General features: G+C 41.9%; 2 protein-coding genes across 2 annotated transcripts; one reads left to right on the forward strand and one right to left on the reverse strand.

The window, feature by feature from the left end:
- Nucleotides 1–6,715: 6,715 nt before the first annotated feature.
- On the reverse strand, nucleotides 6,716–51,315 carry cpped1 (calcineurin-like phosphoesterase domain containing 1). Its single transcript, XM_078278956.1, has 6 exons — nucleotides 51,121–51,315; nucleotides 45,751–45,969; nucleotides 32,997–33,169; nucleotides 30,277–30,402; nucleotides 29,965–30,097; nucleotides 6,716–10,469 (listed from the first exon to the last, which is right to left on the reverse strand). Exons 1-6 carry the CDS (start codon nucleotides 51,182–51,184, stop codon nucleotides 10,243–10,245), a joined length of 942 nt encoding a protein of 313 aa, XP_078135082.1. The 5' UTR covers nucleotides 51,185–51,315; the 3' UTR covers nucleotides 6,716–10,242.
- Nucleotides 51,316–53,646: 2,331 nt separating this feature from the next.
- Nucleotides 53,647–110,121, forward strand: shisa9a (shisa family member 9a). Its single transcript, XM_078279914.1, has 4 exons — nucleotides 53,647–54,158; nucleotides 54,872–54,978; nucleotides 96,670–96,891; nucleotides 109,235–110,121. The coding sequence occupies exons 1-4, from the start codon at nucleotides 53,647–53,649 to the stop codon at nucleotides 110,119–110,121; spliced, it is 1,728 nt and encodes a 575-aa protein (XP_078136040.1).
- Nucleotides 110,122–144,179: the final 34,058 nt, after the last annotated feature.

Here is a 144,179-nt window from a genome sequence, read left to right on the forward strand (position 1 = left end):
TGAATGGTCATCTGCTCCAAGTAGGCAGGACTGGAGTGTTTTCTTTTAAGCCACTGCGGTGAACATTGTCCCATGTAACTACACGCTAATGGCAGTAAACAATGTCACCTTGGCTGCCAGTGTCATTAATTTCTCCCCAATTCCGGGTCACATTACTCCTGAAACATTTTCTGTTAGGAGTATTTGGTTTAAAAGCCTTTTTTGCGATTTTAGATTTTGTAGAAATTGCTGCAATATTCCATTAGTGTCAACTGCTAACTAATGTAGCTACATGGCTAACGGCAGTAAACAATGTCATCTTGGCTGCCAATGTTGTTAAATTCTACCCAATTCCGGGTCGCATTACTGCTGAAACATGTCCGATTGGGTAGTGTTTGGTTCAGAAGCCTTGATCTGCGAGTTTTGAAGGTAGAAAGTGCTGCTTCGTTCCACTACAATCTAACATTAGCATACTGCTAACTATTAAGTAGCTACATGCTAACGTGACATAGCTGTAATCTTGGACAATGCTGGTAATTTCTCCCCAAATTCCGGTCACTTTACTGCTGGGATATGTCGAGTTGTGTAATATTTGGTTTAGAAGCCTTTATTGGTGATTTCTTACGGTACCTGCTATATACTCCGTGAGCAGTATGAGAAAAAGTTTTTTTTTTAAAGTGCTTATATTATGCTCATTTTCAGGTTCATAATTGTATTTAGAGGTTGTACCAGAACAGGTTTATGTGGTTTAATTTTCAAAAAACACTATATTTGTGATGTAGTGCACATTGCTGCAGCTCCTCTTTTCACCCTGTGTGTTGAGCTCTCTGTTTTAGCTACAGAGTGAGGCATCTCTCTTCTAGGCAAGCACTGATAGCTAGTCAGTTACACAGTATGAGGGCGTGCCAGCTAGGCGAACATTATAACATGTGTTACAAAGTGACGCACATTTGTCACGGAAGTAAAGGCTGGACTACAATAGAGCTGTTTGGAGCAGTTTGTGAACAGTGTTTTCTCTGGAAGAAGTCCCTTTGTGGTGGACTTTTGGCTTTTTCACTTTGTGAATCTATAACACAAAAAGATATATAACACAATAAAGGAAAGGAAAAAAGCCAAAAAGCATAATATGACCACTTTAACATTGAAGCATGTAAACATGTCCTAGTACAAACTAGGGCTGTCAGCGTTAACGCGTTAATCGCGATGCGATTCATTTTTTTTAATTGCATGCCGGCATTTATTAATTTATTTTACACTTAACTCGACTTTGCGTCATGCCTAACAGGCTACTACTTTGACCCTTTGCAGCACCGTTACTTATCATCAAGCTGCCACTTCCTCATATCACATCCTGCTTATGGAGGCATTATGGAGAAAGACAGCAGCAATGAAATCCTGAATGGCGCTTTTTATTTTCCAAAACTCCCGGACGGCTCGTAGACAAGTCGAAAGCCATATGCACATTGTGTAAAGCCGAAGCAGCGGTGGCCGGAGCGGGCATCTGCGGTGGCCGGAGCAAGCAGCAGCAGCTGCATCGACCTTAGCGGGCAGTGGCCATAGCGGGCAGCGGCCGATCATGGGGGGACATCCTCAGCGGTGAAACGCGAACGGGGGCTGGAGTATCACCTAGCTAGGTGGAAAGCTAACGCTAGCCGGCCACCTGTTCCATCAATCCTGCTTGCAAGTGTCCGCTCATTAGACAAAAACTGGACTACATCCAACTTCAACAAAACTCCCAACGCGAGTTCAGAGACTGCTGTGTTTTTGTTGTTGTGGAAACAACAGTGTACCGGACTATCCAGCCTGTTTCTCTGTCGCCGGGTAAGAGCGGAGATGGGCTGTGTTAACATGGACTTGTGCAGAAATGAGCTGCTCATTAACCGGTGATCACTGGACGTCAGTGAGTAATCAACATTATTTAGGAGTTACTAAACACTATATTGACTCTAGTAAGGATAGGGATTTTTAGTTTTTTAGTTAGGTACTTGGAGGAATTGTGCAATAATGACAGATTCACACATTTTTCTTTTGTTTACAGTAAATAAATAATTACAAATCTTAAAATCAAGTTCATAAAGTAACTTTCTTTGCATTCATTTGATTCCCAATCAAGATACACTGGTACAAATTGCTTTCAATTGTTAATATGTACATAAAAACTGTTCTGAAATGCAAAATAATAGAATTTTAATCATGTGATAAAATATGCAATTAATCGCGATTAAAAAAAATTAATCGTTTGACAGCCCTAGTACAAACACAAAATGCAAGTATAATCCTGAAAATGCTATATAATAGTTGCCCTTTAAAGGTACCGTGGGTAAAAAGCAGAAGAAAATGTCATAATTTGAAGTAGAGTGAGACCTCTTCCTGAAGCTCTCCCTTCCCCCTCTCTGTCGCACGGGCGCAGAACAGCCAATAGGAATGCCCTCTCTCTCTGAAACGACCTGTGATTGGCCAAAATATCCAGTCACAGGCTATATTTTTTAAAGCCTGAAAACAGTGCAAGAGCAGATGCAGAAATGTATTTTTATCTCAGACCACCTGAATTACAATATGCTGAAATATTATTTTATTTTTTCCTAATGGCGCCAAAAATAAATTGCCTACCACATCTATAAATTAACCTTGGCACTACTTATAGTGAACTGTAACTGTACTGTTATTTGTATCCTCCTGTCTTATTCTATTGAAGCTGAATTCTATCTTCCATTTTATTTTACTCTTTTAATTCCAATTTAAATGTCTTTTTACATTCTTTCTATCAATATTTTCATCAATGCCCTGTGTTTCTTTTGTTAGCGCCTTTATGTCTTATTTAAAGCACTTTTAAGGGCGTTGTTGTTAAAAGGTGCTATACAAAAAAGGTTGCCTTGCCTTGCCTTGACTTCAGAATGAAGTAATTTGAATGAGCCAAATAAAAGCGGTCCTTGGGCATTATACTGTAGATTTGTGTTGTGAAAGTACTTTCTCTATTCCAACAATAGGAATGGGAGTCCTAACTCATGGAGCATGTAATTTAACTGTCTCAGCTGTCATTACTTTGAGTTTAAAAAAATGTATGAACCTTGGATGAATTGTGTAGTACATCATCGCTTTGCTTTTTAAATTTTGCTTCACCTACAGTGTGTCTTGTAAGTTTTCCTCAGATACCCACTCACATGGCTAACAGCACGGAGCCAAAAATATCTGACGGCCAAATTGATCTTGCCACCGTGTAATGATAACTTCTTGAATTCCATTAGGCACCAAAACACTCAGCCGAACAAGCTCCTTTTTGTGTCTCTGGTGAAAATGTTCCCTCATGCTACTGGGCTTTATATATGGGCCTCTCATGTATGTTCAAAAGCAGGTGACCTATGCCCAAAGTGCACACTTGTATGAGGAAAAACATCAGTATTGTGGACTCTACACCCTGGCAGCCGATGAAAGTGTTGCAGAGCGATGCATGTGTCTTTTATGTGTGTGTAGAGTGTTTATGTACATAAGTCTATGTGTATGTCTGCATTTTTACGTGTGCGAGCACTTGGGGACACTGCAACAGCGCTTTGGATCAATAAACAGGAACTAGCTTTCATCTGTCACAGTAGAATAAATCCCCTGCAAGAACTGAGCAGAGAGCAAAGGGCATGACACTGACCTCAGGTCTGTCCAGAAAGCTGCCATCTTGTGAGGACATTTTTTGCAGTGTCAACCATTTGCCCACAATCCTGAAAATGCTCTTTCAAAGAAACTACAGAGATGGTGATTTTTACAAATCATCACAATTTTGCAGCAGTAAAGTGAAAGACTACACCTAAATTGTGTATGCGCCCTGGTGTGTGTGGTTTTGTGAATGAATTACTGTCCTGTAAGCAGTCAGTCGCACCTTCAATCAGAGTCCTCGAGCAAGCAATGTCAATGCTCACTCCCCTTGGGCTGCACTGGAGTCGGTTAATCTCTGATTTAACACAGAGAGAGTGGAAAATATGAAAACTATATACGGTGCATGAGTTGGATTCGGTTGAAGATGAACGTGTTGATATTTTTATGTGAAAATGCCACATCTTATCAGCAGCGTCAGTGGTTCAGGTTCAGTTTGTTCTGCAAAGCTGATGATACATCTCCTCCAGATTTGTGTCTGTATTGACAGACACAAAATTAAACTTGAAATGATGGAATGTGTGTCAGAATTATCATCATCCATTTAGCAAACAGAATTAAGGAGGCACTTTTTGGAGCCGGACATGTTTCTTCTTTCTGAGAAGGGTACAAACAAAAAGCTGTATCACATCACATGAATACTAAAACAGACACAGAAAGCCACACACTCATGTTGAAATCTGAGTTGAAAAAAAAGTGTACACTGCCGTAGTATGGAATTGCTTGCCACAAAAGCATGATTTGGTACATTCAGATGGCGAAGAGGACATCATATATATCTATAGACCATCATATATATATATTAGGGCTGTCAGCATTAACGCGTTAATCGCGATGCGATTAAGGGCCCAGCATAATGCGTACATTTTTTTTAATCGTATTAATCGCATGCCGCCATTTATTCATTTATTTTCACTTGACTCGGCTTTGCGTCGTGCCTAACATGCTACTATTTTGCCGTACTTCCTCGTAACACATCTGCTGCTGCAGGAATAGCAACGCGGATTTCGGTGCCTCATTCTGGTGCCACTGATACGCCTGCACTTCTCTCTGATGCTCTGAAACAGACGTTACAGGCAACAGAAACATTGCTGCACGTGACGCTAGTTAACACTATACTCGACAGCAGCTAACGTTAGCCTACCGCTAGCTAGTAGCTGGATTAAACACGGTTACAATGCTGACAGCTAACGCTAAACGGTGTAAAGTGTGTCTGTATTTCACTGTAGAGGATTCAACACCGGCATGTAACAATCTGCAGCTGCTGTTGTCGGAAAAACACAGACGGTGCGTTCAATGAAACCGGTAATTTACAGCGACGTGGTGCATTCAAAGTTGTTTGTTCAAATATGTGACTAGAGTAAATATATAATAAACAAATACAAATCTTAAAATCAAGTTCATAAAGTAACTTTCTTTGCATTCATTTGATTCCCAATCAAGATCCACTGGTAAGAATGGCTTCCCATTGTTAATATGTACTTAAAAACAGTTCTGAAATGCAAAATAATAGAATTTTAATCGTGATAAAACATGCAATTAATCTCGATTAACTATAGAAATTCAACGATTAATTCTTTAATATATATATATATATATGCTGTCAATCGATTAAAAAAATGTAATCTAATTAATTACATACTCTGTGATTAATTAATCAAAATTAATCGCATACATAATTAACGGTGCCTGAACCGAAAAAGAAAAAAAAGTTTAGCGTTAGCTGTCAGCATTTTAACCGTGTTTAATCCAGCTACTAGCTAGCGGTAGGCTAACGTTAGCTGCTGTCGTGTTAACTAGCGTCATGTGCAGCGGTGTTTGTGTTTCAGAGCATCAGAGAGAAGCGCAGACATATCAGTGGCACCAGATTTCGGTAGCCAGGGTTGGTAGGAAGAAGATTTTGTAAGTAAATGGAGTAAATGTTCCAATTAATAATCCAGGCAGAACATTCTCGTCTCCCTCCTTCATTTTACAGTCCAATGGTGGCTAGAATGGCTCCGGGTCAAACGTCAATATGAAATGGATTAATCTGCGTTATTTTTTTTTAACGCGTTATTTGTTCTCAGATTAATTTATCGAAATTAACGCGTTATTTTGACAGCCCTAATATAAAGTAAAGATATATACAGAATGGATCTGGAAGGACTTTGAGCATCTCTAGGTGTCGCCAAGCAGACCTAAGCCACACAAACTCCTCTCCATCATGGAGACCTTGAAGAGGACAGACCACATCAACACACAAGATGAGGCATCAATAGCCAGGAGAGAGAGAGAGAGAGAGAGAGAGAGCGAGAGAGAGAGAGAGAGAGAGAGAGCGAGAGAGAGCGAGAGAGAGAGGTCCCAGGATAACAGATGCTCCAACACAGAGAAGCCTGAGATATTCATCTCAACGACATGAGCTCATGATTAGATTAGATTCAACTTTATTGTCATTGTGCAGAGTACAAGTACAAAGACAATTAAATGCAGTTTAGCAGAAAAGTGCAATGTGATATCCAATTATAGACAGGTGGTGCATAGGCTGGACAAGAAATATATTACAGTGTTATAAGAGCAGAATAAATATGGCTATGTAATATGAATAGTGTATGAACAGCATGTACAGATATGTGCAATGTAGTAGCAGTGACATTATAATAGTAGTAATAATAATATAGATATATGCAGTGTATTAGCAGAATATATGATAAAAACTGATAAATATGCATATTCTGTATGAACCATATAGACAGATATGTACAGTATGTACAGCTATGTGCAGTGTGGTAACATAAGAGTAGTAAGAATAAATGTATGTGCAGGATGAATAGTATGAAGAGCAGTAGAATATGGCTATGTATAGATGTAATTACAGTATGTACATTTGTAAATAAATAAATAGAACAGTATGGGTGGGATAGGGTAGTGCAAATATGCTGAAAAGGAGGAAAATAGGGGCTCATTAAGTGTAATTTAATGTAGCAATTTCTGAGTAGTGAAGACAATAGGAGTCATGCGTCTTACTACGGTTTAGAAACGTGCATGAAAAGTTGTTTGTGGTACAACTTTTAAAGTACTGAGAATGGCTAATATAATAAACACAGTCACACTCGGCCATCATTAGATTAAACAACATTTATTATAAAAATACAACCAATCATGTCACAGTCATAGTGTCGTCCAGTATGGTCATTCATTAGAATTTAACACAGGAACAAGTCAGAGCGTGTGATGTTCCCCGATTCATAGAGCAAATGTGCTACAAATTCACACACAACGCAAGATAAAGAACAATGTGATTGAGCTCGGCTACAACGAGGATATAAAAATAGATAAGGACATAAGGTTCCTTCTCAGACAGGAAATGAAGGAGATGGACTGAGTCGCCTTTCACACATCACACTCATTATCCATTGCTCTCAGACCCCCCCTCCTCCCTCTCCCCCTCCATCACATGCTAACTTTTTGGAAAAGAGACAGAATCCGTCAGTGTGAAATGAGGTTAGCGATCACGCCGCTGATGGAAAAATCACCTACAGTACCCGCAAGACCAAGGACGGACACACACACACACACACACACACACACACACACACAGCCAGGCAGTACGTACACTTTCTCTCTCCGACACACACAGATGTGTTGCTAAAGGGTTGCCATGACAACTCTCTTAAATTCCCAGTTGGTCAGAGCAAGTGTGAGAGTCTGTGTGTGTGTGTGTGGAGACTGTGAGCCAGTAGAGTCATTTAGGGCTCTCAGAGAAAGTCATTTAGTTGCAGAAATGTCCATTTTAAAGACAATTTGAGGACTGTGAGCTTCCTTCCAAGCCTGCAGCCTGTAGGCTGTTACACTGTGCCTGACCAACGGTTAAATCTCTGGTTCAATGATGAAATATTTACCAAAAACAGTTTAAATCTACGTTTTCATAAACGAAAAAAGTAGCTTGAAAAAAACCACATGGATACTGCAAAACTCGCGCTATACTGTAGTAATTTATCTGTATTGGAGTGATGGGTTTGGGCACAAATAAATTCTGCTTCCCAACAAAGAATCAGACCTTTAGACATTAAGGATTCAAACAAGTTAAAGATTTTCACAAAGTAAAACCCCATTTTTTTAAATATTATTTGTGGACCCATTTTTTTCTGCAATCACCTTTCAATGCATTTACATTCTATAATTACCTAGACTGAGAAAACCCTGACAAACTTCCGGCAAATTTGAGATTTGCTCTGCAAGTCAGTCTGGCCAAGAGACGATTCAAGCCCATTTCCAATTTTTCCAAATCAAGGCACCAATCACAACCGTTGAGACGGGCTTTACACCAATCGCAACCGTTGAGGCGGGCTTTACACCAATCGCAACCGTTGAGGCGGGCTTTACACGATGACGACAGCGCAGCTTTTTGTTTACATTCAACATGGCGGCCACCGAAGTGCAGCAACCCGTTGCAGTTACAACTGAGAGTGGGTCTGGTGTCAACCAGGCTAGTAATTACCTCTTTATAGAATAGTTTATCCTGGTTAGTGGCGGGGTCCGCTAGTCTGGCTATCACCAGACCAAGCCCAATCTGTTAAGATTGAACATTAGTCTGGGGAGTCTGCTCTGTATTTTCTACTGCACAAGAGGCGTGATCAACGGGCATAGTTCAAATGATAGCAGCGACAGCGGCATCAACGGGTTGCTGCCATGGAGCGCTGGGCTTGGGTGGCCGGCTTGTTGAATGTAAACAAAAAGCTGCTTGGTCGCTTCTCTATCGTCATCGTGTTTAACCCGCCAATAGCGCGCCAGGTGGATAAGCCAGTTTGTGATTGGTTGCCGCAAATTTTTAACGGAAGCAGGATAGATAAACGTACAGGTTTCCAGCCTGAGCTGCGGGGCGAAATCAAATCACCGGCAGATCGGGCTGGGTTTACCCAGTCTAGGGGTCCGCCATTCCTGCGCTGCATTTAAATACCTTTCACACGCACAGAGGATTCACATGAAATCAAGTATGTTATTCAGCCTTACTGTTTTATCTGATTGATATCAGAGCTGTATTAAGTTACGGTTACAGCTAATGCTAACCGGACAGTTCCTTCTGCTGCTGCTTCATTTAAAAGTGTAACAGGCAAAACACTGTGTGGCTTTTATTGTGAAGCAGTCACAGGAAAGACGTGTATTTTCTTTTATACAGTAGATCAGTTTTAAATATTGCCACAGGTGTCACCCGTGAAATGTTTCTTTGTCAACCAGGACTGAATTCTTAAAGATTATAATTTATTTTTGTTATAATTGATATGGATTAACAATAATCTTTTAAGCCAACATATATTAAAAGACTATCTAAAACAGTATGCTGGCTGGGCGGTAAAAAAAACTGCTTCTCAGTTTCTTTTACCTGTAAAGGCAGTGTAAGGGTCGATAGACAGCTCGAAGTCTGATCAGGTCAGCAGTCAGCTCCACAACTACAACATCGTACCACATTAAACATAAACAAACATAAAAATATGATGATAAGAATAGCTTGCATAGGATAGCCCACAAAGTATTAGACTACGGCATAGTTTAGGATCATTAAAGAAAAATTCCACCCTTTAAAGCAACACTAGAGAACTTTTCCCTCTTCGGTTCCCCTACAGGTTGGAAGCGGAATTCTCCATTACATTACATTGTCCAGTTCATTCCAACTACCGATCTGCTACCCGATCTGGCAAACTTGCGTAATGTAATGTAATGGACAATTCCGCTTCCACCCTGTAGGGGGACCGAAGCGGGAAAAGTTACCTAGTGTTGCTTTAATACTCTCACACTGTTAGATAACATTAACCTGCTGCATTCAGTGCAGTCCAGTAGTCATTTTGGGATGAAGCTGAAATGTATCTATGTACTGTAGGTTTACCTCGTCCGTCACTTTGTCTTAACCTTAGTGATTTCCTACATCTCCCATGATGCAGAAAGAGGCAGAAAACGCAAAGACCACAAAGCAAAGAAAGCTGTTTTAAATGAGGTTTCAGTGTTTTAGGGTGGAATATTCCTTTAACGATGGAACGGTTTGGATACATTTAAAGTTACCTGTGCAACATCTGACTTGAATGCAGTTTTAGAACACATTCAATGATCTTTGTGTGCCTCCTTTTAGGTCAGCGGGGGCAGAGATAATAACATCCATTCTGCCAAGAGACGCTCCAAGGAAAACATTCAGTAGAGAGAGAGAGAAACTAAACACAATTTAACGTAATCATGAGATTCCGTACACTTTATTATTTGGCTTGTGGTTGCATTTTTGTTGGTTTGAACTCACTGCTATTTTCGTATTTTCGAATCCAACATGCCTCAATATAAATGATAATCTTTTCCACTTTATTGAATATGCAGACTTTTGGGGATTGGTCACCTTTGAGACTTGTTCGCTGGAAGATCCTAAGCCTAAGCATGAAGTTTTAGCTTATTACATTGGAGAAAATGATGTACTAGGAACATACAGTATGAATTAATTTAATATCTCACATTCTTATGTGCTGACGTGTTGACCAACGCGCCAGTCTCCAAAAACCTTCTTGAGTGCCTCTAAGAACAGGGGCTCAAAATGCTATAAAACAAAAAAAATTCACTGAAAACCCCAATTGTTGTAGTTTTTTCAGATTTTCCCTCCTTTGGCCTTCAGACCTGCAGCAGCTTCCTGAGGTCCTCGTCCATGCCGCGCACACTCAGCTGCTCCAGACTGTGGTAGCGGTGGACGATGTCGTCGGCGGTCACTACGACCACCCTGAGGCCGTGGGTGTCCTCGCCGAGCTGACACCCGATGGCCGAGCTCACGACCATGTCCAGGCCGTCGTGGCAACCGCCGGCGTTTCGATGGTAATGGCCGGAGAACACCGCTTTCACCCCTGTGGCGATGAGAGAGGTGTCAGAGTGGTGAATTTCATTCATGAAGAAACTACAAAGAAGTCCAAGCATTGGATGGATGGATGGGGGGGGGGGGGGGGGACACAAAAAGCTTAAATTAGTTTTTTTTGTGGCCTGATTTAGTTTGTGTCTGCTGACGTGAACGATCCAAACTGGGATGTTACTATGAATATGCATGATGCTCTTTAGAGTGCAGTGTAATTCACACCACGTCTGACCCCTCTGTCCCTCATGCATCCCAGATAAATGTACGGTTACAAACACCTCGCAGCATAAAATTACCAAAATATGTCTACAAGGTCCTGACAGGGTTAGTGATCATTAATCAATGTTTGCTCCACCGGGAGATTTATGGCTTTAAATAACTCACTTTACAGCTCCCCGTGTGTTTGAAACAAGAACCTTCTGCTCATTGTCTTGGTTTCTGATAGATAAATGTACCTTCTATGTTATGCAGTAGCTCGGCATTAGCATAATATCATTATTAGTCGCATCTGATCAGCATAATGCGACAGCAGTGCACTGTTATAGTGTAATGTAGAATAATTTATTCCTATGTCTTTCCATTGACTAGAACTGGCTGAACAAAATGTTTTATGGCAAGAAAATGTTAAATGGACTGCACTTATATAGCGCCTTTCTACTTTACTGGACAAAGTGCTTTCAATTATCCGTTCACACACACACATTCATACATACACAGATGGCGGCGGAGCTGCCATGCAAGGTGCTGGCCTGCCCATCGGGAGCAACTCGGGGTTCAGTGCCTTGCTCAAGGAGACAAACAGGGAAACAGGAAAGAGATGCAGAGGAAGGAGGGAAGAAATGAAGGAAAAAGAAAGTGCAGGAAAAAAGACAAAAAAGGAAAGGAAGACAGAAAAAGAGAAGAACAGAGAAACTAGAAAGGAGAGAGATAAGAGGAAAGAAGGAATGAGGGAAGAAAGAAAAGAGCAAAAGGGAGGATGTTTGGTAGAGAGGAGACAACCAAACTAACAAAAAAGAGAGAGAAGTACATACTCCGGAGCTTTCCACTTGTAGCATATTTTGAAAACCTGGGGAGTGTACATTTAAGGGAGCCACCATTTCCAATTTATTTTCAATTACACACAACATCATTAACAGAATGGTGGGGGTATGGCTCGGCCTGCGGCAGTGACGCTGTGTCACTACAGGGGAAATGACTGCACACTTAAAGTGGCATGCCAAAACAAGCCTCACTTTGAATGAGGGGCGCAAAATTGTTCGATGTGAAGGTAGTACTTGTCTGACGGTGTCTTTATTTTTTTTTGGAGAACCAATTCGACTTTCTGGTAAGTTGTTCTGTATCATTTCTGGCCAATTTTCACTTGAACAAGGGGTAAACATAATGTTTGGATTTGGATTAAAGAAAACTATTTGGCCAGGAGTTTTATGTTTTAAGATTAGAATAGATGAATGTTAAAAGGACAAGACACATGTAAGTTATTACCTTTGAAAGTTCATCATAAGTATAGTGATACAATACATGTGTGTATTCTACCTATGCGTGTGCTTGCAGGTTCAAATGTGCATGCATGTGAAGTGAGGGAATTGGATTTTAAAATAAGTCTGCTGCAGGCTTTCGGCAGAGAAAATTAGCTGCTCTATTTTTTAACTGCAAGTGTTTCCATGGAGGGAAGTCTGGCTGCTCGCTGCCTCGTCTCCAGAGAGACACCCAGCCAAACAAAAGAGGATCAATTGCAGTCTGCACACGAGAAAGACATCGGTCTGTCCCAGAAATCAGCACAAAAAAGACGAGGAAGATCCCTCCACAAAAACTCCTATGCATCCGCTGTTGATACTACTTAGATGTCAGCAGCGTGAAATTGCCCTGAATCATCAAGTCCGCCACTCTGCATAATCAAACAGCACTAGAATACAAATGTGACCTAAATTTATATTAATATTCAGAGCTATGTGAGGACAGCGGTTGCGCATGCAGGACTATTAAATAATAAATCTGCCCAAGATGGAAATTGATTAGGCGTGTGTGTGTGTGTGTATGCCTGGGATAAACGCATTTAAAATCAAAACCTGCGGCAGCACTGTGTAAAGCCCACCCTCGTGGGTGGGTCTGCAGCTATATCATCACGGCAGTGTTGTAGTCGAGTCACCAACTTTCATGTCCGAGTCAAGCCTCGTGTCCCCAGTGTTCGAGTCCGAGTCCATGTCCGAGTCACTAAAGAAGAGTCAGACTCGAGTCCGGGACGAGTCACCATTACCTGAGTTTGAGTGCGAGTCGAGTCACGATTTCCCAGTGTTCTAGTCCGAGCCACTAAAGAAGAGTCAGAGTCGAGACCGAGGGGAGTCACCATAACCTTAGTTCGAGTTGAGTCTCAAAGTCACCAGTGTTCGAGTCCGAGTCACTAAAAAAAAGAGTCAGAGTGGTGTCCGAGGCGAGTCACCATTACCTGAGTTTGAGTCGAGTCTCAAAGTCTCCGGTGTTCGAGTCCGAGTAAAAAAAGAGTCTGAGTCCAAGTCGGGTCACCATTACCAGCGTTCAAGTCCAAGTCCGAGTCCCGAGTTTGAGACATCAAGGTTGAGTCGGAGTTGAATTCCAACACTGCCTCAATTGCTCCACTCTGGCACCTTCAAGGAGCTGATATACAAATAAAAGAGGGTCTACATTACCGACGGTCCCAGTCTTCTCCTCAATTAGTGCGTTCACAAATGGAACATTTCGCAGTGGATGTAAAATCTGTGAAGGCGAACTTCACGAGCCGGGGCGCATCCCTCTCCATCTTCCCAATGTGAACATATAGTCGGGGGCACATGCATCATGAACTATAGTCGCAGGTGGAGGACACACGCCCTGCCCCCGCATCAAACAGTTACAGACTAAATATATACACAATATCTTATATCACATTTTTATGCCCTATTTCACATAAAAGTAGTCAGAAACCAACCAACTTCCGAGTCCTATTTCAGAAATGCTCAAGTAGGGCTGTGGAATTAATCAAAATTTTAATCACGATTACGATTTCGGTTCCTATTGATCACAAAAACAAACTAATCGGAAAAGAACTATTATTTTGCACATTACGTTTTGCAAGTAACAAAAAACAAAAGTTCAAACGGGAAAAGTATTAAGGGAAATGTCACAGTTCAAGGTGTTTTCACTGTTGATTTGTTTAACTGTTTTACTGTTTTCTAAGTTCAATAAATGCATCCAGGTGAAAACATCTTTCCAAAAGACAATGAGTAATTGTGTTAAATAATTGTGATTTCAATATTGACCAAAATAATCCTGATTATGATTTTTCCCACAATCGAGCAGCTCTATGCTCAAGTCTGATTTCATAAATCCACGAGTCCAAGTCTGAGTTCAAGTCATCAGTGCGTGAGTCCAGGTTGAGTCACGAGTCCAGAGAATAGCGCCACGCACAGGACTCGAGTACTCCATCACTGCATCATGAACACGTTTCATGAGTCTGTTTGTGTGGCCAGGAATAATAAGCTTTCATATAACCCTGACCCTGCTCTAGGTGACTGAATAACTGGCCTGGCCCAACACTGTCTAGTCACAAATGTTTGTCCTAGATGTTATTTCTAGATGCGGGCCACACATGGCCTCTAGGCCAAAGCATGTTCTCATTATTCTGTATGACTATGTGTGTGTGTTCTGTGTCCTAGTCCCTCTATACTAACAGATAACTAAGTGTTTTTGTCTTTCTTACGAGAAAACACGCAGCTCATCTACAACTGTTCAAACCCTGTGAACAAATAAGCAGCAACAAAAGTCTGAACCAGGGAAAATGTTTGACGGGATCACCTGATGAGTGGAAATGTTTTTTTTTTTTTTGTTACAGCATCCAAATGAGGTCTGTGACTTCCTCGTCACCTCGGATGGTGGGAGGAAGACGCCAAGACAGCAATAGTAAAGAAGCAATAGGCAGGAATTAATCCTGATGAATAAACCGGCAGGATAAAAAAAAAGGAAAATCTTTTTGAAGTTTTTTTCTGAACCTCCTCTAAAACTCCCATAGATGCTGCGATTAATCATGCCGCCGAATAAAGTGTGTGGGAGTGTGCAAGTGTGCACATGTATACATGTGTCTGTGTGTCTGAGTTCTGCCGCCTCTCTCTCTCTCTGATGATCCACGTCCCACACACACACGCACACTCATATACACGGACACACGCCGCATGACACCACCACGCAGCAGCAGTGAGCTTCCCCCATATGTGTGTGACATGTTTGTGATGCATTCATGTAGCTGTAAGTTTGTTGGTCACAGCTTTAAAAATGAAGAAATAACAGCCTGTGTCCACATAGGTTGTTGTTTTTCCTGTGTGTCAGCGTCTTTTTTTTAGTTGTTCCCAATGAGAAGTGAGGACGCATGAAGTCGCATATAGACAAAAAGTGTTGCACCCAGCTAGGGCTACAACTAACGATTACTTCATCATTGTCGATCAATCTGTAGATTATTAGTTTGGTCTATAAAATGTCAGAAATGGTGAAAAATGTCCATTAGTGTTTTCTAAAGTCCAATATGACGTCCTCAAATGTTTTGTTTTGTCCACAACTCAAAGATATTCAGTTTACTGTCATAGAGGAGTTAAGAAACTAGAAAATATTCACATTTAAGAAGCTGGAATCAGAGAATTTTTTACTTTTAAGCTAGGGCTGTCAAACGATTACATTTTTTTAATCACGATTAATCGCTGAATTTCTATAGTTAATCGCGATTAATCGCATGTTTTATCACGATTAAAATTCTATTATTTTGCATTTCAGAACTGTTTTTAAGTACATATTAACAATGGGAAGCCATTCTTACCAGTGTATCTTAATTGGGAATCAAATGAATGCAAAGAAAGTTATTTTATGAACATGATTTTAAGATTTATATTTGTTTATTATACATTTAATCTAGTCACACATTTTAATTTAACAACAACTTTGAATGTACCACGAGGCTGTAAATTACCGGTTTCATTGAACGCACCATCTGTGTTTTTCAGACAACGGCAGCTGCAGATTGTTACATCCCGGTGTTGAATCCTCTACAGTGAAATACAGACACACTTTACACCGTTTAGCGTTAGCTGTCAGCATTGTAACCATGTTTAATCCAGCTACTAGCTAGCGGTAGGCTAACGTTAGCTGCTGTCGAGTATAGTGTTAACTAGCGTCACGTGCAGCAATGTTTCTGTTGCCTGTAACGTCTGTTTCAGAGCATCAGAGAGAAGTGCAGACATATCAGTGGCACCAGAATGAGGCACCGAAATCGGCACGATCTACCGGACCAAATAGCAACGTGCAACATTTACAATAACTTCAAATGCACCACGAGACTGTAGTTTACCAGTTTCATTGAACACACCGTCTGTGTTGTTTTTCTGACGGCAGCTGCAGATTGTTACATCCCGGTGTTGAATCCTCTACAGTAAAACACAGTCAAACTTTACACCGTTTAGCGTTAGCTGTCAGCATTTTAACCGTGTTTATCCAACTACTAGCTCGCGGTAGCTGTCGAGTATAGTGTTAACTAGCTAGCGGTAGGCTAACGTTAGCTGCTGTCGTGTTAACTAGCGTCATGTGCAGCAATGTTTCTGTTGCCTGTAACGTCTGTTTCAGAGCATCAGAGAGAAGCGCAGACATATCAGTGGCACCAGATTTCGGTAGCCAGGGTTGGTAGGAAGACGATTTTTACAAGTAAATGTTCCAGTTAATAATCCAGGCAGAACATTCTCGTCTACCTCATCAACATTCTCAGTCCAGTGGTAGCTAGAACGGCTCCGGGTCAAACGTCAATATGGAATGGATTAATCTGCATTATTTTTTCTCAGATTAATTAATCAAAATTAATGCGTTATTTTGACAGCCCTAATATATATATATAAATCTTTCGGTTCAGGCACCGTTTTAAAAGTATTGTTCTATCATGTTGATAAAAGCATTAAAATGAGAAAAAATAATGGGACAAAAAGAAATCAAGGGACATTTAGAATAGAGAAAAATGACATTAATGTGATTAATTGCGATTAAATATTTTAATCGTTTGACAGCACTAATTTCAATGTAAATGGACTGTATTTATATAGTGCTTTTAGTGTCTTTACTACTCAAGGCGCTTTTACATCATACAGGAACCATTCACACATACACTGTGGCCGAGGCTGCCATACAAGGTCCCACCTGCCACAGCCGCCCCCCACAATAGAAATGAATAACAACCTATATAAGTCTTCTTAAACATTAAGTATGTACTACAACAATAAGTATACAATAGTAGTAATAGTAATAGTAACACTGGTATTTTAAAATGTCTCAGCCAACCAGGATTGCCTTTTTTTCCTCAATACTACCTTTCAAGTACAAGAATAACAGATTCATAAAGGCATAAAGGCTCCTGAAGAGTTATGCTTGGCTTACCTGTCTAATGTCTATCAGGCCGAATGGAATCACTGTTAGGTTGTCACGACACACTACAGGCTTTATTACCTTTATCTACGGTCTATAGTATAGCTGAGAACTGAGGTGGACTGAACCAACAGACAATTCTAATTGGAATCGCCTCCCTCTGCTGACTTGCTCCACTGGCTCTTACGGAGCAAAATCTATTTCATAGAAACAATTTAGCAAAGGCCTAGAGATAACACCCTGACCTGAATTCATTAGAGCACTTCCTTTTCAGAGTGCTGTCTTTACGCAGAGAAGACAAACCACTCCACCGGGGCTCTTGTCTGCTGAAAAAAAAACCACTTTTGAGAGAAGAGATGGCCTGTCTGTGAAAGAAAAGCATTTTCAATCTCCAAAAGATTTCTATATGAATAAAAGATAAACAATTGAAGAAGAAAAAAATAGAACAAAGAAGTTGAAAACGTCGACCCCTTTGCAATGCAGTCAGAAGATGAAGCTGACCTCTGAAATGGTAAGAAAATGAATGTGGAATAAGCAATAAGCTCTTTTAAAGTGAGGGGTAGAGGCTGTGATTTCCTGTATGGAATGGAAAAAGGAACAAATTAAGAAGCAAAAAAATGGCATATAACTACTGATTGGCAGTGAGCCCTTCTAGACCAACACAGTGATGAGGGTTAAACCCTCCTTCCTGACTTGGGTTGCACGCAGGTCAGACATTTTATGACCGTTATCCAACCGCTGATCCAATCTGAGATAGGGAAAAAAGAATGCTTTGGCTTGTTGGTATTTCTTTAATCAAAACCGCCCTGGGCAGTGCTAAGCCCCAGATGCAGCAACGGTGCTCTTATATAAATAGATAGCAAGGTGGGAGGGAAGCGCCAGATGTCAGGCTGTATCCCAGCACTGTACATCCGGTGAGCCAGACTACCCATGGGGTAACCAATCCTGTGTAGGGGACCAAATTGCATTCAATGCATCCAATAGTTATTGTGACATTAGTAATATACAGTATAGTCTGGATCAAAGTAGTGGACCAACTGGCCGACTGATATCGACATCCGATAAAGCCAGATGGCTAGCGTGACTAAAAAAAGCATATAGTTTGAAACTTTTTGAAACGTTCGAAGCCCACTTCATGATGGCAAAACGGAAGCTTCGCGCAAGATCTCAAGTTGGAAACTTAGCTTCATTGAGACTTGATAGCTGTTGTTGGCCAGCAAGTAGTTCCACTGAAGACACTGGGATTTGAAATGCTCTGAACCTCGGCAGCTGCTATTGAGTTAGCGGATAAACTAATTTACTTTTTTGATCCAGGCTGCGCTTGCATTTTAACTGCAAACCTTCGGCTCGTTGTTCTTTAACCACTAGGTTAAAGAATTAGGGCTGTCAACGAATATTCTAAATACGAATATATATTTAACTTATTGTGTTGGGCCTGGGCTGCTGCTCCCTAAACGTTCAGCTCCCTGTCTGAATGAGCCCAGCCGGTCCTCCAGAGAGTTAACAGTGAGTGGTGACGTTTCTATCATGCAGCTGGCGCAACCGGAAGAAAACAAATAACAAGTTTGAAGGAGAAGATGGCAATGAACATGTCTAACTGGAGAGATTCAGGAAACACTGTTAGACAAGACACTGACAGACAAATTCAAGGAACGGCAAGACTCGGTTAGAGGACAAACCGGCTAGAGGTCTACAGTATTTATATGACGTTTTACATTATATAGGGCATTCATTTTATTAGTTTATTTTGTAATGCAGTATGTAGATCTTTTTAAATAAATGATTATGTTGAAATAAATAGTAGTTAAGTCTCCCGTTTTATTGGTTCGCCCTCTAATGGACACAATGCGAAAAAATAGGCTAGATATTGAAATATATTCGAACCTCTGTGTTTTTTTTAGAAGGAATAATCAAATGTCATGTTTGGCCAATTTTGACAGCCCTACTAGGTTATTAAAAGTGCCGGCAATCTGCAGGTACTCGTTCTTATGAAACACTACAGCAGCTGATTTCACAATGTGCCCACCTTTAACCAGAAAAATGCACCTCATAAGTGTGAACAGCTGCTGTAGTTCACTGCTGGAACCTGAGAGCCTGTGGGCTTACGTGCACTGCTGTGGGCTACCACTGCCTCCGGGAAAATGATAGCTGGGACCCTTCTGGGAACATGGCCCTGATTTGACAATGACGAAATATCATCCACAACTCATTTCACTTCACTCCAATCAAAGTAGCACAGCTCGCTTTCTGTACATTGTTATCCACAGAGGCTTGCAGTACAACAATCGGCGGGGGTGACTGTTGTCAGTGCCATGGCTCTAGCCAATGAGCTACACCAAGAATAAAATCCTTGTCCTTTTTCTGACAATACCATACTAAACCCATTCAGCCATACAGAGAATGGAACAAATAACCATGCTAAGTGTGAGTGTCTTGCTTTACCCACTGAGCTATACGCAGATGAGAGGCACAGTATGTGTTCAAAGAGTGTTAAATAGCAGTATCGCATTCAGTGGAGGATTGTTAAGTCCAATTTCGCCATGCTGCGCTTCATTCTCCCCTTTCCTTGTTTTTGCAGAGTGGGTGCCCTTGCGAAAAAAACATGCACTCTCTGTACCGGTAATTCCACATCTTGTCTCTGCGGAAATTCCATTTACCTGACAGCCTTGGAACAGTGCTGGTTCTTTTGTGCTTTTCTTTGATAAAGATTCCCATCTGGGGACTGGCCTTTGCTTTGACAGACAGAGGTGGGGAGGGGTGGGAAGGAGGGAGGGAGAAGCACGGTGGTGGGCTGGGGGTTGGAGCAGTCAGAAAATACCCAGAGTAAGCAACCAGAGTGATGAAAACATATTGAATGCTAACGGAGGAAAATTACCCAGAGTCAAATTGAATTCTGGTCAGAATTGCAGAAAAATGCACAGAGAGGAGAGGAGAGTCCCCTCCAATGTGCATCCAATGTGCCAATGTATTTTGTCTATAGTCTGATTTTCGTATGCTGCAACCATTTCAGCCATGTTCGCCTTAATTTCTGGATGTGTTTAAATATTCTGAAACACCTTTGCTATTCAAATGCTAACAGCGGTCGCTGATGTCAGCCGCAAAAAATAAAGGAATAAAGGGGAGTAAAGAAACGTCGGACCACGTCTAATCCTGTTTGATGTTTGTGTTCATTCCTCCAATCGGCCCTCCCCTTCTTTCCCGCTCTCCATCATCTCCCTTTCATGTCTTGGTCACTGATTTTGCAGGCTACAAGATCGGATTTGATAATTGCGAGCTAAGATCCTATCTTGCCACTAAAACCTCTACCTATCAGTGATTCCCTCCAGGAGAAGCCATTTCCTTTCAGACCTTACCTCCTTTTTTCTCTCCATCTTTCTCTTTGACACACAAACTCTTAATGCAGTTCTGAACAAAGCTGTCATCTGCACAGTTGTGAGAGCGGGGCTGCGTAGGAGTGAACATGCAACGTGTGTGCTCGTATTGAAGGGCGGTTGTCATTAAAGTGCAGGTCTGGGAAATAATTCATCATGAAATGGTGGCTGTTGATAATTTGCATGACAGAGGGATACAAAATGATGTAGCGTGGTGAGGCATCATGCAGCCCCGGCTCCCCATAAATCACTCTCAGCCATCAGTCACCACACAGCATCCGCTTCCTGTGTCCTCCAGTTACAAACACACACACACACACACACACACACACACACACACACACACACACACACACACACACACACACAAACAGGAAACTGGGAAATGAATGTTGTCAGCAGGATGTCATCAATCCCTCTGAGAGCATGCATGCCTTTTGGCCATTTGGTATCCAACGTGGTACCTAATCATCCTAAATTCACCAAGCTATGATCCTTATGTTTCTCTAACCGGTAATTTCCACTGGATGCGTAAGGGCTCCGGAACGTCGACAGAGTCATTAGGTTTCCATTAAAGTCAACGTGTGTATTTCCACTGACTGCGGAACGTCTGCGTCCCTACTCTGTCCCAGCTCCGGCGGTCCGCAGCCCTCCGGAGCAGATACGCAGAGCTTCTATTTTTGACGGACGCCGGAGAGCTCCGCAGCAATTCAGCACACGGCAGATAGTGCGGGACAGGAAGTCGAGCACAGAAACAAAATAAAAATCAGGTTAATTTTCAAAGTAAAATACACCGTGCTCACGGCAGAATCATTTTTCCCTGTTGAGTTGTTTCCCCTCTACTCCTCTGGATGAACAAACTGTTGTTGGGTTTGTGGTTCTATTCTACGTGAATTCGCGAGATATTGTGGGTCCTCGTGACTACAGCTGTCAGTCATGGCCGCAGCCGTGCCGCAACAAATCCGGACCTGGTGGGTATTGACGGACGGCGGAGCACGCAGCCGGTCCGCATCCAGTGGAAATCCACAGTAAGGCCGACAGCGGATTAGTAGTGAGGAGAATAGTAGAACTAAGTACCTAGGACCCCTACCTGGTAAGGATCCTCAAAAAGCTTGAAGTTAAAAGTGTCTTTTTATCTGCAAATTTGACATTATTAGCATTATAAGCAGGGCTTCCGCCAACGGATTAATTAATCCAAATGTGGGTAAAGCATGAAGCAAATAATACTGTGTCTGTTTGAATTGGCAGGCTGCAGAAATTATGCGACAAGTTAGTGTTGCCAGATTGGCCTGTTTTCTGCTAAAAGAATTGGCCGGTTTTGTGTGTGTTTGGCTTGGTAATCCTTCTCTGGCAACAACTGCTTGTTGTACTCCTCCTACATTTCCCATGAACACTATGTTGTGAGTGACGTGTTGTACAACCGTTGGCTACGCTGCCTGGCGTGTGTGGTATCGAATACGAGCTACGCTGAAACGGAGAAGACGAACGGCGCCAAACAAACCAGAGGAGCCGACATGAAGTAGTAAAGTTAGTTAGGAAAAAAAAAACTAAAACGTGGCCTGTGGAAAATTTTATTGGCTGGTAACTTTAAAAATCTACTAGCACGGCATTTTCATGTCACTTTGACAGTGTTATGGACACCGTGCTTTATTCCACAGTGTCTTACACAGCAGGCATCGCAGAAGCAGCATCTTAGCAGAGCAGCAGCTCTGACAGCGTCTACAAAGGAGGAGGTGTTCAGGCACAGTGCTGAGCGTGGGTCACCCACGTTTTGGCAGCGTTCACAGCCCATGTAACATAATCACTGTAGATATTTGAGTAAAACACTTTGAGGCACTGCTTAAACCGCAGCAGGGGAGGAAGTGTGAGGTGAGCGGAGGTGAGAAGTAGCTGGCGGGGACCTTTGAAAGGAGTCTGGGAACTTGTATAAACTTAATAAGAACTATATTTAAATAGACTACAATAGTCCAACATTAAAAAAGTTAGCCAGTGAAGGAGGTACTTGTACTTTACTTAAGTATTTCCATTTTCTGATCCTTCACACTTGGAATCCACTAATACAGAAATATTGTATACTTTTTACTCTTACATTAAAGTGACTGTGCAGATTAAGATTAAACCTCTGATGAGATTGATAACATTTCGAGCAGTTATACATTTAACTACCCAACACACAGATATCAGAGTGTAGTTCAAATGTGCTCCCTTTAGAAAAGAAAACATGATAATATAACTCTGATTTCTGCTGCATAGTAAGTCCATAAACAAAGGGATTGTAGTTATATGCATATGTGATTACCCAAATCTCAATGACTTTTAACCTGCTGCGGAAGAGAAAAGCAAACCGCAGAAACAAGGCAGGACCTTCATCAACAGTGCAATCGATAAAACAGTAAATGAACAGGAAGTGTTGAGGATTCCTGGATGGATATCGACCATTCTAACAGTCCTGTGCGTTTCAAGCTTGAAGACATGATGAATCAGTACACTAAGGCCGTGTTCAGACGGCCTCCTCATTCATTTCAATGAGGCCAATGCTTTGCAACCAACACAAAGGACTGGCAATGAAGGACAATATGACTGCCACAGTCATGACCTTCTTGAATTGTAAAATCCATTCTCATAGTATTACAAACTTGTTCCAGTGCCTAATAAGCCCTCAAATTCCAAGAAACCATTACTTAAACTGGCCTTCCTGGATCGTATCATCTTACCGGTATCTGAAACAACACGCCCCAACTATCGCAGGCCCTCTTTTCGGTCTGAATACCCGGTAAGTCGTCCCCATCAACGAATGAAGAAAGACAGAGTGAGACAAAGACAAAGACAGAATAAGAGAAAGCAAAAGCGTTATTCAGCCTCACCATTAAAACAATGGGGTTAAAGGCTTAACCGTGGCCTCTTATCAAATCCCCAGAGGGTGATACATGTGACTTCGCTTTTGAACAGAAAAGAACCCTTGCTGATAAAGACAACCGGCGGCAAGAGAGAGAAAAAGAGTGAGAGACAGAGGGGGAAAGACAGAGAGACTATGCAGAGCGGCACATGGCTTATCTTCGCCTCTAATTAGCTACTGTATGTACAATTCTACAGCCGCTAGCAGTGTTGGGAATTCCAATGAATTTCTCAGCTGCAACTCTTGTTTTTTTTTTTTTTTTTCGTCAGGGTTTGGAGGCAGCATGGAAGTGTGTATCTGTCTGTATATGTGCGTGCGTTCGGCCTTGTTTGCATGTGCACTGAAGGTATTCTGGAGGTAGGATATAAACCTTGCAGGAGGAGGAGGAGGAAAGAAATCTAATTACAGAGCTCCATCCATGAGGAGAGGAGAGGCTAAGATCACTGCTGGGATTTCTGTTTCTCTATGCGCCTCATCGAAAATGGAGACACCGGCTTCTAGCAATGGGAATTCAATCTTCTCTGAAGAGATTCTCGATGAGCGTAAAACCTGTTCTCTCTAAATTCAACATCCTAAAAGAGCAAGCGAACTACATGTCTTTCTTCCTCTGCTTGCAGTAACTAACTGCTGGCTGAGTTGCACTCATGCATTGAAAAATTGGCGTAGGGTAGGGGCAAAGATAGCATTATTTACTATGATTCCAAGTATGAAGGTGACGAGGAAGAACACATGTACCCATACAGTACAGTAATAAAAGTAAAAAACAAGTTGACAGACTTAAGCCCTATTTGCATGGGACTAGTATTACCTGGGGACCTCTAGTAATTTGCTATACTGTAGTTGCGGAAGTCGTCTGTGATCTTAATCCCGCGCAAGTCTGCCATGAATAATTTAAAGTAAAAATTCCATCGCAAATTACCTACCATATTTCACCAATCACAGAGGTGTGATTATATTAATCCTGTGTGAATCGGCATCTCAGTGATTTTGGGTCATATTGGCTGCGTTGGCAATTATAAATGAACGTTTTTATCAGTCTTGACATCATATGCTGGAGATAATGTCAGTAAATTCCAGTCTGTAAAATACAGACTTTGCTCATCCTGTGCGAATGTGCCGCACAAAACAGACGTTACCCTTGCAAATAGGGCTTTAGTTGAGCATTTGAAACATATCCTTTTTCCGATCAGGTGCTTGGTTTCAACTCAAATCATATGAATTACAATTTAATAGCTTTGTGCACAATTAAAGGCAATATTTAATAACAACCAAATCACTGTTGGATCTGAAACCATAGTAACTGCTCGTGCAATAAAAAAAAAATTAAAAAAAGGGGAAAGCACGATACTTTAGTTGCCTGGGAGGCGGTCATCGCGCAGAGACAGTGTATCATTAATATGAGCTGGAATGCAGTCAACAGTTCCCAGGGTGGAACTGCTCACTCTGATGAGCCAGACTAAGACTAGAAGACTAATTGGTGTTGCACCTCTTCCATGTGCGGCTGTGCTGCTGAGATAACATATAGATACTTACTGTAGAATATATCATGCATAGAAAAATGCACCACTGTGTAGATATTTTGATATACAAAATGCATGCATACATACACACACACACACACACACACACACAGTAAAAAGAGAAAATGAAAAATACCTCAATGAGGAAAAATCTATTAAATGTATTTCTTTGTCTGTAGGGGAGTATTTTCTCTATAGCCATCATAGTGGTGGGGGGCTGCAGAAAGCATTAATAACAACCTCACAAATGCTGCGCCAAATCCCCAGCTGCTGTGAGTCAACTGACACTACAAAAGGACAACTTTGGAGTGGTTGAAGAACTCAGTTACACACCGCAGTGTGCACTTAAATATGTTGATGTGATGCCAGAAACACATTTGTGTAACATCCAGCGATTCCATTTTAGAGTCGTTTTGAATTACAACACAACAAATGAGGAAAAGCCGTCCAATTTCAGTTTGGTCCAATTTCAGTTTGGTTTGGTTTGGCTTAAATAAGACCCAATAAAAACTTTGAGGTAGCCAACTAAGAAGACTATCCATGAAGAGTTTTTTAAACAACGTGTGTTATTGGTACAAAGAGAAACACTTTTAAAGCATCATAATGAGCTTTCCAGAATTCCTTGAAGGGATCTTGAAACTAAATTCTTTTCCCACTATAAAACACGTAATCCTTCAACTGTTGATGGAACTACATTTGTCTTCCAAGGTAAAATGATATAAGAGCTGGCAGCGCAAACATAGACAGAGACTTATCCTTGTCAACTGCATACTTAATGAAAATCTCAGTAGAAAAATGACATTCATGCGTTGTCTGTGCCAATGCTTAACTGTTCTGGTGTGGACCTTAATCTTTTTGAGAGCAAAAGAGACTGGAAACAAAGATGTGTGTGTGTGTGTGTGTGTGTGTGTGTGTGTGTGTGTGTGCGAGGTTAAAGATGCTGCCCTTTACTGTAATGACAGTAATGATCACCAGAGTATAAGTGCACATCTGGAGGCTTCCCATCACAGGATGCACCAGTGAGGACAGACCAACATGGGAGGGAGATGATGCGTGAATAACGCAATGCAGAGGGGGGGAAAAAAATGACTATAACCAATGTATGTCCAAAAGGGACATTATTTACCACGGATGAGAGGAAACAGCCCCTTCGCCGCACACACAGGAAGACAAACAACACACTTGCCCCTTTTTTTTCCTTAATATGCAGTAAATAACATATCCTAGTTTTCTGCAATTCTACACGTGTTTCATTTGGTTTCTCCCCTATAAAGTCTACAATCTCTCCATTGGGATATTTTTACTGGGCGCTTGTTTGCCCTGCAGGGAACTCCTACTTCATGGAAGTTCTTACAATTCCTTTACTTTGCAGCTAACATACAAAACTAGAATTACCGCCTTGTTGTTGTATGCCTCCACCAACCAGTCAAGTAGCAGTTTACATCCATATCTGTCAAGACTCTATATATGTAGTGAAGACTAACTAATAGTGAATAATAAACGGTAATAAGTGTACTTTTTGACATGTGTGATTCCAGTGAATGGTTTCCAGTGAGAAACATGCTGTGTTCACTTAAGAGACTATTTTTTACAGAGGAGTACACAGGACTGATAGAGAGCTTCATCGCATGGTGCAACGACACTCTGAAGCTGAATAACCTGAAGCTCAGTATCAGCATCCCAATGAGCTTATGCTGGACTACTAGAGGAACAGAATAGAACAAAAAGTTGTAGCCATGACAGTAGACAATGCTTCAAATATGGATGTTGCTGCAAAGAAGCTACACATTCTAAAACGGGGATGCTTCACACACATCTTCAACCCCGCAGCACAGAAGATCCATAAAATCACCACAGTTTAAAGGTGGGCAACCAAGATTCGTGTGACCAATTCAGTATCTGACCAAATGGGAAATATGGTCACAATCTCCCTTCATGCTGTTGAATTATGGCCAGAAAAGCATTTTTGCAGAACATTATGATGTCACGGTGAAAAGTAAAATGTCATCACTTCATTATTTTATCCCATAAATGTTAACATTTTTGTGAAATTTGACATAATTAGCATAGAAATGATTGAGTTATGGTCAAAAGATTGTTTTGTGATGTCACAGTAACCTTAACATTTGACCACCAATATCTAAATGGATAGACCGATGGACGATACGACATAACGACATTCATAACCAAAGTTATTGAATCTCAATATGTCATTTCATGGCAATTCATCAAAGGCATCACCAAAGTCATTAGGATTCATTCTCTGGGGACCAAGGATATCTGCACAAATGGCATGACCATCCATCCAATAGTTGCCATGACATTTTACAAAAAAAATGTAATTGTCAAGCTTGTGTTGGAGCTAAAGTCTGGAGCAAAGCGGTGGACCAATCCACCGAGCAACAAAGAAACATTCCCCATAGACTGTATAGAACATAGACGTAGTCTCCATGTTTATGCCCCTGTGTCTATGGCCGCCCCCATCTTTGCAGTGCCTGTTAGCGGCCTAACATCCGGCTAATCCAAAAGTGGGCAAAGAGTTGGAGCGTGTATTGAGGCAGGCCGAATGAAGCCTACAGTCTATGCTAGCCCCACCACAGTTGTACCAGGCTGTAAACATGTTTATTTCTGCTGTAAAGTTGGATATTTTAACATGGGGGTCCATGGGGGACCCCCGTAATTCCCTAGGGGAGCCAGCTTAAAGTGGCCATTCCAGGAACTTTTGGCACTTCTGCATTGGCTTCATTTTACAGACCCGGAGTTTGCTGCTTGCATTTCCCTTTATGGAGCCTCGCCACTATTGGGCTAAAAACCTTTTCTGACCAATTTCTGGTATGAATGAACAGTAGCAGCTCTATCACAAACTGAAACAGAGCACAACGATGATTACAGTCAGTCTCTTTTACTGTACAAGCATGACTCCAGGACATACTACAGAAGATTCAGAGTGCAGACGTTACAGCATCAGTAACCAAGACACTCCTAATCGGAGATGGAGAGAGCAGGAGGATGAAAGAAAAACCAGGGGATCAGAGGAGAGCACAAAGAACAAAGAGACTAAGGCTGTATAATTCAATAATAACTGGTTTGATTACTTCTGTCAAGTCATCAAAATTTTTGTTTTAGATTTAGTACATTTAGCTGACTTATGAAGAGCTATTAGCAATGATAAAGCTGTGCTGCACTTCATTTCATTCCTATGATCTTAATTGCTACAAATCTGTATTAAACAGGCCAAAATGAAGGATAACTTTACAGTAACATTGAAATTCTACACCCGAGCAGTAGAAATTTCTAGATAAATTCAAGAGACAGATCTTGACATTCTGCTTGAGCCCATTGTTATGTATGGGAGAGGATGCATAAACGTGACGAGCAAAATGCGACAATGACATGATAAATCACAGGCCGTAACCAAATCACATCCTTTTTCTGGCAGTAAATCAAATTACCACATATGGCGCTTTGACTCGCCTCGACTCTACTCGCCTTTTTTGGTTTTCCATTACGAAATGGATTACCTGCTAACAGGTACTTTTTTTAGTACCACCTCAGTCGAGGTTCCAAGCGAGCTGAGGCGAGCCGAAAAGGTGACGTGAAAGCGACAGACGGGGGTGTCCTGAACAAACCCGCTATTTTTAAATAGTTTAGCCAGCTGTGTTTTTTTTTTTGCTGCCTCCAGCTTCATTTGAAACTAAATGTGTCTTCTGGCTGTGGCAACAACAACACACCTTCCACGTTCTGTGTGTGTGTGTGTGTGTGTGTGTGTGTGTGTGTGTGTGTGTGTGTGTGTCGTTAGGTCACGGCAGTTTACTGCGGCGCTGCTTGTTTTACAGTTCTGCGGAGGCTCCGGGCAGAGCTTTCGCCATAGCCTAAGTACACACACACGGCCGGCTCGACGCACGCACTTACATAGGCTACGGCAAAAGCTCTGCGTGGAGCCTCCACAGAACTGTAAAACAAGCTCAAGTGGCCTGATGTTTATACTTGTGCGCTGGTGTTTGCGTCGAGCCGGCATATAACGACCAGCCACGCTGAGGCGGTACTAAAATCTGCAATGGAAAACGGACGCACAGTGTGTCGAGTCGAGGCGAGTAGAGTCGAGGCGAGTCGAGCAGGTACCATGTAATGGAAAAACGCCAATAGTGTCCATAGAAACATGAGAAAGCTATGTAGTGTACTCATCTTTACAGCGAGTGGCAGCATGTCTGTCATCGATTTTTAATAACCATGAACACACGTACGTATATAGTTCATACAGTATATACCTTGTATGTAGTCTGAATTTATAATTGCCGGCAGGACTTGTGTGAACAAGAGTGTGGATGAGAAAGGACACTTGTGCGTACCATGTTCTGTACATATAGTGATACCCTCCGTTCCTGCATATAAAAAGCCTGTACCAACTGCCCTTTAAATCTTTAACAAGTGTTCCCTTGGATGAGCAATCAATTATGAAGGAGATGGGTAATCAGACCAAAACGGGCCAACATGGTTAAATGCATGCTGGAATAATGGTTGGAAAATTAAATTAATACCATCCCCCGACAGTCACCTTGATGCATGATTGAGAAGCATGACACATGGGCGTATGAGCGGTCCTGTCAATCGGCAGTGTGTGTGTGTGTGTGTATGTGTGTGTTGTGTGCTTTCTTAAAGACGTATTGTCCTTGTGAGAGTTTCCTGGCCAGATACCCTTGTATCAGACTCTTATAAGCCGTCAACAACGGGTTTTGATTATGGAATTCTTCTTCTTATAGGGAGTGAATGCATTCATTAATTCAATTACACCCGTGTGTGTGTGTGTGTGTGTGCGTGTGTGTGTGCGTGCCAGGAGCTCCTCCTGCAGCTCTAGCTAATGGCATATTAATCCTCTGGGCTGGGATCTTAACTGTGCTTCAGTTAGATATGCTAAAAATGAACAGGTTTAACGGGAATATAAGCTAAGAGGTATTAAGCCAAGAAATGTAAGACCACTTCACAGTGGCCTAAATCCATTATTACAGGGAATACTGCTGATATTTTAGGGTTTTGGAAGCTGCTTAACTTTGAAAACTTTCAAAGCTCTTATCTCTTTTGTGACTTCCAACTCAAAGTTAGGACATTGTAGCCAAACAAAGATGTACACAAATCTGGATTGACAAGACCTAGTAGTTAAAAGAGACAACGCAAACTGTCTGGCATACTGAAGTGCCCTTGAGCAAAATACAGGACACGAACCTGATCAGTCACTATGAGTTGATCCGTATAAAAACACAGTAACTGGATGAAAAAAAGGTATAACGAGCACTGCTGTCCTACCTGCCCTCTTGAACCTGTCCAGCAGATTTTGTCTGACTTCCCTCTGCAGGTTGAAGTAGTTGTCCTCCTCATCGGGGCTCTTTAGGTACAGAGGAATGTGCTGGAACACCAGGATGTGTTTGGGTTTGGGTTCCTAAACAGAGACAGATGCGAGGGGATGGGTTCATTGCCGATCTCCAAAGACAAAAATCCAATTGTTGTGTCAAATGGCTGCAGACGGCAGCAATTTCCAAACATCCAGGACGACATTATCTAGCTGAACATCTTCATGAATCAGATAAGAATAGAATCATGTCGGTGACGCCAATCTACCGTTGGGGAGGAAGCTCTGCTCAGCTGCTCCTCCAGCCACGTCTCCTGGGCCTCCTTTAGCTGAGGGCAGGCCGAGGCGTCGTAGAACAACTGGGAGTTCAGAACCAGGCAAAAGACTCCGCCCACCTGAGACAACAGGACGAAGAAGACACAGAGAGGTTACCTACATCTCATTCATTTTTCAAACAACAACAACAACAACAACAACAACAACTTGGATTGTATAAAAGGGTTATTTTATAGCACATTTTCTACTATCCAAACATTTGTTTTCCTATTTTTATATATAACTTGTTACTGCTGCAAATCCTAACTTCCACAAAGAAGATCAATGAAGAATTGTCTTCTTTTCAAAATTCCACTTCGACTGCTTATACGTACACTGGTTACACTGGCATGGGCAAAGTGAGCCTGTGAGCAAGGCCCTGGAGTCGAGGGCGGCTTATGGCTTGCAGGTTTGTTCAAGTGGGTATAAATATGTAAAAAGGACTGTATATGGGAGTAGGCATACATGTAAATGTCATGTCAAGTGTCAACCATGATTTCAACATGAAATAAACTCCCACACGGGTGGGCCTGTTAAAACAGTTTTATAATGTTCTATGGCTCTGGGGGAAGCTTTCTAAAGTCTGAAAAAATAACCCTGATGATATCATAGTGATGTCATCTGGGCTATCTCAAATTAGACTTCAAATTTATAACAGAAAGCCTGCATTACGAACTAGAGTGGAGTTTGAAAAACGTAAGCATTTACCAGGCATGGAGGGTGTAATGAAAGTTGTTATTGAGTTGCATTATGGGATATGTAGGACCCTGTGTTTTTAAAGATTGACCCATACTAGAGACTTAATGTCAGGACAGCTCTGGCTCTCTCCCTTTGATTTTGATCTTAGTACAAGATCAGTATAATACTAAATAGCGGGGGCTTGAAATACAATGTATGCTATAGCTGTACATGGTATGCTCGGAGCAAAACAGAGCCGAAATGTGGTTGATGTCACATACCAAAATAATCAACATAACTGCAACATAGTATATGGTGTGGAGGTTACTTGGCCCTGTGCTTTTGTGCACCCAAGTCCTGTGAGCAGTACGGACTGAAATGACCCAGTACCAAGTCGTATCAAAACTTTGGTCGGTCTGTCGGTCAGTTTCTTTTTTTGGTTTTTAAATCCTTCTGCTGAAAGCGTACGTCTTTTCTTAGCAGTACAATCACTGACTGAAACATTTCGTGGGCGCTTCTTTGGGTTTTCAGCCATGCCTTCACCTGTTGCAGCAGTCCTCTTCGTCTCTGAAGCTGAACGCTGCTGTTGTCCTTTCTCGGTGGCGACGTAAAACGCATCACTCGAGCTGCTGCGCGCGAATGTCACCGGACTACACCATTTTGTAAACATAGCGATACTGAGAACTACAGAGAGAGTTTTGTGGAGATGATTGGCTTAATAAGCCTTGAATCAACTCATTTGCCAATGGCTTGAATGTAACGGATGTTCATTAACATAAAATAGTTGCGCGCTATAGCTTTAATGTGACCTGTGATTAGCCCATACGTAATGTAGTTTTTCCTGCCTGCCTCTATGACGTGTAACGATAGGCAGCCAATCACAAACATTATTAGAACTAGAGCCCGAACAAATATTTGGTGATTTAAAAATCCGATATTCCAATATATCGGCCGATACATACTTTAAAAAAAAAATCCAGAAACATGTAAAAAAACAAAAACATAAACAGATTTCCCTAACATTAGTTATTGTAGTCCTAAAATAATATGATAATGCAGTTTAAAAATAACAGAACAGAGGAACATCAAAATATATTAAAGTTCTGATAAATGAAATGTATAAAAATACAAACTTAAGATATTAAACTTAAAGGGTTAAACACGAGTGTTGCCAACAGGGACGTTGTAGAGCGCCCTCTGGTGGACAAGCTATGCAACGCCAACACTCATAACATGGTTGAAGGGTGTTTTGTCCGTTTTTATTTAATCTTTTAAATATTCATTTATCGGCCATCATGAATGCCGATACTGATAGTTTGGAAAATGCCTAATATCGGCTCTAATTAGATCTCGGTAGAAGGATGCTGCGTGCTTATCGGCACACTCACACTGATGACATTTACTCGTTAGGTATTGAAATTTGGTATTGAATGACGAGGCATTTTTCGATACCTGATAGAGGCAATTTGGTCGGTGCCTAAAAGTATTACATTCGGTACCCAACCCTTTTGCTTTATAATAATCATCATGAATAGCTTCATATTAATATCATATATCTTTAACACATTCTTTACAATTTTCTACCTTTACACACCAAAAAAAAAGTAAGCATGCATATTTACATATGTATATATTCACCATAGAAAATAAATAATGTAAGTAAACAAATAAATAATCTGTGAGAACACCTGGTCAAAACCCTTCCTCCTCCCTGTACCCTGTGGAAACCTTTTTCTTGTACACTCTATATGAATCGAATGAGGGAGAAAAAAAAAGGTATCAAATGAAGTACTCTATTGGCATCAGTATCACTTTGAGGGTTATTTGTAATTACTTTATTGGAATTGGTATCATCATTTTTAAACCATACCCAGCCCTAGTGAGCAGGCATATTTGTGCCCATGGTCATAATAAGCCGTCCAAGCGACAGCCAATACTACTGGCTGCATTTCTACTACTACTGCTACTAATTAAACATTCTTAGATGTCTGCTCACCCAGAAGCTGAAATAGTCGTTTCCCCAAGCACTGCAGTACTGCTCCAGTGTCCTAGGAGTGGGGGTGTTGCCCAGGTCATGGTTCCCGCTGACAAAAACCAGCGGGATGGAGGGATCTGTCCCCTTCAGGGCCACCTTCAGGTCTCGCTCCTGACCTTCTCTGAATGGGGTATCTGGGGCAGGGGGGGGGGACACGAGAGGAAAGACAGCTCGATCATCGACATCCACACAAAAAAAACCAAAACAAAACAGCACTGACCTGGATGAGAAAAACCAATGCTTGATTATTAACATTGATAATAACATCTTACCTGGACACGATATAATCAGTCAGAGCGAGAAACTGATATGAATATTGATGAAAACTGTCAGATTGAGTGTGAAGGGTACTACAGGTGGTAGTCGCCTCAGGGAAGGGGGATTATTTGGATGATAAAGATGACAGCTCAGAGAATGATCAATAGTCTGTACACAGCTCGACTTTTTGTCACCATGGTTACTGCCATGATAAGTGGTGTTGTGGTGGAAGCCTCCCCGGTCCACAAAGCAAACCCAACCTTAAAATCACTAGTACTACGCTAAATGAGAAGCGCACAAAACCATCATTCAGTCACAGTGTAGGTAAAGGACAGAGAATGGCTGAGACTCCAGCCTATTTATAATTTAGAATGTATATCAAACAAACCTATTAGCCACTTCTCTTAAATTATTCCTTCTTCTCCCTCTTCTCTCTCATTTCCTTTCGTTTTTTATTCATCTGAGTAATTATTTTACTGGCCTACTTTTATAGCAAACGTTTCCTTGGCTGTTTGGATAGGATTAATTACATAAGAGCCTTTTTTCCCCCCCGACAGAACATCTTGTGCATGACAGAGCGAGAGAATGCAGAGTTAAAAAAACAAAAACAAAAAAACGCGTCCACATAAAAAGGTAAAACGTTGTTTTCACCTGTCTCTCTTCTACAATTACGCCGGCCTGTCAGACTACAAACTGTCAATACAACACACAAACAAGCACTCAAATACAAAAGGAGACATGAAGGCATTTTTTTTGTTATGTTAAACACAAACCTGCCCTCAACTACAGCCATCCGCTAACACGGCAATATCCATAAAAATCATACTTCAGCACTCAACCAATCCTTAACCATACAGCACCCCATCAATCTGCATTTGTGACACCTTGCCTTAGATTAATAGGGTGTGGTTATGGGCATGGCAACATGTCAGTTTAACATTTGAAGGTTGTTTAGATACAAATGTCCTGCTGCAGCTAGAAAGTCTAGACTGCGTATTACCTATCAAACTTGATTCATACTTATCGGGTTACTTCCCCTTAACCACTGATAGTGTCATACAACATTGTGCAAATGACCACTTGCTTGGCAACGGATACAATTCAAGGGGGAGTAGAGGATTGTGATAAGAACCCATATCCTTAAGTATGCACAATATTAAATAAAAAAAAAAAACGACAAAGAGCATGCACTAGAGTGCACAAAGAGTAATACAAAACTGCAGGTAAGTTCATTTCATAAATAGGTAGGATTCATAATGAAGGCTCATGCAACATTTTATGAAAAATAAAAAAATGTATGCATACATTTTCTCGCCCTGCTTTCCTCTTTTGGAACAAGCTATATTTACAGGGTATACGGAAATAAAAACACACAATGCTGCTCTCCACTCTCTCTGTGGCTCTGACTGAAAGGCCTTGTTCATTTAATGAGATTGCAACACTGTGATTCTCAAACCTTGATAGGAGACTTTGGCAAGTTCTCGTTGAGCCTGTCCAACACTGTAAGCACTTTGCTCAATCGAGAGTCGAGACTGCACACAGGCCTCGGTGTGTGGGGCCTTGCTGTCACATACATTTTCTACACTTAAACAACGTGTATTTTCAACGTGTGGGGGGACCTCTATGTTTGTGACTAACTGGAGCATGTACCGGCACTGACAGGTTGTGCTGATGTGGCACCGGCCTACAGTTTATGACAAGGTGGCAGCTAGGATGGAGTCAAATTAAATGTGTCCCACAAACTTTCACACACACGACTTGTACGTAATGTACTACATTACAGTATGCTGAATCAATCCTGTTAGCGATGAAATTCACCGCAGATACTGTAAACTGTAATGTCCTGTAAACTGTCACCATAAAACTACAGATGTCCCATGCTGATCCTAAGGCAGGTACTTGGGAGATCCGGGCATATTGTGTATATATATATATTTTATATTTCCTTCCTTTACTGTACTCTACTGTGTTTTGGCCAACCTCAACCACAAGATTTGCAGGGTTGCTCTCCTTTACGACAGCCGGGCTGTCTTCAGTGCAACAGTGTGTGAATGGGAATGAATTTGAATAGTCGCCAAATGTATTAGTTTCCAGTTGTTATGTCAATGTCTTTTGACCGTTGGTCACGGATCCTGGAAAGTGAAAATTAAATCTGTCATGGGGTGGTTGGATTTATTCACGCTGCATCACGCACTTTAAAAAGATTTATTAAAAGATTCTTTCTTTTCACATTTTTATTTACAGCAATATGGTGATATGTATATCATAATAGGCTGAATATTAACTTATTGGGAGAAAACAGGTAGTTCTATGTAAAATCAGACATTGTGCACCCCATACTGCCAAAATGGCATGATCCTCACTTCATCACTTTTGAAATAAAATGATCCATTATACATTTTATTTCTATGTTACAAACTGTCAACTGGTCGATATGGCAGAGTTTTGGATGGAGGCTGGCTAGAAGCTTCAACGAGCGCCCGCAAGCATGGTAATGTGGTCGAGTGTGCTAGAGAGTGACTGAAGAGAGCAAGCGGCGTTAAAACAAAACAGTGAATCAGAGAAATGTTACGTTGTTTTCGCTGTTTCATCACTAGAAATGCAACTGTAGCATGCATCGACTATCAATAACATCCACATTCAAATTTAGGGTTAGGGTACTTATTTTCGTAACAATCAAGTATCAAAAACTGAGGAGGATCACGCTTTTGGATGCTGTCCTCCTCTCTTACTTCAATGCCTAACGATGCCTCTTTCTCTCCCTGACCCTGTCTTTCACTGGTTGAAGCCTGAAAATATTGTAAACTAATTAATAACTGTAATAATTAATTCCACTGGTGGGACTGTTCAGCTCTGTTTCAGACTGATAGCTCCGGTTCAGGCTGGTCCTCATCCTCAACACGTGCCTTTTTCAGTCGCGGAAAATACTTTTCAATACTCATCTGGATTGAAGCAGCCAACATTCAGTGTAAGAGTAAAAAAATGACATAACATAATTTATACGTTTTTTGATTCACAGCTGCTACATTGAGTGTTTTGACCTCGACAACCCAACTGCATTTTACCGCAAACTTGCGACTAGTTAACTTTCTAAAGCGGGCGCAATCGCTTGTTTGCTAAGAGTCGGGTCGGTGATTGTGAATGTGTGATTGTGTAAAGGTGTTCACGAGATAGATACCAATCTTTCCACACACCTGGTCAATCGCTGCGAGAAGAATCAACGTCGGCTTTCATGGCCAAGTAAGCGTGAAAACATACAGGGAATCTGACTTTGGCTGAAGTGGGCATGAATGTCAGATTGTCTGTTTTCGGAAAATTACAGAAATGATCAGTTGCAGCCTCCCCAGTTTCAGTACAGGAAAGATTTGAGGAGAGGGGGTGTCTAAAACTTTTCATCAATCCGGCAAGCGATTCTGACTTCTGAGTAAGTACATTAGTGCCTCCTGGAGGCCTCCCTTTAGAGGTTTTCCAGGCATATCCAACTTAAAAGGAGACCCCAGGGCACGCTGGTAGGATTACATATCCCATCTGGCTTGGGAACACCTTGCGATCCACCTGGAGGACATGGAGGACGTGGCTGGGGAGACAGACATCTGGGCTACCTTATTATGTGACCTGGACTCGGATACTCAGATGGATGGATGGATGGATAAATGGATGGATGGATAGATGGATGGATAGATGGATGGACGGACGGAGGAATTAACGCTACGATATTCACCACAGTTGTCTTACAGGATCTAAGAGGATCTTTTCACACTGCTATTATGAAATGTGTATCTCCTGGGCAACTATGAAATAATGAAGAATGAAAAAGGTAACAGAGAGGCATTTCTAAAGTTCTACATCCCTTGGTAGTCCCAAACCCCTAAAGAAAACTATTACTGCACAAGCCACTGTACGATCCCATTTGATAAACACACTCTGAACCTCCGTGCTTACCAACCCCTCTACAAAGAAATTCAAAAGTGCTTTCACATGTCCAAAAAACAAATTCTCCCGAGGCTTTGCGCCCGTCTTCATACTCTCCCTTCCTCTGCTTAAGTATCCCACGGAGAGTCCCATTTGATCTGCCCTCAACGGCAATTAAACAGGTTTCAACAGTGACAGAGAGGGGACAGGGAAGTCCCAAGGTAACCTTAACTTCACCTTTAGGAGTTTTGACACATGCAGATGCGCACAAATACTTCTCCCTACTGTATCAAGCGTAACATCCCTCACGAACCCCCAGAGAACAGAGCTTGGATCCTTTGTAGTGCTCATTAGGAGAATGTTAAGTCCAGCATGTTTCTCTAATCTAATCATCTCTCTATTGAGCCCCCCCACCCCCTCCCTGTTCTTTATCCTCTTCATTTGTCAGCTTTGAAAATAAGTGAGAGAAAGAGTGAGGGAGAGGGGAGATTAAAGGAAGTCCTTGAGATTATGAAAGCGTCTCTTGGGGGTTAGTTTGGATTGGAGGCGAGACTAGGGAATTGGGATCATGGAACATTCTATCAGTAAAGGTCTGGATGACACAATGAGTATGTTTACATGCACACCGATATTCCACTATTATTTTGATTTTGATTAATTTGATACAGGTCATGTCAACATCATATTCCGACTGTCAGCTGTGTGCGTTGCAATGGTTGTTGTACACAAACTAACCAGCCAACAGTTTGCAAGGCTGCGGTAGAGATGCACGCCCAAAAGAAGGAGAAACAAACCTTCTTTTAAACATTATGAAAGACTTGGAAAACAACAGGGTTTTGGATATGCACAAACATCGCAACGCCAACCTTTTCAAGAAGCTGGCTGAAGGAATGAATACGGGCAAAAATCTGAATATTATGTGCATGCAAACGTAGTCAATGTTGTGGGAGCAAATGCTGGCCAGCATTTCTTTAGGAAGCATGACCTAAGATTGTTTCATTTTGGAGGATGGGATTGTACCTCGTGGACCACTGTGATGGGATGCAAATGAAAGCCGTTGAGTCCATCAGGGTTCCTCTCCATCTCATGTGAATAAAAAACACTGACGAGCACGATGACCTTATTGTTGTTTTCTATGTTGGTTTCAGAAGAAATTACAAGAACAAACAGAACGTCTGTTTCCTCCACACTAGAAGAAATTCAAATGGATGCTTGAAATACATTCATCAGAGGCCAGAATAAATGTTTGTGTACGGTGTCAAATGAAGGTTGTCAAAATAAGGTATGAGGCATGAGACCGCAGCTGTTTACTAAAGAGAACAGACAAATGAGAGAGAAAGATGGAAAGGAAAGAGACAGGAAAGCAGAATGTGTGAGCGAAGGAGAGGAGAGATCGAGAGTGAAATCTGTGGGAACAGAAATACAGTTGCCAATTTCCCGTCGCCGACAGGCAGCAGTGTTGACAATGCCAGTTGACAGCCAGCTTCCCCTGGCCGCCGCGCATTCATTCTGTATTGTAAATAAACAGTTTAAGGAGAAATGTCAGCCTAAGACGGAAGCAGCAGCTCCGGCTATAATATCTCTTCCCTCCTCCCTTCTGATGCAGCAGCCCATTTGCAAGGCAAGTGACAGACATGGCGAGTAATGAGGATGGCACACACAACCTGCTCTGTTGGGACTGACGATAACAAGGGCTGACGCCGCAGTCTTTAAAGGACCCCAAGGCCTTGCGCTTTAAACCCCACGTTTACACTATTTACTGTCCCGCAGTGCATCTGAAACAGATCTCCACTTATAAATTAGGGCTGCACAATGAAACGCAATTTCATCGAAATCACAATATGGACTAGTGCAATATCCAAATCGCAGAGGGGCGCAATATTTGTTAAAGGTGTCAAACCATTCTGAATGAAGTGTTGTGGGGCTGCAAACACGTCCTGGCCTACACATCCTATCCTACAGACTACAGAAAACATCTTTGTTTGGTACAGATCCTCGCAGAAATCACACTATAATCATTTTAATTTTTTAAGATTTAATATTAGTCAATGAAAATGAGAATAATGATACAAACATGATCATTCCCTTCAATGTCGTGAATCATATTGCAATCGCAATATCAGTCAAAATAATTGCAATTAGAGATTTTCCTCATATCGTGCAGCCCTACTATAAATGCGACTTGATCAGAGTGAGACAGGAGAGAGATGTGGGGAAATGGATGGCGCCAAAGTTTGTTGTCTCAATGGTGCAGTCATGGAGATGATGAGGATACTTGGACGCCTAAAGCAAGACTCTTAGATGATACGGGGAGACAGCTCAAAGAGTGTTCATGACTGCCACCGTGCAGCTAAAATTGGGGGTCAGTCTCAACCAAAACAAAAAGAGGATAGGGAGGAAAGAGTTGCTCTGTGACTAAGCCAAGCCAAATCTGTGTTGCAGGTGAATAGTTTGCCTTGAGTCTTTTTAGAAACAGGGGCCAAGGACATTTTAGGGGTGGGGGAAAAAATTGAAAATCGTATGTATCGTGATACTTCCTAAATATTTTTTGTCTAGACGGTACCGCTGACAGCAACTGAATCATATCCGTTTCCAGAAAAACAGACCGAAAGCAGAAAATGCAGAAAATCCATGTTATGTACTTCTTTACAAATGAAATAAATGTCAGACTGATTGACATGTGATGTGCATTCTTTTAAAAAAAAAAAAAAATTAGTTATTAGAAATGTCTCATGGTATATTGTCTCTCTAGAAGTGTATTATTCAACTTTTGTTTTTGTAAGCACCTAGACATTTTACAGATGACATACCGCACCACATATAATTAAATATTCGGCTCAATAACTTCTTCAAATCAGCACCACGCCAGATCATTTCATCATGATCCAGTCCAACAAGTAAAAGGGCACACTGAGAGACACTGACATGCAGAGATGGAGAGAGAGACGGGTTCGCCCGCTGACTCCTTTTCTCTCTCTGTGCCCATTCCTCGAGGCCAGGCAGCCAGGCATCTCATGCTACTCCCTAATTGTCATGCAAAGGTGGTTTGCATCGGTTGGCGGCTTGTGGCTCTTTTTGATGAACATTAACTCTGCAGTGGGTCCTGCCAGCCTGTTCCTCTTACCCTGTTATCAAATCAGGCAGCTGGACATTGAGACACACACACACACACACACACACACACACACACACACACACACACACACACACACACACACACACACACACACACACACACACACACACACACACACACACACACACACACACACCACTCTGTAGTCACTCATTTCATTACTTAAATAAAAGCATCCGCTTGATGCTAATGCCTGCCAAGCTACACAGTCAAGGTCCTCTACTGAGAAATACATGAGTATTGTCTACAGCTTTAAAAAGGTCCTTCACTTTATAAGTGGAATTATTTGGCTTGTGTTTACAGGTTAGCATTAATCACATTTTTGTCACTGCCGAAACAGGAGACACAGACCGACAGAAGGGAGCACAATTGTACACAGCATGAGTCAAACACAGCGTGTCAGTTCCAAACAAGGTGGGAAATGAGCAGCAGGATGATTATTTTGTTTAAGCTCGGCCAGCCATTTCTGGAGGCAACCAACTATTTCCAAACCCCGTTCTTTTCTGAAAATCTGTTTGTCTGGCGAGACAGTAAAGCATCTGGTGAATTGGGGAAACCAGCTGCCACTGTGGCAAAAGATGTCGGCTTGCTGTCCTGGTTCCAACACATCTAACAAGTCTAACTCCCAGTATAAGAATGATGGCGCGACACCAGCGTTCAGTAGCGTTCGGTTAGAGATTATTCACAAATGAGTGGATAAATAGGCCTAAAATTCTCCATCTGTAACCACTTCACAAAGCAAACTCTTGCCAATTCATGCAAACAGCAACCAGGTGCTTTATATAGATACTGTATATATTGCATGCTGTCACAGGGGGTATGATCTTTACAAGCTAGATTTTACAAACAGAACAGAGAACAAACTTTCTCTAACAACCAGCTGCAGCAACTGAAAACACACCAGCCGCTATCTTTAAATAGATTTTTAGAATTGGACAGGAATTTAAAGTGCATCTGGTCAAATCAATAGCCAAAATCCTCATCAGCACAGAAACTGAAGTTGCCTGAGAATCGTCAGAAGGCCTGTGCTTTTTCATAGACAAATATCAGCTGCTGTCATGGGGGAGTTCAGTGTTTACAGACTCTGGCAGGGAAACAGAGAGGGCTAATGTTCAAACCTACCTCAGTGAGAAATATTCTGTTGCTGAACCCTCCCAAAGCTGATGTTCTTCACAGAGTGCATTAATTAGATTAGGACTGCCTCGGAGGGCAGCTGAGAATACATTAATCAATATATATCAGACATATTCCATTCTCTTTAAAGACTGATGACTGTCAGAAAGCCCGCTCGGCTTCTGCTAACAACACATATCTGAGAATCTGCAGCCATGGACGCAGTATAGGAAGGGTTTGAACATGTAAAAACTTGCTAGATTCTGTATATTTGCGCTAGGTATAACAAAACACCACGTGTCGCCTATCATAATCATCCTTTCTGTTACATATTTTGGTCAAATGCTATCCACTATTTCCTGAGGTGCATACATGCATTCCTTTGGGGTCACAAATAGACATTTCTGCCCGAGGCTCAGAAATGACAGCCGCATCGGCACCATGAGACTCAGATTACACTGCACGCCTATTTGGAATCCAGTATGACGCAAAAAAAGCATGACATTATAATGGTTTCAGTCAGAAACAGTCTTGTCCTATTTTGCAGTTATGACAAATATATTTGACATTGGCATAATAGCTCATGTCAGAGCAGCTTTCCTGCCTAATCAGAAAGGCATCTCATGCTGGGCAGGTCAAAAACTAAAACCCACAGTGGAAGCAGAGTGAGCAGAGGCAGCTTTAACACTGCTGATAAGTCTGACGCCTACACCTTACAAAATAATACAAAGGTCCAAATACCTGATGTAGCACAGATATGTGGTACATTTAAATGATAATCTATTGATCAGCTTAAACATAAAATGTAACTTCCCCTTGGGGCTCAATATAGCATGTCTTCTTCTTCAAACAGTTCAGCTTGCAGCAACTAGCACTCAGAAGCGGAAAATATGCTGCAGGTAAAGGCTGGGGTGTGGTTGGTTGGTGCATTTTCAGCTATTGGTCATAGTGAGCATCGGTTATGGGGGATTATTAGTTACGGTTTAGAGAAGGAGCTGACACGCGTAGCTGATGTGTGCCTCCTCAAAAAGGTCACTACGCGTACTAGGGTTCACAGCAGCTATAGAGATACCACATGGGGACTGCAAGAACTGTGAATGGTCAGCTCGGGTTGCTTGGGTTTTATACTTCAAGTTTCCCCAGGGAGATTGTTAATAGTGAAGATAGTCTCGCATTGCCAGACCGTTCTCCACAGCGCTGCGGAGGAGGGTCTGGCTAGTCCACACAGCATTCTGGGATGGGAAAAAAATGGTGGTTGCTCTGGTTTATTGGCATTTCTTTAAAACAATCACAATCATCATGGGCGCCGGACAGAGCCACGGATGCCGCTGCAAAATAGCCTCGGGAAGGAACTTGTTTAGGTGGAACATGTGTACGTTCAAAGGTTGTTTTAGTCGTGCGACAGAAAACTCAGTTTGGACAGATAGTCTAGCTAGCTGTCTGGATTTACCCTGCAGAGACCTGAGGAGCAGTTAACCAGAGTCCTCATTAATCCACCAGTTTACAATTCCAACACCACAAAGAAAGCGGAAGGTAACTGACATCCGGCCGAAAAGAGGGACATTCTGCGGAATTCCCGGCAGCACCGGAGCAATCCCGGAAGTGGAACGTCATGGATATAGACTATAGTGAAGACAACCAACACCCGGATCACCCAGTGGTATCTGACTTTGCAGCCATTTTACTTTAAAGTGATCCATAGAGGGGGGCGCAGATGGCCTTGTCCGACTTCCTATCCTGCCCCATGGGAAGGGGGGCTGGGAGAAAGTGACTCTAATCTTTTGCTTTTTAGTAACACACATTTGCACTCTACTTCTATAGATCTATGCATAGGGCTGTCGCGGTGATGTGGTATCTACATATGGTATGTAGATTGACGCATGTAACGCGGAATAAGACTTCACAAGCGCACGCTCCGCCTGGTAACTTTTAGCTGTCCGCCGTTAGCAACAGCTGTTGAAGTTAGCACAACAGACAGATCGGTCAGCTACAATAGCAACGGAGGGAGAGTTCTGTACTGACACAATAAGGATGGTGAGTCGCCGCTTAAATCATCTGTTAAATGCCCACTTTGATTATCTGCCCTACTGGCTGGTAGGTTGATCAAATTCACCTGCATTTGGCCGCTAGCGGGTGCTGATTTCCACTTTCTTAAAGATGCCCTGCCACAAGTATTTCATTACTTTGTGGTAATGTCTGAAGTTCTACCATGGACTGTAACATTTCTTGTGGAAAAAATGCCTTGGTTACCTTGTTTCAAGCCATTCTAGCGTGGTATAGAAAGCCTGCAGGAAGACGAAGATTTGTGCCAGTTCTCATTAATATTCAACGAGCTAAGCTGCTTGACTCTGATTGGCTAACGAGAGCCTGGCTATCAGCATCCTTTACCCAGCGCAACTGGGTGAGCTCATTAATAGTAATGAGCTCAGGCAACACCACGTCAGACTGACCAGCTTTTGTAATTGGCCTGATTTCTCCGCTTATTTCTTTTCAGTGGCTAGAGCTGACAGAGGAGGAAGCAGTTCATTTTCACATTCACGACATAACACAAACACATATGGACCTAACATATTTCAAAAAATACAAGTAGAAACGGTTTAGTGTGGCAGGGCACCTTTAACATTTCTTTTCACTATTCATTTATTTAACATCCAATACACGCTGTAACGATCACCAATAATGTAGCTTACCCTCCTCTTGTTTTCGTATTGGACCAGCGTCTGCTGCTGCCGATCACCGCGTCGCTTTTAACGAATGTCACGGGTGAGTCAAAAAAACTGCGCCTTCCAGAGACAGTAGCGACAGCTGGTCCGGGGAAATAGTTCCGCAACTGCGGCAGGAAGCGTAATGTGGAGGTAGTTTAGTCCTTCATTCAAGCCTAGTCAAACATTAACATAGTGGTTGTAGTGGTTGCATGCCAGCCCCTGCGGCTGGCTTGTTAACACGCATAGCCTAATGTTGCTCTATATCATAAAGTGAATGCAAACTGTTATTGTGAAGAATATGTCAAAGACATGATGCAGTCTGAGCACATACAATACATCCGTCTAGTGCAGTGGTTGGGCGAAATGCCACATTGTACTATAAATCAAACTTTGCCACTGACCTCTTGCGTCGAGTAGTACCTCTCATGGTGAGTTCCTAGGTCCAACATCTTGATGTGGGTCAGGCTTGTCAGGCTAGGTGAGACGGTGTGCAGTGCGTGAAATCACAGCTTGTGTTTCTATATAGTTTGTGGTCATTTGTTACTTGAGAGAGCCATTTCAAACACTTTGAAATAAGTGCGGCATTTGCATGAGGCTGCGTGATGTACCAGATGCCATGAAATAACGCTCGTGGGACCACAGCTGTGTCATTTGGTCTCACTAAAAGAGGCTGAGCGGAGTTTAAACTCACGCCACTGGCATCTGCGAGTTCACATTATGTCCTCCAACATTAGGCGTTTAATTGGCAGCTCCACTTGTTGATGGAGCTGCCGGTATCTCATTTGTCCGTGGGAACCTCTCTTCGCTACTGTGGCTTGTTTTCGTTAGTAAGCATGTGCTGTTGTCGTTTCTTTACAGCCCTCAGAACTCAGCATGTATTTATTGCTCAGACAAGTTGAAAGTATCTCAATGTTCAGCGAAAAAAAAAAAGAAACATACTTCAAAACAGTGTTTCATCACAACGCAACAGCAGGGCGCCCAGAAAAAATCTGTTTATTCTCGAAGACTTTACCGGGTGAAAAGCTGCAATCACAACCTCGTTTTGAGGAGAGATGGCAGCAGTAATACTCTCGTATCGTAATGTAGTTCTTGAAATCTACAAAATGAACTAAAGGTTGTTAACCCTTGTGTCGTCTTCCCGTCGACCACTTGTCGAACTTGTTGTCCTTCCAGGTCGAAATTGAAAATGATCTTTTTTTTCCTGTGCTTTTCTCAACGTTTCTGTTTTGCTTTTTTCAACGCTTTCTTAATTCATGGTCAATAAACTAAATTTATATGACATTATACCTATGTTTTTGTTAAAACAATCAGAAATTATGAATTAATTTGACTAATACTTAAGATCAGAGGATGTTGAGTGGATCAAAGACTGGTTTATGTCAAAGTTTAGTCTTTTGAAACCATTTGAACATTTTTCTCAAATGCTATAACATTGAGTAAAACACCCAAAATTCAATGAAAGTAATCATTAATTTGACCTGCGAAGAATGTTGTATGGAAGCCATACATCCATTTCCTTTGGGCAATTTGGTTGAAAGAAACCCAACACAAGGGTTAAGAGCTGTGCATGTGCTTTATGTTCTATCCCTACCTGGCATGGCATGGACCAGGTCGCCACACAGCACCATGAACCTGGGCCTGGGTTTGAGCTGGTTTACCGCCTCCACGGCCTGCTTGGTGAGCTCGACCTCCTCGGCCCACTCGTCCCCTCCGCCGTCGCAGTCGCCCTCCCTCCAGGCCTTCATCAGCCCGAGCTGGGGGTCCGCGGCCTGGATGAAGCAAAATGGTCCCGTCCACTCACGCTCTGCATCTGGATCAGGAAGAGACACAAATGGACAGAGACGGACACCAGTTACTACCAAGACCACAACACGATTTAACTTCATTTAAAGTTGCATCAGGCAACTTTAACACTAGCCTGGTCCTACCAGACTCTGGTACATTTCATTTGTACAGAGAGTCTGGCCACTCTCCATTGACAAGTATTAACTTCCTTGAAGGCGGGTACTCTGTTGAAGTTTAAAACTATTGATCTGCCCAGAGCCACTCTGCCCAGAGCCGCCTGGCTCCGCCCTCCCTACGTACCGTCTGGTAGGACCAGGCTAACAAGAGGGGAGACGACAACAACTATCAGGTTAGCATCGCTAGCGTTAGCCTTAGCCAACTTCTTCACCACTAAGGGAGCGAGCTGGAAAATCAAACTTTTCCCGAGCCCCGTGGGGAGGAGGAGGGCCACAACATCATGGCCACCAACACAACTCAGCAAATATTGTTCTTGCTCGGGCTTTAACTTCTGGATATTCGGCAGCGTTGCCACAACGGACCGCATCTTTCTCCGCCGCCATTACGGAACTACAACTCAAACTAGCGCACGTCACGACCTCAACGTCATTGTTCTCAGCCACTCCCTCTGTTCGCTGATTGGACCGCCAAAGATTTGGTCGGAGAAAACCCAAGAATATACCGCAAACCCAGAGGGAGTACTGCAGGGAAATGAAAATTGAGCAAAAGTACGTAGGAGGGCGGAGCCAGGCTACTTTAACACACCTGAGCCGTTTTAACCGACCCCTTGGAGCGTTTCATCGGATAGTCTGGTTCGTTTGGGGGTGGTGTGAAAGCTCATTCCAACTCTGGCGCGGACCAGACAACCCGAACTCTGGGCCGCTTGAAAACGGGGGTCTTGGTTCGCTTCCACGTGCGCTAGAGTTCGCTTTAGGTGAGAATGCAATCCGACCCAAATATAGGAAGTGAACCAAAAAACAGTGCATTTACTAGCCTTCAATTTTAACCGTGCACACAATTTACGGACTATTCTGCGCACGGGACAGGCATTACGTGGGGACCTTTGTTCATTTGTAATAATTGTGGAGATCGTCTGTTCCCTAATCCCGTGCAAGTTTGCACCGTCTGTAATCGGTCGAACCAGCATCTCAGTGATTTGGGGGATAATGTTAGTAAATTTGAGTAAAATACAGACTTCACTTGACCAGTACGAATACGCGAGAGAGGGAGAGGATTTCTAAATCGCATGAGGTCCCCTGGTAATACTAGTCTTGTGCGAATAGGGTTTTCCTGTAATATAATTTAAGGGCTAATAACTTTGAAATCTATAACCTATTATGACATTACATCGCTTGTCCACTGTGTGACAACACATTTCTCTCTCATCAGGGCCCGCCCTCTCCTTTACCCGCCGTCTCGTCAGCTGCTCATATTCCTCGCCTTCTTCTGAAATATTAGAAACACTAAATCAAAACCAGGAAAACCCAAGACGTTATTTAATATAAATTTGGTGTTGCTCCATTATTTCGGAGACCAGAAGTGTCAGTAAGTTTCGCTCGGATATTCTGTCTAATAGACCAGCGACCGTTTCGACTGTGAGACATTGCTTCACAATATTTGGTGTCGTTTGACAAAGAGCAAGTGTGAACACAAACCAAACAAAAAAATGTTGCAACTTCACCCCCCCACCCCTATTCGCTCTGAGTCTACTGAACTATAGGTGTGAAAGCGTCCTACGTGTTGTTACACATTTATTTCACTGTGTTAAAAGGTTCCTTAGTGTTTTACATGAGCAAAATACAACACTTACTTTAGATTCTCGTACAGTTTAATACATGTAATTGTTTGTCATTACATGTCATTTAGCTGACGCTTTTATCCAAAGCGACTTACAATTGCTATATATATATCAGAGGTTGCACGCCTCCGGAGCAACTAGGGGTTAAGTGTCTTGCTCAGGGACACATTGGCTGATGTATCGCAGTGGGAATTGAACCCAGGTCTCCCACACCAAAGGCACGTGTCACATCCACTGCGCCATCACTACCCACCAACCCCCTCTTTATAGCTTGAGCACTTAGTGTAAGAGCAAGTATAGTATAGAGTATTTAGATTTTTTTTGCATGACAAACACATGGCGAAATGGCAATTAATTCTGATTCACATTAGGGCTGCTCGATAATGGAAAAAAATATGATCAAGATTAGGTCGGTCAATATTGAAATCACGATAACTTAACACCATTACTCGTTGACTTCTGGAAAGATGTTGCAATCATTGAACTTAAAAAAAAACAGCGGAAACAGTTAAATAAATCAACAGTAAAAAAAACAAAAACTGAACAACTGAAATTTGCCTTAATACTTTTCCTATTTAAACTTTATTTTTTCATTCAGAACACAAGAGAAAATAAGAGTTTACTTGCAAAATGTAATGAGCTAAATATAATAATAATTTAAGAATTTTCTCGATTATTCTGTTTTTGTGATCATTGGGAGCCAAACTCATAAACACGATTACATTCCGATTAATTGCATAGCCCTAATTGACATGCACAGATTGAAATATAAGTGTCACCTTACAATTTGTGACTTTGCATATGATTGGGGACTTTTGCTCAAACGTAAACTCACATAATGGACACAGTATCTTCTTAGCAGTTGACCTATTGATTTCTCTGCCAGGTATTAACTTCACAATCTGCCAGCATCTGAACATTTTCATCGCAATACGTTGAGGTCGCAGGGTGCTTGCACAGAACACTGCACATTGTAGCATGCAGAAACATAAAAAGCTTTAGTGATTAAGTGTCATCACAGCATTAGGCAATCAGCGGTACAAGGCCTGCTGTGAAAGCGTCATGTGGAAAGCCTTATATATTTTCTTGATAAGTTGAAAGTGCTGTGATTTGGATGTAATGTACGACCTTAAGTTAAAGCTGTACATGCTCACTCAGTGAATAATCACTGCTAAATAATTAACAAACAGCTACGTGTTTGAGCATGAATGGCAAAGAACAAGTGTTTTACATAATCCTGATATTGCGTAACAGAAGGGCCCTACATTCTAATCCCCCTCAAATATTCATTAACCAGAAACAACTGGCTTTCCATGTATAGAACGGAAGCGGACACTCGACACAGCTTGTCTGATGGTAATGACAAGGTTCGACAGGAGGGACACAAGAAAGAAAGACCGGCAAAGTGATATGAAAAGTGTCCCTCTTCTTGCCCGCGTATGGACAGATGCAAAGAGCAGGTGTAAACAGCTTCTGCTCCACTTGTTTCGTTTCCGGAGGATGTGTAAGCAGTACTGCTGTCACTGTGGAGAGTCTGCGATCTACATTCTGTGCAAATCCCCTCACTCACACACTCAGCAGGGTCTACTACAGATGCTGTTCAGCGTCCTCTGTGTTTAACACGCCCTCCAAGTGTCTCTCTCCTAAATGAGTGTATGATAATTCGGTCCTCCAGAGAAACTTGAACAAAGACAGGAAAAGAAAGTGTGACAAAGAGTGTCGCTTACCAACGATCCCCTCGGTGTAACTGACATTAATAAAACCAAGAGGGGAAACGCAATCTAGTTTTAGGATTATCATCATTATGTTTCCAACCAAATAACTTTAGAATGCCTTCAGTCCAAACTAGCCTGGCCTTGATCTTAACTAATGACTACGCAGTGAGAACTGATGAAGAACAGCTGCTACTGTAGTATAAAAGTTAAGTTCCCTTTGTTTTATCTCAGAAGTCCACGACAGTCCGTCAGCATTTACTTTTTTAAGAGAATGCAGACCAGATCACCTCTCATCAGCACATCTTGTCCCATCTGGAGTGTTTGCTTATTGAAATTAGCCAACTTCTTTGAGTGCCCTGTTACGATTTTTACAAAGCTGTGAGGCGCACACAAGTCTTTTGTTACACTAAGCATACTTTACAGCACAATGTCTCTCTCTGGAGTCAGATGTGTGAACTATTTCACAGACAAATAATGAAAAAAAAAAAAAAAAAAAAGGACTTGCAGAAGCCGACAAAGCTCCCATGACAGGAGATAAGAGGCAGCAGCCTTGTGTGGCTGCGCTGGTCGAGCACAACTTCAAACATTAATCGCACAGATTTCTCAGGTGGCAGATTGTACGCTCCAAACAAAATTAATTATCATCCTGAGATGAAAGCACACAGGGTCTTGTTTTAAAATCCTGAACATTTAAATTTCCTTCCTTGAGTTCCCTTGTGCTAACTGGTTTCCTACAGTAGGTGCTTAAGAACTAAACAGACTTAGGTTAAAAGACCATAAATGAGCTAACCTCACCTAACCTAACCCTAACTTGGTTGTGTGAGTCTCACATAGTATATGGTCATCATTATAAGTGATGTAGTTCAGTTTAAAACCCTGAAGCTACACCTGCTCCAACAGTTGAACTTCACCTGTGATCCTGCTGCATTTTAACGCGTCTTCACTGCCACACAAAATGATAATAGCAGCAACAACAAATGCAGGTACTCCAACATGATGAGCACATTGAACCTCGTTGGAGAATTAATCATAACTCAGCTGGCAGATGATTACTGTAATCCTCGAATGTCCTGACTGTAGGGCTGAACCACTTTAGTTATGAAACTTTTTAGATTAATTTAATCTACGAGGTCTGCCACAGTGACAATATTTGAAGTCCCCCCTCCTCAGAAATGCTTAAACTTAAATGTTTAACAGTTAAACGTTGCTGCAAAATTAGGGGTCCTCGGGATTCAAAGTAAGTAGACCAAAAAAGTTTGAAGTATTAGCCCACTCACAGTACATAACCACCAACTATTAACTATAGACATTGATAGTAGGCTAAAGTATTAACAACAACAAAAACGGAGTATTGTTTTGCTGCACTGACTTGATTCATTAACGCCAACGTCACTCTAACGCAACACTACTCACACGCTTTTAATTTGTAAACACAAGCTAGCAAGCTAGCCTTGCTATGGTTGACAACAGTGACTCGGTTATTAAAACAAAGCTACACAAAAGCTGCCAAGTGACTGTGTTTGAACTGTCAGACCATTAACCTGCAGCCAGCAACAACAACTCGTGTAACACCTAGCTAGCTAAGTTAGAGCGAGTTAGCTAACGGGTTAGCATGTAAGTTAGCTAACCCCCGGCGGGGCTAAATAAGCTAATGACAGTCGGCTACCTTCAGTCAGTCCGCTGAAAGTCCGATGTTCAGCCCTGAGAAAGATATCCTCACTCTCAGCCATAAGATCCAAATGTGAAAGCGTTGTCCGAGCGAACTAGTATGCGACTTGAGCCTTCGAACAGGTTCGTGTAACTGTTGGGTCGTCCCGGCTGTCGCTGACTGTGGTGACTATCGGTGATCGACTACACTGCCTGTTGGTGATTCTGTGTGACTTTCGCTGCAGCGTCCCCCAGTGTGGCTACACCATGCAGGCTTTCCTCACAAATAATAGCCCTATATACTTTATCTTCAGGTGCTGTAGCATAAACCTTTATAAACTAAACGTCTGTAGTCCAAATAATTTTGCATTTCGTGTTAAAAACTCCGGGAAGCCCCTATATACTAATGTTTTAGGCTATTAACAGCCACTTGTTAACACCCAGATAGGGACCTTGGACAGAGGCATGGGGCCTTTCAGCACCATGGAGAGAGGTGGTTTAAATTCAGCGTGCTCCACTCATCCTCTTTTTTTTTTTTATCTTACTGGAGAAACTGCTTATCTGGTTGCTTTAGTATTTCGTAATTATAAGTATTTGAATAAGTGTTAATTATTGTTTTTGCTCGGTTTCACTTCATCCACACAGTTCAAGTAACATTGAAGGTCCTTTAGATGTCTGCTTTGTAACCACAAAATTAAATTAGGACAGACCACTTGTGTTACCGGTTTTAAAAATAGGTTTTGCAAGGCGAAAATCATCTTACAATTGAATGCTCTTCAGCTTAAGTCAAGAAGTGAAAGAGTTTGTTTTTCTCACATAGCACCTGTTTGACAAAAACAACTGCACTTGAGACAGCCACTAAATATTAAAAATACTCCTATACAAAGTGTTTTGCCTACGCCTTAAGCCAATTGTGTTTGCTAAAAAGCATCAGTGATTTTGAAAATGTTATTCATTTTAAGAAATGTTCTAATTATCCGATACTATTTGTTAATACGGCTCCTCGCTTTTTTATCTGGGTAAAACAATCTGTATCAAGCACTTTGTCCGTTGTTTTGAGAATGTACTTATCTTAGAGTATATATCTTGGTTAGGACACATTTGAACTAAGGAGCGGGGTCTTATGAGCATTACTGTTTAAGAACCCTTACTGTTTTCCAAAAAGTCCACATCTTTGTTGAAGGGCTCTTTTTCAAAATGCATTCCCTGCTTTAGAAACGGTGCCAGCCACTGTCTTTTGTAACACTTGTGATGTCAGGATTTCCAAAACAATGGCAACCTACGACTGAAGTGAAAAAGGGAGGAACGGCTCCCACGCCCTTCCTCGATGGCAAAACCGAATAGTGATGTGCGTAATCCCAGTGGCGCCGACAGGATTTTACGCACAAGACCCGGCCGCCGCAGCTCTCATACAGTAGCTCATATTTGTCATTCAGAAGACCAAATACATCACACACACACACAGGCAGCCACACACAGAAACACACACACACACACGCACACATTCTCACACAACATCCATAGTTTCACACATGGTCAACATAATGTAGTCATATATGTAGTGACTTTCAATTAAATGAATATATCCAGGCCTAAATAAGCAACTAAAGGGGCGAAATAGTGATCTCGTTTCTGACGCGTCCGGTGCGCTGTGTAACTTTGAATTCGGCGATCCATTTATTCGCAGATCTGTAGCCTAGCCTTTCTGGTTCAATGTAAGGTTCCGTTCACGAGTCGGAGAAAAAAGTAAAGTGCTCGCATTAATCGGTTTATTAAACAACTCAAAACAGTGCTGAGAAACCTTACAGTGTCACAATGTCTCACAGAAAACGGCAACAGAGATAAATAAACAAAACATTACTCACGGTGCCTACAATATTACGGCTGCCGGTTCCACTGTGTATTCGGGGGCTTTTATAATAATATTTCCCAATAAAATGAATGTGTGTGTGTGTGTGTGTGTGTGTGTGTGTGTGTGTGTGTGTGTGTGTGTGTGTGTGTGTGTGTGTGTGTCTGTCTCTCTCTCTCTCTCTCTCTCTCTCCAGCCCTCGCAGTCTCACTCCCTACCCATGTTTTCCTCCTCCTCTCCTTTTGCGCACCAGACTCTCCCACCCTCGGCTCTTCTATTCGCTCACAGCGCTCTCATACACTCGGTGCGGCTTGTGTCTCTGCCTACTCCTGTGCGTAAGGGCGCACCGATTGATATGTAAAGTGATGCGCTCCTGAAAAACGCCAAATCTGAGCCTGCATTAATGCCTTTCTGGGAAGACGTAGGCCTATAGACGCGCTGCAGAGCGCGCGCGTTGGAGAGCAGTTTGTTAGATTAAGTCAAGTTCATTTCACGGAGATTGTTTTTATTCTGCGCGGTTGTGTTGTTGTTTACGGATAATGATATGTTAGTAAAGATGTTCATCAGCACGGATGACGGTGCGTTGCTATTTGGATGTGTGTTTCTGGACTTTTCAGCATATCATGACCGCGCGCCCTTTTTCCTCTCTCCAAGTCTTTTCGTTTCTGCGTGAAGTTGAACGGAGGAGAAAGCACGATGAGAGGGAAATACTTTCTCCTCGGCTTCTTGTTGCTCAAACTTATGGCTCTCGTGTGCAAGGCTGACGGGGAGCCGGGACTGCTCGGAGGATTCGTAATGATCGCCACCTCCAACGGCTCCAGGGAGGAGGAGAGCGTGTCCGAGGAGACCCCGCACACGGAGGACAACTGTCGGGGTTACTACGACGTGATGGGCCAGTGGGACCCGCCGTTCATCTGCAAAACGGGCAATTATCTGTACTGTTGCGGCACCTGTGGCTTCCGCTTCTGCTGCGCCTACAAGCACTCGCGGCTGGACCAGAGCACCTGTAAAAATTATGACACCCCGGTGTGGCTGAAGACCGGACAGACTCCCAAAAAAATGAACAAGATCCACGACAGCACCAAAGACAAGACGAACTTAATTGTTTACATTATATGTGGAGTAGTGGCCATTATGGCTCTTGTGGGGATTTTCACCAAATTGGGGCTCGAAAAGGCGCACCGGCCTCAAAGGGAGAACATGTCCAGGTGAGTCTCGCTTTCTTTCTCCCTTCCTCTCCCTTTCTGCCTGACTGCTTCCCTCAGTGCGCTTGTTTACAAAGACAGTTGCGATAGTAGACTACGCACGCAGCGATCTGGCGCGCGACGTATCGTTCATTTCTCCACCTGTTTCTGTGCACATCACAAGGATAATATAATGCGAATCAATCACAGAAACGCAGCAACATAACAGCATTGCTTATGTTTCACACACAGGCTGTGGTTCCTTGGCAACCAGAGCAACTCATGTACTGAGACTCTTCATGGGGGAAAAAAAAGTGGATACTGCATGCTCACTCCACTCCAGTCTATCCATCCATTATTATATTATAGTATAACAATACGTGAGCTACTCTTCTCCTATCAGGCGGACAGCTGCTTTCACTCCTGTAGATAAGTGAGAATGCTTCTAAACACCTCCATAGTGTAATCTAATAGGCAGGAGTGTATGTGCAGCAAAAAAAAAAAAAAAAACAGGACTAATGAAACCAAATATTTTTCCAATTCATTAGGGATTCCCCCCCCTCTTACCAGTTGGCTACCCCTCACAGGTTCATGAAAAGATTCTGTGCAGCAGTAAAGCCCAAATGAATAATTAAATTAGCCATGTTATGCACAGTTCCTCATGTCTGCAGCCCTCATCCATCACCGCCTCTCTGTCTCTCTCCTCTCCTCCCTCTGTGTGTGTGTGTGTGTGGCAGGGCCGTCGCCAGTGTGCTGCAGGGCGGCTGTCCAGGTGAGCAGTATCGTGGGGAGGAGGCTCTAGGGATGCATTCGCAGCACTTTGTTTCCAGGGCCACAAACCTCCGTGAGTGTTTTTTTTTTCTTTTCTAAATATATTTTGGACACCTCATTGCTGTGTGGGTGGGGTGTGTGTCAGCAAAAAAAGAAAAAGAAAAAAAAAGCTGATTGAATGTGTCCAAGTTGGTGTCATAGGCCCTTATGAAGTCATCTGGAGCGTTTTCAGAATGCAGGAGTTACTCATCCCAGCTGGGCTCGACTGTTTTCAAAACCACCGCTCATATCTGGTTGATGGTGCGTAGTCAGAACATCCAAAAATACAGTACAGTATACACACACGGGGAGAGCGCACACATCCCTGCAGGCGTGTTTCTATTTTGTTTCAAATGACAGCACTGGGTTTTGTTTCATCTCGGCTATCCATCCATTTCATAACACGTTGGAAAGAGAATACCTGCCTGCCTTTTCTGCTGCTTTCCAAATGCAACCGTTATTCACCGTTTTATTTTTGTTCATGCCTACATGATATAATGAGGGAGAGAAAAAGGGAAGTGGGAGTGTGTGTGAGTCGGTGAGGAAGTAAGTGGTTGTAGTGATGGTAGTGTGTGTGTGTGTGTGTGTGTGTGTGTGTGTGTGTGTGTGTTTGTGGGGGGGGCTGTTTGAAGGGTGGTGGTGGTAGAATACAAAGCGTATGAATGCCATCTATTTCTGTTGCGTCCCGTGGGCTGCTACAGTACCAAGATTCTTTGTGTTTTAACACCGAAGATCAAACAGATGAATCCATTCCACACAAAAACACAAAAACACACACACACACACACACACACACAAATATGTGCAAACTCGAGCGTACAGTACATACACATCATGAACACAGTCAGCACACAGCATTCAGATCCCCTCAAAGTTGCATCATATTCTTTGTGCCAAAACAAAAAGCAGATCTAAGATTGAGCATGTGTTTTAAGACCGTACTCACACTGGTCCTGTTAGAGGACTGGCTTTCAGAAATCAGAAAAGGGTTTATTGCCAAGTAACACAAGTAATTTGCCTTGGAGGTTGGTGCATGCATCACAAATACATACAATCCCCCTATGTCTTGGGTTACTATCAATCTATGCATGATTGGCACCCTGTATACAATTCCATCTGACTGCAGTTGAAATTGCACATGAAGAAAAAGACTGCATCTTGTCTTTTTGAATGCATTTCACCCCTTTGGTGCACAGCAAGGCAAAATAAATCCATTTAACACAGTAATTGTGTCTTGTGTTGAGTTTGAAAGTCCTAGTTTCCCGGAAAAGTGAACAGATTTCCAAGTTGGATGAGATTATTTTGCAATTTTCCAATGCAAATAAAGCGGTGTCAAGAGTTCCGTTCACATTGTCGGCTTGCTTTCGCTTCGGTTGAGAAAAGAACGATGTCTTGCTCTAAACACAAGTTTAAAAAGTACCCTTCCTAATTTTGTTAAAGCACCAATAGCATTCGCAAACTTTTCCGTGCAGGTTACAGTTTATGTTGGAAACTTTACACACAGTTGCGTTTAAACCATCGACAGCGAGCTGGCAAAAAAGAAATTATGGGATTTTGGGGCGCTGTTGATTACTATAAAAGACATAAAGTGTTCATGTATAGAAGTGGTGGTGGTATGGGGGTTTTGAATAACTACTTATATTTGTGAGAATGAGAATAATCTGTAATACTACAACAGCTCCCATCAAGGTGACATAACCCTACTCAGCATGAAGCAGGACGCCCACAGGAACCATCAACATCATGACGAGAGCACATCTCATAGAAAAGGGGAAGGGAAGGTTGCATTCATTAAAATGGGTTGGTTTCAGAGGCGTGGGGGGAGGAGGGGTCTTATTATTTTTTTTTAAAGTGCTACCACTACCAATAAAAGAGATGAATACTACTTTTAGTAGGTGTTGGGGTCCGCTCGAGTCTTTTTCTTCTCTGCCTCACGGTGGGAGAGATGAAATAGCGTGGTGGCGTTTCACCTGAGCGGCCAGGAGGACGCTGCTGTGAAATAGAGATTATTATTTGCAGTGTGGAATCTGCTCCCGTGAACCTTCCAATCCTCGGGGTTGTAAGTAATCATGTGGAATTGTTATTAACCTCTGTGATCTGGTGGGATCCTCCCCGATGACAGCCACCTGATTGGTTTACGGGTCCCTCCGCCGGACGAGGAAGACGATTCATCACATGGGGCATGATGGTTGCAGGGGAAGAGAAATTAGAGCCGCTGGACAAACAGGGAAGGGAGAGAAGAGTGAAGAGCGAGGCGAATGTAAAGTGAGTGCTTGGGTTGAAATGCGTGCGCGCGTGCGTGCGTACAAGGGGAGTTCGTTAAAATACAGTGCATGATTGTACTGAAAAATCTATTTTAAGTACCAACTAAATATTGATTATACATTTAGCTTATGGCTAGATTGCCCCATTACTGGCATCGAGGAATCTGGTCTGGCAGGTTCGAGCTGCTTATGTAGGAGGAGAAAATTCCATTGTGTGCGATTCTGAGTCAAGGAATCACTTTGATACTATAAATAAAAATAAAATTGAAGTGTCCACTGATGACCACAGCTGAATTATCATTTATACGGTGTCCCCCTCGAGCACTTTATTTATTGTCAACAGAGGTATGGAAAAACAAGCAAAGCCATATTCCCGATACGTGCTTTGCTGTGTCTTGATCATTGGTAATACTTATCACATGTACTGTACCACACAAGTGAGAAAGTGTCAATTACTAATACAAAAGCCTGAGGCTTGTGTTTGTTAGGTTGTGGGCAGTGCCTGTTTGAATTGGACCATAAAAGGTGCCATTACCCTAATTCAGCAGTGGCATAACATGATCAATGCATGTGTATTGGATATATTTATTTTTATATATATCTCGTAGGGGTGACCCCGAATAGTCTACTATTTGACCTAAGGGGCCTGATTCGACTACCATTCTCTTATTTGAATTGTCGCCATGTCTGCAAATGTGGTTATAAAACAAAGGATCATTCCATTAGTGCTATATGGAGGTGATGAATGTCTGATTTTACATAGAATTGCTTGATTTCTTCCAATACATCATGATTTAAAGCCTATTTTGGAATAGATATCAGCCATAGACTGGATATCAGCCTATTAGTACTGTTAATAACAATTAGAAGTAGGGGTACTCATGTGGACAAAAATCAGGAGTGCCAGTTCTCAGTACTGGTGAGTACTGGCCCATTTCAGGCACTGGTTGTGGGCCCCTGCACATATTTCCCCCCCCCGCAACATACTGCATATTAAGAATAGACACTTTGGTTTGCTTTTGTGAACCAGAACCAGCCAGAACAACCAATCCCTGGCTGGCCGGCCAGCCGGCAGATTTTCATGTCATCTTCGAACCCGGAGACTTTGTTTGAATCCTTAAAAGGCTGAAAATGCTACGTCTCTTCACTTCACAGCATCAAAGAGCGGAAAAGACAGAAAAAGTGAAGGATGGATAAAGAGGGGAGAGCGGTGGAAGGAGAAGGAGCACTCAAGAGATCGTAGTGGCAACACCCAGATTGATGGCAGCAACCATTTCTGAAGCTCTGAAGGACGGGGCTTTGTATCTGTCACATGCTCCATATTAAAGCCGCACTAAAGCTGCGCTCTTGTTTGGGTTGCCATGAAAAAGTCTGACACCATCTTGAGCCATTGCCACTGGATTCAGGGTGACTTTCACTGCAGTTTTTTGGCACCAGAAGTATTGAGTGTCTCTTAAGTGTAATTGACAAGCAGCAGTAGCAGCAGCAGCAGCAGCAGCAGCAGCAGCAGCTAATCTCTTTGTCACGATGCTCACGGTATAATCTAATGAAGAAGTTAGTGGTGAAATTGAATTGGAAAACAGTATTTATCTCTGTGAATTATTATACTGAATAATTCCTCCGGACCAATATTGTACTTCTTTAGTAGTGCTTTAGGTGGGCAACACTATTAGTTTTATTAAGACAAAACACACACAGCCACACACAGCCACACACGCACACACACACACACACACACACACACACACACACACACACACACACACACACACACACACACACACACACACACACACACACACACACACACACACACACGCATGCACGCACAGCACTCTATATTCACGACTCAATTCAGCATTTGCAGGCTTAATTACCTCCCCAGCAGTTATAATCTTTCCCTAAACATTCTGAGATGGGAAGGATGAAATTTTAATAGGTAATTGCTTCTGAGATTGCACAGCCACGAGGAAAGGCCCTGTCTGCGAAATACTGACTGTGTGTACAAGTGTGTGTGTGTGTGTGTGTGTGTAAGTGAAGGTGTCTGTGTGCGCACACAGAGCCAGCCTGTCAAAAGGAGCTGTGCATATCCTTCGTTAAAAGTAGGTGACTGTGTGACCTTGTCTTTCCGGCTGTCTTGTGAGCCTTCAGTGTGTCACATCTGATTGCAGAGTGTCAGAGCGGAAAGAGGAGCTTTCCGGCTAGTGAACCCACACACCGCTTCACAGGCCGTAGAAAACAAGCAAAGAGAGGCTGCGTGAGAGAAAATGACAGAGCTGGAGGTAGTTATCGAAGAGGCGTCACTCCGGCAATGGCTCCTTTTGAAGCTCAGCTTCTGTCTTCATGTTCAAACAGGTAAAAAAAAAAAAAAAAAAAAGCTGCTGAAGTTAAGGTTCCAAGTTGAGTTTGTCTTTCAGGCTCATAGCTCGTTGGAGCGTCAATAAAGCGTCTGCCATTGAGGATAGTGTTTGTTCCATTTTTTGGGGATTTACTTTCGATCACACCGTTTATTTATGGAAAAAAAGGCTTATCGCACACAAAAGTCACACAGACACTCTCGTAACATATTTACTGGCCATTTTCATACACTAAGGGAATAGTTTGACATTTTGGGATATTACACTTATTCCCGGTTTTTGCGAGAGTTACCTTAGAAGATTGATACCCCTTTCATATCTGGAGAGTAGTATTGATCTTCTCATCTACTCTTGGCAAGAAAGCAAATAAACCAATTTTCCAAAATGTCGAACTTTTCCTTTAAGTATATTCAGGAGGCGACTTATGTTCATTTTCAACAGGGATGAACAGGCGTCTAGCGAACTGACCCAAGTGTGACTCAACTAATGACTAGATCCAAGAAGAAACCGACAGAAGGTCGAGACTCAGAGAAAAAGTCGCTGTTACGAATCTGTCTGCTACTTCAGCACCACGGATAGCGCCATGGATTTATCAATACACAGCACAGTTAAGGCCCATTTATGCTTCTGCGTTAAATCTAGGCCGGGGCTAAATATGCACGGACCCTACGCTGTAGCCTGACGTGTACCTCTCGAAACATTTAACTACACGTCGCGGCGACGCACGCCGCTCGGCCGTGCCTTGGTAGCGCTGCATTTCCCCCTCCTCATTTCCTGGTTCTCCTTTTCCATAAATAACATGAAATCAAGAAGAGGGTTCACTTTTCCTGCTACAGATTTCCCACCGTGGTCAGAAAGCACAGAGGAGACACTTTGTCCCACTATGCCTCTAGAGTTGGTACTCGCTACGAAGCTAATCACCGTCGCTCTCTCACTCGCTCTACCACACACTCTCCACGCAAACACACGTGCCGGCCCTGCTATTCTTTTAAAGAGATTGGCGCACAAGTATAAAATTCAGGACACTTACGTAGGCTACGGCGAAAGCTCTGCGTGGAGCCTGCGCAAGACCATAAATCAAGCTTTAGGTTACTGATATTTCATGCTCAGGGCCAGAGATTCTAACTTGAACAAACCAGGGCGTTTTAAAGCCTTCAAAGTTTTCGATGCAGCAGGTGTAGATGTTTTAAAATAGGGAGGTGAAACAAAATAAGGACAGTCGAAGACTAAACCAAGTTAGGTTTTTGTATTTTATTATAAACTTGCAAGTTTACAAGGAAGCACACGGTTCACAAAAGGCATGCAGCGCTTAAGTGAAAGGTCTGTTCAACGAATAAGAAAAAGCACACAGTATATATGCATCTCCAGTGAGATAGAAAGACATGCCCCCTTTCTAAACATGACTCAACATTTCTTACAATCAAACATAGTACATACATAGACATTCAGGAGCCACTTCACTTCTTCCCCTCTGTACCACTTTCTACCCCAAGGTTTAGACATCCCGTTTATCTCAACCATGCGAGAAGTCTCAACTATCCAGGGAGAAATAACAGATAGTTCAGGGTGACCTTGTAGCCCCTATCTGTTCAGTGTACACATTACGTTCCCAGACTTTGTGGCTCTTACTTTCAACATGTGAGAATGAGAAAAACTCCCTTCCAGTATTGTGAGAGAAACAGTAAAATACATTATACAAATAATATAGAGAATCATGCTTAAATGTAAATTTACCATCACACCATCTTGACAAGTAGCCAGAAATGTCATATTTGGGCAAATGGAGACTACAGGTGAAGCAAGCAAGCCACAACCACCCTGGTTGAAAATTATCATCTGAGACACTTCAAGACAAACTCCAAAAGATGCTTTGCTGTGACTCTTAGAATGTTTTTGATATGGACTATAACTTTAAAAATTGCTACCAAACACATTAGAAAAAGTTAAATTAGCTGTTGTAACCCTAATGCACTGTCCAATAGCCATTAGAGAAACGCTGATTAATTTAAGAGACTAAACTAATCAGAGTCCAGTCTGCATATTTTAACTTTAGCTACACATAATATATTTGCCTGCACTCTTTGGCACAATTCACCTTTCCTGCTAGCTGTCGACATCTGTCGCCTCATAGCACCTTGCATTAAAGGTGATTTAGTTTGAATAGCTTGTCGCTCCTGACAAATCACATTGCTTTTTCACATTTTCAGACATAGTGGTATATATGGTTATTTGGTGTGACGTCAAATGTTGTTCCTAACATAAAGATAGACTAAAACCACAAATCAGGTTACAGGGAGCAACAAGGCAAAAGGACAGAAAGTCACAGGGTCAGATTCTCAGAAAGTGCAGAAGTGTCTCCGCCTCTTCTCCAGGGCCTCATTTCTGCACCCTCTGTCTGCCTAATTAGCTAAATTTGAGGTCCCTGAACAGCCAGGGACGCCATTAGATTCCTGTCTATTGTGGCTCTGGGGCCGCACAGCCGACAGGCATCAACCAGTGGCAGACATCCCAGGAGTCTGGGACTGGAAGGAGAAAAGAAGCAAAACGATAAAAAAAAAATAAAATAAAAAAATAACCATAGAAATTGGACACTTAAAGAAAACAAAGAGTATTTTCACGGACAGAGAAAGTGGCCGAATGCATGCTGTCCGTCCTTTTCTGTCTTTAGTGTTTTGCATCACCCAGCGTATAATTTCCCATCTTGTCGTGGTGCTGTAATAAAAGAAGCAATAGGGACAGTGAATATCTTAACATCTAATCAGAAAAAAAAGAAGAAAAAACTCACGAATATTAATCACTTCATTTACTCCCAGGAAGTCCCATCTTGCATTTGACAGGTAATTACGTCTGTATGTGTGTGTGTGTGTGTGTGTGTGTGTGTGTGTGTGTGTGTGTGTGTGTGTGTGTGTGTGTGTGTGTATGTGCGTGTGTCCACGTCTATGTGTCCAAGTCTATATTCACTCACGTGCGCATGATACATGCCTGTGTGAATGCACATAACCCGTGTTGTGCTTCAGTAATATCCTGAGTGTGGTGAGCGACATTACATCCATCTATCTTCATCTACTTTTAAGACTCATTTACATTTGACTATCTGTAATGATACAGCACTCGCAGGCAGTCATGGGATAAGCAGACAGACTTCCCATCTGTATGTTTGAACAGGTGGTTATCACCACTGGTTTCTAATTAACTGCTACACTGACTCTCCTTAATCGGCCATTCAAATTAATGAGTCAAGCCTTTTGCAAATATTAGGAATATTTTCTGCAGGAATATTAATTCGCACAAAAATGCTATTATTAATGAAGTTAACGCTTAACACAGTTTACAAGTCAAGGGTTTTGTTCTTAATTCTGGCTGTTACGTTTCGAGAGGCACTTGGCTCGATGCAAGCATCCTTATATTTGCTATTAAGCTGTTGAGAAAATCTATGTTCCTTTCAACAATAACAAGCTCACTGTCTGTCAGACATACATTGAAGCAAGCTAAATCTCAGCATTCTAAGTCTATTTAGGCCCCCTAACATGTGGCTGTTACACTGTGGGAAATCCTCTGTAATCTGCAACTATTGTCCAGAGTTTTCCTTTCATACCGTTTCTAATAGAAGAATAGAGCTCCAATCTGCTGTATGGCTGGCAGTAACAGTATATACATTCCTGCCACTTCCCAACAGTGTTCCAGCAGTGTTCTGATAGTATTCACAGTGGAAGCTCTTCTCCCATGGGGTATGTCACTGGTTCCCAAATAATGTAGCCCACGGGGTAATTCTGCATGTGCCATGGAGTACGTGGAAAGATTGTGAAATAGCTCAACAAATTTGAAAAGAATTATATATATATTATTATAGTTAAGATTTGATTTAAATTCATATATAGGCTACAGTAGGTCTGCATACTCATACAGTGTTCTGGAACACCTAAGCATCACGGGTTGCGATTGACAGTTGGTACCTACTTTCAATAGTTGGTGGATACATGGTTTAAATAGTTAGCTAAAAGCAACGGATACACAGTTGAAATAGTTAGCTATTGGATAAATGGTGGAATAAAAAAAAGTAAAAATTTAATTGAGAGTTAAAAGTAACACACAAGCGGTGTATATAGATATATACAGATACATAGTTAGCTAAAAGTAACAGATTAACAGTTGAAACAGATAAATGGTTTAAAAAGTTAGAAGAGAGTAATAGACAAACAGTTGAAATAGTTAGCTACAAGTAACGAATAAGTGGTTGGAAAAGTTAGCTAAAAGGGATAGATAAATAGCTAGCTAAAAGATAAACAGTTGATTAGTTAGCTAAAGCGGTTTAAACATCTAGCTTATGTCACCGGTAGTAGAAAGGCAACCTTGACCAAACCTAAAGGAAAACTAATGAAAAAATATGTAGACCTATGTGTACATTTAGTTAGTAATTTTAATTATTTAGTTAGTAATAGTGGTTAAAAAAACAAACCAAACAAGGTTGGGGAACACTGGGGGAAAGAACATCTTATTACAGCTACAGTATTAAATGAGCTAAGCTGTGTGTTGGCCGGTCATGTCTCCATGTGTGTGCATTTTGGAAGTCTTGGTTTTAAAAGAGAACAGTCTGTTTTGGATGAACAGGCCAAAGCAACAGATCACTTCCCATGTCCCTGAGGTGCTGAGGGCTTTTTTTTCTTGTCTCCTCCTTATGCACACAAATGCATATGGACACCAAAAGTCACCCACACATGTACAACCTCCATACACACACACACATATTCTCCAGGCCTGTGTTTCACACGGCCCGGGGGCAGGCAGCAGATTTGCTTGGCAAGCTGACTGATGCCACCAGCGATGAAGTCAGAGGGAGGGAAAGCTCATGGTGGGAGCACATTTGTGAACCCCCCCACTCTCCAACACACACACACACACACACACACACACACACACACACACACACACACACACACACACACACACACCACTATCACCAACTCCACCTCTTTCTCTCTCTTTGGCCTGCGGGCTTCAGTATGGCCTGGCTTGCTCACCACCCTGCCCCGAGGAGGTAGGGACACATTGGCAGCCTTTCCGGCGCTCACCCTCCCATCCTCAAATATATACACATACATATGGACACACACAAACACTGAAAGACACAATGCCGTGGATAGGCTTACAGCCCCGGCCCCCACCACCCCCCATCCTGCTGGGCGCTGGCCCATGGATAGGGGACATGTGGCTGGGCGAAATGCGTCACGATGCTGGGCTCTCGCTCTGACAGATCTTGTGCCTGTCTGCAAACTAACAGCCCGGAACGACTCACAAAAACAGAAAAGGAGTTTTGTTTTCCACCTTTCTGGTTGCGGCAATCACCCTGCTCTCAGCTCCCCTCGGCTGCTGGCCACCGTTGCCTTTTCTCTTGGCATTTCTTGTCTCTTATGACAGGAGTTGGTTATAGAGTATTTTCTTCTTTCTTCTTGTAGTGTTGTTTTTGTTTTTGTTTCTATATAGATGACATTCCCACCATTTTCCCCAGAGAGAGGCAGAAGTGTGTTTCTGTCCAAAGCAATTTGCCGTATATGTATGAAACAGGTTTAGAAGGCACCGATAAACAAGTTGAGATTGCTACATTGCATATATTTTGTGCCTTGAGAATGGGAGTGAGTCTAAAATTGAACAACAAATCTCCTTCCTTGGAGGATAAACCAGGAGATCAACTGTTGTTGTTTTTTTTATTTCAGGAGCTTTTCCTTCAGGAAAAGGTCATGCTGCTTTTATTTATTTTGCCCACATATAACCAGACACTGGCAGTGGAAGCTTCACACAGCCAGAACCACTTCAGTGTCAAAGAAGAGAGTCAAGGAGAACACACAACTTGCAACTATTCTTGCTTCGAAATCTTTTCAAGGACTGATCCACTGAAAAACGTCATGTTCCGAGTATGAAAGTTGGCTGTGCTCAGCTGGCTCTTTCTAAAGGCAGAAAGGCAGCTGTAGTCAACTTGTAATTGGTCAATGGTCACCCAGTTTCATACAGTAGCATTTAAGGGCCAGTTTGACATGTTAAAAAACACGCTTATTTGCTTTGTGAGAAAATCCACTTGGATTTCTGGTGTTAAACATTGTCACCGTCGGGCAAAAACTTGTATGTCTAAAACTGTTGCTTTTCAGGAAATGGAAAAAAATCCCAAAATGATTTCAAAACATTATATTGAGCTATTTGCCTTTGATGAAATCAGGTGAAATTGCCTCGTTTTAAATATTGGTAAAAACCCGCAGACAGACTGATTTATGAAAAATGACGTTTCTGCCAACAGAAAGCAGCTAGTTAGCTTAGCTCAACATAGATACTGGAATCAGGGGGAAACAGCTACCGGTTGCCTGGCAACCTCACGATTTAAGAAACAAGGTTTAAGAGAGTCAGCGCTGCCGGCGATGAAATAGTCCCGCACAAAACCACAAATTGTCCTTTTTATACTTTGGTTTTTGTAAGAATTTAGCAAACAATATGGTTAATGTTAATTAGTGAACTTTAGTTTAGAGGTGCCGGTAGCTGGCTTCCCCTTGTTTCTAATCTTTATGCTAAGCTAACCGGCTCCAGCTTCATATTTAGCGTACAGATTTGAGAGTGGCATAAATCTTTTCAGCTAACTCTTAGCAAATGAGCAAATATGGATATTTCCCAAAATGTCAAATTATTCCTTTCATCAAAACATCCAAATGAACTAGTGCTGCGGTATAATCTACCTGTTATCTGTATGCCTAGTATGTAGTACGTAATATCTTACATGTAATACGCCTAAATATAGCTAAATACACAAGATTCCATTTGATGCTAAAATCATCAGTTTGTTTCTTGCTTGCAACTATCGTTACATACATTGGTCATGAGAGAAAGTAAAGCGATGGCCCAGAAGAAGTAAATGAGCTTAGAACAAGTGTATGTGCTATCCAAAATCATTTGATAATTCACTTTATTAAAGAAAAAAAAAGTCTGGGAGGGGAAAGTGAATGTGACAAACGTTTCCCTTGTCAATTATTCCTGTTCAAATTGAACTTGAACATGATACTAAACCACATTCAGCAGTTAACAGGTGTGTTAGATGTGTCTCTGTCAAGATACAACCATGATGCATTCCATCAATCCTAAAGAAATAAGTCAGATTTATTTACAATTCATGCAATTTTAAAGCCACGGAACTGCCAAAAGCACACTCTTGTTGGTTTGGTGAACCTGCTGACTCAATATGGAAATTTGAATTGCTTTCCTGCCCTTTCATTGGCCATCGTGTTTAGTCTCATGCATATATGCAAATGCCCCATTTCAGTATCTCCTCATCAGATCACAGGCAGCAGCATGCCACTGTGTCTGTGCACAAAGCAACTTAATGAGCTCCATAATCCCAACGGGCCTTACCTTATTGGAAAATCAGAGAGCACATTAATTGAGGTGGCTGCCCAGTAATATATAACATACAGTACTCTGCCTGTGATGATGCATTCAACTTTTATTCAGATCTATCACTATGTAGAACTCCCGTATGCAGATTTATTATTTCCCTTGAGTGTCTACACGCAGCCAATAATCATACAACTCTGCACGTCTTTGCACATATGATAAACATCTTCAATCCCACAAGAAAGGTACTTATTTTACTATCGAGAGATAGCAATTACATAGAGTGCTGCAGCGAGTACAGGAATAAGAATTCTTAGAGAAGCACAAGAGACAGGCATCCAAAGGGAGGGGTACCTTTAGATGTCACTGTCAACCTCAGCAGCAGGCAGCGATTGAATCAGTCCCCCCTCAGGAATCTTGGGAAATGGAAGCAGAGGGGATCTGAAAATGCCTTTCTCCCCCTCCTACTATTCTGATATACGGAGCCTGACGGAGAGTAGTCGTACATGCCAAGTCTGAAAGATAGAGACTGAGTAGAGAAATAAAGTTAGGGAACAAAAATAAGACTGGTAGTGTGCAAGTGGAGGGCCAGAGATGAGAAAAGAAAAAAAGCAGAGCCCACAGAGGGGGGGGCTGAGAGTGTTTGGCGAAAGATGGAGTGAGGAGATCTATACTGAAACCATCGATATTTCAGGCCTCTCCTGATATGAAAGTGAGATTCAGAATTCAGACAAAGCTCCCTGTTGCGTCTCGCCTTTGAGGACACAAAGGCAACGTTCCAATGTTGTGGCGATGTGCGCTTCGGTGCTTTGACATCCATTTAGTCCTATATTGGTTAAAAGCTCCTCAGCATACAAAGTCCCCGCCTTCTGTAGCATCGGCGAGCGTGTTACGTGTCAAGTGTGAAAAAACAGTATTGTTGTGAATGTGGCAGGTACATCAGTCTTGCAGAGTTTACGGGTAGAAAATGTGACACATTGATTTCTGTTTTTTGCTGGCAGACAATGAGAGGGAAGTAGATAGGTAGATGGAGAACTGGAGGCAGCAGAGACAATGGGGTTTGGAGTGTGTATATTGTATGTTTTATGAATGTGAATCTACAGTATGAACAGGTATGCACAGGTATTTGGTACTGTATTTTTCCTTCACATATCCAATTGGGGTTTCTGCCAGCATGTTTATAAGGTAATTCTGGTCTATTACTACCTCTGTATTGTTTGCATAGCTTTGGCCATCATTTGTTTATGGTAATAATAACACCATTATAATAACAAAGCTAACTGCTGAGATCTGGGAATATGGCAACGTAAGTCCGAGTCTCGAGAATCCCGAGCAGGACACCCAGGTTGACTTAACTTAGACAGATAGTCAGTGTACATCCTACGGAAAAGTGTGCTTCTAATACTTTTACTACTAATACTTTTCTCCCACAATGCACAAAAGGAAATAAACTTACAAAACTCTATGCATGCAATCATGATCTATCTAAATTTAGGAGTTAACATAACCTACTTCCGACCTTATTTTCTTATTTTGCTCGTCATTCTACCACAGATTGTTAAATTGGGTTATTGCCATAGGGATGAATAACTTTTCTCGGATATCTGTGTCTGCGTCCGGGAAGGGAGAGTTTGAAAAAACAAATGGATGAGATGTATCCAGGTAGACCTTGTTTGGTCTGAACAATATTTCCTAGTTTGTCTAATTAATTTCGGATGGTGATGAAACAGCCTCTGGACCACTTTACGAAAACAATAATTACACTGTCGGAAAAAATATATATTTTTGTTGTCTTTTTGTGACGCTTAACCTGCAGTGGATTTCTAAATCCCAGTTATTGACTACTATTGTGGTGAAACAATCCGATCAAGATCAAGTTTTGTGGCTTGTCTCCTGTCATCTACTGGCTCGTGAGGAGTGGCGTGCTCGGAGAACAAAGCGACACGAAGCAGGGTTCAGTTCACAATGTTCTAAAGGTTTAATGAGACACACAAGGATATTCCTTTTTTAAATTTTTTTTTTTAACAATCGCTCCATTCACTTGGATGACGTGAGAGTAGAGGAATAAGAAAGAGGCCCTAGGAGAGGAGGATTAGTTGAACAAGGTTGGTTCACACAGATGCATCTTCAAGAAGGAAAACAGTGTTACAATGTACGGTATGACCTCATAAAAACAGATGAGCGAGGTTTTGTTCAGAGTTCTCACAGAATGGAGTGTAACAGATTTAGAAAAACTATCATGTTGATTTCTTGTATACTGTCCAATCTGCAAAAACAATAAACTATAAAAAGATTCCTATGTTGTGTTGTACATACTGTGTACAGTTAGAACGTCTAAACTGGTGGTTTATAACACGCCAGGGGTCCGTTTCAGAAAGGGAGGTTAATCAAACCTGAGAGAGAGGGGTAACTCCAGCCCGTTTCAGAAAGAGAGTAACTTCACCTCAGAGTCAGTTACTATGGTAACTGAGCCTGTGAACCTAACCTGGTCGGGAGCAGGTTTTCTTCAAGAAACCTCCAGTTTCTCTCAGTCTCCTCCCTCTGACACAGCGCTCTTTCATTTCCTCATTCTGAATGAATGGTTTGTTATCTGCATGATTAAAAATAAAGGGTTGGTTTATAAACTGTGTTAGGCAGACTATAAAATGTTTGTTTTTTTCTCAAAACATGGCATTTCCTTTTGTCAACGATCCCGTTGATGAAGAAGCTGTATTACTTCGCAGGGAGTTAAACATACGTCGGGAGATGATATTGAGGCCCCGACTATAGATGCATTTTCATTTCCAGATACTAGCCTACCTATATGAGCGGTATCGTTTTTTCTTCCCAGTCTATCAGATATGTAGCCTACATAACCTTATTCTCACCCATCGTGGAACATGCTCTACATCCCAGCAGATTCTTTGTGTCACATTACATTTTTTTGCAAACAGTAGTTTTCTTTACAGCATTGGTGATGCGGAGCATATTAGTAAAGCCACTGTATAGCAAAGCTCCGTCTGAAGAATGTGACTCGCTCTGAAACGTGTTTTAAACGTTTTTGTAGTGTTCCCTGGACACAAACCAGTAAGAGTTCTAGGGTATTGCAGGTGAATGATGTAAACCCTTTGAAATAAAAGATTATGAATTACAATTCTGTTAATGATGGTGCTGCAGCCTCAGAATGGGATTAGTAGGCCTAGGACTTTTTTCCCGCAGGATTGCACCTAAATGAAATAGATTATAGGTTCAATACCATTTCACCAGTGATATTATACTTATGATTAAATATGATATTAATACACTATATTGGAACGTACGCATGCACTCTAGCAGCAATTTTCTCCCACGCAAATTTCTCTTTTTTGCAGCAGCCGCTGTGTAGCTTTTTTAATGAAATGTATGTTCAAACTCGCTGTACGTGCGCATGAGTATTTCTGTTTGTGGTTGTTACCATGGGGAATCGTAGTATCATTGCTCCATTCATGCTGCCTTTTTATTGTGGTGGTGCACGCGCTTAACTCTGAGTGAACCTACTCAGAGTTGATTGAACCAACTCAAATCAGCTGTTCTGGAACTGAAAACTCAGAGTTTCCGTTCTCAGGCTAAATCAACTCAGAGTTCAGGGTTAGACTCAGAGTTAGTTAAACCTCTCTCCTGAAACTGGTCAAGTTAAATCTTTAGGTAGTCAAGTTTCAAATCCTCATTTTGTACCTGTATGTTCATGCATGTATGCAAGGGTTTGTTAATACTTACGTGTGTGCTTAAAACGTGTCATTTTGCATGCATGGCCTTTAGTGCAAACATTTCCCTCGTTTGCTCCCTTATGTTATTTCAGCATCATATTGAATTTGATCTTTCTGTACCGAGACATTTAGTCCAGCCGTCTGTTTGAATTGATTTTAATCTGTACCCTCAATACATCCCAACCGTCAGCCAAGTTCACTTCGCCCATCCCATATTTCTTTCTCATCGCCTCCTCCTCTCCCCTCCCTTTGTGTACATTGTTCCACCACCAGGATCTGCCCTTAGATCAACAGTTACAAGCCATAAATGATGTATAATTCATTCCACGCAGCAATGCCTGCGCAACAGATTAGATTTATGTGTGACTGTCTCCACCGACCCCCAGTATCTATCACCAGGTACCTTGATAAATTCTAATGCATCCCACACCGTTCTGGGTTATTTTGTGAATGTAAAAATCAAGCTTCTTTACTCTCTTGTTGGTAAAAAGTTTCTGTGCAGCCCTGTCTAGCTAAATAATTCAAAGTGTCAACTTTAATCAGTTGAATGGTTTGATTATCTTTATATAGCACTTATCATTTTACAACATTAATATATCCGTTAAGTCAAATGTGATACCTTTATATTACTATTGTAAAACACTGACCGTTCACTAAACCCCTCTCCCAAACACAGATTGTCCAATCACAGCTTAATAACTGTTAACTATGGAGAAGTGGCCTGGGTCCAGACCTTTGAAATTGCCCACTCCATTGAGTTGACGGATGTGTCCGGCTTCATGTCATTTATGATCCAATGAGCATCTTGATGAGCCAAGTAACACCACGAGCGACACTTACGCCATTGTCAAGCCATCTTAATATTGCCCGACACGGTTTGTTTTTACTTCGCTCCACTTTTAAAACCCTGGAAAACACAGTAGGCTATGTTGGCATGGCTATGCATGATACGTTGGTTAGGGAGAGATTTTATATATATATATATATATATATATATATATATATATATATATATATATATATATATATATATATATAAAATAAAGAAATGAAGAAGTAAAGCTATAGATTTCTCCCCATGTTAAAGCAGTGTGGATAGGGGTGCAGTAAGAGAAAGAATCTTCCAGGTTCTGTTCTAGAAAACCACATTCAAAATCATATTGACATTTGACGCTAATAACCAGACCCAAACGGAATCTGCAGATTTTTTGTTGTTGACAGTTTTCTGCGGTAATCCAGATTGAAAATCTGCGGAATTCTGCGGAATGTTTTTTTTTTCTTTGCTTGTTATGCCAGAGTCAATAAACTGGACAAAAATAAGCACACACAATTCATTTAAACATACAATTACCTCAATCAGGTATCATCAAGAAATATTCAGTAGATTTTAGTAGCAATATTTGAATTTGAGATGTATTTCATCACCAACATAATGTTTGTTGGAAAGCATTACAGTTTAAAATGTAAGACACAGGGCCACTGAAAATGCAAGGTTCAATGTGGAGCAGAGACCGCAAAAATACATTTGCGGGAACAATCATCCATCTCCCAACAATTATCACTTCAACACATAAACAAATAACTAGTTGGTGCTTTACCTCAACCTCAGATATCTTTTTGGAAACTTTAATACATTTCTTAAGTCACTTTAATACATAAATCTTAGTAATTGTGGCTCCTTTCAATTTCGCATTTAAAGTACTTTAGTACTAACTTTTAGTTGGGCCTGCTTCAAGAAAAAAAAAAGTAAACAATCTAATATCGTTAATTGAATATTTACGTTATTAGCAGCCTTTAACACTTTGGGAATTTCACACTTCAGTAACCCCAACCCATTATCAAGACAGGGCTACGTTCACCAAACGCATCAATAAGTCCTCATCATATAAAAGTAATGTGTTTTTAAACAACTTATGGAGCTAACAGATAGCTGAAATAGCTAGCCAGCAACAGCTGATCAAATCTGCCAGCGACAGCTGTCATTTCAGCCTGCAAAATCGACGGTTGCGAACGTGAAATGAGAAGCTGCTTTTTGTCTACCTCTATCGGAAATCAAGGACCCATCGTTACAGAAATTACTCAGAATCCTGAGTGGTAAATCTGCCTCCGCCAATCTGCTGTTGCAGCACATGTCGTGTGATTGGCACGGTTAGCATTTTACAAAATTACTATCATGTTTCCAGTCAACTTCGCTGCTTTCTAAAATCTTTGTATTTTCTGTTGGACTTTAATTCATTCTACATTTTAGCAATGCTATAAATGCTTTTGTGTGGTAAAGCAATCACTCCCTGCCATAGATTAACACAGCACAATCTACAGCGGTAGCAAACAAAACAAAGTGCAGAGTGTTGCCCGGTAGAGGCTGCCAATCGCATAAGCGATAATCTGTTTATGTCTTGTTTGCATTAATATGTTTACTGATGCTGAAGTGCAACACATTTGATGCCTATTTGCCAGGAATAGCACATTTTGCAGCTTTGTTATAAGTCAGCGTGTTGGTAAGGAAGATTATCATCATCATCTTCAGAGACAAATGTTTACAGTGCAAAGCCGCAACCTGCCAGACATGTATCAATATCAATTCTGAGAGGAAAAATCAAACGCACGGTAAAGTACCCTTCATCGGCTCCTACAATACAGCTGCAGCAATCCTGGAGTGACGGTTTTAATATCAAGTGGTTGACTTCTGATTAAATTTGCAACATTTCTTAAAGTTTTATAGAAAACTATGAATATGAGATATTCAGTCATGAAGCTGCAGCATAAGCTTTGCTTCGCCAACCACTGCTCTGGCCAGAACCACCATTACCATCCCAGCATTAGCGTAGTCCTATATTATTTATGATTTTCTGATTGCTAACTGACATCTTAGATTTCCCCATCGCCACGTCCACACTCCTACACCATCTGCCCCGTCTGTGGTTGATGGAATTCCAAGACTGCTTTATCTACGAGCATGTAGCAACATTTGTTTATTGCGGCACTTATTTATTTTCTGTGATGATTTGCTAACAGCAGGCACAGGGCACACAGGTTGTTGGAGGGGAGAGAGAAAGGAAGGAGAGAACAAGAGAGGAGAGGGAGATGCTAGCTAAACCGTGTTTTTATGGAGAATCATTTTCCTCCCCAGAAGGCAGTGATTGGCATTAATTACCTAACAGGTGCTAACAGGGATGAATCTCATAATTAACCAGTTTAGATTTAGTTCATTTAGGAAGACACGAGCATGAGGCGGCGGGCGCAGAAGTGTGTGTGAGGATGTGTTTGGTGTGTGCGTATGCAAAAAAGAAAACAGAAGTGAGAGACACAGGTAATATCAGAGAGAGAGACTATGTATGTACAGTAAGTATGCATGAGTGTGTTTCTGTGTATCTGCGCTGTACTTGTATCCTTGTGAGAACTACGATCAGGTGTAAAATCTCCTCACTCCAGATTGTTTTCTGTCACAATGAGCTCTCTTATGGTCTCCGTCTCACAACTTGGACAAAGTTATCAGCTATCAGAGCTCAGACTTAGGCAGTTTATACTTGCCTCAAATATGTGTGAAGTAGGGTTAGACCAGTAAAGCGGGTTTACAGTGTGTGGAAATTTAGAGACTCATTTCTGAGGGAAAAACCTTCGCCTGGCAGTTGAAACCTAATGTGACGGCAAGAGCATTGGATCTGGACTGTTGCACCTCATTTGGCCTTTGAGAATGAAGTCATCATGACTCATTTAAGACGTTGGTTATAAGCATGTAGAAATGGACCTTTCCACATCATCCCAGAGATGCTAGGATGGGTTGATATCTGTGCGACTGTGCAGGCCAGCAGGAGATCTCTCCATGGAAAAAGTGTTGTTCCATGGTGTGCTATCATGCCCGAGGGGTCCATCCAAGTGTGAATAAACTGTAGCGAAGAGGGAATAAACTTGGTCGGCAATGATATTCAGATACGTCATACTGTACAAAACGGTTGTTGTGCTGACACCAAACTGCATCATGATGTTTGAGCCAAATTCCAGAACCAGGATCCACATATTCAGGTTCCTTTGTCCATAGCATGAGAAACCATATGCTTTGGTTGGCGTTTGACCAAGATACTTTGTTTGCACTGCTCAGTGGCCCATATTTGATGCTCCTTTGCCCGCTGGAGACATGTTCTCCGCAGACAACATCGGCACCCAGCATGGTTTTCGTCTTGATTGAGCTACAACGTGCACTCTGAAATGATCTTCTTAACACACATGGAGTTTGGATGTCATTTGTCTAGTTGTGGCCTGTCTGTTTTGCAGGATTCTTGCCATTCTCCTTCCACCCATCTGATCAACACACAAGCTGATCTGTGATCTCTAGTTTTTGCTCACACCATTCTCTGTAGATTATTGAAACATCCTAAAAAACAAATTTGGGTGATGGTACATTAGAATCAGCAGGCGTATCAGCAACAATCTTGCCTTATTTAAAACTATTACAAAATGCAGTGACACTGATTCAGTTACACTGACTAACACTAGGTGATGCAAATAATGCGGTCTTTCTCAGCACATGCAGTTATGTGACGAGGCAGAGATTGTTTCTTATAAACTGGCAGCTCACTGTTTATGATGAGCCAGGCGTATGTCTGCTCTGTGCACCTCGCTCTGGGCTAGATTTTGGAGGGCTACTAGCAGTGCCCAGCGGGGTAGGCTGTGGGGTTGGAGGGGTGCTCCATATGGGGATTTCCCTTTGACCCACTTCTTAGCCCCATGCTGCTGCACAGAAGCCATCTCTCGCCCGCCTGCCTCCCCGCTCTGCAGCATTCGTCAAGCAGAAGGAGGTGTCCTTGTCTGCTCGCGCTGGTTCCCTCACACTCCCTGTTGCCAAGACACGGAGTGGTGCAGAAGCTCTGACAGTAACACTGGCACTCTTGCTGAACCATTGCCTTTGCATAGATCTTCACATGAACGCTACCACATAGCTTTCCGTGCATGAAACAATGGCACACAGAGAAACAAAGGCATTCACACAGAAATCAGCTGTAAACTGCACAAATGCTGGACACTGGGTGCAAGCACCCAGAGAGAATGCGCACCCACATGTGCATTCATACAGTTCCATTACATTCAATGCTACTGTTTGTTGTTCTTTGTATGATTCTTTCAGCCACTGTCTTGCTCGCAAAGTGACAGCGACACAGGCACATTCACACAAATAAAACACAATGGCGCACAAACAGTACACTTTGCACCCTGCCAGTGCTTGTGTTCTTCTGCTTACAAATGGAGCGAGGCAGCCGGTCTTTCTTCAGTAACCTACTTTTTCCTCTCCTTCGAGAGAGCAGCACGGGCCATCAATAAGCGGCGCGTTTAGTTTATATTGCTAATAATAGAACGTCACCGAGGCATCTTTTAGTGGATGAATAGACAGGTCCTGCGGTAGAGTGTGGGATTCACTCACGGGGCTAATCTGTCCCTCTTAGAGCGGCGATCCCTCTGGGCCACTGGCGAGGGTTCCTGAAAGAATACTCCTCTCCCCCACCTAAATTTTACATCTCTCATAAGCTGGAGGGAAAGCAGGGGGAAAATATCAGATGCCGGGCTGTATGTTTGAGTGTACAATGCAGTGAAAGTGCGCTGACCTGCTCCCTCTGCAGCTCGACAAGAAAGCAGAGAAACAGGCAGATAAATACTCGGGACATTTTTGCCAACAGATGGACTGAGGGAGCATTGGATTGAGAGAGAGGAGGAGGCAAAAACAGAAAGAGAAGACGGATAAACAGGTACACAAATAACACACGGCTAGGAGCGTGTTGCCTACCATGTGCTGATATCAGACAGGCATATGGCAGCAACGCAGAGGCAGAGACAGAGGAGAGATCACTCTAAACACCAAGCCTCTCAATCTGGCCCCGCAAAAGCCTCTCTCTCCATCAGTAAACCCATGTTGCATCTACAATAAAGCACCTAATCATGTTCAATTAAAGCAAATTATACTTTCACAGCTCAGTCAGGAGCACTCACACAAACGCACACTCAAGAACATAGCAAAGCAACACAGGCTGATACTGAGGATTAATACCAGCGAGCAAACAGTTGGCAAAATCTGTGTTTTCAGTTAGATTCTAGAGGAGCATGAGACAGATTATGTACCTCACAGATGGATACAAGGCTATTTTGCAGCCTCACTGGGGGGACATGAGAAAGACAAAAATAGAAAAACAGATTGTGGATAGAATGTTGTTCTTGAGGAAACTTTTAAATGTCATGAAGCTGAGTCTGCGAGCATTATGTCTGTAGATGATGATAAAACATCATGTTATTGAGCTGTGGTGCTTGGAGCCAATTCTGGAAAGTATGTAACAAGGGCTTATTTGTACTGCAGCTCTCTAGACATCCACCTAGAAGGCCTTTCTCTGTTCCCCAAACAAAAATAAAGCTGGTTAATTGCAGTCTGGGATCGATTAGATTGTTCTGATGCCGTGTGAACTGCACGCAGCTTAAACTGTTACCGCTCGCATTTAACTCCCAGATTCGCCTGAATTCAGCAATTATTGTCATGCATTTCTCATCCTGCTGCTGGCTGGCTGGCTGGCAGCTGAGCGATGAGAGAGGGGAAATCTGCCTACTGCCCTGTCTTGTCTTCGCAGGCCAAGAAAAGCCCCTCACAGCTGTGCTCCAACACTTAAAACCTGCCCGGGATTCAGCCCAAGGGCCAGGTGCAGCAGACTAAAGCTTTTAAACATAAAGGAGCAGGAGGAGCAGACTGTTGGTCAAAGATGGCAGGGGAATGAATTCTAAGGTTAGGTTTAATTAAATACTATGAGAATCCTGCCTTCAGCACATCTGCTTGGTTATAAAAGAGGCTGCTGGATTAAAAGTGAGACTGATTATCTGATAGTATCAGTTTAACCAATATCTGATATTGCTGGTGCTATGAAAATGTTATAGAACACAGAAAAAATGATTAAGTAAATATGCAACATTTGAATTAGTTATTAGTTACAGGTGAGGTTAGGACCCAAATGCAGCACACCGGAAAAAGGGCACTGTTGGGTTTTTTTGTCTGCAGAAAACAGCCATCTTCTATGGGCATTCTCAGGGGTTGAAGTGGGATCTGGCAGAGGGAGAACCCTAAGATCTAGGGGGACATTACAGTTTAACCAAAACAGTGGTGAAGAACACAGGAGCAATTACCATGAGGTGAGATTTTATTAAAACAAAAAATTGCCAAATGAATCAGAGGACACAAGGCCAAATTGCAAGTTACCGTTTTGCTAACAAGCATTTAAAAAGGCAATTAAAATGTTTTTATAATTAAACGGAGTCCAATGCAGTCACTCGACATAAAACACATCAGGGCTACATTCACTTCCAGCATCACCGATCTGTTTTAACTAAATGTTCTCTGTCTAGCTAAAAACACCAGATCTGCAGTACATCTGCCGTTAGTAACCGGTAGACTACTGACAAGGAGATCTTCACCTGTCCCAATAGACTTTACCAGATTTTACATTACAGACATGTGAACTAACCACAGCACTTGGTGCACTGGTGGAGCTGTCTATGGGTCTGTCCTTATGTGTGTGTATTTTGTCATGTTATACGAGTTGTGTCATAAAATGATAGTGTATGTTTAGTTTTTGTCTTACAATTTTTATTTTTTATGATGTTATGTGTATTTATTATTGCATTGACACATTTTCAAGTGAGTTGTAAGGACCTCAGGAAGAATAGCACCTGCAATGCAGGAGCTAATGAGGATCCTAAATAACCAAAAAAACGTACCTCGTTCATGGACTCACGGCAGTGCACTGCTGAGAATAAATAGGGGAAAACACTGGAATGGATATTTGGTGTTATTTTAAACGAACGGGAAACACTGATGAGTTGAACTGCCATTTAGATTAATTTACTTGTTAATCAATGGTGCCGGAACACCGCTCCAGATTGTTCGGGCCCACTTCAACCCCTGGGCACTCTGGGCACTCTTGGGAATCAAAGTCTTGATTTTGATTCCAGGGGCTTGAAGGCGCGCTCACGCTCACAGGCTACGGTCAAATAGTCAAATTAGTTTAGGAAGGTTCCTAACAGAGTGAAATGACCCGGAAGTAGTTAAGTGGCTGCCATGATAAGAGCCGTTTGAATAGTCTCCTTTAGCATAGGATACACTGGACCATCCTTTACGAAGGAAAGGAGGTCGTAGGTCTAACGCGTTCTGCTTATCTTGTAACAATTATTTCCATACAATCATCCTAATCTGGATTCATGTGGATAAAAATGAGTGGGAAGGAGGGTGAGCTAAGCAACCAATAATGATAAACGTTATTTGCTGAACACCTTTCATACAAGAAACAGCCTACAGCCCAGTGTTTTATAATAACGAAATGACATGCAGGGGGTGCTTCACATGAAACAACATAATTGCAGAATAAGAAGGGAAAAAAAATTGTGATGAGGTAATATTTTCCACCGTGTTGTCGACGTTTACAGCCGAGTGTAAGGGCAGTCGGATTCCCCTCGAACCGCTGTTGTATTTACCGAATTCCTTTTGAATTCTCCTTCACACCTTTCCTTGACCTCATGACGTTTACCATCAGAGTTAAGGAAAAGTGGTTAGGAAAAGGACTTAGGTCATTTTTTGACTTTCCGACCGCAGCCACACAGTTCACAGAATCCAGGTCTGACAGACAGGCGAAACTCACACAAAGCAAAAAGGCAGGAGAATCAAGACCAGGCAGGGCCGTAACAGAGACTCAAACTAGAGAGTCTGGCACGTGAACACAGTGCGCAATCTGGCAACAAGTGAGTGAACTGGGGAGGCCTAAGTAGTGACTTGATTGCAGATGAGGAGCAGCTGTGTGTCCAGGTGAGCAGAGCGGCTGATGAGGTGGGAGTGGCCGGGTGTCAGAGTGGAGCACAGGTGGGGAGAGTGGAAAATTACCAGGCAGCAGGTAAATGACAGAGCAGGTTGTGACAGTTATTTTTGTAACTGTAGTATTTAACTAAAGCCCTTGAGAATCGGCCATGTCTGTAATTTGTCAAGTAAAAATTCCCCCGCAAATTACCAGCCTATACTTGTCGAACACCGACGTCCTGTGATAATATTAGTCCCGTGTGAATCGACATGTCTGTGATTTGGCAGGGTCGAGTATCATTTTTTTCAAGGTTTATGTTTCCTGTGCAAAGACGGATATCGTATCGCAAGGGGCTGCGGACGCAGCCTTTCATGGCCAACCTAGTCTGGACCACTGCCCCCAACCGGAGACCTCCGTCTCTGAGTCGACTGGCTCCCTGCGGCTTCGTCCGAGGGCAGACGGTGATGCTTTGTGGGTGCCGCTGCGGCGGGGATAGGGTATGCACCTCTACTGGGCCTGGCCCAAAAAGATATGGAACCCCGACCCAAGTGCGGTGCGGCGGCCTCGCCCTGGCCGTCCTCCGTGGCTGTCCTCCGCGCGCCTCCGTGTATCCAACTCTTGTGGTACAGATAAGTCAGTAAATTTGAGTTAAAGCAGGCTCGGTTTATCCCGTGTGAATGCGCCACACGAAACTCAGATGTGGGGGGGTCATTTCTAAATCACACAAGGACCCCAGATGATACTAATCCCGTGCGAATAGGGTTTAAGACTAAGACTTCACGTAGCAACATCAGCATGCTAACATCAGCATGCTAACATGCTCACAATGACAGTGCTAACACGCTGATGTTTAGCAGGTATAATGTTTGGAATCTGGGACCATGTTCACAATCTTAGTTTAGCGTGTTAGCATGCTAAGTTTTTTGTAATTAGCAGTTAACACAAAGTACAGCTGAGCCAATGTCAATAGTTCTGCAGGAATATTATAAAAAATATAAACTTTGCATTTTTTTAAAGAAAAATACAACTTGCGTATATAGTGTTTTTTTTTTATACATCTTAATTATTTAAACATGTAACCAACCATTTCTTTAAAATAAACACTTTCTTGTGGGGAAAACTAAAGAATTAGTTGACATGGTTTTAAACATGCTTTTTAAATGACACAGGCTTAGAAACATTGTAAAAAAGGATATAAAGTTGCCTCGGATTGACCAATACACATTTTTTATATTTAAATAAGTGCGTTATTAGACTCAGTGTTGAAAAAAAGTTGAGTTTGGAAGAGTTACAACAAACAAATGGCACCCATTTGGCATAATGGCTCAAACTAAAGTATTGGATAAAGAGAGATTTTGACCTGATGATGTCATTGGATAAAAAAGTAGCAGTGTACCAAATTCCATCCAACATTTGGTTAAAAGTCATACGGTTCAATCGTCTGGTTGTACAAAATGTCATGGCAATCCATCCAATATTTTATGAGATATTTTCCATATGGATCAACTGACCGATCACGCGCTAGCGTGTCTAAAAAGCGATTATCTATTCAATAAAGGCATTGAACATGTAAGATGGCTCATAGTAGCTAAAAGAGATGCTAACTCTTAAATAATGTAAGAGTTTTACAGCTTTTCCATCCGTGATGCGCAATACTGTATAATGGCCTCTTACAAAAACAAAGTTAGCTGCAGCTTAATATCGCATTTCTTCCATTGAAATCACACACCTTTGTCATCATACAGTACATAGCATATTTACCTGACAGGCGCACAAATGCAACCACTGGAAAGCGCTGTCCTGCCTGTCTCTCTGCGGTGGTATCTGGGTCGGCCCTGCTGACATGTTGTCAGAGGTGTCAGCCCCCCTAGGAGACGCACATCATTATCATCACCATCTCCCACTGCCTCCTTCCTTATATGTCTGTCTTGCCTTGTCTGTAGCAGCATGTTGCCCTCAGTTGATGGAGCGGCAGTCCCACTGCTGACTTATAACACTGGATCAAGGAGGGGAGAAATAGTACTGTATATAGCCTAGTAAGTCAAGGTTGCACTGCAGTGGTAGCATCCTGCCAATCAGGAAGCCCAGAAACACTCCAACGAGCTCTTGAAAGCTAGAGACTCAGGGCTTTTTCACACCTGAAAGTCCAGACCAAGGCTCATGTTTTTGTTACATTGTGTACATGTGATTCTGTTAGTTTTGGTTTCACACTGCAGTTATGTAAGCACAGTAAAGAACTATATATAACTACGTCCTGTCGTCATCACATACGTCAGCCGTGTCTCCCGATACTTTTGGTTTTTTTTGTTTGTAGACGAGCTTCCCCGTCCTCGCGTATCCTCTCTCTGGTGTCAGAGTTTTTTCATGAGTTTTTTCAACCGACTCCTGCTCTCCCCGTGCTACAGCGTCTCTTTTCGTTTTGTTGCGTTGTTGAGAAGCGAGACACGGGAACTTTACTTGGGTTTTAAGGAGCTACAGCATTTATAAAAAATAAATAAACTGAAACATACACTGTACATTTACTACCATTTTACAAGTAAACTTCTAATTTATTCTCTGTTCTGAGCGCATTCACTGCCACTCTCTCTCATGTACACACCAAGCACTAAGCTTTTCCTTAAAGGAGCTACGCTTCTCTTATAGCAAGACAATATCCTGCCAGAACTTTTTCCGAAAGACAGAACCATCCAAAAAATGCTTTCACACTAGAAACCAACCAGACCATGATCAGTCTGATTCAAACCGATACTACCTCTTTTGGTCGGAACAAATTTCAGCTGCTTTGTCCGGATCGGTGTAACCCGTAATTTTGGTTTGGATCAAACTAAAAACTCAGAAAGTCCGGACCAAATGAGGTAGGTGTGAAAGCCCTAGCAAGAAAAGAAGAAAAAAGTTAAACAAACATGGACAAGGACACTTTTGGTACTTCTTCTGGAAAACATTCATAAACAACCAGAACTTAAAAAAATGGTCTGTGAGAGAGACAGAAGAACATTGAGAAAAACAATATGCCCAGATGTTATTGCGAATGCTCTGTTTCCTTGAGTGGTGCTTCATCATCATGATGAATAAGGGCTCCTCTTTGTAAGGCATGTGCTTTAGTGGAGCAGGTATTTATTTCTCTGTTTTCGCTGTCTGCCTGTCTTTCTCTCTGTGGCCGGGTGACTGATGAGCCCTGTCACAGGGAGGAACACCCAGTCTGTAGCCACTGGAGATGACTGCCTGAGGCACTTACCAGATAACGTCATGTGGCAGAAATCTGAGTTCGGATATTTTGAAATGATTTGACCCCGTATGGGGGTCAAGTGAGTGTGCAGAGAAAAGCATGCACTGTCTCTTATTTTGGCCGAAAGGAAAAGAATTTAGTGAGGAGAGATTAAATGTTTGTTTTAAGGGTTAAATCTGCTCTCTTTGTACACTTTGTAGACAGACATTCCCCATTGAAATGAACATAGCAGGATAGTCAGAGCAGAGCATTTCTAATTGTTTGTACTCCCATTTTATGTTGTTATACAAACTGTACATTCGACTGTAATAAGGACCTGATGTGCAAGATCGGTATTGGGGCCGATTCCTACCTTGTTAAGTGGATCGGGCTTTGGCCAGGTTCAATTAATCTACATTAAATGTGAGTTCTTTGTCAGTGTCATTCAATCGGTCACATGCATTACAGTTATTCAACAGCTGCACTCTACACAATGAGAGACATACAGTTCACAGTGTGATTTATTGTTGATATCAAGCTGCAGTTATTAGAAAGAATTCAGCAGCTTTCCAAACAACTTTTTGCACATTCTGTTTTCAACCTGGTGTTCTCCCACACATCTGTCAGCACTCAGCAGTGCAGAGGACATATGGTTTTAAGCGTTTGATAAACAGGTCTTGTTATCCGAAGGTGTTATTTAGCATTTTGTTTTGCTCGAACGCTCTTCATGTGTGAGTTTCTTTCATCCACTTGTGCAGTGTAGATGCCACAAGGTAGATTCTTTTTCCGTTTAAATATGTGTGAAGTCAGCTGCAATGACACATTATGATGCCGTCACAAATGGATGGCCCCATCTGCTACGGTTTAGGAGTTGGACACAGATGAAAATCTAAGGCAACTGTCCTAGTATACAGTATGTGTCAGAAGCAGTGGGAAAGGAAAATAATGGAATATGTTCAAAGGACGCATCTCAAGGGACAGTGATGGTCATTGCCAGAATGGTTTTGACACTGATTCTGTACTTCTACACAGCTAAAACGCAATTCCCTTGAACTGAGATATTCCTAGTTTTAACAGCTATCAGGTCTTTAGATATCAGAGCGATATCTTACTATTGATTCAGTCACTGGCTTTACCAATGTCCTGTGAGACTCGAGTCAATGCATTGTCTTGTGACAAGACAACGCTAGAGGAAAATGGTTGTTGAATCTTGTTGCAAAGGTTCCTCTGTGAAATGGGAGAGGGAAAAAAAGGAGGAACAATAGAAATGGATAGCACTTCAAAATGAGGAAGGTATGACGAAAGACTCTAATCATAAAAGGGTACAACGGAAGTCATTGTGCTTTCAAAGGCTCAGGGAGGAACAATTAAGGGGAGATAAGCTATTCTCTCTGCTATCATTTTCCACCGCCATTTTCCCGTGACAGACTTTTCAATAATACGGTTTCTCTGCATCGCACTCCTATCTGTTTAATGGTCAGCCCTCATGAGAATTACTCGGAGATATGAGATCGCTTTTGGAGTAGAGTTGGCTGCACACGTTTCTCTGTAGCCCATATTTCTGTATCTCTCAAGCATTTCACGACACACTCTCCATTGTGCCCCCCCTCCCCCTCTGAGCTCTCTCTCTCTCACTATCTCTTACTAAATGGGAGTGCGCTGATGCGCTAATGAGCGAAGAAAAAGCTAGCGGCATATGGTGATGATAATGAGATTAACAATGTTTGGGGATCAAGGCCATATATAAGGCTGAGGATCTGACACATTGCTATGGAAAAGACAGGCAGTGTTGTGCACGGAATGCCATACAGCTGCCTTAAGGTTAATCTACATAAATATTATTCATGGCCATGCACGCCCAAGTCCTTCAGGCAATGTTTTTGGGCAACTAAATGGATGTTGGTGCCAGTGACATGCCTTTAATAAAGTAAGATCTTTTTTAATCATATCACAGATGCTTAGCTTTTGCCCCCAAGTGTTCATGCAAGTTCTCATTTTGTGGCTCTGAAACTTACTGTGTTGCTAAACAGCAAAGTCTTGTGAACTAAAGCAGTGGTTCCCAACTTTCTTTTCAGACATAGGCTACCCCCCCAGAGCTGTCCCTTCAATTACACCATCCGAAATGTTCCAAATATGTCATTTAACATTAACTATATAAAAGTGGATATTATTACAGTATTTTTTACAATATGCAATTTAACTGTCTGTGATTTTGACTTAACAACTTTCATACTTTCATACTTTCAGCTCAATGTTTTAACCATTTATCCATTACTTTTAGCTACCTATTTTAACCATTCAATTATCAATTTTACGCTATTTTGACTGCTTATGTGTTACTTTTAGCTAACTATTTTAACCATTTATCCATTACTTTTAGCTTACTATTTAAACTGATTATCTATTACTTTTAGATAACAATTTCAACCTTTTACTTTTAGCTATTTCAGCTGTTTACCCATTACTTTTAGCTAACTGTTTAGAACTTCTCTGCTTGCTTGCTAACTAGTTCGGCGTCGGACTGGGGGGGGGGGAAGGGGACTGAGTACCCAGAGCCCTCATGTGAGGAGGGCCCAAAAAGATGCTTTTTTACACAACAATCTTTAAAACCTACCCACTGGCAACTGCAGAATTATCCCCCGGGGTACAACTACAACTGATCGGGAATCACTGTTCTAAAGTAGGCTACTCAGTGACTTTTGAAGCACCTCTACAAGCTGTAGGCAGTATGCTTGGATTTCCTTCAGGCGGTAAGCATCGGTGTCAAATAGTTTCTATCTGGGAGCTTTTTGGCCCTTACACTTTCAACTTGCCCCCCACTGCTGACAGTGCCAGCAGGCAGCAAGAACCATGGCGCCTCGGGCATCTGTTCTGTTCCCGCTGTCTGTCTCTCTTTCATTCTAGCAAACTTTCTTGTTTAAAGCCTTGATGAATTTTCTCCACTGTGCCCACCAATCACAAAGGTGTGACCCTCAGAGTCCAACCACGTCTTCTTTGCTCAAGCCTCCACATGAACTCCCTCACCTTACCACCAACCATACAAAGGGGGTTTTACCCCCAGCTCCTGGCTAAATTCCCATGAGCTCAGCTGTCACATAGTGAGGCCTCTGCTCGCTCTGTGATCCTCGCTGTCATCCGTGCTGCAGGAGAGAGATATGGGCCGAAGGGATGAGGTCAAGACAGATGCAGTGCTTCTTATGTACTGTAAACAGACAGGAGGGCAAATAAAGAGGAAGCTCTCGACTCCCGCCTCGCACAGGCTCACACATAACCTGCTTACCATTTTCAGTGTGACTAAATATGCATATGCAGAGAAACGGAGAAGACCCCACACACTCCTACACATGGGATGTGTGCACACTATCACATAAGGGTGAGTGATTTGGACGAGTCAAGAGCTCTCAAAGCTACATAATAAATAGAGCAAGCTTCACACATTAGAGAATATGTGAATAAAGAAATTGTGTTCTCAGGATGCATTTCTTGAGCACGAATTTTCATACAACTGTTCTGAGCTAATATCACAAAGATGTTTACTGTCGCTCCCAGTTTTAGAAAACAGTACAGGCAGCAGCTTTGGACAACTGCGCACGTCTCATCTTTCATTTTGAGACTCTATTTACACAGGTTTTTCATTGTCGGAGCAGACTTTTGTGTCAACATCTTTTCAACTTAAAAATGCTTTGCTCGGTTGTACCCAAATATGACTGTGACTATGATAAAACTGTCTTTTTACCAAACTAGAGCAAGTCTTTCAATAAAACATGTGTGCTTTTTTGACAATGCCTGACAAAGCCGTTAGGATGTGACCTAGAACAAGCTCAGAGGAGGCAAGCAGACACGTGAAGAGAGATGGACAGACCAACAGAGCAGCAGGCAGCATAACATAGGTTGCATAACAATGACTTTTTCAGTACAGTACAGCCGGCCTGCCTGCCTGTTGATATGTGGGCGAGGGTGACTGCGGGACAATGAGAACTCGCCGTGTGCTGCAGAGCAAATACTACACGAGAGAATACTGTTGCCATGACAAGAGAGAAGAAGAGGGAGATGGAGAGGGTTGAGTAATGACAGAGAGGCAGTTTTGCAGCTGAAGAAAAGAAGAGGGTTTATCCATTTGCAGAGTGAGGAGAAAGAGGGAATAATAGATGAGTCAGCTGCTTACAATTTTCAGCGGCGAATCAAACAAGCAGTTAAATTACACTGTACAGCCAGTAGCGATGGAGTCAGGCCAAGCATGAGATAGAAGCACTCCTACATACATGTGCCCTGGCTCTCTCTTGATGTCTCTCTTGTGTTTGTTTTTTTTCTTCTTCATTTCCTCTTGCACACACACAACTATATAGTACACATCAAGGGACACAGTTAAACGGAATGGGGCATGAGAAAAGCACAGATACCATGTCTGTCCCGGGAGGATTGCCTCACTGCTTCACGCTGGATGTCTGGCTTCCCACGAGGGAGACAGCGCAGCTTTGAAATCATTGTGTGTCGGCGCTGTGTGACTCGGCCTTTGCGGTGTTATGTACTGTAGTGCACACTCATGTTGCGCGTTGCTGACTGCACTGTCTGTTACCTGGCGGTCTTAAGCTCATCATCCACACGCTGTCTCATCAGTGCAGTCACACGCACTGTAATCCTGACATTCCTGCGCCTTCGCCCTGCAGGGTGAGTTCATGTAAATGTCTCTTTCTTCAATGTTAAAAAACCACACGATGATCAAATCCACTGCTTTTACCCTGAATTCCTGAAGCAGTACCCTGTGACGACTTTATATAAATAAATTCCCAGCTCCCTCCTGTCAGTGATTGATGTAACATGGCAACGATTCAGCCACTTTACAGCCACTTTTACAAATACTTTTACATGCAGCCTGTCTTAAGAAAAAGGAGGAACATATACATATCCATATACAGGAAATGATAAATCTTTCATACTGGGCAGCACTAATCTTGCAAAGCCAGACGTCCATCTTGTCAAGCTCACAGAGGTCTGAGAAAAATCATAATACCTGACCTTTTAGAAGTCTTCTGGCATTCATTGAACGAGCTGGGAGATGAAAAAACATCCACCTGTATATGGAAACCTGGTGTACCTGAACAGATTCGATTAGACGGCAGAACTGTGGATTCCCTTCTTCGGTGGGAAAATACAATAAAAACAGTTATTTCATGAGCGTTTCTGCATGTTTTCTTAAAACTGACAGCTAGCAGCAAATATTAGTTTTTCAAGTTTGCGCGCTAGCCTAAACCCTATTTTCCACCGGGCGTGTCTGCTTCCGGATGCGCCGCGGGCTCCGCGAACAATCGCTGCCATTCAGGTCAATGCTTGATATTCCACCAGCTGTGCCACGGTGCATCCCAGAAGCGTGCGTAAAGCGGATAAAGATACGCGCCAGGTCTATTTTCACACGATCCGGAAGCCCGTTCGGACAGCCGGGCAGGAAGTACAACAGCGAAGGTATCCAGGCAATTCACCAAAAGACACCCCCTCCCAATATCGTTCATGTCTTCTCTACAACACCATGGATAACGAGAGATTCATCTTGGAGCTGGAAAAACATAACAGACATCACAAATCCCTTTCATCAGGACAACGCAGTGCAGCTGCTGTTTAGTGGCCAGCAGATCAGACTGTGGTTGTACTGGGCAGCTTCCAGGTATGAATGTGTAACTGTGTAAATGTGATCAGGGTGTTCCTGCAAAAGAGAGGCTTCCTCTCAGTGAAACTTCCCTGAGTAAATAAAGGTAAAAAATAAATAAATACTAAACGCGAGACAAGAGAAAGCATTAAAGTGTTAAAAATCAGTTAAATTGCAGGAGTGCTTGGAGTGGAAGGTAGATACTAACTTAATAAACATGTGATTGTTCCGTAAAGTACTTGTAGAGACACTCCCGGTGTGATATGGCGCGTGGCGGAGGACGGAACAAAACCGTAACGCAGCCCAGACGCGCCCAGTGGAGAATCGGTGTACACCTTTCACACCAGACACGCAAGCAAGGCATGAGACACATGGCAAAACAAGCAAAAAAGGGCCTTGATATCCCATCTGGTATGGCTCCAAAAGTTTAAATTAAACTTTGACCTTTACATATACTGACAAAAGATTTACACATATTACACGACAATATACCTACTAAAGTGTTTAACCATGTATTTGTTCCTGCACATGTTTTTTGCCGGAGCAGTCTGCAACAACACCCCCTGCTGCACCAATGCAGCTTTATTGAAATGAATGGGGAAGCCTGCGTTTTTTGCCACTTGATGCTCAACGTAAGATACGGATAGGGACGAAGCATTCTGACCATGCTCTGGTTCATTTTGTCCATATTTGTGCATGTTTTCTGAAAGCTTATGGATACGGACGAAACGGAGCAGTACGAATGGAGATCAGGGAGGCGGTGTTGACAATAGTTCAAGTGAGAGATGATGACCATAGGACATGATGAAGAAATAGTAAAAATGGCGAAACCTTATCAGGAGAGGCTAGATGAGTTGGTCGGAAACTTTAAATATCCAGCCTTTCTGATGTTTCTTCGCCCTGGCACAGGTACAAACAGTTACTACAGAAAGAGGGGATTGGTCAGGTACCACAGGATAAGCCCTCTAAGGGCTGTATTGCTTAACATCCTTGCCAACGTAAAGGATGCAAGGAAGTATATGGGCAGTGATGGTTACATCATTTAAACGCTACATAGGCCTATCTGTTTTTGTACATAAAGGGAACATACATTAGTCTTTAGTATAAAAGCCCTCTTACAGAAATACATCAGCAGTCAACTATAAATATTTTCAATAGCACCCAGAATGGCTACTTCGGAGAGCACAGACCAGTGTTTTCCAAATCCCCTTAGTTCAAGGATTGGACTGGCACTTCTAAGAATCCTAAGCATCCATTGTCAGTCTTCTACTTTGAAGGAACCGAGAGAGACCCAAGAGCATATTATCAACATTGTATTAGGATTTTTAAAGGGCCTTTTCAATTGAAAAGTCTTTATACAAATCAGACGAATGAAGGAATTCAATATTAAGGATTAGCTCCACCAGTTTGAACGTGTTGTATACCTCCAACAAGAACTGCGGGTTACTATGTGAGCACATAGTGCACAGACTGTCCTTTACGTGAGATATGTTTGCATTCAGGCTCTGTCTTGTAGCACCAACCCCTCTGTCCAATCTTTCAGTTTTCAGATAAACATATCTTCTGGCCTTTGTCATGAACACAATATTTGCTGTACAATCAGGACTAAACCTATTGATTTTGTTGACCTCATGATCTCAAAACTCAGTAACTGTATACAGCTGTCATCGATCCAGTATAGCTTGACTGACAAAGTACCAAATAACTGAGGTAATTAGACTTTGGTGGAGGATTCTATTGAGCTCTACTGAGCAATTTTCGTTTCTGGGATTTCTTAATTCAATACATTGGCTTTTTTAATGAGCTCTGACCTGGCCATTTTGACTGCTAAACATTGATTGTATTCAGTTGCCAGGATTGTTTGTATGTGCCAGTTACATTGTTGAAGCTGTGTTGAAATGTTCAGTAAAACCACAGTAAGAGCCAGTATCATAGGAAGGCATTCTGTGGCTGAAATGTCATCTTAAATGTATATTATAATGTAGATAATAGGGAGGGAATCACCAGAGGCCCCACGATACGATATTATCATAATACTTATGTCACAATACGATATTATTACACTTTCAAACATTGTGCGATATTCTGCGATATATATTGCAATTTATTAGCTTTTTTCCAACTTCAAAGGATGTCCCCAAAGGAAAACTTTGTCAACATCTGTTTTATCTAAAAAGATAAACCTAGTGGACTGAAAAAGCAATTGAGTTTGAGTAGCAAAAAGTTTAATTCTCATGTGCAGTTTCTATAATAAAAGATTGATACTTGGCATCCGTGTATCCATACAGCATTGCAACGGAAAATAATTTTTTTTCCCCCCACCTCTAGAGAAGCATTGTTGTGGCATCTAAGTTTTATCTTTAGTTTCCATTTTGTTTGACCCAAACACAACAGGCTTGTAATTGCCGCTGCTTGTCAAACTGATTCTCAACTGTATCCAATTTATTCTTCTTTCTTTGTAGTTTGCTGCAGCCCTAATCTTGGGAGAAATCTTCCAAAAGAAGGAATTAAATCTGTCTCTGAAGATAGTTAAAAGGCTGCGGTGACCTTAGAGAAGGAGTGTGTTTTGGTTCAGCTTGGTGACACACTGTGACCACACCAGCAGACTCCCACTGCATCCTTTTCATCATCCAGATGGGCATCCTGGTGACACGTGTCAGTCATCCTAGCAAATGGATTCATAATGTGATGATGTCATCAGGTTGCTGTGTTTGTTTTCAACGACCCTTGTGCGACCCTTTCACTCAGATCAAAAAGCATGGATGAGAGGTTTTTACAAAGAGATCCTGGAGCAATAGTAGCAGAACATTTTCAAGATTGTGTGAGGTGAAGTCGGAAATTATATGTATTTTGGCTCAAATCTCCATCCACTTTGTCATCCTTGTCAACTGAGAGCTAACACAGTGTTTCTATAAACATGAAATAATGATAGCACTTTATAAGCAAAGAGAACTGCAGGAGAAAAGATTGTGGACTGGGAGCAGCAGTACACCGCATTAATCTATGTCGTGGAGCTAATGCATGAGCAATAGAGACAAATTGGCAAAGAATTCCTCTTATGGGACAATGAGCATATATTTATATTTATTTATGTGATCAATTTCAGAAAATGTGTCCAATACATCCACAAGCACATCTGTTGTAACCCTAACCCTAACAGCACTGCTACACTTTCTTGAATATATCACAGTGTTTACTTTAAGCCTTTCTGAGGTGTTGATTTGCTTTTGAATTTGGTTCTTTAAAACTTTGTTTGCTATTGAAAATGAATGACGCAAAGCCAAAAATGTTAACAGGTGCTGGATAAAAACGGTGGTTTTAAGGGCAAAATCTGGACTGGCACACTTGTTTTTATACTACTGTAATCATTTTAATTATTTGTTGGTGCAATACTTCACACCAACATGGAGAAGTTGCAGCAACAGATGATTATAATACATAAACAATTTACAATGTAGAAGTGCAGTTTTGTATTTGAATGTGGTTCACTTTGCTATTGTTCCCACATCTTTTTTTTGTTTTTAAAGCAAATCAATGTGCTATATAAATACTGTGAAAGTATCAAAACGCTCAATCCACAGAGGAATGCACACAGCCCGTTTTCCAAAGCGTTGCCTTTAAATGAGCCATCAGAACTTCCGTACGGTTGTGATGTCAGAAATGGGGGGACGCCTGCAATTTCAGGCAGTCAACTCGAGCTGCACTGTGTACACACACGTGACATGCCTCACTCCCCGTATCATTTACCAAACACACACCCTCAATTTGGCTGTCTATTTAAGCTGCACAATTTCCCCATCTCTGCCTTGCCATTGCTCCTGCTGCCCTACACCTGTATCGCTGCCTGCTGTTAGCCCCACCACCACCCCACCATCCACCTGCAGGCTCCGGCCAGGGGGAAGCTACTTTCTCATCACTCCCAAATATCTCATGTAAACCCATACTGCAGGGAGTGATGAGGTCGGAGTCTGGCCGCCAAACACAATGTTCTGCTGTTATAATAAACATTTCAAACGTGAGTTGTCTGACTAGCCTGCTGTATATAGGTAGGAAGTGCCGCTACAGTGCTGTCACAGTCATTCCCTGGCTGCAATAGAGAGCGCAGATCCGGAAGACCCAAAAACGCCAAGGGTTGTTTCCCCTGTTTTCATACTTTGTGCTAACCTAAGCTAGTCTGCTGCTGGCTTAAGCTACATATTTAATGCACTTGCGAGTGCTATCAATCCTCTCATCTAACTCTGCACCAAATAAGTGAAAAGCGCGGGCGACCGGATAGCTCAGTTGATATATACATATATAGAGGTTTACTCCTCGACGCAGCGGGCCCGGGTTGGACTCCGACCTGCGGCCCTTTGCTGCATGTCATTCCCCTCTCTCTCTCCACTTTCATGTCTTCAGCTGTCCTGTCAAAATAAAGGCTGAAAATGCCCCCCAAAAAAAGAAGTGAAAAGTATATTCCCCAAAATGTCCAGTTATTGCTTTAAGCCAAAATGCACCACAGTTACCAGATGTTTATCTGTGGCTCAGTGAGGCTGTAATTTGAATCGCTAGCTTGTCACATCCATAACAGCCAACAGCCAGCCAACTTGGCAGAGCAGACATTAATACATTGTGTTCATTGTCTCTCTAATGACATTTTTTAAAAATATTATCTCAACAGATTCTTATTTATTATCAACATAAATCATTTGCATACAATCACAATTTAGTATAAATACATGACTGTTCATGATTCACTGCGAGCCAGTCCATGGCAGAGTGCCTACAAACAAGCAGGTGGACTAGTGCTTTGATATGATATTGCAATTTAAAATTGTGCTCTACAACCAGGCAAAATCCATTATGAAATGAGAAAATTGGTGACCTCGTGCCAGCCATTTTGGCCACCTATGAACAATAAAGCAGAGGACTGGCTTTCATCGCGACTGAAGTAAATGTTTTTTTGGAGAGACTCTATTAGATGCATGAAAGGTGAAAGGTAAATCAGTGCCTTCTATTTCCATTTACCTAAATCCACGTAGGCCTTTAGTAAGCCAGATGTCTATATGAACTCTCTTATTCTTTCTTCTACACCTCACGCGTCACGCTGTCTCGCACTCTGATGCTCTTTATAATTGTCTCTACTTTCTCTCTAGCTTGTCAGTCAGTGTAGGTGTGTATGTGTGTAGGTGTGTGTGTGGTTTGAGTCAGTGCCAGGGCTAAGTAATTAATTAGTAACAACACAACTTGCTTTGCTTGACAGTTGGACTGTGCAGGTTTAAGGCCAGTGCCCCTTCTGTTTGCCGTGGAGCAACAAAAGGCCATCTGTATGAGCACCTATAAGAGGGCTGAAAGGAGAAGGAGGGGAGGAAGAGTTTGTATCACTGTTGAGATTGTCTACCTTTTACTATGCCATTTTACTGCCGTTGTTCTAACTTTCTTTTCACTATCGTCATTTCTTTATGCATCCTTATCCCCTCTCCCTTTCTCTCCATTTCACTTTTCTCCCTGTCGTTCCTTCCTCTCACTCTCCGTCTCTTAAGTTGTTCTTATGTCTCAAATTATCAAGTGGAAGTTTGGGGCTTTTAACAGAATGTATTCACTTAGCAAGGCTATACCTTCGCCTTCAGGAACAGGAATTTGCAATTATCTGTCAGAGGCAGCGCAGCGAGAGAAAAATGCTGAAGAGAGAGTCCTCTGAGTTCCCACACATATTTTGACATTAAGCTGTGCTTTAAAGTCAGAATGCTACACTTCCTCAACCGCTCTCGTACAACTCTGTCGAGCTGCCGGCGCCGCCCTTCATATCCATCTGTACTGATGCCATCTGGTTTCCTGAAACTTCCAGAGGAGGTGCAGCTTTAGGTGCAGAGCTAGAGGAAGGCTGATCAAATATGGCCATGGTTGAGAGGGCTACTTTTAGAATGTGCTGGGGCTTTGGAGGACTGATTGGCTGCTAATCACAATCAGAACATACTGTAAAGCTTACTGATTTTTTTGTAACTCGTCAACATATGTTTTACTGATGATACTGATCATACTGATGATAGAGGCACCGGCTTATTTCTAGCTTTATGTGCTGCAAAGATGTTGGAGAGTACACTCATACATACACACACCTTTTAAAATGTACTTGGGGGGGGAATGCATTAGCCAATTTTGCAACCAGGAGAATGTATTTGACATTTAATAATACATTTAATATGACATCTGTTACTTCCTATAACATAAGCCGGTGGCAAAAAAGAGTTAATTCCTTCACATATTAATAGACAGTTATAGTAAAGGAACAGTGTTGGGCAAGTTACTTCCAAAATGTAATACATTATAGATTACTAGTTACTGTCATTTGAGAGTAATTAGTTATATTACAATATTACTGTCTCTGAATTGTAATGCTTTACACTACTTTTGCATTACTTTTGAGTTACAACGTAGCCTAAAACGTACAATAGGCAAGTAGAAGAACATGAAAATACTCAATTAAAAGTACCTTACAGTTGTATTGAAGTACGGCATAGTTATTTCCATGGCTGATAAAATGCAATGATATTTACGTGTAGCAAACCTAAACATTAATTCCCAACAGTCACCTGTTGGGACACAGATGTTGTCTGTACCGTCTCTGGTTCTGGCTCTGACAATGGGAACGGTGACAGCTCGCTTCAACGCAGCGTAATAACTCCTGAAAATAATGTCCATCTCGCAAATGTATCTGTCTCTGCAGTCATCTCAACCATCGAATACAGCAACAGGAAATAATACTCACGGCTTTTTTCTTTTTTCCTGTGAAGAAATGTTTCGCGGTGTTGGTGAATTCTTAAAAAAAAAAAAAAATAGCGCAAAAATGTTGCGTTAAAATGCGTTGTAACTCGCGTTATATTACTGCGTTACAGCAAAAAGGAATGCATCACTGTAATTGTGTTACTTTTGTAACGCGTTGCTCCCAACACTGTAAAGGAAACATGCAAAAAGATTGTGGAGTAGCTCAACTAAATGCAAAAAAAGGAACAAAATATATATCCTCATATTGCGTCAGCCGGAAAACCTGAACACCACAGTTGCAATTAAGAGTGCATCAAAACTAGTCAGCAAGCAAGCAAAGACATTTTTTAAAGTCAAACTTCTCTCATGGTCATCTTGAGCATCTGTGGAAAACACAGTACCTGTCACCAGGAATTAGGATGTGTCTATGAAGCACTTCAAATGAAGACAACTAAAGCTCTTTGTTTGTTGCAGTTCAATTCCACATGTAGGCTGATGAGGCAAATGTTCATAAAAAAATGTCAGCTTAGCAATATATTGAAATCTCTCTGTCCTCTCCCTCTCTTACTTTACACACACACACACACACACACACACACACACACACACACACACACACACACACACACACACACACACACACACACACACACACTCTGTTGGACATGAGCGTTCCAGTACTCAGTCCAATACAGTCCAATACTGACATACATGTCAGTATTGGTAAAACCTCATGTAATAGACAGCAGATGCAGCTTTTCAGCGTACATATATATAGGGTTCTGTCCAAATGTGTTTAGACAGCGTGACATATATAGTAAAAAGGATGCAGCTGTAGAATGATGGCAAGAGTCCATCAGCTAATGGTACTGGCATGAATAGGTGTTAATGTGTCCTGAGAATTGTGGAGCATGGACATCATTTCTAAAGCAGCATATCATGCAGTATAAAAAGGGGGGGTGTTATATAAGTGGATGCTTGTAACCATGGTGAAAGAAGTATTCAGATCCTTTACTTAAGTAAAAGTACTAATACAGCACTGTAAAATTATTCAGTTACAAGTAAAAGTGCTGCATTGAACACGTTACTTAAGTTAAAGTATGTATGTATAATCAGGAAAATGTACTTCAAGTATTAAAAGTAAAAGTACTCAATGCAGAAAAATCCTTACATTTTAGAAACTGGAAGTAGAAACAATCAACAAAGTGTTTAATTGGCTAATCATTTCAGCTGTACTTGTAGGCCTATATATAGGTGGGTAGTAATTTATAATAAAACATCGTATTTTATAAACTACATGCGTTTTGTCTGCAAACATTTTAATTTGTAAAGTAACTAGTAACTAAAGCTGCCAGATTAGTGCAGTGGAGTAAAAAGTACAGTATTTCTCTCTGAAATGTAGTGGAGTAGAAGTAGAAAGTGGCATGAAAAGAAAAGACTCAAGTCAAGTACAAGTACCTCAAATTTGTACTTAAGTACAGTACTTGAGTGAATGTACTTAGTTACATTCCACCACTGCTTCTAAGTGGAACTTCAAACTGTCAATGCTCCCGCATAACGTCCTAAACCTGATTCTAACCTTGTCCTGTCATGTGTCTTTGCCCACAGAGGGCGGTCATATGAACAACAGCGTGGTGCCGGGCTCCAACATGGGCCAGCAGCACCCTTACCCTGCCCTCAGCCAGCTGGCTCATGTCTACGAACAGCAGCAACAGCATCAGCATCAGTATCAGCATCAGCAGCAGCAGCAGCAGCAGCAGCAGCAACAGCAGCAACAGCAGCAGCAGCAAAACAAGGATCTCAACAAGTATGCCTCCCTGAAGGCTGTGGGTGAGTGTCTGTAAAGTGATTTTATTATCTTTAAATTTGAAGACAAACTGAAGAACAGGTTTACACTGTGAGGTAGGCAGTGCCCTTGATGGTGTGCTATTGGTTATGAAAAAGAAAACGGATTGATTGATTTTGCCAGTCGTTGCTTCTGGCTCTTGTTTGGGGAAGGTGCATCAGGCCTCCAGGAAGTGTGCCGGGCTTTGAAGCGAATATGACGTAGCGGCCAAACATTGGAATTACAGCTTCTGTGTCTCTCACATGATGCCATGGGGCCCAAAAATACTTCCCCCCCCCCAATGGACTCACATGGCGACACGTCTGATCAGTGGATGAATTCTTTTTAGAGCATCACAACCCCCTGCGAAATGAACTTGTTTCACCATCAGAATTTGATCAATTTGGCCCGATAACATTTGGAAAGTCTAGAAGAGCCGCACAATTACATTGTTTAATCCACATGCAAGTTAGCGGAGCGCTAAACTGGAAGTAGCCGGCTCGGCCGGTGGAGGTCTCTAGTGCTCATGGGCCCTGTAATGCGGAAGCACCCAGTTCAAACGGGTAATTTTACACAAGGAAGTTGAACTTTTTTTTGGCTTCATGCGCCACTGGGCAACTCTCAAAGGAATGAATGGGGCTCCGCCTCAAACGCTGCATCCAGGTTTTCTTATACATCAATGAGGTGCATCATCGTCGCAATCAATCTTGGAGCTTCCCTTATTCTTATCAGCGGAGTCACAACCATCTGATGCATCCTGACTCGGCAGTGAGTCTTCAGTCTTTTATTAATTACTTGTTTTTTTCATTATAGTTCACTGAACATTTTGTGATGCAAACACAAAGAATATTTGTTTTCATCCCAGGGGTCTCCAGGAGCGATGTCCTGCAGGCGGATCTGACAGGTGTTATTGATTGCACTACCAAACTGGACGCGCTGTAAAAACAGAAACAGCCTGCTCATAAAGCTGTTTGACAGCTTAATGCATGCCACCGAATTCAGTGAGCTCATTTGCCAGTGCAGCTGTTTTGAAGTCGCCTCACCATGCCCATATGCCATTGGCAGTGGCATCACTATTTCATAACCTAAACTCAATTGGGAGTAACTTGTGAAATTTTCAGTGTGTTTATGCTAGACAGGTACCCTGCCCTCACTTGAATACAGCCAACTCACGCCAGATATCATCCACAATATCTGTATAAACAGCTGCAGACACTATTTGTCTGCATTTATTAGAAAAAGAATTGTCTTTGAAAAGCCTTCCTCTGCATGCCAAGCAGCAGAAAGTAAAATATTTGATTCAGATGACAAATGTAGGTGTGAACTTTCTCTATGTTGTAAATCTAAATGCTATTCCCTCCACCACACTGCATGTGGAGGGCAATGACTCATCCCCAGACATGTTACAGTAATAGATTATCATGCTTGTTTATTATGATGAGCACTGCTTTGTGCCCTGGAAGCAAGAAGATTATTCTTGGGTTATTATAGTAGCAGTTTAAATAACTGCCAGTGAAATTGAAAACAAAGAAGCAGATGAATAATAAGTGATAAGTGGACACATCATGTCTGAGCTTTACGGAAAGCCACCCTGCAAGAACGTTAATCAAAATTGTGTTTAACGCTGTCATCCTGAGTCCTGGACCCGTTTGGTCGTGTATTTTTGTTCATTCCCACATAACAGGCCAAATACAGACATCACACAACAGATATTTTCAGCTACAGCTGTGTTTGAGTTCAGAAAATTGTTCCATTATATGAAATGCCAACGGAAGACGTCTTGGTGTCGGACCACGAGGATCAGAGAACAAAGGGATTCTTTCTTTAGTCGATATTTTGCACCAATATTCAACCAAGAGAGAATAAATCCATCATAGGAGAAAATGCCAATTTCTCCACTGACAGGAGCTTCAATAAACCAGAATTCGAGGAAGGGATGCAGCCCCACTGTTTCCCCAACTAAAAAAACCTTTCTCTCTGATGTTTGGCTGCAGATTTCCTTTCATCTCAACCATGCATAAAAACCAACAGATGGATGCAGAACACGCTCTGGGGATTGGGAAATCTCTAACTGTAGGGAGAAAAAAAATGAGGCAGGTTGATGGAAAAAGGTACAAGGAAAGGGCTAATTCTAGCAAACTTGCTGTAATTTGTTAAGTATTACAACTTAAAAATGTACTCTATGGGCCCTATTTAATCGATCTAAGCACACGGCGTGAAGCGCCTGGTGCAGGTGCGTTTAGGACGTGTACGAATCCACTTTTGCCAGGCGCATGGTTCAAAAGGGTTGTACTTAGTGTCTTAATCAATCATAGGTGTGTTCTGGGCGTAACATGCAATAAACCAATCAGAGTGTCCTCTCCCATTCCCTTTAAAAGCCAGGCGCGTTTGTACCTTGGCGCATTGCTATTATGATGGCGGATTTGCTGAGCAGGAAGGAGAGATTTTCAGGAGAAGAAACTGATCTGCTCGTGAGTGAAGTGAAAGTGCGCAAGCAGATTATATCATAATACTATTTCACATTGTAATATTTTTATTTTTAATCTTTTGCATGTTTGTGTGCTGCTGCGCGTCCCTGTGTGTGTGTAACAAGCATAGTGTGCGCGCGCCGTGCACAAGCCTAGCCTTTTACTTATTTGCTGTTAAAATAACAATGAAATGCTGCGCTTGACTTCAGAACAGGTTTTTGTTGGTCAATGACGCGATCACTTTCCGCTGCCTCAAGATAGCAATACTCCAAGAATGCACCTGAACACAACTCCCTGTAAGACCAGCACACCCATGGGCGCTCGATGGTGTTTTAAGTCCCCAACGTCTCCTTCCAGGCAGCGCTGCGACCGTTGACTACAAGGCATCTAACCCTAACCTTAACCCTAACCCTAACCATAACCATTGCCTAATCCTAGTGCCTTCCAGGCAGCGCTGCCTGGAAGGAGACGTTGGGGGCTTAAAACACTGATAAACCCCATGGGCGCACAGATGGGCGCAGGTGCATTTGCTGTTTAAATGACGTGGGAGCTGGACAGGAAATTGACAACTGCGTCGTTGTTAAACTAGCAAAGACAGTTGCGTCGGGCTTTGCGCTGCGCCGGGTGCAAGATAGGGCCCAATATAGTGACAGTATTTAAATGTACTTGTCCTTTGAAACACTGGATTCTGCTGCTTTAAAGCATTAAAAACACAACATACAGCTAGAAATTAATAAGAATCAAATCTGAAGAGACATGCATATTGTGAAAAGTCAAATGTTATTTTTGCGTTCAAAATGTTTAAGATCTCTTTCTATTTTTTTAAGCTATGTAAAAAACAAATCAATCACCTGGTTGAAAACATTTTAAAATTACATCTACTCTTTCTCCCTATATTATTACAAAAATCCAGAATCTATGAAAATGCAAATATATATGTAAATGTTCCATGTAAAAAGTTTACAGTCCTAATCCACTGATGAAGCCATTCTCAGTGTATGTTTGCTAGAGGTTTCAAGTTTCCACATCACACTTAAGGAAGGTTGCTTTCATACCTTGGCAGTTTGGTCCGTTTTAACTGAACCCTGGAGCATTTTGTCGGATAGTCCGGTTAGTTTGGGATGGTGTGAAAGCTCATTCGAACTCTGGTGCGCACCAAACAACCGAATTCATGCTCGGATTCAGACATTTGGGTTCTCACATACAGCTCCTTCGGGTAATGTCGAGATAATTTCACGTTTGCAGTGGATGTGTGAAAGGGACTTGAGGCTCAGAGGCCAGCTTGGGGGGGTTGGCGCTGGTCGGTTCTGCAGTATGTTTCACTGCAAAGACCTGAACCAGTACAGCACTGTGGAAAACGATGGGTTCTGTTGCAGCAGAAACTGCGTTCCCCATTGCACCACTTTTCTTTACTTCTTTACTCCAGAACACATTGAGCAACTTCTGTTCTGCAAAGGACATTTAACCAGTAATGGTTAGTTATTTACACTTTGATTTCATTATTTCATACAGGCAGAAGACTGTGACATTCTTCCAAATTAATGCTAATTAGCTCTTTCAAATAAAGAAGCTGCGTACTCCTACACACTTTTCTCTGCTTCTTTCCGCTGGGCACTGACCTTCATCAAGACCATTTAACTTAATAACTGCCAGCTAAGTCTCATATTGTATTTTAACGGACTAAAAACACAAGTAAATGGTTTGGCACACAGTGCACTGAAGTAAGAGCCTGAAACTACTACCCCCTTTTCTATTTATTGAATTAAGAATCGGATTTGAATAAAGAATTGATTCTAAATGAAATCGTGACACCAAGAATCGGAATCGAATTGTGACATTTCCAAATGTTCCAACAACATTCACTACGTTTACATGCACATAACATTACATTTTTTGCCCTTATATTGAAAAAGACGTTATTCCGACTAAGCTGTTTACATGGCCAATGAAAGTAAATATTCCACTAATATTCCCGTTTACATGTAGCCGTGCAAAATATGATTTTTTCAAAGTTTACCAGCGGTGGCGGACTTGTTGGACTGTGCGAACACAGCGTCCCTCTTTCATTCCTTCAACCAGCTCCTTGAACAGGTCGGCGTAGCGATGTTTGCTGATATCCGAAAACCTGTTGATAATGTTTAAAAGTAGCTGTGTGTTTCTCCTTATTGGGTCTGCAGTCTTGCAAACTGTTGGCTGGTTGGTTTGTGTACAGCAACCATAGCAATGCACAGAGTTGACCGTAGCCGTAAACAGGCAAGAGGCTGTAAACTGGGCGTAAACCCCCGATTGAAACACATATTCCGAATGCGCTGTATAGCTGTCCAAAGAATGCCTCTAAAACCTGAATAATACCGGAATATCCCACGTCTTAATCTGAAAATGCTATATTCGGAAAAAGGCCTTAATCGGAATATCCAAATGGAATATGCTGTTCACATTACCTGATTATTACTCTAAGGCAGTGTTAACTCCCTGCAATTTGATCTTTATAACGTACGGACGTTCTTAAAGGACAATTCCGGCGCAAAACAAACCTAGGGGTTAATAACAGATGTGTACCCACTCGATCTCTCTCTGGGACATGTTTTCATGCTAATCGAATGTGTTTGTAGCTTGAAACAAGCTAGCGCGGACCGCTGATTAGCTTACAACGCTAGTATTCGGGGCACAGAGAAAGTAAAAACAAATCACTATTTATACCAGTAAAAAGGCTCAAAATATCACCACACTTCAGGTCCCTAAATGTTAACTGAAGCATTGAGAACTTTGTAAGTGTACAGACAGTTTATTAAAAAGATAGATTATAAAGACAGTCACGTTCTCGTATACAGGCGGCTGCCGTCTTGGGAGCTACTGTCTTTCTAAACTATCTTTTTAATAAACTGTCTGTACACTTACAATGTTCTCAATGCTTCGGTTAACATTTAGGGACCCTCATTATGCTACTGTTGAAGTGTGGTGATATTTTGAGCCTTTTTAGTGGTATTATTATATTATAGCGATTGGTTTTTACTTTCCCTGTGCCCCGAATACTAGCGTTGTAAGCTAATCAGCAGTTCGCGCTAGCTTGTTTCAAGCTACAAACACATTCGATTAGCATGAAAACATGTCCCAGAGAGAGATCTGTTATTAACCCCTAGGTTCATTTTGCGCCGGAATTGCCCTTTAACGAGAGAGAAGCCTGGAGGGCATGAAATCAATCTAAAAAGCTGTGGTAGGCTCTCAATTGTTGGAAGTAATATAAAGTGTACAGAATTACAAAAACTACTGTACCAGTGTGGTTCAAATTAATACATGTGGGTTTACACAGGACCCTCTTTGCGAAGACTGAATTGGGTACAGGCAGCAATATAGACATTCAAACCAAAAGCATGTCTGACAATTTTCTTCCCTTCCTCCTCTTCAGCTCCTTTCGAACCCACTTCTTCCTTTCTGCTTTTCTATATCTAAAATGGCCCTCATCTTCCCTTCACCGCTTCTCCTGGACCATTTTCCTCCCGTTTGCTCTTCTAACCTTTAATTTCTCGGCTTGTTTTTCTCTCTCCCTCACTATCCCCTACCCCTCTTTCATATCGACACCTTTACCATCCGCCTCCTGCCCTCAACTCTGCATTCTCCCTCACCTTTTCTTTTTGCTTCTTTTGTCTCCCCCTCACATACAGTCCCTCTCCCTCCAATCCACTAAGCTCTGTATAGCTCCTTAAAGAATCATTGGGTTGCTAATCTCGATCCTCCCTTAAAGCGCTCATATCTGATTCTATTTCTGTAATTGAAGGCAGCCCCCCCTCCCTTTCCCCAGGCTCACACTTGAATGACAGATTTCCATTCCACAACTGGTATTCAAAAAGGCTCCTATGAAATGATTGGAAACCTGTCCAGAGATATACACCACATATACACCACAGGAGGCAAGCTGCCAGTCCAATGATGGGAATCCTGTGTGTGTGTGTGTGTGTGTGTGTGTGTGTGTAAAGTACGAGAGGGAGAAAGACTAAATTACAGCAAACAAAACCAGAAGCTCTTTCAGAAGCTTCGCTAATCTTAAGCAACATAAATGGACTTTTCTTCTCCTCTGCTATACAGCCTTGTGTTCTCGCTGCCAGTTGACCACTTGAGAAATAGAACCAGATCTAAGATCAACACCATTTCCCCAACACTCCCTCCAACCGCCTTTTTTGTGTTGCTTTTCTTTAATTGCTTCTGCCACTTTCCCAATGGTCTACCATCCAGGTGATGAGCCATACTTCTGTAAAATCAATAGCCATCCCCACTGTCCCCCTGTGCATCTTTATCAAATTCTGACTGCAGCCAAGGCAAAAACCAACTACTAAAAGGTCCCTGGATGTAGACCTTCCAGAGGAGGATGTAGTCTTAAAAAGTGCAAATGACCAATTATGGCCCACGCTAAATCTAACAACTGCCATTAACCCTGAAGATGGCATGTTTCTCTTTCTGTCTGTCAAGGGTAGATGTAGATGAGTAGTCTTGAGCAGGTGTAAACACTCAGAATGAGTCGGAGATGAAGTTAAAGAGATGGGATTTTTATTATTTCATTCCCAATTAAGGCCACAAAGGCAAAATAGTGACACAAAATTATGGAAAGCAAAAAAAAAAAATACTCAAAACAGTCAAAATTAATACATCTATTAGGCTAGACATTTACCGAAGATTATATACATGATTCAGAAAACATTTCACAAAGCCACAAGATGACTTCAAAATTACGGTTCACTTCCTGTTACCCCTGGAAGTCCTAGCCTCATTTAAACCTGAGGATTGCGGCAAACTTTCCTTTATACACAAAGAGAGCACATGCTTGTAAGACAAAGATTACATGTTAACCTCTGTTACCTTTGAAACTAAATAAGCAGCAATGTAGTTAACAAAGACATAAGTGTTGCGTGATTATTACAAATGGTGATGTTTGTGACATAAATGGTATGGTTTTAAATAGAGAATGATGTATTGATGGATGTAGCTATAGCCTATAAATCACCGCAGTATTAGATATTAAATATGTGCACAAGAACGCTACTGGATTACTGTGGGGAATTTGATGAATGAATGGCTATGATTAACAGAACATATGAACCCAGTATGATAAGTAACAGAGCATATTGACACGCTAACAAAACATATACTGGCAACATTTACACTCAGTCTTTGAGAGAAAATAGGTAGCGCATTGCTACCGTGACGGCAGCCATACGCCCCGTCACACTCTCTTTCAGTAAAGTTTTATCTGTAAAGTGAATCCTCAGTATCTCAAACTGGAAGCCTCCCTGTCCAGCCAGGCTGCTGATGGCTACTGGGTGAGGGTTTAAGTACTGAAGAACAAGAACAAGTCCTTTAAGAAACAAGCCGCAAGCCACTTTAATAGACTTTAGGCTTCCACATACCCCACCTGCTGTGGCAGTATATATTGCACTGTTTTGTATGCAGGACTCAAATAGCAAAAGATCCTTATCGGTGTGAAATTAATTTCAAAAAGTTTTTTGAGAACATGTAGATTATAAACATATATCCTCACACTACAGCTGTCGTTTAATCTCCTGTAATCCTCTTTACATGCAAATGAGTTTCAAAAATGAAATGAGGGAGAACGTTTCAGCCTTTTTTGTTTAATGATTTGGTGCAACACGAGGAAGTAATATCTTGACAACATTCTCATGTTTAGAAGATATAATGTTTTCCATGTTCACCATCTTAGTTTGGTTTGTTAGGGTGCCACATTTAATAAGTACCAGGCCAAAGTCATTACATCGCCTGGACACCATGGTACCAAAGTTCATGGGAATCCATCCAGTAGTTCCCCAGACTAAAAAACTAAAATGTTAACCTCCTGGGGGGGCACTTAAAGAAAAGTTAAGGGTTCACGAAAGTCAGTAGGATTAATCATTTGTGCACTATTAATGTCTGTACAAAGGTCCTTGGCAATTGTTGAGATATTTCATGGTAGACCAAGACAGATTCATCCTAGACACTGACATTGTGTCAGTGCCAAAATTGCCCATAATTTTCCTGACATTCCTGTTTTTCCACAGCTCCCACAGAGAGCCGGTTCAGATAACATCCCACATCCTGTGTCAATTTTGAATATCTTTATATTAAGAGCATTTTCCTGCAAAATAATACAACCATTCAGATGTAAAGAGATTTTAACGATCTGAAACGCAAGTCAAATGCAAGTAGCTTTGTGGGCGGATCTCGGGCGCTGTTGCTATTATACCAGCGGGATAAATGACTCTTGCGCCTGACGCAAATCTAAAATGGGTTGGTCTGAAGTAGCTACATTACTCATAGGTGTGGTTTGGGTGTAACGTGCAATAAACCAATCAGAGTGTTATCTCACATTCCCTTTAAAAGCAGGCACGCTTGTTCCATGGCGGATTGCTATTATAATGGCGGATTTGCTAGGTGCAAGCTCTTAATACATCCATGGGCGCACGCCAGGAGTGGTTAACAGCCGAGGAGACCGACATTTGCTATTGATTTTTCTTTTTGTCAAAATGTAAATGAAGAAATGTCACAAAAACATACTTTCCGATGTTTTGGGCTCACTCTCACTAAATCACGAGGTTATGAATGCATGGTGATATTTTTGCAATGTAGTCTAACATTAGACCAAGATGTCTCTCCTCTCCCGTGCTGCTGCTGGGGCATTTGGGTTAAGTGGCATCGGCACATGCAGTTCAACATCACATCTCTTTAAGTCTCTTAAGTCTAATATTTCCTCATTTATGTCATCAACACATCCATGATTCATGGAAATGTTGTGTAAAACAAGGTCATATTTTTCCTTGTATTTATATATGGTTTGCAAAAATGGGAACTGTCCATGAGATGAGAGAAGCAAAGTTTATGCGCACTCTACACTACGGCCAAGCGTGCGCCCTTAAAATAGCATCTGAATAACGCGCCACTGACTTTAGACTAGGGTTTTTTCCTGGTCTGTGGCGGAACTGTTTTCTGAAACTGCAAAATAGCACCAGGGAACGTTTGCGCCGGAACACGCCTCCTCTTTTTGCTGAACCGCCCCCGGAAGCGCACGTTCATTTCCTAATTTACCGACGTGAGTATGTTGAGGGAAAAGTCCGCTGTGCGTCGGGTGCAAAATAGGATTGATACATGCGTTGGTGTACAAAGTAAATTGCGCTGGGTGCAAGATAGGGCCCTCAGAGTTAAAAAAGCTCACAGACAGCTTTTACGTTATCAAATGACAATAAAAGTCCCAGACTAATGGATGTTTCTAGGTAGGGTGGCAGCACTATGACAGGGGGATCCACCCACATACAGTACTAAAACATCTCAGGAATATATTAGTTTTTGAATTTGGATAAACATATTTATAAAATGTAAAAAGAGGTTCTGAAGACTAGACACTAGACCCTATTGGCTAATAAAAGTCCTAATAAGGTTCTTGTGTTCTTGATACTCAGGGACTTCAGGGAAGCGGTGCTTGATTTTCTGATGTATAATGTGTGTTGGTCTCTGTGGGATGCTGGCCTTTCTCAGGCAGAGGCATGCAGAGCCCACACTGTGTAACAGCGGTGTTTTCAGTTTCCACTCACGTACGCCGCTGGATATGTGCACCGTTGAGCCGACTGCCACGGAATTGATTCACCTGTCGCCTAAGCAGGTTTGATCCCCAGGGGCGGTCTAGCGGCGTGTCGGCGGGTGAGACGCCGCTTTCTCTCCTACTCCCCCCCGCACAAACACCTCTGCTATTCCATCACTCGTTTCTCTCCCCGTTCACAGAGCGATAAAGTAGATTTATAGTTAGACGGCAAAGCAAACTCGCTGAGTGTGTTAACTTTATCTTCAAGGACGTGGATGCAACAAGGGCTAAAGAGTAATGACTTGACTGTGAACGGGAATTCGACAGGAAAAAAGGGTCACATTTCACACTGATAAGACAGACTGTTGCTTGGTGACAGTGACTGACAGAGGGAGGAATACATTTGAGGCATTAAACCTGACTGCTCCAAGGCTTAAGAGACCCCCCCACACACACACAAACTCACAGAAGATATGGGAAGATGCTTACACCAACACATTGAGCACAGTGAGGCCTGGTAGAAAGAAATGTGTCTATTGGGTGTGACTTTGGATGTGCGTGCATGTTTTTTGCATCATACTCTTTACCCCTTGGAAATAATTTGTCACAATAACTTTGGATTTGTTCTGCAACTTTTTGTGCTGTGAGGCAACCCCTTAATGCTATGTTGTGTTGAGAAATGAAGAAAAGGAGGATTGTGTCTATTTCTGTGCTGCCATTTATTGTCTCCACAGGAACAGATTATATGTACTGGTCAGTCACCCATTTGGCTTGGCACGCTCAGACCAGTCCACTACAAACAATCAAGAAGTTATTTTTGCTGCTGTAGCTAGTGGCAGCTAGCCAGAATACACTACTCATGTTATATGATCAATTTAGCACTGTAAATGCATTATATCTACTTGTTATATCAGTCAGACATTTGGCCTGCCATGCTTAGACCAAGCATACTACAATAATCAAGAAGTTATGTAAGCTACTGTAGCTAGTGACAGCTAGCTTGAAGGCACTACCTTATGTTATATGAACAATTTAGCACTGTGAATGCATTATTTCCACTTGTTAGTCACACATTTGGCCCGCCATGCTCAGACCAAGCATATTATAAATATTCAAGAAGATATTTTAGCTACAGTAGCTAGTGGCTAGCTAGCTTGTTCACTGAATGCACTTCTTCATGTTTTATAATCGATTTAGCACTGTAAATACACTATATAAACTTGTTACACTTTGTTGTAAATTAAATAAGCTAGATTTTGATATGAAGTCTAACTGGCAAAATTAGCTGCTACTCGCAACATTTACCCACTGCCAGAGGGTACCCGTGAGCCAATAAACCACTACTGGATATATGGCAAGTGAAGTCATACACAAAACCTATTACACATTCACACAAAAATAGCACTACCCTTAATTTAAGCGGTCCACGTCTTCTTGAAATTTTCACTTGATGTGGAAAGGGACATCCTTTCACTCAGTGTTTGGAGCTACAGACAGCTGCCATGTTGTAATAATCACCACTATAGTGCATGTTGTAATGTTTTTTTTAACTAGTCAGACTAGTCAGAAGCAAAAAATGTCAAATGCTGTGTACACAAAATCAGATCTATAACTTTGAATCAGAAAGCATTCTAGCTCTGAAAGTGCACTACCCTTCATGCCCTCCCTATAAAGGGCACTCAGCAAGATCTTTTTGAAATATTTTCTTTGTATGTCAAAAGGGGAAAAAAACATGCACGCTTTGCTCTTTTTATCATAGTGAACTTCTTCCGACCACACAGAAATAAGATGTTTTCTTGGCTTCATAAGGGAGGAAGAGGCGAGGTGAAGACAACATTCTGAGCTTGCCTTTTGATTTCCATCCCCCGGTGGCACAACGGGCCTCTTTATGCAGGCGTAGTAGCCCTGACACCCTGCTTGGTCAGTTACAGTAAATAAGGGTAGGCTGACTAACAAAGTTAAAATATATGGGGTTTGTTATATGACCTTTTCAGATAGTGGGAGTAAAAAGGGATGGGATGTTTTCTATCCAAACTTCTGCCAGTGTGTTGTTGGCTCACATGTGCATGTTGTAGTTTGCAGCTGATCTGCAAACTGCTGAAAGTCTTATTTTATGAGTCACTCTATAGAACAGTTTTATTTTCTTTCTGTTCCACAGTAGCAAAACAGACAAGCTGAGGATATTGATTTTTTTTTTTCACACTTGACAGTCAAATTGAAGAAATTAAATTTTCAACATTTATCCCAAGATTTCAGCTTCTCTTTCATGTCCACTTAACATTTTCATTAACTTTCCATCCCTCTCTTTCCCTATTCTGTTAGCTGCCAAGTACAACGGTGAAGTCTACAACAAGCGTCGGCTGATGGTGGAGCTGCCAACAAAGGGCGGGCTGCCTCTCCAGCCCATGGGCAACTCCAGACCCTCAATGGGCAACATGTCTTCGATGACTCCTCCGATGACTACCAACCCCATGGCTTCCAACCAAATGGTGTCCAATTCCATGAACCCTACCATGAGCCAGATGAGTTCCATGAACCCAATGACGTCTATGATGCCCATGACTTCTATGACACCCATGACTTCCCACAACCAGATGACCAACATGACTCCTATGACCTCCCTGGGTCCACTGACTCCTGAGCCGGTGGCCACCTATATCACCGAGATGCCCAGCATCTCTTCCGTCTCAACCCTCCCGACAGAACGGCACATAGCCGGTGTCGGAGGAGGGGGGGGACTCAAGCTGAATGGCCAGAAACCCAAAGGCAGCCATGGTCACATGGGCCACAGCTCTCACAGCTCTCACAGCTCTCATACTCACAGTCATGGTCACAGCCACAGTAGCAAGCCGCCAGGCCTTGGGGCTACCTCCCTGGCACACATGGCAGGGACCATGCCAGGTCGCACGTCCCTGGGTATCTCCAGGGCCGCCGAGACCTCCATTGGCTCCAGCTCGGCTACAATGGGCCGCCCAATGGCCTACAGCTCCAACACAATCGCGGCTGGGCATACGATGGGGCTGGGGCTGAAGGCCTGGGATGGGACTGAGACGGTGGGCCGGAGGAAGACCTATGGGCACAAGAAGCCTCAGTGTACTGTGCTGGAGCCCAACCAGCTTCACAGCACCAGAGTCCACAGCCACAGCCAACACTTCCTCCCCACACAGCCCTACTTTGTGACCAACAGCAAGACAGAGGTGACTGTGTGAGAGAGGAAGAAAGGGAGAAAAAGAGGGGCAAAGGATGCATGTGGTGTGGTGGCACAAGTAATCTCTGAGTGGAGACGCCAACTCCTGTGTTGGTCAAAAGTGCAGATCTATGTGTGTGTTTGTGTGGCTCGTTGTGGTGGGACAGTGACACTGTGTCTGAGTGGTCCTCATTTCACAAACAGAGTTTACCAATCAAATCACGGATGACGTCCAAGTTGGAGGCATCTGTAACCATGACTTCAAAGAGCCTACAGAGTAGGGATGCGTATACGTACATTTGGTGGTGATATTAGAGTGTTGTCTCACAGCTAATATCTACTCGGTAATGATGACAATATCTGAGCGTTACAGTGCAACAACACACAGTAAAATGGATTGGCTTTATGAACCAAACCTGAGAAGCAATATAAGGGATTAAGTGTAAGGCACCGAAGCATCATGGGAAAGAAGAAACACAGCAAGTTTACACACAAACCTCGCAACAAGAATTCTGCTCATCTGCCCAACAAAGCGTTGAAAGGTTTGGAAGAAATAACATTCCCTAACGATTTGCACCCCCCAAAATCTCCCGAGGGCTTTGAAACAGACACACGTGACGCAGGCACTGGGCTTTGGACTGCAGACATGCAGAGCTTTGTACTGTGGCTATTCAGAAGCGCCTTCATAAGATCTGCAGCTGAAGGTCGCCCCTTTTCCGCAAAGCTCCAGCACAAAGAATGGAGGCTGTCACACCGGCATTGTTCTGTTCTGATCTCGTCTGTGTGGTGACAGCTGGCCCAGAAGAGGGATAAAGAGGCAGGGAGGCAGCATCTGGATGATGCTGGAGCTAGCAGAGGCTCCACGGACATTATTCTCATACATACATACACATCATACATACACACACACACACACACACACACACACACACACACACACACACACACCCACATTCATGCAGACACATATTTTCACACAAACACACAACGTGTCCTGTAGAAATTCCCGCACACCAGGGTTTGACCAATATGTTTTTTTTAAAGTACCAATCATTAGAATTCAGTTACAGAAGGCTGATATTAAGTTTAATTTGTACATATTTGTTTTGTTTTTTAATTAGTCGATTTGCTTCTTTTTTTTTTTACTCAGTTTAGTGCTTCCCCAAAAATACATTTTTATCAGTGAATTTAGACTATCACAGTGGTGTAAAACTCTTGGATTAAACTTTTTCTGAGATAACTTTTTAGAAATGACAGCTACAGTACGTCAGAATGACCCACCCCATCCATTCAGTGACAGGGTACAGTTTGGGAAACATAAATACTTTTGAATTAGAAAACTATTAACAACTGTACAATTGTACAATTAAAGGAATAGTTTTGGGAAATATGTGCATTTGCTTTCTTGCGAAGAGTTAGATGAGAAGATTGCTACCACTTATGTCTGCATTTTAAATATGAAGCTAAAGCCAGTAGTCAGTTAACTTAGCTTAGCACAAAGACTGGAAACGGGGGGGAAACAGCTAGACTGGTTCTGTCCAATAGTACAATAACAAAATCTGCATAAAAGCATCTCAAGAACTCCCTAATTTATGATATACCTAGCCTTTTTAAACCAAACAAAAGACAAACTGTAAAAAAGAGACTTTGTGGTATATGTGCCAGACTATTTCTTTTCTAGACACAGTAACTTATTCTTATTATCAGCATAACGCAACAAAATGTTGAACAATTTCTCTAAAAGAACAAATAAAATGTGCATAAAACAAAGCACTTTTAGTGTAGCTGTGGTCAGGCTTGGCCTTCATCATACTGGAAGTGGACAAAATGACCTATTAAATGAAAAATATGCTCTATGTATGTAAAAGTTAAAGCAATCACAGACAGCACAGTAGGTCAACTGAGCAACTATATGCCTAACATATTTCGTGGACCAAATGTAAGCTTTGGCTTCTCAACATTGTATTTCTGCGCAGATTTTGCATAGGATGTTATATTTTTCTAGTTTTAGACAAAAGTAAGCTGAAACAGCTAAACTGTTAACAATGGATGTAACAGGAGTAAAAATACCACATTTATTTTAGCTGGTAAAAGAAGACACTGCCACAAGAAACTAGGCTTGATTAGATCACTCACTGTACTCAAGCTCTAGCTGGAAAAAAAAAAAAACATCACAACCAGCAGGGGGGAAAAAAAACTATCTGGGTTAAATTTCTCATAAAAATAAATCCGTAAAATAAGTCTGACAAATAGGTCAAATCCATGGGCTTCTCCGAGTCTATTTGCTTGTGTAATGATGTGAGATTTATTAGCAGCTGCAGCCACAGATATCATTTTGACCTTGTTATCTAAAGTGCTACTTCCACCTCTAAGACCCTCTTTACATTTGCAATAAAGATGCATTTTTGAGCGATCAGATTGTAATGAGACAATGCTTAGCCACATTAAAATAGAAAGATCCGACCAAAGCACAAGCAAAAAAATATATGAATTGTCCATTTTAAAGGTCCAATGTGTGGGAATTTCTCCCATCTAGCGTTGAGATCATATATCGCAATCAACTCTCTTGCGCCACGCAGTTCAAAGTACGTATTAGAGCTACGGTAGCCTTCATGCTTCAAAAAGCCGGCCTCTTGCTCTTTTCAATATCCTTTTTCTTTTTCTGGGCGAAGAAGAAGACTCCTGTTCCTGAAATTTGGATTTTGAATATGTGTGGTCCTCATTACGTGTGGAAGCTACGATACCCATTAGCAGCATTTGCAGCACCTGTGAGTTTATCATGTGACAGCGAAAACACGAAAGGCGAAGCAGTATGTCCTCTGTGTCCCTTACCGGCTAACGTATTTCAAGATGGCGCATGAATATAGAAGCGTCTACCCCAGTTCATGCAAATGCAAATGTAACATTTCAAGCCAAAAGGAATACTTAGAATTGATGGTGGTGGTAAATATTCATGAAAAAGTTTGTGAACGGGCAACACAGATTTTGATAATGAACAACTAAACACGTTACACACTGGACCTTTAAAGCATGTATGTATAAGAGAGCTGTACATGACAAACTGTTGTGACAAACTGTATTGGAAGCTCTAGCAGAGGTACACTCCGTTTGGGCACACTGTGTATCCAGACTGCATGTAGATCTGAGGTACAAAGGGGGAGGGGGGGTCTAATACTACAGCTCCTAAATCAAAAGATGAAACAGCTAAGCCAGTTGAGCGTTTAGATAAGGGGGTGTGCAGGAGGGGGTGTTTTTTGCCTTCAAGCTGCGGAAACCCCTGCTGTCTCGAGGGCCATAAGACTAAGACCAAATTGAAAGCAAGGAACAGGATTTAGGAAGTCATCAGAGCATTACAAATATGTCACCTATACACCCACCCACACACACACACACACACACACACACACACACACACACACACACAGAATACATTACAGGGTGGACTCTGCTTTCCCTCTGCTCCCACAGTGCAGAGCGGCAGGCATCATCACAGTAGGGAGTCCATTCTGTTACTGCGCCTGTTGTACATGAAAGACTGAAACTCCAGACCTTGGCCCTTTGTAGCGATAACTGATATGCTTTTTATATATATATATATATATATATATATACATATACATACAAAGCCTTTTCTCTCTTTTCTTCTTCACTTCTTTTCATCCAGTGCATCCCTCCACGGTCTCAAAGGAGAAATATCTGTGAGAAACAAAAACAGGGCTGTGAGGAATCTTGTCTGTGATAGTGGAGTACAGTCATGATGAGACAGTGAATAATAATAATAATTCATCCTCCCCCTTCACCCTCACCCCCCACCTTGAAAGGCATGATTGATGTGCATTGTTCCAGCAGGAAATATAAGTGATTGATTATATGTGCCAAAAAATGTAATTCAGTTTGCAATTTTGTACCATTGTGTATCCTCTTGAACACGCACATTTCACTCTTTTTTCTACATCTGGCTTTGTGTGTGTGTGTGTGTGTGTGTGTGTGTGTATCCAACTTCGTGTGTGTGTATCCAATGAATATTGTCTCTTAAGGAGTCCAAACTCAAACAAACAAGTCAAACAAATGGATCGTATATAAATGGAGTTAACAATCCCATAAACCGGTTTGCTTCTGATGAGAATCCTTTGCACATTTTTTTGCCTCCACCATGTTTTTATTTCTTCCTTTTCTTGACAGCTGGTGGTTTTGTTTGCAACAAAGTTGAGAAGAAGGTCAGTGTTTGCTCGGGATGTGCATTATCAGACCCAATTGTGTTAATCCAGCAAGGCGGAAATGTGGAAATATTAACCCTCCTTGCCATCACGTACTGCTCCACCCTTAAAGCCCATTCAGCTCTGCAAAAGCAGCCACTGGAACAATTGGTAAGCAGGCAGGGCAGTGGAAACAGTAAGTAAACAAACCAACAACAACAAAAAATCCCTCATCCCTCATGGTAACAGCCAAAATAAACCTGATAGAAAGCGGGGAGGTGGTTACGCTGGCTAGGTTGCTGTTGATAGGGTCAGGCCCTACAGATGACTGGGTTCAGGAGGCAGTCATGCCTGACACTTTTCATCAGACAAGTCAGTCAGACAAAAAATGCCATAGCAGAGACTAAAGGACAGAGGTAGTCTGCAGACTCAAAACAGCCAGCTCAGTAACAGAGCCAATAGGAGCTCTGGAACAGTAAGTGTTCCTCATTAATTGTGACATTCTTGTTTTTCTACATTTTGACAACACAATTTGGTGATACGATGTAGAATTTTTACTGGCTCAACATACTGTTATAATATGTACATTCAGTGGCTAATAGACAACTGAGAACCTACCAGTTCCACAGGAAACTAAAATTAGGAAAAATGGAAAATATATATTGATTATTCCTCATTATTCCTTCTCATTTTTGAGTGCTTTTGTAATTTGAAGATTTTCTTTTTTTTAAGATTCCCACTTCCCACTTTTTCCACTAATGTTTATGAGACACACAGAACCCAGAACAGCATAAACTTATGAATTGGGTATAGAATTAATCACTTTTATATAGTATCATATATAAAGTATATGATACTATATAGAAGGGATTTTTGACAGATTTTTGAGCCGGTCACACCAGCATTTTAAATTTCAAAATTAATTATTTTTAATGGCAACAGTGGACTCGCTCATGAAGGCAAAGTAAATGCATGCAAATTTATCGTGTTGAGTTCAACTTTGGTGAACTTTGAAATGTGAATTTGCGCTGTTGACCAATAGCAAGCCCTCAAAGCTGGAGAGTCCAAAATGGCAGCCTGGTATCAATTCAATTAAATTTTATTTATAGTATCAAATCACAACAAGAGTTATCTCGAGACACTTTACAGATAGAGTAGCTCTAGACCACACTGTAATTTACAAAGCCCCAACTATTACAGTGATTACCTCAAGAGCAAGCATTAGCAGTAGCTATTGCGACAGTGGCGAGGAAAAACTCCCTTTTAAGAAGAAACCTCGGACAGACCCAGACTCTTGGTAGGCGGTGTCTGACGGCACTGGTTGGGGGTGTAATGAACAGTGGCAATAATAGTCATAATAAAGATAGTGGAACAGTGACCACAATGGTAGTCATAGTAGTTCATGTCATAGTAGGGCACAGCAGGGCGTTATGGGGTGTAGTGTGGCACAGCAGAGCATGGGTGGACGCGGCAGGACGCAGCAGGATGCAGCCGGACACTGCAGGGAATCGCAGAGCGTAGCTTGGTGTAGTAGGTCCACAGCGATAGCTGCACCCAAGACCCAGGTCTTGGTGCCACCCTATTCCAAGGCGATATTCTGGGTGAAGAAGAAACATAAGGAGTAAACTCCCCAGAGCTAGGTTAGTAACAAGCATTTCTGGGACTATGATGGACACAAAAGGAAACAAGTGAAAGAGAGAAGAAAGAGCAGCTCATTGTGTCCTTGGAAGGAAGGAACTTCCCCAGCAGTCTAGAGTTATAATAGCATAACTAAGAGAGACAGGCTAAAGAGAGGTGCCGGATCGGGCTTGAACTCTCCCCTGCCGGAACGGGCAGTACTGGCCTGCCTCCCTCTACTCTCACTATATTATTGTTTATATGATAGATAAATCTGATGACAATGAAGAGAAGTAGGTGGGCCGGGTTAGGCGGACGCTGCAATTCCTCACTCCCTAACGTGACGACTATGAAGAGAAGCAGGTGGGCCGGGTTAGGCGGACGCTGCAACTCCTCACTCCCTAACTGTACGCTTTATCAAAGAGGATGGTTTTCAGTTTATTCTTAAATGTGGTGACGGTGACCACAAGTAGCTCTGAGTTCTGGGAGCGCAGTGCTCTAGTGGGACAATAAGGTACTAAGAGCTCCTCAAGATATGATGGTGCTTGACCATTTAGAGCTTTGTAGGTCAGGAGAAGGATTTTAAATTCAATCCTGGATTTTACAGGAAGCCAATGCAAAGAAGCTAATACAGGAGAAATATGATCTCTTTTCTTAGTTCTTGTCAGAACACGTGCTGCAGCATTCTGGATCAGCTGGAGAGTCTTAAGGGACTTATTTGAGCAACCTGATAATAAAGAATTACAGTAGTCCAGCCTGGAAGTAACGAATGCATGGACTAATTTTTCAGCATCGTTTTGAAATAGGAGTTTCCTGATTTTGGCAATGTTACGAAGATGGAAAAAGGCTGTTCTTGAGGTTTGTTTTAAGTGGGCGTTAAAGGATAAATCCTGATCAAAAATAACTCCTAGATTTCTGGCAGTAGTGCTGGAGGCCAGGGCAATACCATCTAGGGTATTTAGATAACGAAGTTCGGAGGTGCTTGGGTCCCAGCACAATAACTTCAGTTTTGTGTGAGTTTAATATCAGAAAATTGTGGGTCATCCAGGATTTTATATCTTTAATGCACGCTTGAAGTTTAGCTAACTGACCGCTTTCATCTGGCTTAATTGACAGGTATAATTGGGTGTCGTCTACGTAACAGTGAAAGTTAATTGAGTGTTTCCTAATAATATTGCCTAGAGGAAGCATATATAAGGAGAACAGAACTGGTCCAAGCACTGAGCCTTGAGGAACGCCATGGCTAACTGCCGTATTTGGAGGGTTTATCGTTAATATTAACAAATTGGGATCGCTCAGAGAAGTAGGACTTAAACCAGCTTAGTGCGATTCCTTTAATAACAACTAAATGTTCTAGTCTCTGTAACAGGATGGTATGGTCAATAGTGTTGAATGCAGCACTAAGATCCAATAAGACAAGTATGGAAACAAGTCCTTTGTCAGCAGCAGTTAGAAGGTCGTTAGTGATTTTCACCAGTGCCGTCTCTGTGCTATGATGCATTCTAAATCCTGACTGAAAGTCTTCAAATAGACTATTTCTATATAGAAAGTCACATAACTGATTAGCGACTACTTCCTCAAGGATCTTGGAGAGAAAGGGAAGGTTAGATATAGGTCTATAGTTGGCTAAGACCTCGGGATCAAGGGTGGGTTTTTTCAGAATAGGTTTTATCACAGCTACTTTAAATGACTGCGGTACATAACCTGTTAATATAGACATATTGATCGTGTCTAATAATGTGGTGTTTACCACGGGTAGTACTTCTTTAAGTAGCCTCGTTGGAATGGGGTCTAGGAGACAGGTAGTTGGCTTAGCTGAAGAGACCTTTAACATTAATTGTTGAAGGTCTATAGGAAAAAAGCAGTCTAAGTATGTATCGGGTCCTGTCGTTCTCTCCAGCCCCCCTGCGCCCAATAGTGAGCCGTTAGAAGCTGTGGGCAAAAGGTGATGAATTTTATCTCTAATTGTTATAATTTTATCATTAAAGAAGGTCATGAAGTCATCACTGCTCAGAGCTATAGGAATAGATGGCTCAATAAAGCTGTGACTATCTGTCAGCCTGGCTACAGCGCTGAAAAGAAACCTTGGGTTGTTCTTATTGTCTTCTATTAGTGTTGAGTAATAGTCTGATCTGGCATTTCTGAGGGCCCTCCTATAATTTTTCAGACTATCTTGCCAATCTACACGAGATTCTTCCAGTTTGGTGGAGCGCCATTTACTTTCAAGTTTGTCTTGAAATGTCTTCCTTAAATTTGGCTATAGCACTGTCAGATAGGCATCTAGTGTAGAAACTTCTATTTAATTTCATATAGTCTGGTAGTAGGAATTCGAAAGTTATTAAAAAATGGTCTGATAATAAAGGATTCTGCGGAAATACTATTAAATCGTCAATTTTGATGCCATATTCTAGCACAAGGTCGAGGGTGTGGTTAAAACAGTGCGTGGCTTTATGTACACTCTGACTGAAGCCAATTGAATCTAGCAGTGAATTGAAAGCAGTACTAAGGCTATTGCTGTCAAAGGACTACACATGATAAAAACTCAGAATTCAGATAAAAATTCAGAATACGGATCTGGTGCTCAGTAAACAACAACAAATATAATTGACTGTACTGTTTTCCATGTTGGATGTTGAAGAACAAGGCTTTCAAACGAGTTGTAATTTAGTTTAGGTTTAGGATTAATTAACAGGCATGAATCAAATATGGCTGCAACTTGAGTATTATTATGGCTGGGAGGAGTAGCTTCATTTAAACTAACATATTCTTCATGCCCCAGCCAGGTTTCGGTGAGGCAGAGTAAATCAATTTGGTTATCTGATATCAATTTGTTTACCAATATTGCTTTAGACGACAGAGATCTAATATTTAATAGTCCACATTTGATTTTCCGATTCTGTTCTATGCTTGCAGTGGTTGTTTTAATTCTAATTAGGTTGTTGAGTATAGCACCTCTTTTGTTAGCGTTTGATTTAATCGGTCTCAGTCGGGGGACAGATACTGTGGTTATGGGATTATAAATGGATGGTTGCTCAAAATGAAGTACAGAGGAGCGTATAGCGCTGTGCCTCCGATTACTGATATTACTGATTCTTACTGGAATGATATAGCTGGTATGTGGGTTAGCAGAGTTTTTTGTAAAGGAGTGAGAGCTTATGGGAGAATATAACTGGGAAGTGCGCTTGTGCATTTGTTTATGAGGTGCAAACAGTTATTTGAAGGTTTGCGTCTGCACGGCGAGCCGCAGATTCCCACGTAGCATCTGGCTACCGCATCTATTGGGATGAATCCCATCCCTGCTGAACAGGGAGCTATGTTCCCAAAACAGTTTAAAATTGTCAATAAAACCTATCTTGTGGGTGTTGCATGTATGCCGGAGCCAGGCGTTAAGGCTGAGTAGTCTACTAAAACGGAAATCTCCGCGACCTTGAGATGGTAGTGGGCCTGAAATAAAAATCTTTTTCCCAGTGCTTTTTAAAGCTTCAATGAGAGTGCCAAAGTCTTTCTTTGTGCGTTCACTCTGCTGAAAGGACATGTCGTTATGTCCACAATGGACCACGATGCGTTTAATAGAGGTCGGGAGTGAGGGTATCAGGTCCACAGCTTTAGCCAGGATGTCTGCAACTTTGGCTCCAGGAAAGCAGTGTGTGACAGCATTAAAAAACCTTATATCCCGGGTGATGGAGTCACCAATAATTATTGTGGTTGGGGGGAAAAGCGGACGAGGAGTTGGGGGACGTGAATGGCCGGTGGCAGGAACAGCACAGCCAGTATCGGTTTGAGATGGACAAGGAGAAGAAGAGGAATATTGCTTACCGTTCGGTGGGGGAGGTTGTTTTTGAGGAACGTTGTCGTTTGGCCGGTTCAGGCAAGGGAGGCCACCGGACCGTCTGATTACCGCGTCCCTCAGAAATTTTCGCCGTGAGGCAGCGGTGCTCTTTTGTGACAACAGCTGGTCAGTAGGCTTTGGAGCGGGGCGAGCCCGGGTAACCACGTCAGCCGTTACCGGGGGAACGTTCGGCTTCGACAGGGCATCAAAGCGACTGGAGAGGCTGAGGGCAGGAGGCGATGGAGCCCTACCTGAGGCTCTCTTTCAGCCGCGAACCACTGTAGTCCAGGATGGCCTGATGGTCGGTGTCGAACTAGAAGATGGATGTGGGCAGGTGGATGGGTCCCAGAGCACAGTATCCTGGAAGTCCGCCGAGAGTGTTTGGAGCGATTGATTTTGAGCAACGTCCAGGTAGGCGGTTAACAAGGCATCTTTGTTTTTTAAGTCCTCGGAGAGCCGACAAACTTCTTTCCTAAGGTCAGCAATTTCTTTGTTTGCTTTTTCAAGCAACAAGGAAATATTGTGGGGAGGTGGGGACTCGCCAGGTGCAGATGTTGCCATGGAGCTGGCGTTAGCCTGAAGCTAATGTTTATTAGCTACTCGTAGAAAAGGTGTAGTCCTCCACGCACAGGTACGTAGATTTGCGTAGATGCTGGCTCTATCTAGAGACTAAAGGCTACCAGGGGATTGAAAATAAACAAAAAAACTAAGCAAATAGTACAACGTTTTTCTCAATAATAATGCTATTTTCCTCCGTCTGTCTCCTCTCCCTCCACACTCTCATACTGCGTTAGCACCGCCCAAGACAACAACCCAGAGCGTATCACCAAATTTTCTTTCTTAAGTAATTTCACGTGCTATCACAACGCATTATTGGCTCTCTGTGTGTCATTTCACGTCTAACGCCGCCTTCACACTGGCACTTGAAATCAGCTCCGTAATACGCAATGTGCCCCCAGTGGACGTCGTACTACACTGTTGAAAGCGTCGGAAGTCAGTAGAAAAAAAAATGTCGGAGAGACTACAACGACTCATTCTGTCAGTGTCCGTGTGTCCAATTCTCTATGATATAAACAGAAAGGCTGCTGCGTGGAGAAAAGTTGCCCAGGATGTTGATATATCGGTATAATGTCAATAGTTCGATGTCTGTTGCTAAGCAACTTAGCCATAGCAGGTATCCCACGCATTGTTTCTGCACGGAAGAACTTTTCTCATACTCCAAAATGAATCGTTCTTTTACCCCTTTCTATAATTACTAAAAAATTTTATTAAAAGTTAAGAATTCACATTTGTTTATCAGTACCATAGCAACGCTAACTTTTGCTCGGATTTTCGGATAGGAACCGTCCGTTGCCTGTCGTACGAGTTTTTAACTCATCCAGATGACCAACGGACCCGATTTTTTTTGCACCGCACTCGTTCGGACCCATTCACATGCGGTCTGCGAATCTCCATAGGAAATGAATTACTTCCGGTTGTTTCGCAGCCATATCTACTGTGCCAATGTGAAGGCGGCGTGAGTCTCTACTGACTTATATTGTGACGTAGTACAATGAGCGTTAAAGTCCTCATAGGGAGAAGGTCGGTGTGGATGGATAGGTCAAAAAAACACAGGACTTTTACCCAGGAGACTGCTGTTCATGTCCCGTGTGAAACTAAAAGTCTATGATGACTGTTTTTACTTTGACTACTTACGTACGTAACTTAACTTTACTTACGTACGTAATTTACAGAACAAACATACTTTTTGTTCTTATTTTTAAACCTAACAAAGTAGTTTTATTTTCATTCACAATGTTAACCGCATGTTTTAAACTGGCAAGTTTGGAATGACATTGGGGCATTACGTGACACGTTACATTGCATTACATGACACGAGAAAAGCTTAACATGCATTGACATGACACGCAAAATGTCCTTAAAATTGGTGTGCTATTTATATGGCTTCCTAAGAGATCCCGTTGAAAATGGAGAAAGCAGTCGTTGCTTATCAGCTGTCTCGCCCCATTCATCCATTTGATTTAACCTCCTCTGCCTGAGTATAAACTGCTCTACAAATAAGGCATTGTTTGCAGACAGTTTGAGACAGGCGTCACTGGTACAACTCAAATCCTTATTAAGTGACCAAGCAAATAAATAACTCTTTAAATCTTGAGAACAAAACGCCAGGGGGAAAGAAGCTTGGATAGCTATTGTGACCGCCAAGAGCTAGCATGCTCCTGGCTGGCTAGATATGGTAGTTTACCAACTAGCCCTGCGAAGAGTCATTACGTCACCAAACATCTAGAACCAAATATTTTGGGAGGACAAGTCAATGATTTTCGCTGTGCCACTTTCTGGTGTGACCAGGCCTTTAGTCAAACTAGTCAATCAAAACTCCCCCTACCCAGCTGGCCACTCTGTAGTAACTGACATCTTGCATTATAAGTGTCAGTGATCGCCTTCACCTCTTAGTGTCTTACTACCTACCGTGACACTGCCAAATGGGTTCCAAAATTAGGGATGACCACTCAGTGTGAACTCATTGCTCCAAACCATTCAGGTTCCTGAAAGTTCTGTGGGTGCACTGCCTTCCACAGCTTAAAGGTTTTGCTGTATTATTATTTTTCTTCCTGCTTGAATGGAAGTCAAATTAACAGTGGATGTGCAATTGGCCTAATTATAGGAATCAGACCCAAGTTAGAGGGTGCAGCGGTTCACCGGCACATTGATCAGCATCAGAGGCAGGAGCAAGAATCAGGCCAGTGAAGCATGCAGCTTGATGTCATGTGGTGTTAACGTTTCTGCTGGATGTGCTTTTTTTTTATGAATGCAATATTTTGACTGAATTTACACCAATCTTTTTAATATCTTTCAGGCAAGTAAAACCTATCTATTTAGTGGCTTTATCAAAATCAAAGTCTGATGTCTGGCGAGGACACTTTGCATTCCAAAGTAAATGACACATTGCAGTGTGTGCTGTGTTCAGCCTTGGATCTTTTGTGCCCTTGATTTACATTGAAGCATCGCACATCAGCTACCTTGGTAACAACATGATTTTTTGTATTTTTCTGCATTTTCTACCTTTTCTTTGGCATGGTCCACACTGCTATCACTGTTACCACACTGACCCCCACTGTTATACTGTGGACAGTCATATGTGTCCTTTGACACACTTATTTTGACCTACTCCCACTAGCCCACATAAGCTTCATTGAGAGGCAGAAAGTGGCAGGCGAGATATGAATGGGATATGAGAATTGGGATTGCGGTCCAAATTCTTCTCTCTTGCTTCAGCAGAGAGAGCGAGGCTTATTAATACAAAAAAAAGCAACCCCATTAGACAAGTTGTGCTGAAATCAAGCCTCTTGTTCAGCAGAGCAGCCAGCCGCCGGGAGAAAACCACACAGTGGAATATCTACAAGGAATATTCAATAAGACACAGAAAAAGGAGCTGCACTGGGACCAGTGGCCAGGGGGGCTTTACAAGTTCTCATTTTGGTCTTTAATCACTGAAACCCAGAGAAACGTGGGGGAAGAGCTTTGGTGCTGCGACTGAGGCTCAGTCCACAGTGGCACACAAAGACAGAAAAGGGACTTAATGTCAACACTTGATAGGGAGGAAGATTTGAATTATTGATATCGCAAAATGATGGCGGCGCACGGCACGTGAGAGCTAACAGCTCCATTTGGAAAGCTGTGAATCAGAGATGACAGTTGGCGCACACACACACACACACACACACACACACACACACACACACAGTGTTACAGACACCCAAACTTGTTTTGATCATTAATGCAGATTCCCAAATCAATCACTAATTCCTCCAGACAGATTGGCCATTACTAACATGCACTGGAACATGTCATTTTTCAGCTCCTGTTGGGTTGAGTGTTTCTTTACACTGTGTATTACATTTAAGCTACGTAAATATGTGAAGCATGGATTGTTCTTGATGTCAGTCTGAATCAGGACAATGCAGTCTGTCTGTAAATATTTATTTCTAGGTGGGGAGGTACTAAATAAAGACTTTTTTTTCCCCTTAATCACAGCAGATAAAAAGCAGAATACTCGTTAGAATACTTTCTTCATTAAAGAAAAGAAAGAGCAGCTTTCTCATGATCAGAAAGTGGGGTATGTTCAGTACATTTGGGATGACACTAAAGGGCTTAAACACAAGTTTTTACCAGGTTTTCCTCCACTCTTTTCTATCCTTTGCTGTCGCTGTTTGCTGGACTTGATAACGTTGTAAACATTACAGCCTATGAGGAGCAGTATCTGTATGATCAAAAGAAAAAAAAATCAATATATCAGTATTATCAAAGGGGTCCTCATCAGCTATGTTTACGACTTTGTATAGCATCAGTCTTTATGCGCAATGTTTTCACCAATCTGGAGCTTCTGCACACCGAGACAGAGGAGATAAAGTGTTTGTTCTCCAGTTATGCTCAACATCTGTTTTTAAAGGGTTTTGCTCCTATGGTGTGCTTTATATGTATGCTTTTTTTTTTTTTAATCATGAACCTATATTAAATATACTTGCTGTTAGAATTAACGTCAGTATATCAATCACAGCGGATGTGAAAAAAATACTCTGGTTAATGACCTCTGCTACCATGGTCCAGAGCCAAGGTATTTACCTTTGAAGAATCAATAAGCTATTTGCGATATAACTACTATCCATTAGTGAGCATATCCTTTTATAGAATAACTCATTGATTAACTCATTTTGGTGTTGATCATGCATTACATGCAAACTTATATGAGATCCAATTTTCTATTTTTGATGTCCAGACCAGTTTGTGGTATTTAGGCATATGTGTATATGGATACATATGGCCCCAACACTGCATTTATGCGTGACTAGTAAAGCATATTTTCTATGGTAGAGCCCATCTCCCACTATTTTTGTTTGCACAGTAGCTTATAATATGCACCGTGATGCCCCATTGTCCTTTTACTGTTTAGTGACTTTATAATTTGTGACATCAAGTTATGAAAAAGCTGTATTTTGGTACTATTCAAATATTGTTAGAAAAAGAGATATAGCAGACGTTTTGTCCCAGAAATATATTACCATAGTGTTTTTATGAATTTGTCTGTTTTCCTTATTTTGGAGAGGGATGACAGGGATATTTTTGTTCTTCTTTTGTTGATGATTTGCCATTGGACAGTATATCACCATTGTTCTATATACGACTTTCTTACGTGGCAATAAAGGATGACTTCTGTAAAAAAAAAAAAAAAAAAATGCTCCTCTCATTGCCGTCCTTTCGTGTCTCCTTTTATTCTTTGTTTGTTTGTCCTATTGTCCTCAGAAAGAGTCCTTCAACTCCTCCTTTATCTCTTCATATCTCCTCTCCCATTTCCCTTCTCTTTGTTTCCCTTGGCTCTCTACTTCCCAACCAACATTTGATGTTAAATTGATGATTTTACAGCGGATTGGACTAATTTTGGAAACACATTTATATATAGCAGCGAAGCAAAAGTTGAAGCGACGTTCATAGTCAGCTGCTTTCCGCTTTGTTTTTTTGAAATTGACACCTAAATGTCTCACAGATGTCAAACATATTCCCGAGCCTATTTTTCCTATTCCTGTCTGTTAAATGCTGCTATATTAGCGCCTCTTTCTCCATTTTCTTCACAGTGCACAATTGACAGCTGGCAACGTGCATATTCCATCATTATGATTTCAGATTAATTTAAGATTTTAATGAAATAAAACCCTGTTTTTGATACTATATATGGTCTGCATGTTTGCAGCATCAGCCATTTAATGTATTTACATTCAGTAATACCCCTCTATAAATGTTAGTGGCGGGGTCCGCCATTCCCACCAGGGATTTATACTGCCTAACCTTGATGGTACATTACAATTTACTGAAATGACCGCGTCCAATTTTTATGTGACTATCAAAATTAATTGTATTAAGTTACTGCTAATGCTAACCCAACATTTCCGACTGCTGCTGCGTCACATTAAAAGCTTTGAACTGGTGAAACATAGGTTGGCTTTTATTGTGAAGCAGTCAGAGGAAATGCAATGTATTTGTGATCGTTCATCAAAAATGAGTCTACAAATTATGACATGGTTATTTCCTGCGACTTCATCAGATGAGTTTTAAATATTGCATGACGTTATCAAACGGGAATGGGCAGCCACAGTGATCTAGTAGGTGATGATGGAAACATGCCACTAATTGGCTTTCTTCTTTATTAAAACAATGCAAGTTTGTTTGCCTACGCTGTAAACAGATACACCATTTGCTAACCCCACCTTTTGTTGTATTTCTGACAAAGTAGCTGCTCCAGGAGTGTAGAATTCTGGGACCTGTAGTAGCCTATAAAAACTTGATTTGCATATATACGTAAACATTATTTTAGGGCTTAATTTACACTTGCCTTCATACTTTTTTGCATGTAGTTGTATCAACATCACCTCTTGAAGTTTTAGAGATAATTTATGGCGATATGCCTTTCATTAAAAATAACTTCAGAGATCCCAGGGAAGATGAAATGTGCCGCATTCTACAAAGTCACTATATTCACATTGACATCTATTCAACATAAAATATTTTCCGGGTACTCTTCTCTCATACCTCTCTCCTCAGCTGCTTCTCCTCATGCATGCAGAGTTGAAGCTAGAGAGTTAATAGGGGCTTTCCGACCGGAGGGATTTTTGCAGTTCTTAGAACTAAACGTTCCTAGAACACTTTTTTTCCGACAGGAAAAATTTGGGGATTTTTAAGTTCCTCTGGCCTCAGTAGCGTACTTTTTTAGCTCCTACTCCAGAGCAGGGTCTTTTCCCTTTTCCCTTTTCCTAGGTGTACTTGATTGGTCGAACTTATAAGTCACGCCCACTGCCAACTCAGAACTTGCAGTCAGAGCAACAACCAACAACGGGACATTTTTAACAATTTTCACCATCTTATTCATCATTAAATTCACTTCTGACAACGTTTTAGGCGAGAAGTTAACTGTTTAGATTTCAAATATAGGCAGTCTTGCGAAAATTGATGCTGAATTGACAATTTGCTTCAAAGTTTTCAGATTTCAGAATCTCCATGAAGTGAGGCGACAGCCAGCAAGCGCCTGCCCCGGCTTCTAGCTTGTCGCTCGGCCAATCATGCTCAGACACCTCGCGGTAAGCTGGAGGTCTCTCAGACCGCTCTTGTAAATAAGAGGCTTTTATTTCGCCATTGACGGTTTGTTTAAATATCACAACACATGTCCATCATAAGATTAACGGGAACCTGTGGTTAACTGTCTTTTTGGAGTTAAAGGTCTAGTGACGGTGCTATAAAGACCGTTGCTGTGCTTGCGTCACTCCCTTACCCCTCCTACCAGTCCCTATGGCCACTTGGCCAGTGGGAATGCAAACGGAAAAAAAGATTTTGGGGGAGAGTAATTCTTAGAACTGCTTAGAAGTGTACTTTTCCTCTAAAAAGTACAAGTACTATCCGGTCGGAAAGCACCTAATGTGTCCTTGGGCTTCAAATGTAAAATCACTGCCAGACAAAATCAAACCTACTGTTTTGGTTGTAATTTGTTTGTTTTTTCACTTTGAAATGGATCGTGCATGCAAGGTAAAAAAATAAATAAAAATTAAAACTAAACTAACTGCACACAAATGTTGCCTTCACACCCATCTGAATAAAAACACACACCACAACAGACACACACATTCACACGATGCGAGTTTACACTAATTACTCAGACTGCCAGTGCTATTGGCAGTGAGGAAACAGTCCAGGGAATTTAACTCAAAACAAAGCAAACCTGCATTTTCCTCCCGCTCCACTGCCAATCCCTCTCTACCTTCCTGAATCCTGTTCAGCAGAGCTGCACAACAAGAGCTTTCTGTGTGTTTTTAAGCCATCTGGCACTGATCTCTACTTCTACCGTCAGGGGCATCATCACAATCGCATCATCATCATCATCTTTTGGTAGTTGTTTTGGTTGTCACTTGTCTTTTTAATCTATTTTGCCAACAACATTATTGTCATCATCAACATATTATGATCACCACTGTCATTGTCATCTGTCAATCACTCTCATCTTCCCAGTCCCTCTAGGTTTAGCAGCTAAATTTGGCACTAGTTGGAGCCAGTTGAGTGTTTTCTCGTTTAATACCTTTTGATAGACCGTTGCAGTGGTCCAGTTGTGCGAAAACAAATGTAGGACAACATGAAAACACAAAACTGATTGAATCTTGGAGATATTTTTTTGATGTTAAAAACAAGACTGGACAAGTTTGCTGATATAATTTTCAATTTAGTATTTGTATTTGTTTGATGGTGGTAGAAATGGCACCAAGATATGGCTTGATCTGTGCTTGAAGGTGTAAACAAGCGGCAACCTTTGGGCCTGAAAGGTGAAGCCAATGCTGAAGTGCCTTAAGCCTGCATTCTTTCTAATGTAATACCGACGGAACTACCGGCGGAACTACCGAGGGGTAGTGCGAAGTATTTAGTGCAATAACCACAAACACAACACAGGCAACACATTAAAGGGGTGATAGAATGCAAAACCAAGTTTACCTTGTCATAGTTGAATTACGACAGTTCAGTGGGTAAAAAGGACATACAGAGAACCTCAAAGTCCCATTGACACCCCTTTCCTATGCAAATCTCACAATTTGAAACTGCTGCTGAAAATGGGTGAATCTCAACAAAGCTAAAAGTTGACCTCAACTCCTACCTTATTTGGCTCTACCTTCTATCTTTGTAACGCCCCAAAATTTACATAGGCCACTGACTGATCTGGGACCAGTTTGTCTTGTGAATCTAGGTCGCGCAGATCTCAGAAATTTTATACACACTTTTATACACTTTATACACATACACACTTTTTTATGCGAGAAAGTAGAGGTCAAATATGTGCAGTTTTACAAAAATTGATGGCTTATTGCAAAGTCCTCCTTCACAGACCCCTGTCCGCTTTGAGCTAGATGGAGCTCCGTCATGGCCGGCAGCCCGCGGCGCTCCATACACGCGCAAAGTCACCATTTCTGGGTTACTGGACTACCAAACGCCGCTGCCCTGACAGAGCTCCAGGGCCTCCCTCCCCTCTTCCTTACGCCCGCAATCTCTTACCACAGGATCCAGTTAATCTTATAATGGATATGTGTGTTGAGTTATTTAAACAAACGATCAGGGAAATAAACGCCTCTTGTCCGCGAGTCTCATTGATAGAGCCTGCGGTGAGCTGGATGGAGCTCTATCAATGAGAGCTAGTGTTAAAGAAATTATGTTCCTTTGTATTTTGTTAATCATTTGAACATTTCTCTGAATGCATCTGTTCAAAACGGTCTCACTGTTTTATGAGCTGTGACATGAGAGGTAGTCAAAATGCCTATGCAGAGGGTTTTTGGCTCACTGATTTATGAGCTGTAGAAAGGTTTGAGACTATTTATAAAATCTGTATGTTAAACTGAGTGAAGTTCTGATAGCCTGTCTTTGGAGGAGACAGTAGGTCTGTGTGACCATTAAAGGGAAAAAGCTAAATATACGGAGACATTTAAAAGCTTGCCATTGGCTACTGGAAATTGTTGAACAACTTTTTCATTGGTTTGTAAAAATATTCATTTGGCTGCTCTCCAATAAGCTTGGACTTATTCTTCTTGTAACCAGTATATATTCAATGTGTTTCTGTGTGGAGTAAACTGAATGACACTTTTGCTTTGTAACTCCCCTGTAATTAATTGCACATTAATTACGTAAAACTTTTGCAACATATCACTTTAACCATTCTCTGTGTTTTCTTTGTGTTCTCTGTGTGCCAGAAAATATCCATAACACTAGCTAGCCTCCTCCTAATGAGACCTCTGAATTTCACAAAAATGCATTATATTGAAATCAGACAAAAGTGTTAGCTAAGCTTTGTAAGACCTTAGGGTAGCTGTGATATACATGCCGTGACGAAATTAAAAGTGTAAATATACTATAGTTATGCCGAAAGTGTAGCGGCGATCTTTTCCCATAGGATTGAATGGGACACATAGCCTAGCTAGCAGCTCCTCCAAACAAGACCTCTCAAATTCACAAAAAAGGCTTAAATTGAAATTGGACAAAAGTGTTAGCTTTGTAAGACTTTAGGGTAGCTGTGATATACATGCCGTGACAAAATGCAAACTGTAAAAATACTGTAGTTATGCCGAAAGTGTACCCGGGGTCTGTGAAAGGACAGGCCAGTCGGCGAGGCAGCAACTCAGGCAGCACCGGACGCTGTCACAGAGCTCATGAACTCCGACACACAGTCGGACAAAATTTGTAATTAGCCATCAATTTTCGTAAAACGGCACATATTTGACCTTTACATAAAAAAGTCTCAGAAGTGAATTTAATGATGAAATAGCAGACGAACAATGTATAACATTGCAGTGTCTGAAATATGAGACCTGCTGTCTCGTCTCCACTGTATGTGTATGTGGTTTGCTCAACCAATCAGCGCGCAGCTCATCTAAATATTCATGAGCATAACATATTTGGAAGAAAAGCTCTCGTTCCAAATAGGGCCAAAACCAATGGGGTAAGCTTCTCCTCGGAACGCGTAGCTCCTATGACACCATTTTGATGCTAACAAGCCATCACCTCCCGTTAGCATTCCATTGAATTCCATTGACATTCATTTTGGCGCCACTTTGACAGCGAATAACTTTACATCTGAAGCGTTTAAAGAGTTTATTTGTCAATATAAATCATTCTATCACCCCTTTAATGAGATTGGTAGTCTCATCAATCAAACAACTATAGTTTTGATAAATGGATTAAAATTTAAATGTACCAGCTCTGTACCAGCTTGAGGGGTTAACACCTTGGTATCTTATGGTGCCTGTGGAGGGAGGGATGGAATAGTTAATGTAATAGTTAAAGATTTTAGAGAATATTGTGCATAGGTTTATGTTTTATATAAAGACACATGTGGGTTCTGTAAGTAAAGTAAGATGTCATCTGCGTATACATTTATTTAATGATTTATTCTGGTGGATTGCCGTTTTCTGCTTGCTGTTCCTGATCAGTCTGTTGCTGGGTTGAGAACTATGTTAAAATCCCCCCTGATGATAATTTTATAATTTAAATGTGAAATTATACAGGGATGTGAAGAATCTATGTAAGAAGGGGGGTGGGGGTTGACTGAATTCTGGTGACTTTAATTGATGGTTGTTTGAGTTTGAAATGTGGGTTTCTTGAAGTAGGCATATGCCTAGATTACATTTATTATACATAATGACATATTTAATTCCTTTTAGCTTGTGAGCCAGTCCCACATATAGTCCATTTTAGGAAATTGAAACAGAACAATGATTTGAGGCCTGTAGACGAAGGTAAAGAATAAATCTTATATTTTACCATTTTAGTATTTTTGATAAGTCTGCTGAAACATTCCATTTCACTGCACAGCACATCAATTATGTAGGGAAAACAGCACTCAGCTTTTCAGAAATTGCATATGTTATTCTCATGGCCCAAGGCAGCAAAAATCAGTGTCTGTGAAAATGAACCATTCTCTTCCTAAGCTTCAGACCAGGAGGAGTCAGACTCTAATCTGTAAAGAGAAAGCAATGTACAGCCTGGAGAGATACCACTGACAGTGACGCTGGGACTCACTTTGTCGTCTCTTACACTGTTTGTTTGAACCATAGTCTGTAGGTTTGAACATTGAGATCCAACCGAGCTTCGTTTTATAACATAGTAATGTTGTCTGTTTGAAATTAGATATGCACCAATACTTTTTTTTCCCCTTTTTGCCCGTTTATCTGTTATCCAGCATTGCATATTAGGATGCCTCTAAGAAAATTGTGAATGGAAGAAAGAGAAAATATTACGACCAAAAATAGGGTTTAAAGATTTTAGAGGTTCTGCAAATTTTTGTGGAGAAATGTATTATTATAAATAGACAGACTGTGACAAAACCTGGATAAAAAAGAAAGATGAGATAAAGAATGATCTTAGCTCCATAAAAAATGTATTCCGTCTATCATGCATTGCAGATCCCTCTTAGCACAATGTGAAAAAAAAGGAAAAAGAATTATTAAGAAAGAAAATATGACCAAAATGGAAGAATATATATATATATATATATATATATATATATATATATATATATATATATGTAGAGAGAGAGAGAGCTATATATATATATATATATATAGATATGCATAAATAAGAAAAAAGGAAAGATTGGAAAAAAAGAAAAGAAATTGAGTAATAAATGCAGAAAACGGTTTAAATAAAAACAAGAATACATGAAAATACACGCATAAAAGCTACAGTTCATCCTTTAGACATCTGACGCACACTTTTAACCTCATCACATATTATGACAGTTCTAAATAATTACCCCAAGTCACTGCATCTCTGAATTTTAACCTTTGACTGCTCGTGGCCAATATAAAGACATATTATAGATGGACATCAATGTCAGACATGTCAGCATCATTGTAAAGCTGAACTTGAGAAGCGTAACTAAAGTCAGAGCCAGGCCTGTCATGGTGTGCATGCTGCACATCAAAGTGTTTTTGTCATGACCGCGCTACAGCAAATTATCTTATGCACAATGCATTGTATTATGGGACTACCCTCCACACAAAGTTCAATGAGTCATCGTGTCAAAAGGATTGAATGGCCGATCACCATGGAGACTGTTTCTTCTCTGTCTCTCTCTCTGCCAAGATAATACAGAATTCAAACAGAGAAACAGAGTGGGCTCTGGGCTCTCAGGGATAAACGGCACTGTGCTAAGCTGGGCTCCTCTCCATGCTCTCTTGAAGGTATGGGGTAGGTGAATAAATAGGTTCTTTTTATACCATTCTTTGTAAGTTCTCTGCACTTCCAATAGTCAAATGTCTTACTAGTACTTAGAGTACTACTACTGTACTCTTGGCTGCCATTGTTGTTCATTTCTCCCCAATTTCGGATCAAATTACTGCTGAAACATATCCGGTTATAGTTCATACATTTCCGGTTGGGAAGTATTTGGTTCAGAAGCTTTTATCTGCGATTTTTGAAGGTAGAAAGTGCAGCGTTATTCCATTACAATCCACTACTAACTACAAGTAGCTGCATGCTAACGCCAGGGAAACCTGTAATCTTGGCTGCTAATGTTGTTAATTTCTTCCCAATATCGGGTCAAATTACTGCTGAAACAAATCCAGTTTGGTAGTAATTGGTTTAGAAGCCTTTATTGGTGATTTTTCATGGTACAAAGTCCTGTTCCTTTGCAGTCAGTCTCAGGTTTGGAGTGCAACATGAGTGGAGATTACAGAGACTAGCGGACATGCGGAAGCGCGCTGACCAATCAGAGTGAACTGGGCTTTTTCAGGAGGGGGGCTTAAAGAGACAAGTGCTCCAACAGAGCATCTCAGATTGAGGGTGAATACAGGTGCACCAGCCATGGGTAGTATGAGAAAAATAAAGTGTTTTTTGAACATTAAAACATGTAAACGTTCTAGTAAAATCACACAATACAAGTATGAATCTGAAAACAGTATAGGTCTCCCTTAAATAAACATTAGCTTAGCATGCTAGTTAAACCTACAATATGTAACTTTCTGCTGCTAGGGGTCTGTCAACCAAAACAATGTATTGTAAACAGATGTTTGATGACGTTGGGAAGTTGCGTGGAATTATGGGAGTTTTTATTGCTAAACACTATCGTCGATTAGAATGCATCTGTTCACGGACAAGTTTACCTATTCAAGTTTATTCACATTACGTTTAGTAACATGTATTCATGTCATGCTACTAAATTAGCTGCAGTTTCCCCAATATAATTACGTTTTTCTTGATTCAATCTGTATTGGTAGCTAGCTGACCAGTTAGCTAGTGAGCCAGGGCTAACGTTAGCAGAGTTTAGATGCTGGCTAATGATTAGCCAGCAGCTAAAACCACACTATCACAGTATATTTCACATGCCAATGTCACCTTTTGGATTTTACCAGGCGGACAGGGTTTGTTGTAACGCTAGCTAGCTACTCAACGAGGCTGAGAGACGGGTGTGGGTGGGGATTGCAGGGGGAATCTCCAGGATGGTGAGCATGTTCGATTGCCGTTGTCAGCAGCAGGAGAACATCTCCCAGCTGCCCGATCTCCCCCTTCACTTTTCTGTAATCTTAACTATTCGTTTTGGTGCTTAAACCACCTTTTGTCTGGTTAATTTAGCTAGCTAACTGTAAAGACAGCTAAACGCAAAGGGGGGAGAAATTCGGCAGGGAGGAGATTTTTGGTACAAACACCGGTAGCTAACATTATGGATGGCCAATGTTGTGACTAGGATGCCTGGGTCTGCTATTCTCTGTTTCCCGACGCTTCATTAAACTGCCATTACCTTGTTAGCACCCGGCACTGGCTGGGGCTAACGGTAACTAGCTATTGCTACATGTCCTGGCTGTGTTGTCAGCTATCATCCCAAATGAAGTCTCTTTGTGCCGGGGGAGTGAGGCAGGCAGAGCGGGGTGTGCTAGCTGGCTAAATTAGCATTAATAGTCTATCTAGCTATACAGCTAACGTTAACATTACTAGTGAACTTATTCATGGATAAAGTAAGCGACTAACTGGCGTAGATAACAGAGCATTTAGCAGCTAAAGAGCCAGATATTTCCCTCAGTAGCTGGTGGGGACCAAAACAGAGCAAAAAAGTTGAGTGACTATGTGACTTCAAATGAATACTAATGTCACCCTGTATCTGCTGGATGACTAAATAGGCAAGTGTTAGCCATGTATCAACTTTATAAGGTGCTTATATGTTAATGTTGTGTTTACAGCTCATGTTCTGCCTCCAAGTGACCAAAACCACAAAAAAACACCAATTCAATAAAGGTTTGAGAAGCAAGTTTGAGTGGTTTCTGTGATGCTGCAGGTTAAATGTATGTGTGCAATGCTAGTGGAACCCATGGCAGCATAAATAATAAATACATACTACAGTAGGTTATGTAACCATGAAATACACATGCTTTTAAAATCTCATGGTGAAATCATTGCATTGCAACAGGAAACTCTGTTCATGGTATACCATGGACTAACCATGTAGAATTCATTTTCTGTGGAAGTGTTGCTGCTGTGCACAGCATCACTCAGAGGAACTACAGTGCTACGAAGTGCAACCACATGTTCCCCCCAGGTGTAGCATTGAGATCTACAGGCGAACACAGGAATGTCCTTGTCACGATATTCAGAAGCCTTTGGTAGAAAGCCTACAAAATGACCGACATACATAGCTACAACATCTGCATATTATGCTTATTTCCAGTAGATGAAGCACTGTCTGTGGGTACAGAGATGAATGGTGCTGTCCAGAACAAAATGGATGGCAACAACAACCACACTTTAATCATTCCTCCTGATGAGATCGATTTTACGAAGGAGACGAGAGTGAGCAGCCACCGGAGGTCAAGCAGCTTCCCGGGGTAAGAGTGAGCGGGACATAGAGAGAGAGAGAGAGAGAGAGAGAGAGAGATGCACCTGGACACCAGATGGTTCATCAGCAGGTCTCTCTCTGCCCTCACTGACAGGAAATGGATCGCTGAGGGCCAGACTGTTACCTAATTACTACAGAACCAAGACAGTTGCATGCACGCACACACCTGAGTCTACACACAGCAAAAACACATGCATGCTTGCTGTACACACCTGGATACAACCCCCCACACACACACACACACACTCAAATAGGCCACTCTCTTGCTTTCCTCTTTGCTTTTCCCAGAGTGCATTTCAGCACGGAGCTGTCAGATGGCTTTTTATTTCAACTGTCCCAGGATGCCCTGCAAGGCCTCCCCACAAACACACCATGACAGCGCCGTTTACAAACACACAGACAGACACACACGCACACACACACACACACACACACACACACACACACACGGTTTTATGCACACACAAAAACCTGCAAGATGGATTTTTGAAATATTCTTTTTCATACACAAACAAATGCACACATACCCAGATGCTCAAAAACGTACCAATGTGCTTTTTCTGAACACCTGCAAACACACACTCACGTACAGTATACGCTCACACACTACCATTTCTCCTCGCTTTCACCATTGTATTGCTTTCATCTTTTAATTTCAGCACTATCCCTCTGACTCTGTCTTTCTCTCTCTCACACACACACACCACACACATAAAAAAGCACACCAAACTGCATCAGTAACATACCGCACCATACCGTATGTACAGTATGAACTTTAACTTTTGCTGCTATATATATATATATTCTTCCATTTTGGTCATATTTTCTTTCTTAATAATTCTTTTTCCTTTTTATTCACATTGTGCTAAGAGGGATCTGCAATGCATGATAGACAGAATACATTTTTTATGGAGCTAAGATCATTCTTTCATACACACACATACACATACACACACACACACACACACACACACACACACACACACACATAAATGTGTTTCCAAAGTTAGTGCAAGACGTTCTATCAATGCCTAACATCAAAAGTGTGCTGCAAGGCAAAGAGCCGAGGGAAACAGAGAGGTGGGAGGGGAGAGGAAGACTTCACTGTACTATACTGTGCATTTCAAGTCTGAGATGATTAACTGCAAGAAAAGAGATTGTTCAACACGCTATAATGGCATCAAGCTTTTTCATTACTTAACAAAGAGCATAGCTAAACAGAAAAAAGCAGAAAATACAATAACACTGATTCCATTATCTTTAGTTTAGAAATTAAATGAGATTTTGTATCTCTATCGGTTATTCCGCTCTACTGGACTTGCTCTTTTTTGGTTTACCATTACCAAAAGTTGAAGATAGATTTTTTTGGTATCACCTCGGTCGATGTACTACGCCGTACATTACACCGTACAATTTATGAAGTTTAGGTGTTCCTCTGTTTGGGTGCGGTTGACAGGATTCAGCAAGTGTCACATTGAAGATGATGTCACGGCAGTTTCATGTGGCGATTTGTTATTTCTCCCAGGAAACTTTTGCAATTTGCATGGCCCAAACTCCTTTATAAATAATCGGACCAATATGTTTGTCTAATGTTGACCAGTAGCCAGATGTTGTATGATCTCCTATTCACACAATCCACACACCATATACAATTTTCAACCCATTTGTCACCTCAACCTGGCAACCTATAATCCAGTTGCGCAGTAGATTGAAGGCTAACTCCAGTGCCAGTTAGAGTTGTGACTATACTGATTTCTGCCTTAAACAGGGTGACTTCAAACCAAAACCAGCATTTATAAACAAAATAAAATGTATCTTTGTTGGAGCCCTAGTGACACTGCAGTCTCCAGCTGAGTGTTTCTGCTGTGTCACCGTTTCCTTAGCCAGCAGTCCCTGAACTGTGACAGGAGTGTTTCTCTTCTCAAAGCCTGGATTACATGGTGACGCAGCTACATTTTACTGTACATATATATATGTTTGTGTGTGTGTGTGTGTGTGTGTGTGTGTGTGTGTGTGTGTGTGTGTGTGAGAGAGAGAGCTTGGAGGTTTGTCTCAATGTCTCTGTGGTAGAAATAGTCAACAAGCCGAGGTTAAAATCTTAACAGCTTAACACCATCCTTGACAAATTCTCTCATGTCTTAAAAAATACAGCTGACTGTTCTCGTTAACCATTCGTACATATACTGTACATACATACACACACTGTACTGCTGCTGTAAAAGACCGCGAAGATCTGGTTAGGGAGGAGGAGTAGGGATGGGTCATAAAATACAGGGCATTAAAGCGGGAGAGCGGAGTTAGGGGGAAAACACAAGACTCTCACCCAGGAAATAGATGTCCGTGTCCCGGGTGTACTACTTAAAGGGGCCGGTGTTTCAACCAAAACCACAAACTTGGTTCTAATCTTAAGTCGTTTTGATGCCTAAACTTAACTGCTGTTGCTGCACGGCAGTCACATTTTCTCAGCTAAACGTAACTGTAACGACTGCTAAACTTTGTCACGTGACTGGTCGGCAGTCATCGTAATTTCCGTGAGATATCGTACGAATTGTTGTGGATATGTTTTTGTACGATATGACACGAACCCATTTGTGAGAATGTGTTGCAGACTGACACATGGATGTCAAAGGGGATGTTACATGGTCAGTGCTGTAAGTGGTTTTAACTGTACCTACTGCTTTTTTTTTTTAACCAATTGTATAGCTTAAATGTATAATTTTAGATCCAAAGCCCCCAATGTGAAAATGGGCGTAAAATTGTTTCAGATTAATTATGTCATGGTTATGTTATGTATGATGGCAGAGGCACTGAATGACGAGAAGTCCTTTACTTGAGACAAAATCAAGCAGTATTGATGCCTCTTAAATAAACCCATTGGTGGTCCACTTTTTTAATTGGCACTACCAGCACAAGGAACAAGGAAGAAGTTGGAAATGATGACATCAGCAGGGGTTTTCTTCCTAACTTGGGAAGATTCCCTGCAGAGCCACAGAAAACATCATACAACTGTTCTCACAGGCTGAGTACTACTCCTTGTGATGATTGTCCCTTTATTCTTGTATAACAGTTTGGATATATAACTTCTTTTTTAAAGTTTTTATTCCATGCCTGAATTCAAGTGAATTTGTTATGACTGTGTGCTGATAGTCACCATGACAATGAGGGTATGGAGCAGACCAATCTGTCGGGACGATACCCAGAGAAATCTTTCTTTTCAATAGGCCTTGATGCAGAGACTAAGTTACGCTGTATTTGAAAGAAAGGAAAGAAAGAAAAAAAATTACACTCAGACAAAAGACGCCACAACAACAAAACACTGACACTCTTACCCAAGTGTAATCCCTTGCCGGAGTGTTGATGCCAGGTTTTGGCCTGGTAAACGTCGAATTTCCCAACCCCTGCCAGAACCAGCTGGCCAAAACACAATCCCATTAGCGTGACATCTCTAAAGTGCATTTTACTCATTGGAACAATACATTCAAAATGTCATGTCTCCTGGTGCTGTTATAATAAGCCCATTAGTTGCCAACTGGCTGCTGCACCTAGTGAGTGGCGCACAGTTTCAGCACCAGCTGTGCAGCATTAGCATTTGCAGCAATATCTGTGCTCCACCAGCAGGGGTGTAGCAAGCAATTATTGGCCTGTGCGGAGGAAAAGTGACTCTCAGCCACTTTTCTCTCCTCAACACTATCATCGTGGATCTTTCTCCATAACTCGAACACAAGCTCAGTTATCAGACCTTGTATTTTGGGCCAAAGTATGTACTAATTTCTGTCCCAACTGCTGGTCCCCAAAATGAACAAGGAAATATCATTCTGAGCCATAGAAATGTCACAATATATATTGATAGTGAAAAATTAAAAATGATTATTTTTAGATAATTGTTTTTCTGTTTCTTAATTCTATTCTGGGGAAATCATGTTCTGGGTGTCTGGGTAGCTCACCTGGTAGAGCAGGTGCCCATATATAGAGATTTACTCCTCGACGCAGTCAGCCCCGTGTTCGACTCCGACCTGCGGCCCTTTGCTACATGTCATTCCCCCCTCTCTCTCCCCTTTAATGTCTTCATCCGTCCCATAAAATAAAGGCCTAAAATGCCCAAAAAGAAATCATGTTCTAAACTAAGAACTACTGAACTAAGAACAGTTCTACAGTTCCCATAAAGCTGACTACACATGATCCGCTGTAAAACCACTCTGCGCTGGCCGTACCATTGTTTTCCTTTGAGGAGAGCGGTGCTGCCCAACTAGGCAGAGCACTACCCTTGGCTCGGAATTGCCGCCAAGCGCAGCGCTCAAAGTTCCAATTATTTTACCTTTGACCTCGTTGCCGCTGACCTTTCAAGGCGCAACCAATTCCAGAACGTATACCTGCTAAACCTGTTTGAGTCGTGATTCACTCGGATCTTTAACCCGAGTCTTTAAATTGACTCGCAAATCGCGAGTCTCTAGTATGATTAACCGGTAAATAGAATACCTGCCTGCGCCGAATGGCAGGCATTATACCCACACTGTACATCCGGTAAACCAGACTAATCTAATATTGACCAGGAATCAGCAAGTGAACTTATTGAAACAATGTACACTAGAGTCCGAATCGGGCCGAATTTTTCTGTCCAAGCCCGGTCTGCGTCCGACAGAGCCGCGACCGAACCCGGCCCGAGCCCGACAGGCATTAAGAAATTTGTGTCCAAGCCCGACACAGTTAAAATCTCATTTTTTTTCTCATACTAATGATACATTTTATTAAGCAACTGTAGGAAGGCATTCGGAAATGTCAACAGATGAGCGCATCAGCGCACACGGGGCAACAAGCGCACATTAATAAGCTGTTAAAATGTTCAATGTGTTAACCTTTCCTGATTGCTTTGTTTCGAGACTCGTTACCTCCAACGTTATAAAATGAATAACGTGGGGGTTAAAATCTCGTTTCTGGTGAGCAAATGAATGAACTTGGCTTTCATTCTGGGGTTTATCTCGGACACCGCACACACTGTGTACAAAACATAAACTTATTCCAACTCCGCTCCGGTCGCATCTACACGTCTGCTTCCTCTTTCTCTATCTCTCTTCTGCCCGCTTTACACACGCACTGAGCTCTCTTAAAGGAGCCGCAGCACCATTTTACAACAAATGCCTTATCGTGCTGATGTGACCGAGCCCGACCACAATTTCTAAATATCTGTCCGAACCGGCCCGGCCCATCGGGTACCGTTGGGCTCGGTTCGGGTATCCATGCCTTAATGTACACCATAATCTTTAGCTTCCACCCTCCATTAGTGGTCTGGTTTATTGGCATTTCTTTAAACCAATCACAATCGTCTTGGAGGGCGCTAAGCGCTGGACAGAGCCACGGTGCCACTGAAAAATAGCCTCAGGGAAGGAACTTGTTTTGGTGGTACGTGTACGTTCGAAGGTTGTTTCATCAGTTGTGCAACAGAAAACTCAGATTGGACAGATAGTCTAGCTAGCTGTCTGGATTTCTGCAGAGATCTGAGGAGCAGTTAACCACAGTCCTCATAAATCCACCGGAATTTAGAATTCCAACACAAAGAAAGCGGAAGGTAACGGACATCCAGCCAAAAAGAGTGACATCTGGCAAAATTTCTGGCAGCACCGGAGCAATCCCAGAAGTGGAAGGTCATGGATATAGACTAATTATTTTCTAATGCAGTTGAACTCATGATTCAAGCGGGAGAGTTTCATATCCATCCAAGCCGTAGAAGTGCACATAAAGTTGTCTATGGGAAAAATGAATAGGACTTTTATTTCTGAAACCAGGGTAGGGAACAGCTCCCCATGCAACTCTATATTGTTGTTGTGGAGTCAATGAGTTATATCCGTGGGCTACACCTTGAGCTAATCTTTCTTTTTTTTTTTTGCATATTTCTTTACATGTTGGCAAATTTGCATCAGTAAAAGTATGCCGGATTAACTATTTGCAGTTACTGTTTGCACTTGAACCATGAATGCACAGGCAACAATCACCCAAATATATGTAATCATTCATGTTTTGAAAATGTCAAAACATGATGACAATGAGGCAAGATCTAAAGTTAGGAGGAGGCTCTATTATGGTGTCTAAACACATTAACGTGTATCCACTGACTCTGAGAAGGAGTGTGATTTTGATGCAATCAAACCAAAACCAGAGTGAAACAAAACCAGGAAATTACTCTAAAAGATAGTAAATCCATTCCAAGCCAAACACTTACACCATTACCACAGCCACAATCAAAACACAACTCTCCAGCAGTTTCACCTCCATAGACCCTCCAGCTTGAAGTATCTACATCTCGTCCAGAGCACACAGAGGCATCAGCACTTGAGCGGTTTCCAGCCAATGGGTGGCCTCAATCCGAAAGGTGGTCAGTACAAGCCGGCTGGAGCGGACCGGAGGGCGGCACGCTTCCAACAATGGCCTGAAGGAAAGCCAAGTGTTGCCACGGTGACAGAGCTGCGAAGAAAATCTCTTTGTATTGTTACCAAGGCAACAACTGTGGATAGGTGGGGAGGGAGATGGACTGATGGAGAGAGAGGGGAGAGTTGGGGAGAGGGGAAGAGAAAACGATGGAAGGGGAGAGATTGGGAAGAAGAGGGTGTGAGTGAAAACAGGACGAGGAGAGAGGAAGGCGAAGGGATGAGTCGTTTGAGGCGAAAGGATATGAGCTCAAGCTTTATTATTCCCGCCATCTCTGCCTTGTTTATGCTGGATGATTCTCGACTGCGTGGGAGAATTTGCAGTTTGCTGTTACCTCATCCCAAACAAAGTTACTCAGCAGATTCTTTTGAGTCAGATAGATACAGACGCGCATCTTTGTGAAGGCAGCTCAAACAGGACACAATAAGTCAATGGCTCCTTTACCAGACTGTATGTCTCCAGTGTGGCCAGTGTAGTGAGCTCTGCTATAGCAAACCCACTCTCTATTTTTTCCTTTGTGCCTCTATTTCTCATGTATTACACCCTTTTCCCCTCTGTTGTCTGTCTCCCCCCCCCCTCTTTTTCCTCTGGAAACCACATTCCAATATTGTTTAGAGTTTTAAATTGTGACTTCAGAACGTTTATTGGAGTGATTTTGATAACTTTTGAACTGCTCTGCTCGGGGGCTTGACTAATTCCCACTGTGTTTGAATTGATTGCACACATCTTGCTTGGAAGATTAACACTGCAGAAGTGTTTCTTCTCAGCATTTCTGGATTTAGCATATGCAAGTGTGAATCTGTGTGAGACGAAAATCACTCTTCTAAAGTGGCTCCGCCGCAGCTCTATCTACATGATAATAAATATAATGAATAATGTAGTCATTTGACTTTCTTTGGAGGCCAGAGACATGTAAGTTGACAGAAGGACTTGACAAAGAGAGGATGAATGACTTCATTTCGATATGCTCTTGGTCACATTTGGGTTATGTATGCAGATTTATGCAACCCTCCGATTTTTTAGGGCTGCTCGTTACTCAAAGCAACTGGAAATTTCTCATCAGTCCCCCCACCAAAATCTGCACTTCACACGCAGCTCCACACATTCTAATGTGTACGAGGCAAGCGAGATTAGAGGGAAATTGAATCAAATCAAATCCCCTGAAATTGCACAGAGCGGAAAGAGGACAGATCAAAAGGAAAGGTATCTGTTATCTAACGCCAGCATCGCATCTCATCTCTCCTGATTGCCTGGAGACAATCAGCCACTCAGTGAAGGGAGAGCTGAGTTTTGAGCTCAGCACAAAGTCTCTGAAAACCTCCCGTGGTGTTGCAAATCTGTTAGTGTCCACGTGACGTGTTTTGTGTTTTTTTTTGTTTTTTTCTCTCGACACGATCAGGCCACTGGAGTGACAGGAGAAACAAGCACAGCAGGATAGAAGAGAAAAGGCAACGCTGCGAGCGCCGTCTTGGTCTTAATTGATATTCCAGCTGAGGTGTTGGAATATTCAAATGTCAGTAAGCTCTTATCTCACTTAGGAGTCGGCAGAGATTAGGGGATAGGTGAACGAAGGGCGCCGGGAGGTGTCACACTGCCTGAACTCCACACATGCAAACACACACTTATTTGCACATGTGCACTCATGCATACTCCATCCAAAAATACACATGCAAAAACACACACACACACACACACACACACACACACACACACACACACACACACACACACACACACCACCTCACTCCCACAGAGACCTCCCTCTCACAAACTCTTTCGGCACTCAAAAACAGATGCACACACACACAAAACACACTCACTTTGTCTCTCACACACTTCACCTCTGTGCTCTCATTGCATGTTCTTTGCTTGCAGGGATGTCGGTGAGTGAAGGCTATTAGCTCAGTGGAGTCTCTCCTGCTGTCTGCTCGGGTTCAACTACAAAGACGGATCACTGTTTCAAATCAATATTGCTTCGGCCAGATCCTGGCTGTTACACAGAGAATACTGTGTATTAACCCTCAGCTAATACCAAATCCTATTAGCTTCTTCCTGCTCCCTCCCTATACGCACTTGTTCTATCTGACCCTCTATCTACAGTGTCGGCCTTACACGGTGTACATTTGTCATATTACACGTAACTCCCATAACTCTAGAAGAATTTTTAATTTTTTTTTGTTCTACTCTCCTCATTTCTTTTGCCAAAATGACCTTGCTCTGGAGACCTCAAACTGAAACTGGCTCTCATCAACACACTCTGTCAAACGCACGCACACATGCTGGTCTACCACTGCTTCAATCGGTTAGTTAGTTAGTCTTATTGTGTGACTTTGGTGAATCCGAACTAACCCTTGAAAACCCCAAAGTCTCAAAACAGGCCTTTAAAAGGTCTGTCTGAAGATTAGGAGCAGTCAAAATGTACTCACCTTATGGAGGCCCACCTATTGCAGCACATCGGCACACTGAATAATAATAAGGGTGTAAAAGAGTGACATTTTAAATTTTAAGAGCGATGCTGTGGTCTCACAGCATCTGTTCTCAACTATTTGATTGGATTTCATAGGGAATGCCAAATGGCCCTAAAAAAGACCAAGCAAAAGGGGATGATCAGTGGGGAG

The sequence above is a fragment of the Sander vitreus genome, chromosome 21, assembly GCF_031162955.1.
Source record: "Sander vitreus isolate 19-12246 chromosome 21, sanVit1, whole genome shotgun sequence".
In the NCBI taxonomy this organism is placed as follows: domain Eukaryota; kingdom Metazoa; phylum Chordata; class Actinopteri; order Perciformes; family Percidae; genus Sander; species Sander vitreus.

Coding starts and splice junctions, on each gene's coding strand:
- cpped1 (XM_078278956.1), bottom strand. CDS start 51,184: ATGGCTGAGAGTGAGGATATCTTTCTCAGGGCTGAACATCGGACTTTC. Junction 33,170..45,750: donor CCTGGTCCATGCCATGCCAG/GTAGGGATAGAA, acceptor CCCCTGCCCCAG/ATACCCCATTCAGAGAAGGT. Junction 30,098..30,276: donor GCAGAGCTTCCTCCCCAACG/GTAGATTGGCGT, acceptor GTCTCTGTTTAG/GAACCCAAACCCAAACACAT.
- shisa9a (XM_078279914.1), top strand. CDS start 53,647: ATGAGAGGGAAATACTTTCTCCTCGGCTTCTTGTTGCTCAAACTTATG. Junction 54,979..96,669: donor TTCCAGGGCCACAAACCTCC/GTGAGTGTTTTT, acceptor CTTTGCCCACAG/AGGGCGGTCATATGAACAAC. Junction 96,892..109,234: donor TGCCTCCCTGAAGGCTGTGG/GTGAGTGTCTGT, acceptor CTATTCTGTTAG/CTGCCAAGTACAACGGTGAA.